Source organism: Jaculus jaculus, chromosome 3 (genome assembly GCF_020740685.1).
Source record: "Jaculus jaculus isolate mJacJac1 chromosome 3, mJacJac1.mat.Y.cur, whole genome shotgun sequence".
NCBI classification, from domain to species: Eukaryota; Metazoa; Chordata; class Mammalia; order Rodentia; family Dipodidae; genus Jaculus; species Jaculus jaculus.
In genome coordinates this window covers 92,143,651-92,287,829 of record NC_059104.1, presented here as the reverse complement: position 1 = coordinate 92,287,829, position 144,179 = coordinate 92,143,651, and the positions used below count along the sequence as shown (strand labels likewise).

The window sequence follows — 144,179 nt, the reverse complement described above, 5'->3', positions numbered from 1 at the left end:
GCACCAAGCATGTGGGACTTGGATAGTTCTCATTCAGTGAAAGCAAGCTGTGTGTGGCTCTGAGTCCTCAGGATAACTTCTAGGGCTGTGGCTTTTCAGTGCAGCCAAAGGGTCATGTGGATGAGTTTCTTTCTTTCTTTCTGGCATATTATGACCTACCTCCTCCAAGTAGCTTCCCAGAATGGGCTTTGCTCCACTCCACATGTATATGTTCACTGTTAACTTGACGTCACATGTTTTGCTGGTTAGTATTATTTAGTGTGTGGCTATAGGCAGTGTGGCAATGAAGATAGGCCACATTCAAAAAAAGCAAAACAAGAATGGAACATTTTGGTGAACACCGTGCACTGTCTGATTAATTCTTCTAGAGTTATGAGCACAACACCCCCCCCCCCAACAGAGAGAGAGAGAGAAAGAGAATTTTGCCTTTATGGATTTTTAAACTAGCATACTAGAATTATGGAAGTCATGGGTACTTTTATGCCTATCCCTAATAATATCTAATCCCATGCTGGGATTAGAATGTGTGTTAAGACCTGGCCAATACTCTCTGTATGTCTCTTCCCCTAAAATCTTCACACAGATGTGAAAGACTGATAACATGCACTCAGAAATCAACCAATTTGAGGCCATAAGTGTTGAACTCAATCTTTGGATTCTACACCAGGATATGGCCATCTGGAAGGTATTTAATGTGTGACTCATATACACGGAAAAGGAGGGATGCAATGAAAACAATTAAAAACTCTCAACATTCTAAAATTCTGTGATTCTTGGCCTCTTTAAGACTCCATTATCCCCATGAATACTTCTGTCTATACCTTTCTTAAAAATGTCATTAGATACAAGCTGAGCATAGTAGCGTGCACTTTTAATCCCAGCATTTGGGAGGCAGAGGTAGGAGGATCACCGTGAGTTCAAGACTACCCTGAGTCTACATAGTGAATTGCAGGTCAGTCAGCCTGGTCTAAAGCAGCAAGACCATACCAATAAAACAAACAAACAAACAAACAAACAAACAAAAAGTCATGTGATGCAGAGGCAGGCCTTGGAATGAGATGATTCAGGCCACTGAGTAGAGGATCTGATTCAGCACTTCCCTTCCCAGTGGCTCATTATTCAGATATACATCTGAGGCACAGCCCAATAATTGGATTAGAACCAATTCCCAGCAGCTTTCATGACTTTGGGAGGCAATAGTCAGAGGATGGGGGAAGCAGGACACCAGATTTCCAATCCCCTGGTACTACATTGCCATAGCCAACATAAGCTGCAAGGGAAGTGGGTACCCAGAGCCTGGAGCCTCTGGTGCCCTCATCACAGAAGCCTCTTAGCCTGTCCAAGCAGGAGCAGCCAAAGACTGCGCACACAACCATTCCCACGTGGGTCAATGCTTCTTTTTCCCACTGAAGTGGCCAGTCCCTGTGCTATTGTTATTGGTTTTGTGTGACTCTTTGTGCTCTCATTCATTGGTTTACTTGAGGGCATTCTCTTTAACAGATGTGTGATTATGTGGGACTTTAGGCGGGAGGTGTTAAAACAACACAGTTAATTTTCTCTTAGTCCTAGGAGCTGAAAGCCCAAGATCAAGGATGGAGGGTTTCTCCTGAGGCCCCTCTCCTCCATTTGTGGATGGCCAGCCATCTTTCTCCTGTATGCTCACATGGATTTTCTGTGTGTGTGGCCCATTTTCTGACCTCACTTGAAGTGTATTACCCACTTACAAACCCCATCTCCCAAATACAGTCACAGGGGTCTAAACCTTCAATGTGTAAACTGTGGTTGGATGAAACTCAGTCCTCACATCTAAAGCTCTGCATAGCTTTGTCCCAGCAGAGCAGCATTCCACCAATGACAAGTGATGGAACTATGTTGTACAGAAGCTTCTATTAATTATTTCATGCCTCTTAAGATATCCCATTTATAACTAAAGATTTTTCAAATTAACAAAACAATAGAACCAGCCTATATGTCCTTCTATGCTGGATGAATAGATAGGAAAATATGGCACCTATGCACAATGAAGTTAAATTTGCAGGAAAATGGATGGAAGTGGAAAAAATTGTATCAAGTGAAGTAACCCAGGCTCAGAAGGCTAAATGCCCCATGTTTTTTCCCAGTGATTCCTAGCTAATCTTTATGAGTGTATACTTATGTGGGAGTGAGTGTATATAGAGGCCAGGAGACCAGAAAACATTCCATAAGAAGGAGAAAAAGAGGCTTTTAAGGGAGAGAGGGTTGAGGAGGGCAATAGAACATATGCTATATAAAGTGGAAATGGAAAACTGGGATGGAAAGGTATAAATGGGGATGAGGGACTAGAGACATGGACAAGATGAGGATGGGAAAAATTTCAACCAAAACTAAGTATGTAAGAAAATACCACCAGTAAACCTGCTGCTTTGTAGCTAACTAAAAAATTAAATTAAATGAAAAATTAAAAAAAAAAAAAACAAAACCTGTGCTCAGTCTCCATAGTGGGTAAAGAGAGTAGGACATCTTCTAGGTTTGTAGTTCCTAAAGTTACTCAAGGGGCACTTTCAGAAGTAGGGAACCCCCAAAGGGATGTGTCCAGGTTTCCCAGGATCTGGCTTATTTTGCTTGAGTTTCTGGATTAACAATTTAATTCTAGAAATCAAGAGGATACACAAACACACACACACAACTATTTGTACCTCATACAGGGATGAATATTATTACATGTACATCTATATGCATGTGTTTGCAGAAAGAATTCCTTCTACCATGAAGTCTGGGACAGTTACAGACAAGTCCACAGTCTATATATCAGTTGCTGGAGAAGAAAGGTCAGTAAAGTTAGAGGTTCCATCATGTACTCTGAGGCCATCCTACTGTGACTTTGAGCCAGCCACCACTGTAGCAGACACAGGTAAGCATACATAGTATCTAATATTTTATCATCAATTATTTTAGTTAAGCCTTAAAGTAACTATGAGGTACTATTTCATCACCATTTTATACAGAGGAAATTGTGACATAGAGATGCCACTTGTTCAAGATTATGAAACTACCATGAGAGGCAAATGTGTGTCTGATATTAAAATCCAGAAACATGTGCAGTCTACTTGGGATAACAAACCTCAAACACCTAGGAATGAAACCCAGATGGTCAACCTGTATAGTTGACTAAGTGCTGTGTGATCAGTTTGAGGATGAGTTGTCAAAGAAAGTCCTGCAAAAAAAAAAAAAAAATACAAGATATTACTGGAACCAAGCTTTGAAGTCTAGGTACATTTTAAAGAAGGATGGGGGTGGAGAAAAGCTGGCACCAGAGCTGGCAAATTGAGTATAGGAAAGAGCCTTTACCAGGGACTTAGAATATTGGGTGAAAAGGGAGAATGCAGTTGTGCTTTTGGGGTTAGCACTGGACCCAGTCCTGAAAGGAAAGGGAAACTCGAGTTGAATCTTACAATGTGAGGAACATTTGTAACTGGTACTATTTTTTAGTGTGTGTGTGGGGGGGGGTAGTTCATCTGAGTCAGAAGTGAGCTCTTGGGTCAACTGTTGGAACTTTGAATACTGAAATTCTATTAACAGTACATAGCCAACAGTATTTCCTACTACTAAAAAGAATAATGGCATAAGAGTAACATACAAGAGAACCCCAACTCATATTATGCCTTTGTAACTTTGCTCTCTTTGGTGCAGATGGAATTGCAGGGAATTGCTCTTGGCATCAGAACTACAGTGTGAGTGAAAGTGTACATCAGACAGAAAACGCTTTCTCTACAATCAGTCATCTCAGGTTTTCACTGAGAAACACTGGCAGCTCAGACACTGAGTCTGCTGGTACACATTCATCCAGCCCCACCCAGGAAATGAAAGTGTGTGCTTATGCAGACTTATTTTCCACCTAATGCATCCCCTTCTTTCATGGGTTTTACATGATCAACATCATTAGTGACATCCTTGGAAATATCTGGTATCTTTCTATATGTTAGTCTCCAGAGAAACAGAACCAGCAAGAGGTTAGATAGAGAGATGAGCAGATAGATGACTGATGGATAGACAAATAGGATAGATGGGTTCAATTGAATACATTGGCTCACACAAATATGGAAGCTGAGAAATTCCACAATATGCTGATAACAAGCCAAGACACAGGGAAGCTGCTGGCCTACATCCTGGAGTCTGAAGATTTGAGAAATAGAAACTTTGCTACCTATAGACTGGAGAAAGATGATGAATAATACCCTAGTCTAAAAAGAATAAGAGAAAGAATTTTCCCTTTCTTGAACTTCCTTTATACTTTAGTTCTGAGTGGGTTCTCAACTAATTAGATAATATCTATCCACATTTTTGAGGACAGATTTTTTTTTTTATTCAGTCTACTGACTCATCTGGAAATACCATCACAGACATACTCTGATAAAATGTTGAACCTGATACCTGGACAACCCTCTAGCTTAATCAAGTAAAATAAAACTTTCCACTATACTTTCTAACCAAAGGCAGTCATTTCTGTGCCACTGTATCTTCCATTTGAATCTGGTTATTGTGTTGACTTCTTCTACTCTAAATGTCTCTTCCCTTAGGTGATGGGGTAGCAGGAGAGCATCCAGGTAGTAGATGAGAACCTTTGTGATAGGCAGTTTTGAATCCAAGTAATTATGTCGCCAAAGGAGCAGCAGTACACAAGTTGCTATTTGAAGTGAGAGAGTAGAGTACTACTATTGTTGTATTGAGTGTGCACAGCATGGGACAGCTGGGAAACTGGCAAGTTGGCCAGAAAGTTCCCCAGATTTCAATATCTAGGGCAACTCTTCAAGGACTGAGTGCTTAGAGCTTGGTAGGCTTTGTAAGTCTGCTAAAATGGAGTTAAGAAAGAGTGACACACACTCAACTTGCTTTCCTATAAAAATAACAAAACACAATTATCATAGAGTCATCTATAGCACCTCTAATTGTGCCAAAATATAGAAAAATCAAGAAGAGTATTCTGTAGGCTGTAAGGAGATCATGATTACCTTTGGAAATTAGATACAACTCATGAAAAATTAACATGTACTACATGACAATTCATAGTAAATCTTTGGTAGGCTTTTTGGCTCTCAAATAAATCAGAATGAACTGTGGTTTTGTGAAAGTATAGAGCCTTTCCCCCTATTCCTGGTAATTCTTAGTTTTTCCTTTGCGCCTCAGTCTCTTCATAGCAAGTTAGTTCCAAGTCCACTAAAATACTGTGGTAAATATCATAACGAACAGGATGGGCTGGAACATTTAGGGAATATCTTACCCCCACATGTATGTAAAAGAAGCAAGTTCATGGAGCTGAAGAGGCAGGAATGAATCTGCAACTGGGTGGGAGTGAGAGGTGTTACCAGGTGACATTGTTCTCTGGGTAAACACCAGCAGGGCCTGTAAATTAGTTCCACCCTATGAAAATAGGAAGGTAAGAGCAGATTGTTTCTTTCAAAGAAGGGACCAGAAGGGAAAGGTGATGGGATAGAGAGGCACATGGTGCATGGAAAAGCCTGGGTCTTGGATCTGCAGTTGGGTGATCAGCTGACAAGGACCCTTAGGAAGGCAGGAAGCAGAGTGTAGGTACTGAAGCTCTTTCCTGTCTTCTCAGTGAGGCTAACTGATTGTAGTCTAGTGTTGGGTGCACTTTAACCACTAAGATTAGCACATACACTTACCTCCCCCCAAGAGGACTATTCACCCAGAGGAAGCCTGACAAATGATCATGTAAAACATTATGCTTTTAAGGTCCTTCTATCGCTCAGAGAGTCAATATAGTCCATTATGTCAGGTCCTATCCATTGCTTTCTTTCTCAGCTATTTATATTTCCATTTAGTTGGAGCTTAGGCAAAGCTTACCAAGACCCAGAATATTAAAGTTATTAGAGACTCATTTGTTACCTTTTTTTTAAAAAAAAAAAAAAAAAGAAGAAGAAAAGACCATCTGTCTTTTTCCTTGCATTTGCTCTGGGCCTGGCATTTTCTCTCTTACTTCTCACTTCCTTCTGGCCCTTTCCATGTGCCATCCTGCTTTGATCCAAGGTTTCCAATTCTGATACTTGACAGTATCTTTTCTCCATGGGCCTTTTTTTCCTGGGTTAATTCCTCTTTGGTGGTTGTGGGATGGAGTTTTGGAGGCAGGAAAGGACTGATCTTTACTGGTTTCCCCGCACCCCCCTAATTTACTGTTCCCCTTTTACTGTTCTGTTTATATTCTGTGCCCACACGTCCTGGCCAGTGTCCTCCTTTAGCACCACTTAAAGAATGAGAGAAGAGCTGAGACAGATGGACTCTGACACAGAGATAAGCTGCTGAGACCTTGAACAATAAAGCTGGAGAGTGAGAAGAGATAGTGGAAGAGGACAAAGGGAGGGATGCAGAGATTGGGGTGGGGAAGACCAGGGTAATACTAATAATGTAGATGAATGTTTTTTTGTGTGTTAAGTATCTAATATGCTCAAGGCAGTGCAATAACATTAAGTAATTTAACCTGCACAATTTGCCTTTGGCTGCGTATTGTTTCTGAAATACAGATACTCCTTGGCTTTAGTCTTAACTTTTAAAATACAACAAGAATTCAAATTCAGTCTACCTTTCTCCTCTGCACCTTAGAGAAGTAAGCAGGCATTTTTTCTTGATTTATTCTGAGATATATCTTAAGGAAACATTTCTAAGATATGTCTTTTAGAATATAGGTAATTTCATATACTCCTATACTCATACATACAGATACACACAAACCTACAAAACAATAATTAACTTGTTTCATTTGGTCGTTTTCTTTCATGTTATCTCTAAGTCTTTAGGGCTGGAAGAGACCACAGGATTCTTAAAGTCGAGTAGTGGAGTCTGTCTTCAATATTCCTTTTCTCACCTAAACTTAAATATTTTCAGAGGACAAAAACTCTTTTCCAAAAGATAGTCTGGCTCACTGTTGAATAACTTGAAGGTAGACTGAATTTGAATTCTTGTTGTATTTTAAAAGTTAAGACTAAAGCCAAGGAGTATCTGAATTTCAGAAACAATACTTGGCCAGGGCGTGGTGGCACACACCTTTAATCTCAGCACTGGGTAGGCAGAGGTAGTATCTGTGAGTTCAAGGCCACCCTGAGATTACAGAGTGAATTCCAGGTCAGCCTTGGCTAGAGTGTGACCCTACCTTGAAAAAACAAAAAACAAAATAAACAAACAACCCAAATGACCCAAAAACAAAAACAACAACAAAACTCATTTTTAACCTGTATTCTTCTAACTATGCAGGATGGTTTATGGCATATCTTCGGCTTTGGACCTGCAGATCTGTATTGTCTTAGTGTTTCCTGCTTTCCACGATTGTCCTGATGCAAAGCTTCCTGAGGGCAGGGCTGTTCAGTTTTCATTTTCCCTTTGGACCTCTGGAGCAGTGTTGGATTGATTGCTTTGCCTATAAACTAACCTCTCTTCCAGCCAGCACCAAATTCATGGCTTTTGTTTGACTTTTCTTGTTTACAGCAATTGTTAGATGGTGAGTATAAAATGCTTCAGCTGTGACCTTCCCCTAAACAAATGAGGCCGATTAACTTCCCTGTGAATCATTAACAAATCCATTTATCCTGTTGAGAAGCAATTATTTTTATTTATGTGGGTTCATTGTCAATCCTCTAATGTAAACATAAACAATGGACTAGTTTTGGTGGGACAGGATGATTGTTAAGTCTTCTACATAATTGCCTATCAAGACCAGCACCATAGTAGGGATTTTTACAAACAGAAGCAAAGATCTGAGTTCTGATTTCAAAGGCTTGCAATAGGATTGGGGGTATAAGTCTCTGAAGAACAAAAACATATCAGTCTATAAAATTGTATGCCGGCTGTTGTTTGCTCTGTCCCTAGGCCATCACACTTCTCTGCCACAGGGAATCCAATAAAGGAATGAGGAGGGACACTGCCTATCCCATTGTAGCCACTACAACAAAGTAAATTAAAATGCACAAACAAGATATTTATATTACATGTCTTGGATGTTCTGCAGTATTGCTCTAAAGATGTCTATGGCTTTGCCTGTGTTGTACAAATTGGTGGATCTTCATTTGTCAGCTAGTTGCCTTCAAATTAACGTTAGGATTTCATCTCTTCTTGAAACTTTTGAAGAAATCATTTCTTGACATTCTCATATATGTAGGGAATTGCCAGCAGGAGTCATTCACTACTTATATAAGTTTTACTTAAATTGAAGTCATGCTGCTGTATATCCACAATGGAACATAGCAGCAGACACAGTCTACCACTCCCAGTTGGCAACTGAAGAAGTCTAATGGAAAGTCAGGAGCTCTGGATCTCACTTCATTGAATCCCTGGCAGTCTCACCTGGGATTTGGGCAGTGTGTCAGTAGGTTTCTTTTTTTCTTTTCTTTTCTTTTTTGTCACTGTATCAAATATCTGAGAGAAACAGTTTAAAGAAGGAAAGATTTATTTTGGCTCATTGTTTCAGTCTGTGGTTGGCTGTCACCATTTTTCTAGGTCTGGGCATCATGGTGATGGAAGATTGTGGAAGAGTTTTCATCCCACAGTGGCCAAGACTGCAAGATTAAAAGAAAAAAAAAGAAAGAAAGAAAGAAAAGAAAAACAAGGTACATTTCCTAAAGGCACAGCCCTAGTGAACTATTTCCTGCAGGTAGACCCTCACTTCCTGAGGTTTATAACTCATCCCAATATAGTTACCTGAGGACTAAACTAACAATTAGCATGTGGAGAACGTTTCATGTTTTATCCATAACATTCAGCACATGGATTCCAAAAGGTACACATCTGTTTCATGGTGGGAAATTTATTCCTTCCATCTCTAGGAGACTATAGAGTTAACGGTTCCAACACTGCTCAAAAGTCTAAGTTCAAGGTCTCTTCTGAAAACTCAAGGCAAAATTTTCTTAGCTGTGAGTCCCTAGAAATCAAAAAGAAAGTCAAGTGCTTTCAATAGACAGTGACACAAAGTAATAGTTCCCATTCCGAAAAGGAGGAAGAGGAGATGAACAAGGAATGATGCTCGCTAATCACGAGTGAAACTGAGCTGGGCAAACATTAAAGCCTGTAGCTCCATGTCTGACTTGGAAAACATGTGGAGAAAGATGCAAGCTCCCATGGGTTTGGACAGCCCTGGTCCTGTGCCTTTGCTATGCACATGGTCCATGCCTTGAGCTGGCTTTGCTTGCTGCCTGCAGTTTTTCTCAGCCAATACTCCATGTTCCCAGCTGTCAGACTTCCTCGTGTGTCCACTGTGTCTTCAGCTTTACTCTGTTGTTTCATGCAGCATCCTCTCACAGGTGGCCTGTAGGGACCCTGACCCAGCCACACAGTGCTTGGCCTGCCAAAGCTTGCTTGCTTCCTCCCTCCTCCCTTTTCTTCTTTCCCTCCCTCCCACCTCTCTCCCTCCCACCTCCCTCCCTCCCTCCCTCCCTCTCTCTCTCTCTCTTTCTTAGTTAAATTATTTTAGAGTATAAAAATAATGGTTTTCATTATGACATTTTTACACATTTATATTACTCATATTTATTTCTCATTATCCTCCTCTTCCTCCCTCCCCTTCCTGCTGGTCTCCTTTCCCCCTCAAAATATAGTTCATGTGTAATTTTGCATGTATGTATGAATTCTGTATATGAGCGGAAGCATAAAATATTTTCTTTTATTCTTCCACATTACCCTATCTTGTTTCCATGGCCACTTTCCTTTATTAATGTTTTACAGAGATTTATCATTTGTTTATTACCCTTTCTACTTTCAGAACATTATATAAAATTTTGACTCTGCATATGAGAAAAAAAAAACTGTGCAATATTTGTCCTTCTGAGGTGCTTAGCATGCTGACCTCCAGTTCCATAGTTCCATCAACATTTTTGCAGATTATATAACCTTATTCTTTAAGGCTGAGTAAAATCCCTTTGTGATATATATAAAATATATGTATATAATGATATATACATATATATATGTATATGTGTATGTATATGTATATATATATATGTATATATGTATATGTATATATGTGGTGGTTTGAATAGATGGCCCCCAATATATTCAGTTGTTTATTTGTTTGTAGTTTGCATCTTTAGCCACATGGCTAGAGGTTTCAATCTAAAGATACGCAAAGTGTGCCTAGCTGGAGTTCCTGAAGTGTGCTGTGCTGTGTGGCTCTTGACCTTTTGGCTTTTTGGCTTTTGGCTTGTGCTTCTTTCTCTCTCTGCTTGGTCCAGTGAAGGCAGGCCAGTTTCTTCTGCCATTATGGAACTTCCTCTGGATCTGTAAGCTTCAATAGATACCCCTTCCTCCATAACTGTGTCTGGTCTGGAAGTTCATGTCAGTGAACCTGAAGCAGTCCACTACTATATACATACATATATATATATATATATATATATGTATATATATATATATATATATATATATATATACACACACATATATACATATATATGATTATTTATACATAATTTCCTCATCCATTCTTTTGTTGATGATATCCAGACATGTTCCATATCTTCGCTATTGTGGATGCATATGAGTGCACTAAGCATGAATGTGTAAGTCTCCCTGTGGTGCTGGTGTGGATGTTAGGTGTCTTTACAGGAGTGGGGGCGATGCATCCTACTCTAGTCTTACCTTTATCTCCTGGAGGGACTTCCACACTGGCTCCCATAGTGGCTGGACAAATTTGCATTCCCACCAGCAGTGCCTAAAGATTTCTTTTTCAACATTCTCTCCAACATTTGTTGTGATTTCTTTTTACTTGATGACAGGCATTCTGACTGGAATAGGACAGAAAATGAATGTGACTTTAATTTGCATTTCTTTGATGGCTAAGGATATTGAACATTTTTCAAGTATTTTGTACATTTATATTTCTTCTTTCAAAACAACCATTGAGTTCATTAAACCATTTACTGGTTAGATGATTTGATTTTTGGTTTTTTATTTCTTTAAAAAATTTATTATAAAGGGAGACATAAAGAGAGAGTGAGAAAATGGAGTAGGCCATTCCACATACATGCACCACAGCATCTGGCTTTACATGAGTACTGGGGAATCTAATCTGGGTCCTTTGACCTTGCAGGCAAGCATCTTAACTACTAAGCCATCTCCCCAGCCCTTTAATTTCTTGAGTTCTTGATACATTCTAGGTTTTGATCCTCTGTCAGATGTACTTTTGAAAAGGATCTCTATCCTGCTCCAGGCTATGTCTCCACTTTGCTTACAGTTTCCTTTGCTGTGTAAAAGCTTTCAGCTTCTCTTCATTTGTCAATTCTTGGGTTTATTTTCTAAGTTACTGGAGTTCTTTTCAGAAAGTCCTTGCTTGGGCCTATATTTTTAATTGGTTTCCCTATATATACTTTAGTGTAGAAGTTTCCGAGATACATTTAAAAATATTTTTAAATTAATTTACTTGCGAGTATATAGAAAGAATGGGAGAGAGGAAGGAAGGGAGGGAGGGAGGGGGGGGAGAGAGAAAGAGGGAGAATGGTGCACCAGGGTCTCTTGCCGCTGCAGACAAATTCCGGATGCATGTTCCTGCCACTTTGTGCATCTGGCTTCAAGTAGACACTGGGGATTAGAACTCAGATTGTCGGGTGCTGCAAGTAAGTGCCTTAACTGCTAACCTATCACTCCAGACCACAGATATACATAAAATTCTGTATGAATTTTAAGATTGTCTTTTCCTTTTTTTGTGAAGAGTGTAAATGGAAGTTGATGGGGATTGTACTGAGTCTATAAATTGCTTTTGGGAATGTGGATAAATTCTCAAAAGTAATTTTGCTGCTACGTTAACTTGGGAGGTCGTTCCATCCTCTAAATATCTTCTTCAGTTTATTTCATTGGTGCTTTAAAGGTTTAATTGCAGGAATCTTTTGCCCCTGTGATTAGGCATATTCTTAGGAGTTTTGTTCATTTTGAAGATCGTGTCCACAGTTTTCCTCCTTGTATCTTTTTGTTCAAGTTCTATATTCTATAGAAATCTACTGGTCAGTGTGTTGATTTTGTCTTCTGTTTACTTTGCTTAAACTGTTTATCAGGTCTCAGAGCTTTCTGGTAAAATCTCTAAGGCCTTTAAAGTATAGAATCATATTGTCTATAGATAGGAATAATGTCACTTCTCCCTTTTCTAGTTGTATTCCATTTATTTATTTATTTCCTTATTGGTGCAAGTAAGACTTAAGTTTCTGTAGTTGATTGAATGCTAAGACTTAAGGCTCTATATTGTGTATGAAGAGAGAGAGAAAGAGAGAGAGAGAGACCATCCTCATCTTGTTTCTGATAGTAGATGTAATGTTTTCAGTTTATCTTCTTTTTGTATAATTTTGGCAGTAAATTAATTATCTGTATATTTTAATATGTTGACACCTGTTCCTTCTTCTACTCCCATCAGCACTTTTATTATAAAGGGATGCTGAATACTATCAAAGACCTTTACTCCATTTATTGAGATATCATGTGATTTCTATCCTTATTGCTGGATGAATTATATTTATTAATTTATTTATGCTTCATCATCTTGTAGCCCTGGGATTAAAACCCATAGTTGTTTTCTCCTTCTTCTCCTTCTTCTTTCCTCCTCCTCCCCTTCTTCTCTTTTCCTTCTCCTCCTCATATTTTTCTCCTCCTCCTCCACCTTCTCCTTCTTTTTGGGGAGGGGTTTGAGGTTGGTCTCACACTAGTCCAGGCTAACCTGAAACTCACTCTGTAGTTCCAGGCAGGCCTTGAACTCATAGTGGTCTTCAGTGAGTTCTGGGATTAACCGCCTTGTTCATGGTATGTGATGTTTGTAATGTGTTGCTGAATTTGGATTGCAAGGATTTTCCTGGAATTTTGTGTCTATGTTCATGGGGAAATCACTGTATAATTTGCTTTTGTTTCTGTCTTCTTATCTGGTTTTGATATCCAGATAATGCAGGCCTTACAGAATGAGTTTGGTATTATTCCTTCCCATTTTATTTCGTGGGATAGTAGGAGGAGCTTTGGCCGTAGTAAATTAAATATCTGGTAGTACTCGGTCACAAAGCAAGCAGGTCCTGAGTTTTTGTTGTTGTGATATTCCTTTTTATGGCTTCAATTTTGTTGCTTGTTAATAAATCTGTTTAAGTTGTTTACATCTACTTGACTTAGTTTGGCTAGAGGCTTATGAATATTTTTTATCTTTTCAATGAATCAACTCTTTGTTTCATGATTTTTTGTATATATCTTTTAGATTTTATTTAATTAATTTCTGCTATCATCCTTATGATATATTTCTGTGTGATAATTTTATATTTGTCTTGTTCTTGTTTTTCTAAGATCTTGAAGTACATCATTTAGTTATTTATTTTACATTTTTCTGATTTTGAATTAAGCACACATCCTTAGCTATAAACTTTCCTTTAGAACTGCTTTGCTGTATCACAAAGGGCTTGACAAGTTATGTTTTGATTTTCTTTTAATTCTAGAATTTTTTTATTTCCTCCCTAACTTTTTTCATGAGCTGCTTATTATTGGAAAAGGTACTGCTCAATTTCTATGTACTTATATAGTTTACAGTTTATTTTACTATTGACCTCTAGTTTTACTTCACAATATCATCTAATAAGACCCCAAAATTATTTCTGCTCTTGACATTATTAAGCCTCTATTAATGGACTAAAATGTAATTATTAGAAAAAGTTCCACAGGTTTTTAAGAAGTATGTCTCTCCCATAGCTGTTGGATGAAATACTCTATCTGTTAAGTTCATTTAATGTATGGTGTCAACTCTGAAGTTTGTTGTTGGTTTTTCTATTGATAAGGTGGTTTATTGAAATCACCTACTATTATTATATCTGGACCTGCTGTCTATTTTTTTTAATATTTCACTTTTTAATTTACAAGGAGAGAGAAAGAGAGAGAAGAGAGAGAAATAGGAAGACAGATAGAGCGAATGGGCACACTAGGGCCTCCAGCTGCTGCAAATGGATTTCATATGCATGTCCACTTTGTGGCATCTGACACATGGATGGTATGAAATCAAGTGGTTCATTAGTGCCTTAATCGTTGAGCCATCTCTCTAGCCCCTATCTTATGTCCAGAAGTGATTGTTTTATGAAATTGGGGCACCAACATCTTTACAGTCTTTATATCACACTGATGTATTATTTCTTTAAGTAATATGCCATCATTTTCTTCACCACTTTTTACCAATTTTGGCTTGAAGTCTACATTATCAGTATAGTTCGAGCTATTTCTGCTTTTTTGGTTTCTATTTGCTTGAAATAGAAACCAAAAAAGACTTGCAGCCTTTTCCTCTCAGTCTGTATATATCTTTCTCTGTAAGGTGTGTTTTGTAGACAACAAATAGATTTTTTAAATCCAATCAACTACTCTGTATCCTTTAATTGGATAATTAAGAGCATTTACATTCAGGATTATTATGGAGAAGGATTTGTTAATTCCAATAATTTTGTTGGTTGTGTTTCTGGTTGGTTTCTTCCTTCTCTATTTATTTATGGGGTGACTGCTTTACTGAGCTGATTTGATTGATTCTTTTCTTGCTCTCCTTTGTTCATCTAATCCTTTCATGAAATTTATTCTTTCCTGTGTTCTCATGATTGTGACTGTCTTTCCCCTCAGTGTTTATGTTTCCTTTAAGTTTCTTCTGAAATGATGGCTTGGTGGTCTTGCTGTGTTGCAGTGTCTTAATTTCTCTGTGGATTTTAAAAGATGACTTTGATGGCTATAGCAATCTTGGTTGGCAGTTATTTACTTTCAGAGCTTGAATTATATCATTGCATGCCTTCCTGGCTTTTAGGGTTTCTACTGAGACATCTGATGTTATTCTGATGTGATCGTCTTTGTAACTGAGCTGCCAATTTTCTTGTATAGCTTTTATTATTGTTTCTTTGATTTGGAGTTTTGGCATCTTGATTATAATTTGTCATATTGAAGTTTCTCTTGTTCCTGTCTATTTGGGGTTCTGATTGCTTCTTGTGCTTAGGTATCAATGTCTTTCCTTAGATTTGGGGAAGTTTTTGCTATAATTTCATCAGTTATATTTTCTATGTCTGACTTTTCTTTGAATTCTAGGTGGAAGCTTCCGTTATACCATAGCTCTTGCATCCTGTATATCTGCAAGTAAGCATTATGCCACCAATTGGAACAGTAGCTTGGCTCCTTGAGCCATAGAGACAATAGCTTTGAATATCTGGATTGTGCTGAAACACTTCCATAGATGGCTGTGTTCTTGGATAGCACCCTAAAATCCTCTTCTCAAAGTAGATTCTATTTTTGCATACTTGATCCTGGAATAGGTGGGGCCTGGACAATTCCTCACACATTCTGTTATTCTGATATAAAAACCTGACTTCCTTTTAATGCTCTTAATCTTTTCAACAATCATACCCTCCATTTTCAGCAGCAATAACTATACTATAGTCTAAATACTATTCAGCCATGAGGCTTCTTCTACTTCACTAATTAGTAGGTCTCAGAGCATGGAAAGAATGAGAACAAGCTCTCTTCCACAAATTTTAACAATAATAGCATCTACTCCAGGTTCAAATAGAGTACTTATTCCTATCGGAAACCTCATGAGTATTATCTTTACTCTTCCAGTTCCCATCAGTATTCTGCTAGGCTGCACTACCACTGGAATTGGAGAAAACACAACATAATCATGAACCAACTTCTCTCAGATTGTCTTTTTAATACCCTCTCTGGACCCTTGAACATCCTAATTTGTAAAGGCAATCGAATTTTACAGGTAGGCATGCTCAGGTCTAGAAAGTATAATTTATGATGAGAGTTAAACACTATCATAATAAGAACCTCAAGCTTCAGGCTCATTTCCTCCCTCATGTTCATCTTCCCCTACTCTTCAGCCTCAGGTGGGTGAAGCTCTGAGCCACAGCCTAGTCCCAGAAGTTTGCTATGTAGTTGAGTCTGGCCTTTTACTCATGATTCTCTTGCCTCTACCTCCTAAATTCTAGGATTATAAATGTGTACCACTGTGATGGGCTCTGTACTTTTTAACTATATGCAATTTATAGGAAATATTTAATTTTTAGAGGGAAGAAAGATTAGAAGAAGTTATTCTAGGCAGGAGGAACAACAACAAAGCCATGCAGGCAAGAAAAGCATTAATGTGAATGACAGGGGAAAGTTAGACTGCAACACTCAAGGATTCAGGAAATCATGGGAGAAGAATTGTCCCAGGAGACAATGAATGGAATATCTTCAGTGTCAGGTCCAGGATATGCCTTTAGTTTGGATCCTTTAGTACCTTGCTAATGTGTGACTTTTCCCTGGGAGATGTGAGCTAATGTCCATTCTCTCCACATTGGACAAATGAAAGAAACCATTCTACCCAAGTCTAGTTTAGTGAATCAGTACATTTTCTGTGGTTACTTACAAGAGGATTGGTTATCTAAAGGCAGTTGTGTCATGACAGCCCACCCCAGAAAGAGGGACAACTCATCAAAATTACCTCACTGGAGCTCCCTGAGTGATTTGAAGATAGCTCAGTGACCAGAATCTCCCCTCGGTAAATGTGACTGTTTATTTGATCTTGTGGAGGAGCCTAGTGCATCTTGTACATTTTAAAAGCTTCCTGAGACATGGAAGCATGGTTTACTTCTCGGTCTTAAGGAGTGTTCTTCTGGAAGGGAATACTTCAATTTGGAGGAAATAGCTCTACAGCCCTTGCCTAGAACTTAATTCAGAATAGACATCTTGTAAATATTTACTAAGTTAATGAATAATGAGCAAAGTTATGAATAAATAATTAAAGGGATGCAATTTATTGGGGAAATGTGCTCTAGCTGAAGAACTTGAAACATGGAGAAGAAACAAGAAGTTAAGGGGTGAAATGTTAGAAACAATGATAGAATGTTTACCTGTTCCTACTGGGTGCTTTTGAGAGTGGAGAAAGTGGGCCTGGTATGGAGACTTGTAAGGTATTCTTACAATGCTGGTGGAAACCATGAGCCATGATTTGCCCTTGAGGGCAGCCAAGCTCAAGTGTGCAAAGTAAAGGCCAAGGCTGAGCTGTGGGATTCATACATGGGAAGGTAGAAGGAAAGTAGATGGAGGAGCAGCATGGAGCTCAGCTAACCAGGAGAGTGCAGCATCAAAGCCTCCTAGGCAGAACGCAGTTACTTTTCAAGATGTGGAAAGCGGACTATGAAGTAACATGGTTGGGCTCAGAAGTGGAGAATTTTGGAAAGGATATTTCTTAGGCAGTCAAGGACAGTGCTGGGTCTGCTGGAGAGCATGCTTTTGGCAAATCACCAGGATACAGACAGAGCAGCAGAGCCAAGGAGATTACTTCAGTCTGGAGAAACATCTGTGGCGGGAAGTCTGAAGTCATGTGGATGAGCCTTTGGCTTCTGGCATGGTAGGACTCTCAATCAAAGAAGCTGGCCAGGAAAAAAGAACAAAGAAATGCAAAACTAACTTAGACTTGGAGTAGCAGTTACGAAACAGGTTCAGACTGAGCCTCTTAATGCCACTTAGCAACTGTTTCAAGGTGTAGCAGAAGTAGCCAGATGAAATCAAGAACTCACAAACACCGTCTAGAAAGGAAATCTCTTAAAACAATAATTTAAAAATTAAAAAGTTATGAAGTCAGAGTCTCTGTTGGATCAGTGACCCTAAGAACCTGAAAGTCCAAAGGTTTTCACTGTCTTTTTCCGCGCTGGAGGAGGAAAAGATAGAGCTGAGCAGACTAGGGCTATTCAGACGCCATCCCCGGAGAAGAAGGAACGCTGAGGATGGTGGAATGTTTCATGAAAACAAGAAAAAGGAGAAAAAAAAAAAAGAACAGCCTAGCATTCCTGAGGTCTGCAGGAAGGAACGATGGCAAAAGGGATTTGTAGGAACTAATTTAGCACCCAAAATACTGCCCACAGGCTTAGCCATCTGTCCTTGCATCTGAGACCAGTGGTAAACTCAATGAAGGGTTTCCACAGTGGCTAACCATGGGGCTTACAGCCCTATAGACACAGAGACAAATTCTGCCATTTCTGCTCACTAACTGTTCCCTCCTGGATAAATTCCTTAATCCTCACTTTCCCCACTTATAAAATTATACTTAATAACAAGTGCAACAACAATGAAATTTAACTCTTACACTCACTGTAGTTTAACTAACGCATCTAATACTGAGCTTGACATTTAATAGATGGTAAATTTGAGAAAAAGATTTATTATTAGGAAAGCAATAACTCTTTGGATTCCACTGGTTGATTCAATATACTGTATTGCCAGCACCCAGTTGCCCAAGTCCTAACTCTCTAGGCTGCTAAATAGACCTTAGGCATGAGAATATTCTCCATGCCAGATCATGGGAAACCTATGTAAGTAGTTTTCTGGAATAGTAGGCAATCTATGGGGTGCCATTTAAAGCCAAGAAACTCAAATGAGACCCAAAGGAGAGAAATCTGCTAATGAGCCCATCAAGCTAAAGAGGTAAGAGTGTCGGCTCCGGACCATCTGTCTTGTTCCGGCAGTGTGTGCTGTCCAGATCCCATCCCCTGCGCCTCATCCAAAACTTGCCAATTCCATTGATTCGTATTAATCTGATGGCGCATTCATTACCCCAAGTACCAGCCTGTCACTGTTTGCTTAGCTTGCATGAAATCAGAGCTACACAAAAATCAATGTGTGAAATCTTTGTATCAACATATAAGAAGTAAAGAGGTTGGTGCTGGCAGATGCAGGTTTTAGACAGACTCAAACTGACAAATTGGCATGATCCACAGAGCAGGCAGCAAGGAGGTAATGTGAAGTGTCAAAGTTCTGGAAATGGTAGGCTAAGGAAGAAATGTATTGCTATTTTGGTGAGAGGAAATGGCATAGATGATTATTTAAAGGGTATTTGGATTTGCACAAGTTCTGGTGACTTTCTAAAGAAGTAACATTTAATCAGTAGGACCGGCATAGTGCAGTTGTCCCTTAGGAGCCTATGAGTAAAAATAACAAGTTAAGAACTTGAGCAAGGTCAAATGGAAAACTTGGTCACCAACTCACCCAAGTCACTGAACCACCTCTGCCCAGAGAGGGCTGAGCAAGACTTTTCACCCCAAGGAATGAGAGAGGAACCTTACCATTCATGTTTTTACAAGCTCTTGACAGAATTCTAACATGGCGTGACCAGAATAGATGTCAATGTGTTTTGTACAGCTAAGTCTGCATCCTGCAGTACAAATCATAAGTCACTCCTGCATCAGGACAAAATGTCTTTGCTTTGATTTCAAGAATGTGTGTGGCTGGGTGTGGTGGCACACTCCTTTAATCCAAGCACTTGAGAGCCAGAGGTAGGAGGATTACTGTGATTTCAAGGCCACCCTGAGACTACATAGTGAATTCCAGGTCAGCCTGAGCTAGAGTAAAACCCTACCTTGAAAAACCAAAATAAATAAATAGATACATAAATAAAATGTGTGTGTGTTCATGTTTATGCACATATAACATGGCACACATGTTGAGGTCAGAAAATTACTTTGGGTTTTGGTTCTTGCCTTCCGTTTTGTTTGAGACAGAGTATGTGTTTAGAGCTGCATGCACCAAGTTAGCTGGCTCAAAGATCTGAGGATTCTATTGTCTCTGCCGCCAATCTTGCTTCAGAAATGCTGGGGTTACAGGCACTTGTGCTACCACATTTGGCTCTATGAGGGTTCTCAGGATAGAAACTCAGGGCCTCAAGCCTGCTCAACCAATGCTTTTATCCACTGAGCCACCTTCTCGGCCCCAGAAATCCTTTTAGTAAAAATGATGGCAACTTAATAATATGAAAAAAAATCACATCTATTTATGACATATTCTGCATTATATCTACTTCTCATAGTCTCATGGCACTCCATAACTGACAAATTTCTCTTTTGAATTTTGATTTTCATGTCTCACAGCATACTGCAGACCATCTGCTTTCAGCCTCATTGGTTTGTGTAGTGTATGCTTCAGGAATGCAAACTCTTCTTTTAAAAATAGTAGCCAAGAAAGGTAAATAGACTGCTAGTGATGGAAATGAATCCATTCCAAACAACTCAGTAGCTGGCCTGGGGATGTAGCTCATTGACCGAGTGTTTCTCTAGTCATATTCAGGCCTTCAGGCTCCATCTCATTCCTCTACACAGAATAAAGAAGTTAATATAGTGCACATATGAAAACTAAAGAAATATAACATTAGGTAACATAGAGGATAGTGTAGTAGAAAGAAAGTAAGTGCTGGAATCAGATTTGAGTTTGAATCTTGTCCCTAGTGCACATATGTTGTTTTTATTTTAATTTGCTGGTCCTTTTTCTGAACTGGAAAAGTGGAAGTAAGACTCTATAGAACTTTTTTGAGGATTTGGTGAGCAAAGAAGTGTGGAAGATCTAACTTCTTAGCTAAAATACAGGAGATACTTACTGTAGGGGGCTGTTCCCTGTCACATTGTTTGTTTGTTCCCTACCCCCATTGGAGTGGGTGATATAAGTGATGATTAGAACTTTGTTATTTAATAATAAATGGATACACAGGTATTTTTCAGCTCAAAATGTTCACTTCTTAAAGCAAGAGAAGCACAATCAAGTAAATAAAATTGACTTGATACCGTCCAGCCAGGGTTCATTGGTATGTATGCTGTTTGATGAAGGAGTGAATCTTTGATTCTTCTGTTGGCTTTTTTTTTGTTGTTGTTGTTCTGATTATCACTACATTAAAAAAATCCCCACCAAACTTCATAACCTAATCAAATTAGGTCACAAATTTACAATTTGGCAGGGTTTGGCCTGGAAGGCTTGTCTCTGTTCAACTACTTCAGGATGTGTCCCCTTCATATTGACGCATTGATAAGCTAGGGCCCAGGGCGAGGCCTACTTCTTTCCACATGAACCTCTCTCTCTCCATGGCCTTTAGTCTTTCTCATAGTAAAACAGCTGCCTTGCAGCTGTATCTTGAGATACAGAGAACTGGGTAAAACTTTTATCACTTCCTATAACCTGGCCTTGAAAGTCATATGGCATCTTTCTGTCCTATTCTATTAATTGAGACTGTCAAAGTTGCCTAGGTTCATGGCAGTGCATGCAAAATATATGGGGAGTGACAGGTGTTTGGAGATCTTATAGGATGGGAAAATATTTCTATGTCTATTTTGATTAAAAAATATAATTGGCCACATTCCTTCTAGTAAGGGCTTCTTACTATTACCTGGTTCAAATCTTCATTTATTATTAAGTTGCCATGGTGGAAATGTGTTTCCTCCTTTTATTTGTATTTGATTTTCCATTTGGTATCTCCACATACTTTCCCATGATGAGTTCTACACTAAGTGTAGGAGAGAAAATGATAAATCTTCCCTCATTTCAGCCTTATTCTAAATCTTTGATTTCTATTGCCTATGAAACAAGCTTCAAATCTCTTTACCCAGTACTCAGTGATGCCATGTTATGTTGATTACTTTCCTTGTTGCTGTGACAAAGTACCTGACAAGAAGCAGCTTAAGGAAGGCAGGCTTTATTTTGGCGATGTGAATCCATCATGGTGGGAAAGGCATGGTGGTAGGAGCATGAAGCAGAGCTGTTCACACTATGCCCAGAGTGCAGAGAGCAATGAATGCTGGCACTCAGCTAGCTTTCTCATTTTTACTCAGTCCAGACTCCCAGCCAATGGACTGGTGCCATTCACAGTTAGGGTGTATCATCCCACCTCATTTAAACTAATATAGAATGTCCCTCAGAGATTTGTTTCATGGGGATTCCAAATCTTATGAGGATGACAATCAGGATTGACCATCACACTTGACTCACAACATGGATCCAGCATTGAACCTCAGCCTGAATAAGTTGTGCACACTGTCTTAGTGAGATTAGATTATATTTTATTTGGCTGAGATAAACTTGTGAAAGACCATACCTTAGTAGAACTCAGAATCCGTCAGAAATGGGTTCAAACCCCAGCTCTCCCACTAAGCTTTTGTAAAACTAGTTCAGAAAGTCTTACCTTGCAAATTACTATGAGGATTAAATGCATCAATGTTTCCACAGAGACTGATATTGAGTGAATTTAAAATAAATGTGATTTTCTTTCTCCTTTTTTTTTCTACCCTTTTTCTTCCCATGTAGCTTATGGACTGGGTTGCCCAGACCAGCGCCTTCCTCTGTGTTGCCAGCAGTCTACACAGGAGCTGGGGGTAGGGGTGCAGATTGTGAAACCCCCTGGCTTCATTTCACCAGCCACAGAACCCACATTGTGAGTTGGCGGCACTGAAGCACAGGCTGGCCTTCCCACAATCCTTCATTCTGGGCACCTTAAACAGCTTGTCACACACCCACAAGAAGTGCATCCTGACTTGCATGCCTTTGGAAATAGCTGTGGCATTGTGGTTTGAGTTCCACAAATCCATACCGTGGTTCCTGGGAAGATGTCAAGGCAGTTTCATCACACACAATCCTTAAGAGCATCCTGTGATTTCCCTTTCTGACTGGTTACTGTGTGGAGTCTGTCTCATACCAATGACAGCATTTTTTTAACATACAATTTTGCTTTATCTGTAAACTTACTAATGCAGTTAAATATTCACTTTTCAAGTCAGTTTTCTATTTAGCACATTATTTACTTATCCAACTGATAAGAAATTTCCAAAATGGCAATGTCTTTTTTCCCAATAGTTTGTGGAGTCTTGGAGAAGCCATCCCATATAAATCAGAAGCAGAAGGTGTATGGCAAGCAAGTCATTAGCCTTAACCTCTGAAGAAGTTCTCCATACTAAGAATTGTTCATCATTGCAGCACTCTTAAGTTTTAGAGGTGTTATCCCAAAGTCATTCTACGCTGTAACACTCTCTTCTTTAATGGATCTCCATACATATCCTTGTATGCCATCTTGCCACAGCCTCTCCCGTGATATACTGCAGCTGGATTTTCCATGATGGAGAGATAACTCAGTTGGTCAAGTGCTTGCCATGCCAGCAGGAGGCTTTTAATTTGACTCGTAGATCCCACATGAAAAAGCTGGTGTTGTGTTTGTAATCCCAGCACCAATGAGTCTCAGGTAGAGCCTTGGGCTCACTGCACAGAAAGTATAAACTAATTAGGCATACCCATGCCAATGAGAGGCTCTGCCTCAGCAAAGGTGGGCAGATCCTGAAGGAATGACACCTGAGGTTATTCTGTCCTCCACATGCATGTACACACATGCCTATACACACAAACATACACACACACACACACACACAGAGAGAGAGAGAGAGAGAGAGAGAGAGAGAGACAGAAAGTTGATGGAAACAGACAGTCTAGCATTCACAGTCAAAGACCAACATGACATGTGGGGAACAAAGAAATAGAACCCTCTCTTGTCTTCTTCCTCAAGCCCCAGTCCTACTCTCAAAGTCATATTGCATTTTTACTTCTTCTATAAAATATTTTCTTGATTTTATTCCACTTAGTTTCACTGTTCTCCTCACCCCATTATATGAATGGTTTAAACATTTATTTAGCTATTCCTCTCTATTGGTCCCTGTGGTAAGCACCTTTTATTACACATCTCATTTATTTTTCAAAATATCCCTGTGAAAAAATCTATTATTGTTCTCATTTAATCTCTCATGAAACTGATACTTGGAGGTGAGTGAGCATGCTCGGGATCCAGCATCATGTGTTGGAGCCAAGGCCATAAAGCAGGTCTTTCTGCTTCTAGTACCTCTGTGACCACCTCAAGCCTATGCCAACTTCGTGCTACCCCCTATCTCTGCTCTAAGCAGCTCCACAACCCTAGTGACTGATAATATTATATTTGTAGTTTTCAGTGAGCCCTAAACTCATTTTCTTGGATACTTGCCTTTTTTTTTTTTTTTTTTTTTTTTTTTTTTTTTTTTTTGGTAAAACTAAGAATTGCAAAGACAATATGTGAAATTAGTAGTCCAGAATTTTGCTTATTACCAAGAAAGAATTTTGGTATAGTGGATGAGCAGCAAACAGGAAGTCACATAATTTGAAGGCCAACTCTTGCCTTTTCCTTTTATTTCCTGTGCAACCTTTGGTTGAAACAATTTTTTTTTTTTTATCATGTGTGTGTATTTGTGCTTCTCAGTGTGTGAGTACAGACATATGAACGCTAATGTGTGCACATGTATGGAGGCCAGAGGACAACCTCAGGTGTTCCTCTAGTGTTCCCTACCTTTAAATAAAAATTACAAATACACGGTCTCACAGTGGCTCTATGATACCAGCCTTTGGTCCTGGCTACCCCACCCCCAGGACAAATTTTAAAAGGCATGCTCTGGAAGGTTATTATACAAAATATGGTATATATGTTCCTGATAACTCTGCTAATATCTCATCTGTTTTACAAGCCATAGTGAAATAGATTCAGGCAATGTTAACCATTACTGTGTCATTCAATTAACAATTTTGGAAAATCTCAGCCAGCTCATGCTCAGATGATCCTGAGACAATCCAACTCCATCTACCTGGGTTCCCTTGAATGCTTTCCAAGGTCTAGAAGTCCACAAGAAGGAAAACCCCAAAGATGACCAGTTTTCTGTGTGATCACTTTTCATTAACTCCTTACTTTTATTTTTTTCTCCCCAACAATCTCTTCCAAAACTATCTTCCTGCACTCCATCAATATACTCAGCATCCATTAGAATAGTTCTGTCTGGGAGAAGAACTATCACAACTTTGTTCCCCATGCAGCAGGAGATAGTTCAAAATAGGATGTCATCACCCCTTGTCCTCTAACAGTGATTGGAGTGTCTTCTCATGGGAGGGGTAAAAGAGAGGGGCGTAGAGTTAGGGTGACTGGACCTCTGAAGGTAAAAAGACAGGAAAGTTTGCACTTGCTAGGAATCAAAGATGATCTGAATTCTTATCTCTTGCATAGTTCACTAGACCTGTTTTTTCACAAACAACCAGGACCCCTCCTGGGAGGAAGGACTTTATAGGATTTAAACATTGTAGTTGATCAAGTTCAGCCCCTGAGGAACTTGGTGTCAGGGCTAGCTTCTTCCTGAGATAGCCCCTAGCTCTAACCAGCCAACTGTTCCTTTGGTTCACCTGAGCTGGAAGACAGCCCACCACTCTAAGGTCATAAATACCTTTGCAAGAGGTTAGGCAGACTCTCTGACCACTTGAGAACTTCCAGCTATGGGTGAGTTTTTCCCTCTGCTGGGCCTGGGGTGGTTCAGGCCAGGCCCCCGCCAAGCTGGAAGGGCCCCTAGCCCTTACTCTCCACATGGATGCCTTTATCCTCTCCAGGTCCTCACAAGGCAGAATCACCTTGAACTTTCTTTTCCCTTTTCTTTCCACACTTTTCCCCCCAGGCCCTCCACATGGGATCTCTAGCCATGTGGGTCTTTCCTTGGCTCTGTACTTCCCTCAATAAATAATTTAATATTTTTTTAAGAAATGGTCTTTTATTGGCCTGGAACTTGTCAAGTATGCTAGACTAGCCATAGAGAACTACCTGTCTCTGCCTCCTCAGCACTGGAGTTGTAAGAATTTTCACTATGGCCCTTTTAAAAGATTATTTTAATGTGGGCTCTGGGAATTGGACTCAACTAAGCTTTCTCCCCATCCCCTTTTATCTTTAAAATAATGGCTATAATACCTAAAGTGAAACATGTATGCACCATTGTCAGGTAAAGCACTATGAAGACATATCACATTCTCCTTTGCTCGCTCTCAAAGACCCTTATAATTGTATTATTTTACTCTCAGACAGTGATTAAGTCACTTGTGATGTTCCAAGTCCTGGGAGAAGAGCGTCCGACACAAGTATTTCATGTACCAGCACAGCGCTACCTCTGAGGAGCCTGGAGTTCTGGTCTGACTTCCTGCTGGGTGGTAAGAGCCAATCAGCAAAAGCCCAGAGCTGTTTCCTCCCCTGAACAATGGAAACGTGGAATGGTGTGATTGGCAAGGTGCCAGGCAGCTGTTCTGTGAGTCCTTGGAGGATCGCAATGGTCTCACATTGCAGGGAGAGGGATTTAGTTAAACCTGGGGAAGGCTTGCCTGAATGCAAGCACTGTGAGACTTTGGAATGTAAGGTTAAGAAAGGCTAGAATGCCTTTCTTTGGGAATATTGAGGGGAAAAAAAGAGCAAAATAAAATCAATGTGTGTGAGTGTGGCGTTGCCTGGAGGCAGAATGGATTCATTCCTTTCAGGATGAGGAGCTGATGTAAAGAAATCAGACCTGCTTCTTGTCTCATTCCACCTTGCATAATAGAGGACTCTTCAGCGCTTGTAAGAAGAGCACATGTCATCTGCTTCTCTGACAATCATCTGCGTACATCTCCCCTTCCCTGAGCATCTGGTCTGGCTCTTTATCAACAGCATTTCTTTTAAGTGGGCAGAATTCTTGTCTCAGAGCTATTCAGGAAGCAATGCTCCCATGAACAAGAACCCAACCCCCAAGACAGCTTCACATGTTCAAATAAGCCGTGGATGACTATACCATGCAAATGTCAGGGGTGTGCTCTTCCCAGTGCTAAGCTGTGGGTTTTCTTTTGCAGCTATATCTGAAACATTCTGACTATCCATCTATATCAAGTACAGAATGGCACCAGCTCTGAGAGCAAGAATATACAAATCCTTTCCCTTTATGGTCCTTTTCCTGCCAATGGAAAATGCACTTAATTAAAAGTCATTGGGAAACCCTCCAAACAAAAGAGAAATGAAGCTTTGGAAAGGTGTAACATGTGTGAGGTCTAGACCCACAAAATCATTAACCTTCTGAATCACGGGAATTGCCAACATAATGGTGAAGAGTGTGGCATTTCTACAAACAAGATGGCAAGCATGTCAAGGAAATTTTCGGCTCTACAAAATTATTTTCAAGCTGCCCAACTCTCTTTAGTCATTGCAACCTTCTCAGTGTCCTTGAGACAGAGTTGGCCCACGTGGTTATTTAGAGTGTTGTGGGATTCTGCAATTAAAAAAAAAAAAAATCTCACTTTCCAAGGCCTGATTGCTTTTCCATTCAAGGCCGGAATAACTGAATTGTAGTTTAGTTCATGGACCATCACCACTTGCTTACTTCTCAGAAAGGACATTTTAATATGGATTCTTGGCTTTAGGATCTATAGTGAGTGAGATCCACGAGACTCTGAAACTATTAACAAGTATGTCAAAAATACAGGATGAGTATCCCTTGTCCAAAATGGCTGAGGGTATATGTGCTTTAGACTTCAGATTATTTTTTGTAGGGGGTACATTTAGGAATATTTGTGTGTGTGTGTAGATGATATAGATCTGGATATAGATATATAGATATAGGTAGATAGATACCTTAGGGAAAGGAGCTATGTATAGACATGAAGTTCATTTGCGGGGGCTGGAAAGATAGCTCAGTGGTGAAAGGCACTTGCTTACAAAGGCTGATGGCCCAGGTTTGATTCCCCAGGACCCATGTAAAGCCAGATACACACAGTGGTGCATGCATCTGGAGTTTGTTTGAAGTAGAGAGGCTCTGCCATGCTCATGCTCTCTCTCTTTCTTTGTGAAAATAAACAAAAATATTTTTAAGAAAGAAATTCTTTTGTGTAATATGTACACCTATATTTGTGGTCTAGAAAGAACTTTTACATGACACTTTAAATAGCTTTTACATGAAACAATGTTTCATGGTATGTAATTTTTCACTTGAGGTATGTCACAGTTCAAAAAGTTTTGAATTTTGGATTCCATTTTTTTTCATTGAGGTAACAGTCTAAAGCTGTATTTATATTCTCCTGGTGGTGTGAAAAGATGTTATGATGGCAAAGTATAAACCATGATTGCCTTCAAGGCAAACTGTGTCCAATCACCTTTCTGTCAACTGAATATCCATGTCCTAATGCTCCATGGGTCTACTGTCATTGCTGTGCAGGATAGGGGAGATGTTCCTTCTTCTTTGAGGTCCTGTCCAGTCCACGTAGAAGTAGTACTACACTTTAAGCCAGATGAGTATAGTAATTGCTTAAGCCCCTGGGATGCTGCTTGGCATTAGCAGTAAGTAAATTCTTCTCTTATTTAATGTACCTGCCGGGAGCTGGTGACCCTTACCTGTACCATTTGTCTTAGTCTGGGATCTAAATGGCCTATCAACTCTCTTCTAATTCAAAGGCTTCAGAACTGAGAAACCAATTCAGAAATGAGATCGTGGGGCCATGTGGTAGACATTTTATTTCTGCTTCTTGTTTCTCATTGATTTTCTGTTGTTTTAGAATGAGCATGCAAGCAGAGAACTAGCTAAGGTCTATATCAAGTTAGTTAAGTGGGATGCCCCAAAACCCAAGAAATTGGTCTGATGATTTTGCAGCATTTCTTTGCTGGAGATTCTGTGTTCTGTCTATGTTTTGAAATCGGCAACTCAGAACTTTTTATTTTGGAGGGATGAAGAAGAATCATCCTCCAATACTTTTAAATATATGATCCTCCTGTTGCCTTTCCTTTTCATAACTTGAGCTAAAAATTGATTTGGCCGCAGTCTTCTTCTCTTCCCACACGATGTTAATAGGAATAGATCTCCCAGAACAAAACTGAGACCAACAGCTATTGCAGTGGATGTATTCCATTCCCAGTCTCCTCACCTGCGGGGCTCCTTGCTCTAAACACACACACGGAACAGGATGCTCATGCAGGGCGTAGTTGCAGCCCAGAACCACAGGCCGAGGATATCAGGGGAAAGTTACAACCAGCCCCTGTTGCTCAGTAGAAGGAACTACAAAAGCCTACAACAGTGGGACATAAGGTGGAGTCATTTAATTATTAATTAGCTGATCCATTTCAAAATGTTAATGTTCTCACCATGTAGACAGCTCTGCAGCACAACAGACGCTGCTGTGAGCCAATCTGTCCTGAAGGAGCCTGTAAGGCATGTGGACAGGAGCCATAAGACTTTGAAAGTTGAACTTCAGTGAGCTGAATGCTAACTGGCTCTCAAGATGGAGTCACCATGGTCAGCAGAATAGTGACAGAGGCATAGGAAAGTGGAATAGCCACATTCCTCAAGAAACCAAGGTCATTTTCCCCTCCTTGCCTCACAATGCCCCAGGTTATGGTTGTTTGCCCCTTATCTCACAAGTTACCTGGTCACTGTTCTTGTCTCACACCTTAGCTATTTTAAGTGGTTAATGTACTGATCTCCTCTAAAGGAAATTCTATATTCAACTTAGCAAATGAGTTCTTTTTCCTTCTTCACCTTCCCTTAACTGAAAAAGCCCTATAAAGCACACTACCTGAAAACTCAGGTTGGCTGTGCTCCTCTCTTGAGCGTCAGTCCTGGAAGCTCGGGCTTTTCCCGAATAAAAGCCTTCATCTTTGCCTCAGAGTGATTTGCATGGTCTTGGTCACTCCCAAACCTTACAACTATTATGGGAATTTAGACATTGGAAAGACACCTATAAGGGAAATGGACATGAAAATAATTTATAGAAGTTTCAAAAATAAAGTGACATAGGAGATAAATAAAATTGGAGGAGACAAGTGATAGAGAAATTCCAAGTCTGGAGGTAGGGATAAAAGCATAGTCTACGGAGTGAAAATACCAGGTATTGCTGATCAATAGTGAGTTAGCAAGATGGTGGACTGAAAGAAAAATGCCTCACAACAAGGATCAGGTTCCACCCTGCTGGCAAGAGCTGCCAACACTTTCCTATGGAAGCACTGCTTTAAAAAATACGTTCTTTCTGTTCTTTTTCCCTTTCTCTCACTTTCTTCCTTTTACTTTGCTAAGTTCAATTTGTGATGTTCACACATTAAAATAGAAGAAAGAATAGTAGGAAAGAATAAGGGATTCAGTGGTGGGAATGAGGGAAGGGGGATAAAGGAAGGTGGTGGGCACGGATTATTTAAATATTTTAAAGAATATTTTATTTTAATTAAAAAATTTAAGAAGAAAAAGGAAACTGGAGGCCTCCTTGCTCCATATACAAAGTTTTACTTAATTCCCTCTGTTTTCAGGAACAGCTCTGTTGCTCATCCACATGTAGAGTGCCCCTGCTTCCTGTTCTCCAGAAGGGCCAGGTAAAGGACAACTCCTCTTCCTCCTTATGTAGCCTTTGAAGGTGTTTCCATTACTCCACTGCTCCTGCTCCCCCGAGGACTTTATTATTTTTAGTTCCTAAACCCAAATGATGAAACCAAGCACCTTCATCTTTGCAAGTCTGGCTTCTGAGTATTTGAGAATTTATGTTTTTCTAGTCTCTTGAGAAGTGTGCCCTTTTCTGCTTCTGGTTCTAGGGAGCTGGTTCTGAACCATCACTTTGAAACTGCTTCTCAGGTGAAAGTCAATGGCATGTACAGTACACAGATGCTCTTCTTGCAGTCTGCAGATAAGTGAAGATGCCTCTGCAGACACGTGATGTGCGCCGGATCTCCACTGTAACACAAGCTGGGACAGCATTCTCACTGCTGTAAGCAGTTAGGGACCACTGGAATTTATGAACATGGGACGTGAGACAAGCAGGGGAATTAGAGAATGTGTCTTAAGAAAACGGGGTGAGTAATAAATGGACACAGGACGGGCTGAAGGAAAGGAGGCAAGAATAGCAGCCTTTTCATTGGTTAGGCATAAGATAATAAAGTCTATAGAAAGAGATAAGGGTTATTCATTCATTCATTCATTCAACCATTTATATTTATAGAGAGACCATTAAGTGCTAGGCATTTTGCCAGTAACTAGAATTGGAACTGTTGTATTTTCTCAGGATAGCCTCATGAATATTCTCCTATCCCACATGCTTTTCTTGCAGTGTGATGCTGACCTTCTTTTATGAGGTTGAGAGGAGGTCATGTTCCCTTCCCACCCACTCTGGGTGGCAAATGTGGCACTATGTGATTGGACTAAATAATAAAAGGAGATATAGTACATAGTGATTTTAGTATCTCTTGAGAGACTTGGATACTCTGGATCTGCCATGGAGGAGTGACCACAAGGAGAGATGATACAGAGAGAGAGAGAGAGAGAGAGAGAGAGAGAGAGAGAGAGAGAGAGAGAGATCCCCAAAGTGCCCCAGCTATGTTAGCTTTCCTGGCCTAGACAATAGACATGTGAGAGACTGGTCCTGAGTGATCATCCCAGTCCAAGCCCCAGTTGGATAGTAGCAGTGGTGAACCTCAGTGAGAACTAGTAGAGCCTGATAATGTTCTAGAACCATGAGCTATAACATTAATGATAAGTGTTGTTTTAAGACACTTATTTATTTTTATTTATAAGAAGAAAAGATGAGTACAGTTCAGGATGACAGTTCTCAAAACAGCTGTGCTAATTGTGCAGCTAAAGTGAGGGAAGGACATGGCATGAGAGGGAAGGTGGGAAAGTTAAGAAAGTGTATAGGAAAGGTGCGAATGAGCTGCAGTACAGATGAGCACAAGTGAGTCTCTATCAACTGTGTGCTGGAAATGTAGAAAGGGTGGATAGAGGAAGGAGAAGAAGAAACTTGACAGCATTTTAAAACTACTTTACTATGAGGCAGGGAACAAAAGGAAAAAGAGACTAGAATGGCTTTCTTCTTCCTCTTTATCATGGAAACATATTTTAGTGCCTTCAGTCACTGTTTACTTAGCCTCTTTAGCTTAATTTAAATTAGCTTTAATAAAGAGTGTTCAATAAGTTTTCACTGGTAGAATTAAGGTGGAGCTCAGAATTTACAGGCATACTATTGATGCCTTCTGATAACTAACTTGTAACTGCCTCTCTCTGGGTAACTTTAAAGGGCTGGCTGCTGGCACACACTGTAACCTTTCAGTCATTTCGGATAATCCTCTGCTACAGAAATGTACCTATGAGCATTCACTCTGGAAAAATGGAAGGATTTATATAATGGTGGTTCCTTGCCTGTGCCACAGCTCACTCTCTACAAAATCCACAGTGTGGCATGACTGAATTTGTGACCTGTTCTTGGAGTACCCTCTTGACCCCTGCCCATATGCACAGGCCCCAGCGTCTCCCCTGTTGTACACACCTCGATGCAAGCTGAGATCAGCAGGACTCTATACAGTCCCTTAGCTTATGTGCCTCGCTGCATAGTCCATCACCAAGTGAGGAAGCACTGGGGCAGGAGGCTGTAATTACTGAGATTTCTGGAAAATGATTTCATGGTATCCCCTTCTGGTTGTGAGTGAGAAGACTTAATTAAGAGAAAAACTTGGGGGCTGGAGAGATGGCTTATCAGTTCTGCAAAGCCAGAGGATCGCAGTTCAACTCTCCAGAACCCATATAAGCCAGATGCACAAGGGGGCGCATGCATCTGGAGTCCATTTATAGTTGCTGGAAGCCCTGGCGTGCTTTCTCTCTCTCTCCTTCTTTCTCCTTCTCAAATAAATAATTAAATAAAACATTTTTAAAAGAGAAAAAACTTAATGACAAGCCAGTGAAATGTTTGTTATCTCAGGGATCCTGTTGAATGGAAACTCCCAGCCCACCCTGTCATATGAGGACTATTCTAGAAGGAGCCATTACCACGAATGCTGACATAGTAAACAGCTAGGCTGGAGCTCATATGATGCTGGCACACACTGTAACCTTTCAGTCATTTCGGATAATCCTCTGCTACAGAAATGTACCTATGAGCATTCACTCTGGAAAAATGGAAGGATTTATATAATGGTGGTTCCTTGCCTGTGCCACAGCTCACTCTCTACAAAATCCACATTTCTTCTTCAAAGCATTGCACACATCTTCATGTTCTTCATGCTTGTCCCATTTTTTTCTGCCTGGGTTTCCATTGTCTCCCTTCCTTGCTGAGAGGACTTACCTTCCACTAATGCAGACTTTAATGTCACTTTTTCTGAAATATCTCCTATGTTAGAATTGATGTCTGCTACGAGATGCCTTCTTGGGCCATGGGCAGCAAAGTATAAGAGCAATGGATAGTCACAGGTTCATGAAACTCATGAGATTACTAAATATGTGGTTTAAGACAAAATCAATGTACTCCCTTTCCCAATTTGCACTGGGATGGCTTGAAATATGTAACTTATTGTCTCATAGATCTGGAAGGTAAATTCAAAGATCAAGAAATTAGCAGGTGCTTCCTCTCTGAGGGACTGAGGGAGAATTCCTTCATGTCTCTCCCAGCCTCTTATCTCCACCTGCAGTTTTTGGAATTCTTTGGCTTACAGATGTACCACACTCATCTCTGTCTCCATGGCTACATGGCTTTCTCCTGGTGTCTCTATATTACTTTTACTCTGTGCACAACCAACTTTCCCCTTTCCTTTGAGGACACACCAGTCATTTCTGATTAAGACCCACTGAAGCTGAACTTGATTATATCCACAAAGACACTACTTCTAAGTAAAATCACATTCATGGGCACAAAGGTTTAGACACCAACACATCTCAGGATACTGAAGTGGCAAATTGAACCTAGAAGAAAAATTACTCATACTACGCTAGTTTCCTCATATGAAAAGTAGACGATATTCATAGTAGAAGTGCCAAAGTGATCACTGGGAGCACTTGATTGACCGACACATTTGAAGTGTTAGATGAGTCTTGACAACTCCCAATAAAAAGTGGCCTTTAATGAGAAAAATATGTGTGTGGCATGGGGCAGAGAAACTCCATTACCCACTATATGAAGCTTCATATGAGTTGTCTTACTAACCCCAGTGATCACTCTTTGCACAGTGTTGTTCTGAGGTCTCACTAACCACAGTGTGACTGTCATTTGTACAGCACTCTTCTGATGTTTAAGTGGCAGAAGCAGCAGTAATTAGTGAGGCATCACAAAGGAATGGCATGGTCTGACCCTTCTCCATCTTGTACCATAACAGTATGAGTAATTTTTCTTGTAGGTTCAATTTGCTGATTTGACTTAATGAATAGATCAGGCAGGTCTCTTTATATCAAAAACAGGCACCATTTGAAAAGAAGGCTAGCTGCTTAACTTCCTTCTTGGGTAACTAATAGAAGAGATTTGCTAGTTTGGATGTTTTCCAAGAAGCAACTTTGCCCCCATCTTGGAGATGTGCAGGGTTTCAGAATCTGAGCCCCACACCAAGCAATGGTCAAATTGTTTTAAGGCTTCCCTTGCATGTGTTCACAGGTATTCATGAGTGTCCTACCTTTGTGAAGAAATGTTGAAGGCCAAAAATGCATCTTGACACCTAGCTTTCCTAGACCAAACAGACTAAGCCCAATCATTCCTTAGGTCAGTGCTTAAAGAAAGCCATTATCAGGGCTGGAGAGATGGCTTAGCAGTTAAGCGCTTGCCTGTGAAGCCTAAGGACCCCGGTTCGAGGCTCAGTTCCCCAGGCCGCACGTTAGCCAGATGCACAAGGGGGTGCACGTGTCTGGAGTTCGTTTGCAGAGGCTGGAAGCCCTGGTACGCCCATTCTCTCTCTCTATCTGTCTTTCTCTCTGTATCTGTCGCTCTCAAATAAATAAATAAAATTTTTTTTAAAAAAAGCCATTATCAGAAATTCATTTCATCTAGAGAGTCTTTTGCTCCAGGCTCTATCACCTTTGCTACATGATCATGCCTTGGCCTTGGAAATCAGTAACGGCCAAAGCAACAAAGAGTAATTTTATGCTTTAGAACTTGACCGTGAAAAATATTTCAGGTGATGGTCTGTGACTACTTGATTACAAACTAGCAAAGCTGACAGCTGAACATTGCACAGCACAACAGGAGCGATGGGATGGTCATATGTTCTGTTGGGCACCATGGAAGGCAATTGGGATGCAGTTTAGCAGATCAAATGTAACTATTCGTGGCTTATGCTTTACTTCTTTTACAAAATGTGGGCTTAAAATTATTCCCAGTATATCCCTTCACAAAGGAAAAGTTTCAAACTGCATATACAAGTCAAGGTTCTCCTGAGCAAAGGATGTATATCCAGAAAGATTTGTTAAAAGGAATTGGCTTAGGCAATAAAGTATGTTGGCAAGTCCCAACCTGGAGAACCAGGAGAGTCCAGTGTAGCTCAGGTCCGAGTCTGAGGCTTGAATGCCTGAAAGCTCATGGGGTAAGTGGTAAGCTAAGGTTTAAAAAGCTTGAGGTAAATGTAAAGCTGATACTTCACTTTGAACTTGAAAACCAGGGGAGACTGATACTCTATTTCATAGCATTCAGGAGCAGGAGTTCCATTTTATTCACAAGATGGTGTGGTGATAAATTTTGATTATCAGCGTGACTGAATAAGTAAACATAGAGTAAATTAGAGAGATATACTTTGGTGTGTTTGTAAGGATATTTCCATACAGGAACAACTGAGCAGAGTGGGGCAGGGGAGGGGAGACCTATCCCATATGTAGTTGTTACTTTGGGTTGGGGATCCCAGACAGATTAAAAGACCAAAAAGAAAAGGCAGCTGAGTGCCAGTGTCCTGATCTCTGCCTTCTTATCTGGGAAGATGTGAGTAAGTTTTATATTCCCACTGCCATGGAGTAGACATGCCTTTAGTAGCATGAACTATTTTTTCCACAAACCATCAGTTGAAATGAAGCCTTCCTCCACTAAGTTGCTTTGGCCAGACATGTGACCACATTAACAAGAAGTAACTAATACAGGAGGCTAGCCTTTTGGTTCCACTCAGGCCTTTCAATGGTTGGGTAGACCCACCCACTGAAAGAGGACAAGCTGCTTGACTCTTGTGCCAATCAGAATTTCACTGTCATCTAGAACACCATCATAGACACTCAAAATAATGTTGAACCAAATATCTTGGTACATTTTAGCCTAATGAGGTTGACATGCAATATCAACCATCACAATAGCACCTGAAAGTTGAGTTTTATCAGTTAAGAACATGAACTTGGGCTGAGGAGATGGTTCAGTGTTAATGTACTCAGGCATAAGAACAAGAGTTTGGATACTCAGCACCCTCATAAATTTTGGGTGTGGTGATGTATTCCTGTAATCCCAGAGCTTGTGAGATGGAGACAGGTAGATTCCAGGGACTAGCTAGCTAGCTCGATTAGCATAGTTGGTGAGATCTGGGTTTAGTGAGAGACCCTGTCTCAAAGAATTGGGTGGTGACTGTACAAGACTCCAACATCAACGTCGGGTCCTCACAGGCATGTATACATACCTGTACACATACAAAAATGTGTGCTCATATAAATACAAGCATGCATACACATACACATCCTGAATCAGTTACTTTCTTGTTGTTAGGACAAAACATCAGACCACAGGCAACTTAGGGAAGAAAAAGGGCTTGATTGAGCTTACAGTTTCAGAGGGAAAAGTTCATTGTGATGGAGAAAGCATGGCAACATCAGGAAACCAGCCTTATACCATTACATCAGCTGGGAAGAAGTAGAGAGAGAGGAAATAGCTAGGCTATTAAAATCTCAAGCACTAGGACATTTCATCCAAAGGCTGCAGAATATACATTCTTTTCAGCAGCACATGGAACATTCTCTAAAATAGACCATATATTAGGACACAAAGCAAATCTTAACAAATTCAGGAAAATTGAAATAATTCCTTGCATTCTATCTGACCACAATGGAATTAAACTACAAATCAGTAGCAAGAAAGGCTATAGAGCATACACAAAATCATAGAAACTAAACAATACACTACTAAATGATGAATGGGTCAATGAAGAAATCAAAAAGGAAATCAAAAAATTTATAGAGTCAAATGATAATGAGAACACAACATACCAAAATCTCTGGGACACAATGAAGGCAGTTCTAAGAGGTAAATTTATAGCCTTAAGTGCCTATATTAAGAAATTAGAAAGGTCACAAGTAAATGACCTAATGCTTTGCCTTAAAGCCTTGGAAAAAGAAGAACAAGGCAAACCAAAAATCAGTAGACGGGAAGAAATAATAAAGATCAGGGCACAAATTAATGAAATAGAAACAAAAAGAACAATCCAAAGAATTAATGAAACAAAGAGATGGTTCTTTGAAAGGATAAACAAGATTGATAAACCCTTAGCAAATCTGACCAAAAGAAAGAGAGAAGAGACACAAATTAATAAAATCAGAGATGAACAAGGTAACATCACAACAGATTCCAGAGAAATTCAAAAAATCATACGGACATACTATAAAAGCATATACTCCACAAAGTATGAAAATCTGAAAGAAATGGATGATTTCCTTGATCTATATGACCTACCTAAATTAAATCAAAATGAGATTAATCACTTAAATAGACCTATAACAAACATGGAGATCCGAACAGTTATCAATAATCTCCCAACTAAAAATAGCCCAGGTCCAGATGGACTCACTGCTGAATTTTACCAGACTTTTAAGAAAGACCTAACACCATTGCTTCTTAAGCTTTTCCAGGAAATAGATAAAGAAGGAATTCTACCAAACTCCTTCTATGAGGCCAGCATCACTCTGATACCAAAACCAGGCAAAGATAGAACAAGAAAAGAAAATTACAGACCAATCTCTGTCATGAACATAGATGCAAAAATTCTCAACAAAATATTGGCAAACAGAATACAAGAGTATATCAAAAAGATCATTCACCCTGACCAAGTAGGCTTTATCCCAGAAACGCAGGGATGGTTCAACATACACAAAGCTATAAATGTAATACATTACATAAACGGGTTGAAGGACAAAAATCACATGATCATCTCATTAGACGCAGAGAAAGCATTTGAAAAATCCAACATCCCTTCATGATAAAAGTCCTACAGAGGCTGGGAATAAAAGGAACATATCTCAATATAATAAAGGCTATTTATGACAAGCCTACAGCCAACATATTACTAAATGGGGAAAAACTGGAAGCTTTTACACTAAAATCAGGAACAAGACAAGGGTGTCCACTGTCCCCACTTTTATTTAATATAGTTTTGGAAGTCTTAGCCATAGCAATAAGGCAAGAGACACACATACAAGGGAAACAAATTGGAAAGGAAGAAATCAAGTTATCATTATTTGCAGATGACATGATTCTATACATAAAGGACCCTAAAGACTCTACTAGCAAGCTGTTAGAGCTCATCAAAACCTACAGCAATGTAGCAGGATGCAAAATAAATACACAGAAATCAGTAGCCTTCATATATGCTAACAACAAACACACAGAGGATGAAATCAGACAATCACTCCCATTCACAATTGCATCAAAAAAAAATAAATAAATAAATAAAGTACCTTGGAATAAACCTAACCAAGGAAGTAAAGAATCTATACAATGAGAACTTTAAAACACTCAAGCGAGAAATTGCAGAAGACACTAGAAAGTGGAGAAACATCCCTTGCTCCTGGATTGGAAGAATCAATATTTTGAAAGTGGCAATCTTACCTAAAGCAATCTACACATTTAATGCAATCCTTATCAAAATTCCAAAGGCTTTCTTCATGGAAATAGAAAAAACTCTCCAAAAATTCATTTGGAATCACAAAAAACCTCGAATATCTAAAATAATACTCAGCAACAAAAAAGAGGCTGGTGGTATCACCATACCTGATTTTAACCTATACTACAGAGCCATAGTAACAAAAACAGCATGGTACTGGCACAAAAACAGACATGTAGATCAGTGGGACAGAATAGAGGACCCAGATGTAAGCCCAAGTAGCTATAGCCACCTGATATTCGATAAAAATGCCAAAAATACTCATTGGAGAAGAGACAGCCTCTTCAGCAAATGGTGTTTTGAAAACTGGATATATATCTGCAGAAGGATGAAAATAGATTCTTCTCTCTCTCCATGCACAAGAATTAGGTCCAAATGGATTAAAGACCTTAACATCAGTCTGGAAACTCTGAAACTGCTAGAGGAAAAAGTAGGGGAAACCCTTCAACATATTGGTCTTGGCAAAGACTTTCTGAATACAACCCCAATTGCTCAGGCAATAAAACCACAGATTAACCAGTGGGACCTAGTGAAATTACAAAGATTTTGCACCGCAAAGGACACAGTGAAAAAAGCAAAGAGGCAACCTACAGAATGGGAAAAAATCTTCGCCAGCTATATATCTGATAAAGGATTAATATCTAGGATATACAAAGAACTCAAAAAGTTAAATAATAAGGAATCAAACAAGCCAATCAAAAAATGGGCTGTGGCGTTAAATAGAGAGTTCTCAAAGGAAGAAATACGAATGGCATATAAGCATCTAAAAAAATTATTCTACGTCACTAGTCATCAGGGAAATGTAGATTAAAACTACATTGAGATTCCATCTCAGTCCTGTCAGATTGGCCACCATCATGAAACAAATGATCATAAATGTTGGCGGGGATGTGGAAAAAAAGGAACCCTTCTGCACTGCTGGTGGGAATGCAATCTGGTCCAGCCATTGTGGAAAACAGTGTGGAGGTTCCTAAAACAGCTAGAAATTGATCTACCATATGACCCAGCTATAGCACTCCTAGGCATATATCTAAAGGACTCGTCTCATTTCCTTAGAAGTACATGCTCAACCATCTTTATTGCTGCTCAATTTATAATAGCTGGGAAATGGAACCAGCCTAGATGTCCCTCAACAGATGAGTGGATAATGAAGATGTGGCACATTTATACAATGGAGTTCTACTCAGCGGTAATGAAAAATGAAGTTATGAAATTTGCAGAAAATGGATGGACCTGGAAAGTATTATACTAAGTGAGGTAACCCAGGCCCAGAAAGCCAAGTGCCACATGTTCTCTCTCATATGTGGATCCTAGCTACAGATGACTGGGCTTCTGCGTGAGAATGAAAATACTTAGTAGCAGAGGCCAGTAAGTTAAAAAGGAGACATAAAGGGTAGAGAAAGGAAGGGAGGAGGATACTTAGTAGGTTGATATTGTATATATGTAATTACAATGATTGTAATGGGGAGGTAATATGATGGAGAATGGAATTTCAAATGGGAAAGTGTGGGAGTTGGGGGGGAGGGAATTACCATGGGATATATTTTATAATCATGGAAAATGTTAATAAAAATAAAAAAAAAAAAACATCTCAAGCACTTACTCCTGGAGACACACTTCCTCCACCAGGGCTCCACATCTTAAATGTACCACAGCTTTCCTGAACAGTACCACCAACTGGGGATTAAATACTAAAACACACAAGTCTAAAGGGGACATTCTACATTTGAACCATTAAACATGCCACACACAAATACCCATAAAAGAAGGAAACAGAGAGAGGGAAAAGTAGAGAGAGAAGAAAGGAAAGTAGGAAGCAAGAAAAGAAAGAAGAAAGAGAGGGAGAAAGGAAGGAAGGAAGGAAGGAAGGAAGGAAGGAAGGAAGGAAGGAAGGAAGGAAGGAAGGAAGGAAGGAAACAACGGCATGTACTTTTGGTTCTACAGGCCTGAGTACAGATTCAAAATCAGCAGTCTGTTAACTATGTGCCCTTGGGCAAGTCGTCAGTACCTAAGTTGCCTGAGTTATAAAATGGTGATAATAATAGTTCTTAACTCATTAAGGTTGGTGTTAGCAGTAGCTCAAGAAAAATACTTGGCCCAGAATAAATGCTCAAAAATTAGTTTTATTCCCCTTGTTTTCCCCTTATTTCTCTGTGTATTTATAAAAATGTAAGGCAAAAAGTTATAAAGAAGAGTTGGGTATGGCTCCTACACTTGGGTGATTTGTCGTGTAACATGAGCAGACAGGCTGTGAACAAGAACAAAGTACACAATCCCAATATAAAGGTGTTTACAGTCTACCATGGGGACACAAAGCAGAGCTATGTGGCGAAATAGAGGTTTTGCAAAGCTTGCTGTCCTCTTACACTGTGTGAAACAGCTCCCCATGTGGAAGCTTCTTGACCAGTAGGTGTGAAAGCCAAGCTCGGGGGCAAGCCTTGTCTCCTCATCAGCTTCCAGCTTCTTCCCATCGTCATAGCCATGCTGCTAGACAGGGTGTACTCTCTGTCATCTCTGCATTCACAACCCTGCTGTGGTCAGGTTTCTATTTCCTCTCCTCCAGTGCAACTTCTTTTCTGGACGCCAACTTTATGATCTCTTTTAGTCTCTTCTTTTGTAAGTTTTGATTGGCCAGCTTCTTTTTTGAAACAGTCTTCTTTTACTTTTCTGACACTATTTTATTTATTTATTTTTTTTTTTGCTCTTCTCTCTCTCTCCAGCTTTCTTTCTCTTTGATTGGTCTCTCATGTATTATGTTTCTCCGTGGTTCTTTTCTGGATATATTTTCTTCCCATTCTATGCATGGTCCAGGCTGGTCTTCATTCTCACCTCAACTGTCAAGTATGTCCTAGTTCTCCATATCTTGGATGTTCCCAGTTAAGTACTCTGTAGTTCCTCACACTCAAATGGGTTCCCGATCTTAGTTCCTGATACCATCTTCCCCTCCAACTAGGAACCCTGCAGTATCTATGTTTCTTATCCATGCTTGCTAACAATCTTATGAAGAAAACATTTCTCAAATTTGTCATGTCTTTTTCCACTCCCTGTTGGCAGTACCCTTCCTTGTCTGGCTCTTGCCTCCTGCAACAGGCACCTAACTAGTCTTTAGTCTGTCCTTAGTCTGGACAACTGATCTCATGTGGCCAACTGGGTTAAGCATTCATCTGACTAAAGCATATGCTCATTTTAAACCCTTTTACATGGCCCAAGAGTTCTGGGAAAAATCCAGATTTCTTAGTCCAACCTTCAAATTTCTTTACAATCTGATTCCTTTCTACCTGTCTAGCCTATTTCTTTCCAGGCTCTAAAATAGAACAATCTATGGGGTGAATTGTGCCCTCCACACCATATGTTGAAATCCTAACCCTAGTCCTTCACAATGTGCCTATGTTTGATGATTGAGAATCTTTAACGAGGTAATTAAATTAAAATGAGACCATTTAAGTAGGCTTAATATAATATGACTAATGTCCTTGTGAAAAAGGGAAGATCAGCACACAGACATATCCAGAGGGAAGGTACATCACGTGAGCCCTAAGGATCACTATTCCTTGTGTAAATGGAGGTGAGAGGCCTGAGAGGAAACTAACCCTGGCGACAACCTGGCAAACTCCCCTCTGTGAGGGACTTATTGTGTCATCCCTAGTGAACTGAAGCACAGTAATGTACTATTTTATTTTGTAAAGTGATGCATTGTTCATACATTTTTTTCTTATTGCTTACTTCTAGCTGATAGTTATTTTTAAAATTATGAAAAATATATTTTAAGAAAGTAGAAATAAGAAATAGTAGAAGAAAAGAAGTTCCTAGGCTAAGGAGAGAGCAGGCTGCCAGTGGGAGTCCTGAGAAGGGAAATCCTACCTTTGAAAATATTTTACCTTTTCCTTCAAGTATTTTTGCAAAGCTATGCCCATCAAAATTAGAAATAATTTCCCCCTCTATGTTGCTTTTTTTTTTTTTTTTACTTTGCTCTTACATCTAATAAAGCAATCATTATATTTCTCATGTATTTTTTTTTCTTTAAAATTGTACCACTAGTGGGAGATGAGACAGCAATGACAACAGTCAAGATAGATATGGTGGCTGCTTGGACTGTGCTATTGGATATACAGAAGAGGAAGTAGGACTGACGGAACGTGGTGGTTTATGAAACGTAGCAGGTCAAAGTAGAAGTCCACATGGAGGATTTAGTTCAGATTCCTGATTTGAAGGGCTTAAGAGATGCCAGTGGTTCCAGTAGCACTAGATAAATTGTTCCTGGGAAGACAGTTTTGGGAAAGGATGATAACTCACTTCAGTGTTGAAAATGGGTATCTGAGTAAAGTAGGAAGATGTGTTCTATAGGCAAATTTATAAACAAATTTGTGGAGAAAATGGGGGAACAAAAAGCTACCCTTATAGTATCCACTACCTGTTATTTTAACTGTCTGGGGCTCGAGCCATGCATCCAGCAAGTCAGAGTCCCCCAGCTCCATGTTTCTGGCTGGGAGCCTCTGTCTGGCCCAGTAACTGGGAGTGGAGAATAGGACACAGCAAACATGCAAACTGAGTTGAAGGAAACTGTAGGTAGGTATGTCCTTCCAGCCTCAGTCTTTCCTGGCACTAGTAGATCTGAGGGCTTGCTGTGTCCTATAGAAGAGACCAGATGACTGCCTGCTGCACAGGACCCCTGAGTGCCTATTCTGAGGCCGCTGGTCTAGAGAGGATACAGGGTTACCAACAAGCTGAACAAGAGGGAAGTAACAAAGATTCTGAGGCATACTTTCCCCAGGATGACATTCTTCCATACTGGGATTTCTTTTTTGATTATTAAAGATTTTTTAAAAGTTTTTTTTGACTTTTTTTTGTTGTTGTTTTCTGTTTTCTGTTTTTTGAGGTAGGGTCTGGCTATAGCCCAGGCAGACCTGGAATTCACTATGTAGTCTCAGGATGGCCTTAAACTCACTGCAATCCTACCTCTGCTTCCTGAGTGCTGGAATTTAAGGCATGAGCCACCACACCTGACTAGAATTTTTAATTGTTAAAATATTTTATTTATTTATTTGTCATCAAGAGAAAGAGGCAGATAGAATTGCAAAGAAACTCCAGACTCATGCATGTGGCTTAGGTTAGTACTGGGGAATCAAATGTGGGTCCTCCAGCTTCACAGGAAAGTTAGGAATGGTTTCCATCAGAAATACTTTTCAATCAATTTGGAAATGTATGCATTTGTTATATTTTTAATATATTTTATTTATTTACTTTTGTATAATAATATCTAGAATGTTGAACATGACTGTTGGAAAGACATGTGTATGTGTGTGATTAAATATTTGTACATGAGTATGCATCATCTCACACAGTTGGTAAATGAGGTAAAGTTGGAATAATATTGCAGTAGAGATTGCTAGTTGTCCTCTAACACTCCTTCTCCTCTGTTTTCATTATAATAAGATTTTAGTGGAACATGTAATCTTCCAGACTAATTACTACTTTTTAAAGTCCCTTAGAGGCATAACCATGTGACCAGACATTGGGTTCTAAGCAAAAATGTGAGGTTGCTTCTAGAAATTTCTCATACAATTGGCTAGTATTTCCATCAGTTCTTTTCTGTGTTATAGAATAAGGCTGCCACCATCTTGGAGTATGAGACATGAGGGCATGAAGAGAATTATGAGATGAGAAGGGCCCGAGAGTTTTGCTGTAACAGAATTATCATATTGTCAATTGTCTAGGCTGATTTTATATGACAGAGAAATAAATTATTTCATATAATTTTATTTTCATTTGCAGCCAATACTAATACAGAAAACAAGGAGATAAGTGTGAGTCCGCCTATGTCTCACCATTGCCCATGTCCTTTCCTGTTTTGATGAACTTACTTTTCCACATCCACTATCATAGTGTCCTCCCTTTCTTGCTCAGAGAAGTTGAAAGCACCACACATTCAGTTGACTGTCCTCCTGTGGTCCTAATAGCCAATACTCAGAATGTATGAACAGAGAGTAGGCAGAGCCCATGCTGGACTGGCCCTTCTGATGGGTTGTGAAGATTTTGGCATGGGTTAAGTATAATATGAGTAGCCGAGGTTGAAGGTAAGAGGAGCATGGGAGCTTTCTGGTAACGGTCTCTTTTGCTAAGCTAAGAGTCTCAACTCTTTCATGCTCCCTCAGAATGAAAATGGAATGAAAACACAGTGTCCTGGCCAACTCTTCTCCTGTATGAACGCAGAAGCTGAAGCGGCCTCATATCCACTGTGACCATTTAGAAGGAAACAGAGGGTCAAAGTAGCTGAGGAGATGGTACTGGAAAAAGAAATTGAAAATATCACAGTCATCCCTATAAATCATCATGCCATTTCTAGTAGCTCTTCTGTTCTCCTATTCAGTTAGCAACTGAACTAAAATGCTACCACCATTGAAGTTATTAATTCCCATTAAGAGTCACTGAGTTAAGATGAGTGACAAGGGGCATTATAAGAAGCTATAATCATTTCTAAAATTTGCTGTTACCTGACACTGGTGACAGACCATGTGATGGGGTGGAACCCAATCAGAAATGAGGCACAGATATAATAGCAGGTAAATGTGACTAGGCAGGAAATGCCCTCCCTGGCCCAGCAGTAGGAGTGATTCAGAGGAGAAGTGAGGGATGACTGCTGCTGGTACCTGCTCCCTTACTACTGTGTATGCAGACAATCTGGCTGGGTAGTGAGGGAACTATCCCAGTAGGCTACTAAAGAGAGCTGACAGATTAAGAGGAGAACAGCATGCAGTTGATAATTCAGCATGGACAGCAAAATGTGTTCACTGCCTAATGTGAGGCTTCCTTGCCATCGCCGTTGTTACACTTATGTTCCCCAGAGCAACTTCAGCCTCACTTGCCAAAGGAAGCAGGGGGCGGGAATATTATTGGCCTCATGCCCACCTGGGTATCTGCTGGGAGAATTTTGCACATGCTGCTAAGTGCCCAGTGGCACCCAGGGCTCCCTTTTACATTCTTAATTACCCTGAAATTCAGCCACATGGTCCCTCTGCCTGCCTGGACCAGTGCTCGGTGGCAGCTGGTATTGGAAACCAACTGTGCTCCAGAGCCCTCAAGTTCTGTCCTCACTCTCAGAAAGGGTCCTCCCAAGCAGGTAGAGGAGTGTGTATCTATGTGTGCGTGACCACCAGTGTGTGGATGTATGTGTGCATGGCTTTATGTATGCGTTTTGTTATTTCAGACAATGGTCAGTAAGTGTGTGAATATGGATTGTTGTATGTGAATGCACACATAATATTTTCTGGGTTTTCTCTTATTATTGATGCTGATTTTGGAATGACCTTGACAGATATTATTTAAGCTTTTATGAGGAACTAGCCATGTTCCAATCTTAATATATGGAGACATGGAAATAGTGTGACAAATAGTAATGTTTGTGATTATCTTCTTTAAAAAAAAAAAGAAAGCAGAAAATTTGGAATGCTTTTGAAGATTAGGAAAGAATAGAAAGAAATGAGGTTGGGAATATCTCCTCTTGATACACAAATTCCCCACACATATCTTCTATTAATTTTGTCCTAAGAGGAAGGTTTTTAAATAAGCATTTGTGGATGTTGAATTTTTTATATTATATATACAGATACTCATTATATTATTAGATTATATATACAGATACATACAAAATCATGTATGTCCACCTATATACATACATGCAGTAACATGCTTATTTATCACATAGAGTGTGAAAAGTGCTTTGTCAAAAATCCTGGAAGATAAAACAGTCCTTTTCCATTCATTGTCAAAGACCCCACACTCAGTGTCATCATGTTTTCTTTGTCTTGCCCAGAGAAGTTGAAAGCACCACACACCCAACTCATGGTCTTCCTCTGGTATGATAAAATGAAGACTAAAGTAGTGAGCATTAGAAGCCAGTGACCAGTATGTATGGTCACTGTATGGGGAAGACATCCAGAGATGGAGCCATCACTTCCACAGTAGTGGTCAGGAAAGAATGTTTGGAAAAGCTGAAACAAAAGCTTAGATGTGAAGTAATAAGAGACTTAGTTTACATGAATGTGCCACTAGGGAAAATAACGGAAAAAGAGAAACCAACGAAGACCAGAAGAAACAAGTGACAATATTCCCCAAAACTCTGTATTCCTGTGGCCATTGTCCCTGTAGTGAAAGAGTGACTCACCTGCTCACCACCCGTCTGGAACCCAGATTATCTATCTCTTCATAGGAAGATTTCATTCTGACTCATAAGGAATTCTCATTCCCACTTTTTAGGAGGTGTCATTTCAACTCTTATTTATAACACTAGAGAACCAATCAGACTGGAAGCATAAATTAATATCAGTTATTGTCCATGCAACATAATTGACCAAGTCAATACTTTTAAAATTATATTTATATATTTTCAAACAGAGAGAGATAGGAGAGAGACAGAGAGATCAGGCATGCCAGGGCCTCCAGCCACTGCAAACTAACTCCAGATGTCTGTGTCACTTTGTACATCTGGCTTTATGTGGGTACTGAGGAATTGAACCCAGGTCATCAGGCTTTTCTGGCAATCACCTTTAATCAGCAAGCCATCTCTCCAGCACCTGAATCAATGTTGTATCAGTTTGGCTTATTTGACAAACCTGAATTAACTATTTACAAATTAGCTAGCATTATACTTGGCACTACCCTCAAAATTAATGAAATTATTATCATATAAAATTAGCAGAGCACTCAGTGGAATATGTACATAGGAGTCTCTTGGAATTCCAGGAATGGAGTTGTTTAAACAAAGCTACAGACTAAGGGCAACTTAAAGGACAAGGGGAAGTTTTGAAGCAAGTATGACACTAAACTGATAAAAGGTTTGCTGTATCAAAGATTGTACATTTATACTTGCAAATATGATGCCAATGAAATAGTCATTCTCACTGAGAGAGAGCCACTTCATGAATTTAAATTTGTGTCCTGGACAGAGAAATGTGACTATCAAATCTAAAGCTTAGGTCACAAAGCCAAATAATACTGACATCAAAGTTATGTAAGAACTAATAGTTTGTAAGTATAATAGAATCTAAACTAGACTTTAAAGTAAATTAACTAGTATTTGTTTAAGTGTTCTTGGTAGAGGACAGGGCTTAGCATTATCACATGAAACAAACTTGGATATAAAACTTAAAGTTCTTAATACAAAATTATTCTTTTTAAAATATTTATTTATTTATTTATTTATTTGGGAGAGTCAGAAAGATAGAAAGAGAGAGAGAGAGAGTCAGATAGAGAGAACGGGCACACCAGGGCCTCTGGCTATTGCAAAGGACTCTAGACACATTTGCCACTTTGTGCTTCTGGCTTACATGGGTCCTGGGGAGTCGAACCTGGGTCCTTAAGCTTCATAGGCAAATGCCTTACTAACAGCTAAGTCATTTCTCCAGCCCCAAAATTATTCTTTAAATATTCTTGAAGGACATCTTAAAAGGTCAGATGATATGGACCAAGAGCAAGAAGTGGTGCACATGGGAGCAATGTGTGTGTGTTTAGAGGAAGGTGCTCATTTGAAGCCATCATTGAGTGAGTAGATTAAAAGAAAAGTCACAGTTGTAATCACAAATGATTGGTGAGGTCGATAAAAACAGCTAACTAAACCTTATAATAAGTACCCAAATTTGTAGTTAGAAGTAAATTCACTACCTTAAAAAATGTTTTTTTTAAAGCAGATAATTATTCATGTCAAATAGCTAAAAAATTAAAGTCAAACGATGAGAAATGTAATGAATAGCAATGATAGTAGCAATCATAACAAAATAAATTTGAAAGTAAAATGAAGAGAGGTAGTTAGAAAATCCTGTAAAATAAATAAAATATAAAGTATTTTTATTAAGAAAATGAAAAAAATCATATTTGAAATAAGTGATTAGAAAAAGACATAATACTACATTAATATATATATGCTTTTAAGGTAATTTTAATGAGGATGCTTTGTGAAACTTTCTCCTATCTTGAAAAACATGAAATGGAAGCCCTCTAGTTAGTTTCCAAGTAAAAAAGATGTTTGGAGATGTAGAAATTCTAAACAAATGGTAAAATATGACAAAAAGTTTTAAGGAAAGATAATTTAACTGATTACTTTGTCAAAACATTAAAAGTAATATAATATCAAAGAGAAAAGTATTAACCATTTCTTGATTAATTAAATAAAGCTAACATGACCCTAATTGAAAACTTTACTTATAATATATAAAACAAGAACAACCTCATTTGTGAATATGGGTACAAAATTTAAAATAAAAAACAAAAATAAAAATAATATGCTAAAAATAAAACAATATGCTAAAATCTCAAACTCAACTTACCTTGAAATAGAAAAGTTCATCTCTGAATAAAAGAATGCATGTCTATTAAAGCATCATACACCTCATTCAGCCCAAATAAAGAAGGTTATACAAACATGTCAAAAAACACTATAAATTTAAATATATAGTACTGAAAAAAATTACAGTGAAATACAACAATGTTCTTTCTTCATGTGACAGAGTCCATAGATATTAAACCTATAATAAATTCCAAACTCAATAAATTGGCACTGTTTGGGGATAAGATGCAGTGTAATGAAACAAAATTAAGAAGTCAACTACTTAAGAAGAGGAAGCTCAGCAGTCATAATGTTCATAATACTGTATTGTCTACCACAGACCCCTAGACAATGAACTGAAAAAAATAACATGAATTAGCATTAAGCCAAGTGCTGTATTACAAACCACTCATATGATATTCAATTATTTTTCTGCTGTAAATATTTAGAAAATATAATGGATGAAATAAAATAAAATGGATGTAATGTAACATGAATTAAATATGATAAAGTACATGAAAAGCCTACATTAAAATAGAGAAAAATGTGTCAGTACAAAACATGTTGAAAATGAAACACAAATTGGCAAAGCACATGAATAGGCTATCTTCCAGAAAAGAAATTGAATATTTATTCACTTCATTAGAAATCCAAAAAAAAAAAAAAGAAAGAAAAAGAAAATAGGATTAGTGAAGTATTATTCTTATCAAGTTAAGGAAAAATTTTCAAATATCATACTTTAAATTATGAAGGGCACTGAAACATTATTCCTATGAAATGTTTTGTTGGAAAAAGAAAGACTTTCTAGAAAGATACTCTGCAGTAGTTTTCAGTAATAGAGATTCTACTGTTCAGACTGGTTATTCTACTTATGAAGAAATATCCTCATGAAGTTATGAGAAATGTCACCAGTTTGTTCATAGTAACACATTTTAGAGCAATCAAAGTGTCCAATAATATTGAGACATTTGGAAAAATCATGATATGTCCACCTAAGATCAGAACAAATAATATTTGCATAAAGTAGTTAATGACATGAGAGAAAGAATATGTTATAATCTATTTCAGTAAGACAGACAAAGACACTACAAAAGTGGATTGTCATGAATCTCTGTCATGGGCTAATAAACCACTTTATGATTATTACTACATTTCTTCATTTCCTAAATTTTTGAGAACCTCAGTCATACATAGAGCCGTCCTGGTTCTGTTTTGGTTTGCTAGAACCAAGCATGACCCATCATAGTGCCATCAGTGTTTTGGCTAGCATGTTTGTGTGGCATTTTTATTTGTTCATTCTGATTTCAATTCTTTTGGGATTTATTATTATTAACATATATTTTGTATGGATACATCATGGGTTGGTAGCCTCTTTTTCCTCATCTCTGCCCCATTCTACTGAGTGCCCATCTCAGCAGGATTGCAGTATTCCCTATGGGGTTGTGGGTTATGCATTGTAGGAGCAGCAGTCAATTGTTTTGTGGGAGAGGGAATGTCTCTGTGCATGGTGTGTCAGCCTATGGCTCTTACAATCTTTCCTCCCTCTTTTCCACAAAATTCCCTGAGCCATTCATGAGTTTTAAGTTTACTTCGGTGATGAGCTCTTAGAAGCCTCTTGATCTGTGCTTTGGTAAGTGTTGAGTATCCTCAAGGTCTGTCTCCTTCACCCTGGCACTGATTAGCAGGTTCAGCATGGAAGCGGCACTCTCTTTTAAAAAAAAATTGTTTTATTTTTATTTATTTATTTGATAGAGAAAAAGAGGCACAGAGAGAGGGGGAGAGAGAATAGGTGTGCCAGGGCCTCTAACCACTGCAAACAAACTTCACATGCATGTGCCACCTTGTACATATGGATTATGTGGTCCTGGGAAATAGAACCTGGGTATTTTGGCTTTGCAGGCAAGCACCTTAACAACTAGGCCTCCATAGAGCCCAGAATAAGCACACTTGCTTGTCTCCCCAAGTGTTCCGTAGTTTCAGCTATGGCTTGGCTGAAGTGCAAAGGGTAGTTTATCTCCTTGGGTATTGTTACTTTCTGAAAGAGAAGAACAGATTCTCCAACAGAGAATGAAGTCAGCATAGACTAAAAAGGATAAGCATTATTAATATATGTAGAAATTGATGTATGTAACCCCTCTTTTAGCCAAGGACTAGTGATAGCTTGACACTGGAGAGGATAATCTTTATATAGGTAGGATTCTGATCTTGTTTCCAATTCCAGCTACGGGTTCCTTTACATGAGTGGGTCTCTTAGCCAATCAGAAAGCTATTGGTTACCCAACTAGGCTAGGTATTACTATTGCACTGCTGTGCACATCTTGTCATGGTGTTTTCTTCTGAGTAGCCTAGACCTCTGGTTGCTCAGACCATTGTTGGCCATTTCCCCCAGTAGCTCATGGGTTACTTTCTAGCACTAGACAGGCTGTCTGGGGACTGGCTCTCTTCCAGATTCCAGCCAGGTCTCTCCATGTTCTGTTTTGGCAACATATGGGGTCTTCAGCAATGATGTCTTACCTTTTGCCTCATGCAGGTAGTCAAGTGCTTTGACAGAAACCTGTCTTGTTTCGGGGACCTCTTGTGTCTCTGATCAACAGCTTGTTGTGGTTAGCAACTGATTTCTGGTACTGTAAATTACAGGCCAAAGACAAAAAATAGTTTTTTTTAAGCTTAGGCTTCATTCCACACTCTCCAGAGTCCTTCTTTTCAGGTGCTTCTCCCTTACTTCTATTGAAGGTTGTGTCGTTTAGTCTCTCTCCATGGATAAAGGATTATGTGGTACCAGTTAATTTTTGATTAAGTTTTGTGTTTGTTTTACCTACCCATCCCTTCACCTCTCCCCAAAACCCTTTCACACCTATTATCTGTGCCTTGAGTTGCCTATCAGGTATATCACCAACTCCAGCTGGTCCGGGTTAGGAACCACATATGAATGTGACCATGCATCATTTGCCTTTCTGTGATTATATGAGTTCGCTGAGTATGATCTTTTCCAAGTCCGTCCATTTTTCTACAAATTTCATTGCATCATTTTTTTTTCTTACTGCTGAGCAGAATTCCACTAAGTAAATGTACCACAACATCATTAGCAACTCATCCAGTGATGGGCACTTGGGTTGATTTCAGTTCTTAGCTATAATGAACTGAGCAGGTATAAACATGATTGAGCAAATATCTCTGTAGTGAGGTATGGAGAATTTAGGTTAAACACCCAGTAAGGGAATAACTGGGTGTGTTGATACTCTATGTTCATCCTTTATTGGAATCTCCATATTGATTTCCTTAGTGGTTTACAAGTTTACATTCCCACCAAGAGTAGATGAGGGTACCTCTTCCCCACATCCTCACAAACATTTGTTGTTGGATTTTCTAAACTAGAGTAAAGTGGATTAGCATAGTTGTTTTAGCTTCCTATTCACTAATGGTTAAAGATGTTGAATATTTTCTGAAGTGTGTGTTAGCCCTTTGTATTTCTTCCTTAAAACTCCCTCCTCAGTTCCTGTGCCTTTTTTGGAGTGAGTTGTTTGATTTTTTTTTTTTTTTTTATAGATGGGTATATTCTTTTTTTTTTTTAATTTAATTTATTAGTTTTCTTTTCAGTAAATACAGGCAGTTTGGTACCATTATTTAGGCTCATCTGTGATCTACCTCCTCCCATTAGACCCTCCTTGTTAATGAAAATGGGTCGTGCATTGTGGAGTTAGCCCACAGTTATTGGTATGATAAATGTCTCTGCAAATCATGACCCAACATGTGACTCTGACATTCTTTCCGCCCCCTCTTCCGCAAAATTTCCCTGAGCCATGTTGGGTTCATTTTTGGTCTGCTTCAGTGTTGAGGTGTTGGGGGCCTCTGAGGCTCTGGCTCTCTGATTTGGTAGGAGTTGATTTTTCTCTGCGTTGATCTCCTTCCCCTTTTTGCTGGTATCTGGTTCACAGGAAAGCATCACCCTTGCTTATTTCGCCAGTTGTCCTTAGTTTCAGTCGGGCCCATTTTGAGGTATGTTGGGGAAGCTCTCTTCTTAGGATCTGCATCTATCTGGAAAAGAGAAGCAGATTCTCCAACGGAGAGAGTTGTTTGATTTTTCATTGTTTAGGTTTTTGAGTTTTTATATTTTTGGTGGATTCTAGATACTAGGCTTCTAGCTGACAGATTTTCACCCATTATGTGGGTTATCTATTGGCTCTGCTTATGGTATATTTTGTCTTTGTAAAAGCTTTTTAGCTCCATGAGGTCCCATTTGTTGAGTGATTGTTTAAGTTCCTAGGCTACTGGGGTCTCCCCTACCCCATATCGTGGACAGTTCCTCCTATTTTTTCTTCCAGTACAAGAAGAGTCTCAGGTCCCATATTGAGGTTTTTAATACTTTTCTATTTGATTTTTTGTATGGTGAGATGAGTAGGTCTAGTTTCATTTTTCTACATGTGGTTATCCAATTTGTCCAGGACCATTTGTTGAAGAAAGTCTTTCCTCCAATCTACTTTATTGGCACCTTTGTCAAAGATCAAGCAGTTGTAGTTGCTTGACCTTAAGGCCCAGTTTTCCAATTCTTTTCCATTGGTCAATATTTCTGTTTAAATGCCAGTACCATGCTGTTTTGTTACTATAGCTTTGTAATATAGCTTTAGATTGGGTATGGTAATACTTCCAGCAGTGTTTCTTTTGATGATATGTTTGGATATCTAAAGCCTGCTGCTATTCCATATGAATTTTGAGGTTTTTTTTTTTCTATCTCTGAGAAGAACAATGCCGGAATTTTTATTGGTATTGCATTAGATCTTCATATTGCTTTTGGTAGAATTACCATTTTTACAATATTAATTCTATCTATCCAAGAGCATGAGAGGTCTTTCCATCTGCTCAATTCCTCCTCGATTTATTTCTTGAGATTTTTATGTTTTTGTTATATATATCGTTCACATCCTTGGTTAGTGTTTTACCAAGGTATTCAATTTCCTTTCTTTCTTTCTTTCTTTCTTTCTTTCTTTCTTTCTTTCTTTCTTTCTTTCTTTTTCTCTCTCTCTCTCTTTCTCTCTCTCTCTCTCTTTTTGTACTTGGACAGCCTCATGGGTTTCTTTCTCTGTATATTTATGCTTTGCATATAAAAAGGCTATTGATTTTTGTTAATTTTGTATCTTGCCATTTTATTGAAGGAATTAATCAACTTTAGAAGTTTTGAGATGGAGATGTTTGGGTCTATTAGGTACAGGATCATATTATCTGCAAATAGGGCTAACTTGACTTCTTCCTTTCCAATTTGTATCCCTTTTATTTCTTTCTCATGTCTCATTGCTTGGACTAGTACTTCCAGTACTATGTTGAGGAGCAGTTAGTGGTGAAGGTGGGCACCTCTGTCTTGTTCCATATCTCAGTGGGAACTCCTTGAGTCACTCCCCATTAAGTATTATTTGGGCTTTAGGTACTGTATACATAGCCTTTATGGTGTTGAGATATAAATTCTTTATGCCTATTCTTCTTAGTGTTTTGATCATGAAGTGGTGTATTTTGCAAAGGCCATCTCTACATCAATTGAGATTAGCATGTAGTTCTTATGGTTCAGTTTATTTATGTGGTCTATTACATTGACCAATTTCTGTATGTTGAACCATCCCTGCAGGCCTTGGATGAAGCCTACTTGATCATGGTGGATAATGCTTTTGATATGTTGTTGAATTTAGTTTGTGAGGATTTTGTCAAGGATTTTTGCATCTAAATTCATTAGGAATACAAACTTATGGTTTTCTTTTCTTGACGTATCTCTTTCTGGTTTGGTATTAGGGTGATGCTAGCTTCATAAAAAGACTTGGGGAGGATTCCCTGATCTCTGATTATGTGAAACACTCAGAGGAAAAAAAAATGAAGGTTTAATAGAATTCAGCTGAGAGGCCCTCTGGTACTGAACTTTTCTTTTTGGGGAGGTTTTTGATTATCTCTTCACTCTCCATGAGTGTCATAGGTTTGTTAAAGAGATTATTCTGGTCTAAATTTAGTTTTGCTAGGTGCTATATGGCTAGAATTTCATCCATTTCTTCCAAACTATCCAATTTTGTGGAGTAGAATTTTGGAAGTATGTCCTTATGAGTCTTCCAATTTCATTGATGTCTGTTGTGACCTCTCTTTTCTCATTTCTGTTTTTGTTAATTGGAGACTTAACTTTTTTTTGCTTGATTATATTAGCCAGGAATTTATAAATCTTGTTTATTTTTTCAAAAACCAGCTCTTCATTTCACTGAATATATTTCTTTTTTAAAATTTATTTACTTTTTTCTCACTTTTTATTAACATTTTCCATGATTATAAAAGATATCCCATGGTAATACCCTCCCCCCAACTTTTCCCTTTGAAATTCCATCAGTCTCTCTTTTATTTTGATGTCATGATCTTTTCCTCTTCAAATGACAGTCTTGTGTAGGCAGTGTCAGGCACTGTGAGGTCATGGACATCCAGTCCATTTTGTGTCTGGAGGAGCATGTTGTAAGGTGTCCTACCCTTCCTTTGGCTCTTACACTCTTTCTGCCACCTTTTCCACGTTAGACCCTGAGCCTTGGAAGGTATGATCAAGATGCTACTCAGTACTCCAGTCACTTCTTTCCAGCAGTATGATATGTTCTGAGTCATCCCAAGGTCACTGCCATCTGAATAGAGAAGATTCTCTACCCAAAGTGAGAGTAATGTTAATATATAAAGGGTATGAATATTAAGTGAAGTGCTTACTGGGCAGTTTGATAAGCATAGTATATACATTTTTCCAGACATCAGCAGATGTTACACCCCTAGGGCTCATGACTACCCCTGTTTTAAGTTTTCAGTATCAGGGATGTATTCCACCCCATGGAGCGGGCCTCCAGTCCAATTGGAGGGCAGTTGGTTTCTACCATGACAGACATACCACCATTGCATCCATTGGCTCATTTGGCCTGGCAGGCCAATTACAAGGCTTGCAGTGTCCACTGTTGAATATCTTCACTGGTGGTATCTCTTTCCCATTGAACTACATTTAGAATGGCTTCTTCCAGCTTTCTGTCAGCTGGTCTACATGGAGGAGGTTATCAGCTCAGTTCCAGCAGGATTTCTCAGTGGCCTTGCAGTCCATGTATGTGGAGTCTTCAGCAATAGGGTCTTACCATCTATTTCTGGTGGGAAACCAAGGGCCTCAGCAATGGCCTATAATGTTTTGGGGGCATCAGGGACCTCCGTGGCCAACAACTTACTGGAAGGTATCCCATCCCTGGCACTGAAATTTTTCTAACAATGATCTATGGCTCTGGAGTGCTTCATTGTCTGAAACCAGAGGATTCCATAAGATTTATTTGCATCCTCTTAGATTTTGATTAGCCCTCCTTCTACCTTTCCTTTACTCAGTCTCTTCCCCTGACCTCACTTTTGGCCTTTGTAGGCCAGTAAGTTAAAAACGATATACAAAAGGAAGAGAAAGGCAGAGAGGAGGGTACTTAATAGGTTGGCATTGTATATATGTAAGTAGAAGAATAGATTAACGGGGGTAAAAAGGCCCATTTCACTGATTTTTTAAAAATTGTTTTCTTAGTTTCCAACTCATTAATTTCTGCTCTGATCTTGATTGCTCCTTTCTGTATGAGGCTCTTAGGTTTGGATTCTTGTTTTCCAGATGCCTTTAGGTGGATAGTTGGGTTATTAATTTGTGATCTCTCTGTCTTTGTTACTAAGGCATTTAGCACTATGAATTTTCCCCTTGGGACTGCCTTCATTGCATCCTATAAATTTTGGTAACTTGTGTTTTCATTATAATTCAATTCTAGGAATTTTAAGTTTTATTCTTTGATTTTTCCCACAAACCATTAATTGTTTAAAAGTGTGTTGTTCAGTCTCCAGGAGCTGGTGAAATTCCTGATGTGTCTTTTGTTTTTCATTTCTAGCTTTAAAGCATTGTGATATGATATGATACATGAAGCTACTTCAATTTAACTGAATTTATGGAGGCATGCTTTATGGCCTAATATATGGCCTATTTTCAAGAGGTTCTGTGGGCTGCTGAGAAGAATGTTTGTTCTATAGAATTGGGTAGAACATTTTGTAGATGACCGTTAGGTCTAGTTGATCTGTAATGTTGTTGAGGTCTATTATTTATCTTATTCTATTATTATAATTAATAATAATTAATTACTATTATAATAATTACATTATTATAATAATATATTATATTCCATGTTGATTTTCTGATTCAATGACCTTTCTGTTGATTATAGTGGAGCACTGAATCTCTGAATATGATGGTGTTGGTATATACTTTTGTTTTGTTGTCAAGTAGGTTTTGTATTACAAAATGTGGTAAACCTATGTTTGGTGCACATAGATTTATAATTGTGATTTCCTCATGTTGGATTGTTCCCTTGATGAGTAATAAGTGGCCTTATTTTGTCCTATTTTTACAAAAAATATTTATTTATTTGAGAGCAACAGACGAAAAAGGGAGAGGGAGAGAGAGGGGGAGAGTAAGAGAGAGAGAGAGACAGAAAGAGAGAAAGAGAGAGAGAGAGAGGGAGGGAGAATGGATGCACCAGGGCCTACAGCCACTACAAACAAACTCCAGATAAATGTGCCACCTAGTGTATCTAGTTTACATGGGTCCTGGGGAATTGAGCCTAGCACTGAGGTCCTGAGGCTTCACAGGCAAGCGCTTAACCTCTAAGGCATCTCTCCAGCCTCTTTTGTCCTTTTTTATTACATTTGGTTTAAAGTCTATTTTATCAAATATCAATATAGCAACCTGCTTATTTCTTATTTCCGTTTACTTGGAATATCATTTTCATCCTTTCAACTTGAAGAGGTGTCTGTCGTTAGTGAAGAAGTGGGATTCTTGAAGACAGAAGATAGAATGTTCTGCTTTGTTGATCCACTCTGTTAACTTGTGTCTTTTGATGTGTGATTTAAGACTCTTATTGTTTAAGATTATAACTGTGAGGTTCAATTTAATCCCTGCTATGATGGGGTATCTTATGGTTTTGGTGCTTTGTTGTATTTGTACTTTTTGAGCCTGCTGTAGTTTTTGTTATTGAGATCTTCTTCTTGTAGGCTGTTGAGATTGGTAGTTTGACTGTTCTGTGTAGAGTATTCCCTGACATATTCTCTGTAGGTTTGGCTTTGTGATCATATAACCATAGAGTTGAGTTTTCATGGAAAGTTTTCCTTTTATCATCTATTGTGAGGGATACTTTCACTGGTAATACTGTCTCGGGTTGGAAGCCAATGGTATTTAGACTTTGTAGTTTTCCATTAGAGGCCCTACTGGCTTTCAAAGTCTCCTTGAGAAAGCTGAGTTAATTCTGATGGGACTGCCTTTGTATGTAGTGACTTGGTTCTCTCTTTTAGCACTCTTTATTTGTCTTCATTTTTAAGAGTTTAAACTATGATGTGCCTTGGAAAGTTTCTTCTTTGGTCATTTCTGTTCAGTGTTCTGTGGGCTTTTTATATCTTGATGAGCCTCTCTTCTGAGAGATCAAGTACATTTCCTTAATAATTTTGTTGAACATGTTCTTTAAGCCTCTGGCCTGGATTTCCTCTCCTTCTGGTATACCCATGTTCCAGATGTTTGGACTTTTAGGATATTCCACAATTGCCTTGTATTCTGTTCACATGAGTTTTTGAACCAAGCTTTTGGCCTCCTGATCAATTTCTTCCGTCATGTCTTCCAGCTCAAAGGTTTTGTCTTCCACATGAGTAACTGTTAGTGAGGGGTTCTAGAGAGGTTTTTAAAAGGTCTATTTGATTTTTGTTTGCTGTTGTGTTATTTTTCTTCTATTTTTTGAAGTGCAACTTCACTCCAAGGTCTGATTTTCTTGAAACTTCTTAGAATTCATTCTTGCATTTGATCATGTCTTCATTAAGCTTAATGAACTGGTTATTGAGATATTCCATTTGTTGATTCACCTTCAATTCCTTTATATCTCTTTTGAGGCTTCTAAGATTTTCCTCCATTAGGTTAAGCCTCATGTCAAAATATTTAAGAGATGATTCTGCTCAACTTCATTTATGTGATTGTTGGGTTTTTTTTTGATTGCTTGCTTCCAGCTCAGCAATTCTTTTGATCAGGGTCATATTGAGTACTGTGTTTTCATTTTGGGATTAAATTTCTGTTCATTTTTCTATGATCTCATTGGAGGCTTCCATTGTGGAATTAGGCATCCTTGGGAGAGACTTCTTAGTTTTCTTGTTTCAATTTATTTATTTAATTATTTTTGCATTGTGGTCTACCCATTTGGGGGAAAAGATTTATTCTGTTGAGAGGCAAGTACATATTTGTTCATGCAGGATCTGCAGTGGGAGTTCTGTTTTAAATGTTCACCAGGTTGGAATACAATGGGGTTATAACTGTAGATACACATATTGTGGAGATTGCAAGTACATCAAATGTACCTGGAGAACTGGGAAGTAGGGACCTGGGAGCTCTGGCCTACTCACTCCATTTGCATGTACTTTTTTTTTTTTTTTTTTTTTTTAAGCATACAGGGATCAGGAGTTGGGGAATGATAAGTTTGGAAGCTATAGAGCCAGGTACAAGAGTCCAGCTTCTACAATGGACCATACATCCTCACCAGCATGGGTTCTTGGAGTTGGGGATCCAGGGGTCTTTCAATCTGGAAGACAGAGCAAGAGGCCTGCTTCTGTAGCAAGCTTGTAGGGTCTAGGCAGTCCCAGGCCAATATCAGGGGAACCTACCCTGGACCAGAGAACTGGGAGGAGGAGGAAACAAGGAGATCTGGCTTACTATACACTTTCTGGAGAAGGGGATTTGGGATTTAGGGACCCAAGGACCCTTCAATCAGGAAGGTGTTGCAAGGGGCCTCAATACTTATTTTATAAATTTTAGACTATTAACCAGTTCCCATCTCTGTATCCCCACCAGTTTTTGTTTCAATATTTTCAGAATGATACACAGACTAGGCCAGCAAAGAATACAATGTATATGCCACAGTGGTTTTTCATACTCACTTCTTAGTGGTTTGAGCTGAGCTTTTGTGTGGTTTGAACCTTCAATGCCCTCCAAAAGCCCATTTGCTAAGGGGTTAGTTGCTAGCCTGAAGTTCTACTTGGTGGGGAGAGCCTTTTAGAGGTGGGCTAACATAAAGAAGGGTGAAGTTCTGTTTGCAGGAAAATAGATGCCACTGGAGACTCTCATACTAATGAATTAAGTCAGTCTCAGAAAGACAAATAGTGTGTGTGTTCTCATGTATTGTTCCTAGGTTTTATAGAGCCAGTAAAACTATGCATACAAATGTTAAATGAAAGCAGAAGTAAAATTGTCTAGGAGAATCAGAGGACTAATGAGAAGGAGGTGAGAAAATGGAAGGCGATAGAGAACAGAACAGGCAGAATATACTCAAGATGTAATATATACCTTAATTAACAATGAAAAAATAGGAAGAAATCTGTGTCAAAAGGAGGTGGAGAAAGTCTGGAAGTGAGGGTATCAGGAGCATACTCCTGAAGGACTACAGGGTTGCATCCCCTGCCTATGTGTCTTTCTCTTCACAGCCTCCTTGAAGGACATAGCTCTGCTCTTTCATGCACTCATTTGCCACAGGCCCTAAGGCCACATATCCAAGTGACTACTAACTAGAGCCTCTAATACCATGAGCCACAGTAACCTTTCTCCTTTTGGTTTATGTTCTCGTACTTTTTGTCACAGTTATTGAAATCTTGTTCACAGCTACTTCAGAGCTTGTCAAGTCCAGTGCAGCCATTCCTGTCCATATCATAGCTAAATTAAAAAATAGTAATGCTTAAGAATCAAAAGGTATGGAAAAGTGCCACCACATCTTCATCCTCTACTCCAAGACTTAGAACTTGGCTTTAGCCCTGGACATGTTTAGTGTCCAAAGAACTAAATTTAAAAAAAAAAAAAAAAAGCTTTAAAAAAAAAAAGCTTAAACTCTTCTGACTCTAGAGCTAAATTTAGGCAGGTCATATCTTCGTAAGAGAAAATGCTTTGTTATTTTTTATTTAAAAATAATCCTTAGGGCTGGAGAGATGGCTTACTGGTTAAGGTACTTGCTTGTGAAGCCTAAGGGCACAGGTTTAATTCCTTAGTACCCATGTAAGCCAGATGAACAAGGTGGTTCACGAGTCTGTAGTTAATAAGCATAAGGTTGCTATCCTAATATCTGATAATCTGAGAAGGCAGACTTCAGTCTGACATTAGTTAGGAAAAATAAGGAAGGTCACATTATATTGATTAAAGCCACACTCCAACAGGAGGACATTACAATCCTAAACATATATGCACCTAACATGGGGGCTCCCAACTTTATCAAACAAACACAATTAGAACTACGGCCACAGATAACACCAAACACAGTGGTAGTGGGTGACTTGAACACCCCAGTCTCATCAATTGACAGGTCAATCCATTAAAAAACAAACATAGAAGCACTGGGATTAAATGAGGTCATAGAAAAAATGGACTAACAGATATATACAGTACATTTCATCCAAATGCTGAAGAATACATATTCTTTCAACAGCACATGGAACATTCTCTAAAATAGACCATATACTAAAACTCAAAGCAAATCTTAACAAATATAGGAAAATTGAAATAATCCCTTGCATTCTATCTGATCACAATGGAAACAAAATACAAATCAATAGCAAGAAAAGCTATAGACCATACACAAAATCATGGAAACTAAATAATACACTACTAAATGATGTATGTATCAATGAAGAAATCAAGAAGGAAATCAAAAAATTCATAGTGTCAAATAATAGTGAGAACACAACATACGAAAACCTTTGGAACACGATAAAGGCAATTCTAAGAGGGAAATTTATAGCTTTAAGTGCCTATATTAAGAAATGAGAAAGGTCTCAGGTAAACAAGCTAATGCTTCATCTTAAAGTCTTGGAAAAAGAAGAACAAAGCAAATAGAAAATCAGTAGAAAGGAAGAAATAATAAAGATTAGGGCAGAAATTAATGAAATAGAAACAAACAAACAAACAAAAAACAATCCAAAGAATCAATGAAACAAAGAGTTGGTTCTTTGAAAGGATAAACAAGATTGATAAATCCTTAGCAAATCTGACCAAAAGAAAGAGAGAAGAGACAAAAATTAATAAAATTAGAGATGAAAAAGACAGCATCACAATGGATACCAGAGAAATTCAAAAAATCATAGGGACATACTATTAAGTCATATACTCCAGTAAGTTTGAAAATCTGAAAGAAATGCATGATTTCATTGATTTATATGACCTACCTAAATTAAATTAGGATGAGATTAATTGCTTAAATAGGCCTATAACTAGTATGGAGATCCAAGCAGTAATCAAAAATCTCCAAACTACAAAAAGTCCAGGCCCAAATGAATTCACTGGTGAATTTTATAAGACCTTCAGAGAAGAACTAACTTAAACTTTTCCAAAATAGAAAAAGAAGGAATCCTACCAAACTCCTCTACCAAGCCAGCATCACCCCGATACCAAATCCCAGCAAAGATAGAACAAGAAAAAGAAATTGCAGACCAATCTCCCTCATCAACATAGATTTAAAAATTCTCAACAAAATATTGGCAAACAGAATACAAGAATATATCAGAAAGATTATCCATTCCGACCAAGAAGGCTTTATCCCAGAGATGCAGGGATGATTCAACATAAACAAATCACTAAATGTAATACATTATATAAATGGACTGAAGGACAAAAATCATATGATCATCTCATTAGATGCAGATAAAACATTTGACAAAATACAACATCTCTTCATGATAAAAGTCCTACAGAATGGAAATAGAAGGAACATATCTCAACATAATAAAACCTATTTATAACAAGCCTACAGCTAACATATTACTAAATGAGGAAAAACTTGAAGCTTTTCCATTAAAATCAAGAAAAAGACAAGAGTTTCCACTGTCCCCAATTTTATTTAATATAGTACTAGAAGTCTTAGCTATAGCAATAGGGCAAGAGACACAAATAAAAGGAAAACAATTTGGAAAGGAAGAGATCAAGTTAACATTATTTGCAGATGACCTGATTCTGTACATAAAGGACGCTAAAAACTCTACCAGAATACTGTTAGAGCTGATAAACACCTATAGCCATGTAGCAGTGTACAAAATAAATACAGAGAAATCAGTAGCCTTCTTATATGCTAACAACAAACACACTGAGAATGAAATCAAGGAAGCACTCCCATTCACAATTACATAAAAAAATAATAAAGTATCTTGGAAGAAACCTAATTAAGGAAGTGAAGGATCTCTGCAATGAACACTTTAAGACACTCAAGCGAGAAATTGCAGAAGACACTAAGAAATGGAAAGACATCCCTTGTTCTCGGATTGGGAGAATAAATATTGTGAAAATGACAAATTTACCAAAAGCAATCTACACATTTAATGCAATCCCCATCAAAATTCCAATGGTATTCTTCAGGGCAATAGAAAAAAAATGCATTGCAAAAATTAATTTGGAAGCACGAATATCTAAAACAATATTGAGCAACAAAAATAAGGCTGGTGGTATCACCATACCTGATTTTAACCTATACTACAGAGCCATAGTAACAAAAACAGCATGGTACTGGCACAAAAGCAGACATGTAGATCAAGGGAACAGAATAGAGGACCCAGTTATAAGTCTGGGTAGCTACAGCCACCTAATATTTGACAAAAATGCCAAAAATGCTCATTAGAGAAAAGATGGCCTCTTCAATAAATGGTGCTAGGAAAACTGGGTATGTTATCTGTAGAAGGATGAAAACAGATTCTTCTCTCTCCCCATGCACAGGAATTAAGTCCAAATGGATTAAAGACCTTAACATCAGACTTGAAACCCTGAAACTGCTAGAGGAAAAAAGTAGGGGAAAGACTTTGACATATTGATCTTGGCAAAGACATTCTCAATATAACTCCAGTTGCTCAGGTAATAAAATCATAGATCAACTGCTGGGACCTCATGAAATTACAAAGATTTTTTAAGGATAACGACACTGTTAATAAACAAAGAGGCAACCTACAGAATGGGAAAAATATCTTTGCCAGCTATAAATCTGATAGAGGATTAATATCTAGGATATACAAAGAACTCAAAAAATTAAATAATAAGAAATCAAATAACCCAATTAAAAATGGGCTATGAAACTAAATAGAGAGTTCTCAAAAGAAGAGGTACAGATGGCATATAAACATCTAAATATAGTTCGACATCCCTAGTCATCAGGGAAATGCAGATTAAAACTACATAGAGATTCCATCTCCTGTCAGATTGGCTACCATCATTAAAACAAATGACCATAAATTCTGGAGAGGATGTGGAAAAAGAGGAACTCTCTTACACTGTTGGTGGGAATGCAATCTTATCCGGCCATTGTGGAAATTGGTGTGGAGGTTCCTAAGACAGCTAAAAATAGATCTACCGTATGACCCAGCTATAGCACTCGTAGGCATATATCCTAAGGACTCATCTCAGTACCTTACAGATACTTGCTCAACAATGTTTACTGCTGCTCTATTCACAATAGCTGGGAAATGGAACCAGCCTAGATGTCCCTCAACTGATGAGTGGATAATGAAGATATGGCACATTTACAAAATGGAGTTCTACTCAGCAGTAAAGAAATATAAAGTTATAAAATTTTCTGGAAAATGGATGGATCTGGAAAGGATTATACTAAGCGAAGTAACATAGGACCAGAAAGCCAAACATTGCAGTTCTCTCTCATATGTGGATCCTAGCTATAGATGATGGGACTTCTGTGTGAGTAGGAAGAAGACTCAGTAGCAGAGGCCAGTAAGCTAGAAAGGATATGCAAAGGGAATAAAAAGGAAGGGAGGGGGGTGGTATTGTACATATGTTAGTAGAAGAATAGAGTAATAGGGGTGAGAAGGGCTAAGTGAGGTCAGGGGAAGCGACTGAGTAAAGGAAAGGTGGAGGAGGACTCATCAAAATCTAAGAGAATATAAATAACTCATATGGAAACTACTTTTTTGGATAATGGAACACTCAGGAGCTGTAGACTGTTACTAGAAAATTTTTAGTGCCAGGGATGGGATACCTTCCAGTAAGTTGTTTGCCAGGGAGGGCCCTGATGCCCCCAAAACATTATAGGCCATTGCTGAGGCCCTTGGTTTCCCACCAGGAATAGATGGTATGACCCTATTGCTGAAAACTCCACATACTTGGGCTGCAAGGCCACTGAGAAATCCTGCTGGAACTGAGCTGACAACCTCCTCCATGTAGACCAGCTGACAGAAAGCTGGAAGAAGCCATTCTAAATGTAGTTCAATTGGAGAGAGAGAGCAATCACTAGTGAAGATACTCAACAGTGGACACTTATATTTTGCCAACCAGGCCAAATTAGCCAACAAGTGCAATAGTGGCATGTCTGTCATGGTGGAAACCAACTGCCCTCTAATTGGACTGGAGGCCCACTCCATGTAAGGGAATACATCCCTGATACTGAAAACTTAAAACAGGGGTAGTCAGGAGCCCTAGGGATGTGAGGTCTGCTGCTGTCTGGATAAATGTATATACTATGCTTATCAAACTGCCCAGTAAGCACTTCTCTTAATATTCATGCCCATATATTAATGCTACTCTCACTTTTGGTAGAAAATTTTCTCTTTTCTGATGGCAGTGACCTTGGGATGACTCATGGTGCTGGGAAAAAGTGACAGAGAAATGTTCAGCACTGTAAAATCTCTATCACACCTTCCAAGATTCAGGGTCCATTGTGGAAGAGGTGGCAGAAAGAATGTAAGAGACAAAAGAAGGGTAGGACTCCTTACAATGTGCTCCTACAGACACAAAATGGCCTGGATATCCATGACCTCACAGTGCCTAACACTACCTACACAAGATAATCATAACAGGAGATAAAAGATCATGACATCAAAATAAAGAGAGACTGATTGAGGGGGGAGGGATATGATGGAGAGTGGAGTTTCAAAGGGTAATGTGGGGGAGGGAAGGCATTACCATGCGATAATATTTACAATCATGGAAGTTGTTAATAAAAAATGAATTAATTTTAAAAAAAACTTCACAGAAGCACTGTGCTTTAAATACAAAAGTTGGACATTTGGAATTCCATTATGACTAGGTTCATGCCAACCAGGGAAACAATGTGGGACTGAATTGGGGGTGCCAGCTTTATGAGGTTGAGGCATGGCAGTCATTTTTATACAACCCTTTTGATTATAGAAAGGATTAAAGTATGTTGGGGAATGTTTTAAACATTTACTGGAAACTTGTGTTTAATACTAGGGATTAATTAAATGCTGTGCACTATAAAAAGTTTTTTCTTTAATAGGAAGAGATGTGTTGCTAAATTATATACACATGAAGGTCAAGTTTGTTTGGAAGACAGGAGTTAACAATGTAGCAATTCTTGGAATTAATGTCTAGGGAGAATTATGACCTGCTGTTTCTAAGTACTCTTGTGAGGATGTGTATGTGTCTATGGACATATAAGATTCATTTATTGTTGTTGGAGCAACATTTAAGCAAGCAGGAGTGAAGTAATAGCTGTTCTCATTAACAGGTCAGGTCATAGTCTATCATAGAAGAGAGTAATGAACTGAATGCTAAATAGTGTTTGATTTTCTACTTCAGTTACAGCCATCTAGTTATTCTTTTCCTTACTCCTTTCCATCCTCCCCTCATAATACACACTTTTGTTATGAAGCCTATATGTATATTTTGAAGTTATAATAAATATGAGTGCTATGTATCTGAAATGAAAATGTGCATAAATTATAAATATGAAGAAGTTCAGAGTTAGTGTTAACCAATTGTAAATCCAATCCATATGTATGACTGGCATGTTGCCATAACGATGGTAAATTTGTAATTTTTTTTTCACTTTTTTCACTAATTTGGTGTCTGGATTTTTTTTTTCTCCTTCATACTTAGCAAAAGGAGATTTTTTTTTGTTTTATGATAATGTGTTTTTAAATTTTCTTTCTTTCTTTGCTTGTACGTGTATGTGTGCATTACATATGCACATTTATATATGTGTGGGCATGTGTGGGGGGTAATGTAATACACTTCTGTGCCATGTGCATGAGGATGTTATAGGTCAATGCTGAGTGTTTTCCTCAATTGCTCTCCACATATTTTTCCTTGCATGTGTATGTATAAGTGTAATGTGATGTGTTTATGGTGTGGTGGAGGGTCGTGGTGTGTGCACATATATGCACTGGCCTGTGATCAGGTGCACTCACCTGTGGTAGTTGGAGTGGAACGTGGATGCCCCTTCCTATTACTCTTCTGTCCATTATCATTTGAGTCTCTTACCTGTGCAGAGATGTGCCTTCACATGTCTCCATCAGCTCTGGCAATTCTTGAGTCTCTGCTCTCCTAGTGTTACAGATATGGATGGTCAAGCTCAGCTATTTATGTGGGTCTTGAGGATTTGAAATCCAGGTCTCCAAACTTGCACAGATAGTGCTCCCAACCACTGAGCAATCCTTCCAGGGCCCCCTCAATAATATTGTTTTTGAGATAAGGTCTTTCACTGAACCTGTTGTTCAACTGATCCTGACACACTAGCTAAGCAGGTGGCTAGGCTGAGCCCAAATGTAGGTGCTGGGTTTCCAGACTCAATCAGGTCTTATCTACTGAGCCATAGCCACAATCTTTTAATTTTTTTCTCAAAAAGGATGATTTTGAATTGCATGAGCAAAATATTAGCACCATAATAGTCTCATAATGATTTCAACCAAAATTATGTCTTTTAGATGAGGAACCTAGATTTCAAAGCAAATGGGAATGATTCATTATTTCAGCCTCATTTTGGCATAAAAATATTTTAAAGTTATTATCAATCTTGAGATATCACTTGCTATTCTCTGTGTTTCTTCGACAAATTGTTTTCTGTCCCTTGATGCTTGCTGTTGTAACAAATTCCAAATCCCATTAATTTCTCAAATATGAGAGAAGGCTTCTTTTATCTTAGTAAAGTAGTACACGGGTGTTCCTGAATGACAGTTTCCTTCTAATTGGTGATGCAAAGGCCCAGATTTCTTCCATGTTCAATATTTGGCCTCCAACATTGTCATCACTAATTTGCATCAAGGAAGTGGGAGAGAAAAGGACATGAAGGCTGGGATAGGAGAGAGAGTTCACTCAGTCCAGGCTTTGCAGGGAGCCAGCCCATGACTTATGGTAAAATGCTACTGGCCAGAGCTTGACCACATGACCATAGCCAACTCAAAAGGAACATGAGGAGCTATGTGATCAGGGAAAAGAGGACCCAGGCTTGATGAACAGCTATTCATGATTTGACACACATATATCCAGGAGCAAGAGTATGGAAACGAATGCTCTTTACCACCTATTGTGGTGTCTCCTCAACTGAAAAACAATTTTGCTTGCTTGGAACACTCTCAGTGGTGTTTTGCTTTATTACCAAATATACTGGATCATAATATTGGGATAAAATTCATCCAATTATAAAATGTGAATCAGGGTAAACCTCTCTATAACAAAAGCATATCCCAACAAGTAGAGATCATTCTTTGCATCCATTCAAGTAAAAAATGCCAAAGCTATAATCTAGTGACAGAATCTCTAATGATGTGTGTCTGGATACCTCTGTTTGGGAAGCACAGCTACCTATCTGAAGAGCCTTGGAGAGAGTAGTGAGTACACAAAGCAGCTTTACCCTGTTTGGGGACCAGCCAGAGCACTGGAGACTTACAGTGTTGTTATAGCTGCTGTGCTCAGACCTCCCCTTGTTGACAGCCATCTCCCCTGCTATGTGGCTGCTATGAAGTTCTGGGCTTACACAGCCACCAACAGCCTGAGCCAAGTTACCTTTGTCTGTCCCCCACACCCATAGTATTTCCTTCTGTCATCTTGTTCCAGTTGGGCAAGGTGATTTATAAGTTATAGTCTTTGAGCCTCAATTAATTTCACCTAGAGCATTTTCACAATTGTACAATAAATGTTTGAATGAAGACATTTCTTTTCCTTTGAAATTGAATCGCATGTTCCCTGCTTATTGGCTGTCACTGGTGGTCCACACAAGTACAGATAAGAGCATTGATCTGGCAAGAAAACAAATTGGCTCTTAAAAGAGGGCAGTTTGGATTTGACAGCTGCAGATGATTAGGTGTCTCTCTAATAGATACTGTGCGTTCCTATCAAAGGTGGGAGAGATCTGCAACACCTTTCTTTCTGCTGCCTACTCCTATCTAGAAGTGATGCCTAGATGTGTCAGCCCCCTTCATTGCACAACTTCTGAATGCAATGGCAGGACATAGCATCTGGATGGCTGGTGAGTCCATCATGCCTAGATTGCACCTTGAGATAGAAGGGAGTTACTAAGAGAAGTTTTCTTGGTGCAATCAGGTAATATTAGAAGTAAGGTTAGGTATGAGTACACATGCCTGAGAGGCAACAGATATAAAATGATTCAGTCAAGTATGGCACAGTATTTTCCCAGTTGATAGATTATTAAGGGTATTTCTTGGTCATTTCATGCTGTTGGAAAACATTCCAATTCTGATCATCCTGACTGGAGGATTTGTAATCTGATATATGGTTAGCTGGTTTGCCCAACACTCTCTTTGTCAGCTTTTAGGTACTTAATCTGAGTTCAAACACTTTACAGAAGAATGACTCATGTCTGGTTCTATCCAGTGACTTCAATATAGAGACAGGATCATCTGCTTCCTTGTCACAAATGTCAACAATCGGACCTCTGCACTTCTCTGTCGCACCCAGTGTAGCAGGTTTTTGGTGCACAGCATAGTACTATGGATAGATATCCCAATTGCTCCAGTGCAAACCACATTGGGGTAGATTTCTTTGATTTTTAAGATTCATCTACATGACTCCTTTAGTGTAAGATGATCTCATTGTAAAACTCCTCTCTGTCCCCAAGGGAGTAATAAGCATTATTCTCTTTGAGAGCTTCAGGCCAAGTCCAGATCCCCAGCTTTATTCTAGGCCCTGGCACATTTAAAGGAGGCTCTTGTATTCTGAGGGTCAACCTTTCAGATCTTGCTGCATTGGGAAGATAATAAAAAAAGCACTTTCAGTTGGCTTTTATTCATCATTTACAGAATCACTAAGCTTACAGATGAAATAGGCCATTATGTCATCCATATCTCTTACTAGTCTGTGTGTGTGTAGTGTGTGTGTGTGTGTGTGTGTGTGTGTGTGTTTTCTTTTATAACATCCATAAAAGCACCCTACTTAAGGTTAGATCACAATAATCTCTTGGCTATTTGTGGCAAATGTGAACTATTCCAAATGAACTGGACCTTTGTGCCCGATTTCCATCTGGGAGACTCCCAAGTTTGTTTGGCCAGTGGCCATGCCCTTCTCTTGATCACCTCCACGACTGCTCATTCTGCTTGAGCAGCGGTGCAGGCCCACGGCCCTCCATGTAGTCCCGGGACGGTGCTGGAGAGGGCTCTCAGTCAGAAGCATGAGGACACTTGGTAGGGAGATGTGTGCTGGAGGAATACTCTTGGGTGAGAAATTTCCAGTATTAATTTTTGGCATTTGTATGTGTGTGTGGTGAGCATATGTGTGTATGTGCATGCACACAGATATGTGGGTGCACAGGCATGTGTGTGAGCATGTGTGTGAAGATCAGAGGTCGATATCCTGGTCCTCAGTTACAGAGTCTCTCACTAAATCTATAGCTCACAGATTAGGCTTAATTAACCAGCCAGCAAGCACCAGGAATTTCCTGTCCCCAGCTTCCTCGTGCTGGGATTCAAGGTCACCACACCTGGCATTTCACATGGGTTCTAGGGATCCAAACGCAGGTCCACATGCTCACAATGCAACATTTTACCCATAGAGTCATCTCTCTAGGGCCTTCAATGTTAATGTTTTTACCTTCTAGCTTGTTCTCAAACACCCAGAAGGCCTCATAGGAGGCCTATAGAGCAGTCTGTGTGAGCTCAGTCTTGCCTTAGTGGCAGTGGGATCATGTTGCCTCACTAATGTGAAAACAACTGAAGTGGAATTTATATTGCACCAATGAAGAATTCAACAAAAAAATTACTGATGAAATGGTGAACTCAGAGTAGTTTTACAAAGAGAATGCTGAGGGGATTGCTTCAGACTGCTGGGAAGTACAGGCAAAGCAAACCAAAGCAACTGTGCAACAGTCTTCAGGTCCATATTCACATTTCACCAACCTGAGGTACTCCAGTCACTCTACTAGATAACATTGAGCAACTGTGTGTGTGTGTGTGTGTGTGTGTGTGTGTGTGTGTGTGCATGTGTGTGCCCATGTGCATGCACATGTGTAGAGTAGGTGTGTATGTGCAGTGAAGTATATGTCATGTGTGGTATGTGCATGTGTGTGCAGTTGTGAATGTCCCATGCATATATTTGCAGAGGCCAGAGGAGAGAGCACTGGGTCTCTTTCTCTTACCAAGCAACTATGTACTTGTATTTCTTTTCTTTAGTATTTTAAAGGATTTATTTATTTATTTTCAAGCAGAGAGATATAGAGATAGAAGAAAGACAGACAGAAAGAAAGAGAGAGAGAATGGGCATGTCAGGACATCTAGCCATTGCAAACAAAGTCCAGACGCATGTTCCCCTTGTGCATCTGGCTTAAGTGGGTCCTGGGGAATTGAACCTGGGTCCTTTGACTTTGCAGGCAAATGCCTTAATCACTATGCCATTTTTCCAGCCCTGTACTTGAATTTCTTTCATTGAGATGAAGTTCTTCATCAGCTCAGAGCTGCTGTCCATCAGGGAGCCCCAGCAATTCTCTTGTCTCTGCCCCTCATGAACTGGGGTTACAAGTGTGCAGGCCCATGCCAAGCTTTCTACCTGGGTTCTGGCCGTCAAACTTGGTGACTGATAGGCCTTCATGCTTAAACAGGAAGTGCTCCTAACAAATGAGCCATCTCCTCAGTTCAAGATACAGCATTTTTTATGAAATTGTCTTATATCATTTCAAATTCATGGCGATGATTTGAGGTTCTTTTAATTTTATTTCTATTTAATTTACAAAATAATTAGGACTATATAACATATATATCTGAATCTACAAAAAACTGTGGCTTATTTGTATGACAAAGGGGAATTGAGGAGATGGCTCAGTGGATGAAGTGCCCAAAGCTCACTCTGTAATTTCCAAATTCAACCCTCAGACCCATGAGCAAAGCTGGGAGCCATCTTAGGCTTCTGTAATCCCAGCACACTGACTCTGAGGGCAGGATGAGAGGTGGAGACAGGGGAATATCCCAGAAGCTCATGGAGAGCACAGCAAAGAAAAGATAGCAGAATGAGAATCCAGAACAATCAGCCCCATTTCAAATGAGGAGGACAGGCAGGGAGCACACTGAAAGTTGTCCTCTTACCTTCAAAAGGCACATCTTTACTCATACATGAACACACAGAAATACATGTGCATACACATAAATAATATAAAAAAGTTAAAATGAGAGCTGTGCATGGAGGTGCTCTCCTTTAATCCAGCATCAAGAGGGCAGAGGTAGGAGGATTGCCCTGAGTTGAGGCTACCCTGAAACTAATAGTGAATTCCAGGTCAGCCTTGCCTAGTGTGAGACCCTACCTCAAAGAACAAACAAAATAAAATGCAAAGAAAAGAAAAGTGGGTGTGGCGGTGCTCATCTACAATCTCAGCCCTTGGGAGAGGGAGGCAGGTAGAACACAATGGTTTTAGATCATCCTCAGCTATACAGAAAGTTCAAGGCTACCCAGGGATACGTAAAGTTCAGTTGAAGTCAACATAGAACCAAGTGAGAGTTATTTTCTCTGAAGTTCTATATGTTATTTAAGAGAATCTGCATCATTATGATTATGTTGTGTCTTCTTGGGACAACTGTTTCCAAGAAACAACTCTCCAAGAGTTGTCCATAACAGGCACCACTTTCTACTTTCAATAACTTATCAATATGAAAGATTTGTGCAAGCGACCATATTTGAGGAAGTAGAAACTTGGTTTTCTTTTATTTATACTTTTACTCAGAGGTTGTTTTGGACAGAGCACTAGAGCAATATTTCATATGGATCTCTGAGTAACTGATTACATGCTGTGAACTCATAAAAGTAATCAAAACACTTGTCCACTGTTTGTTTGTTCCTACTTTGTGCTGCTCTGCAATGGAAGAAGGAACTTTGTATCTTACATGGAATGTCCAATAAGCTGAGTGAAGGAAGGGACCCAGCTGAACAAGAAGTCATTAGACATGGAAAACATACCAACTAGATAGTAACAGCTATTAATTGTACAATTAGGATGGAACACCAGCTAGAGCTGTTTTTGGAACATTTTATGACACATAATCTATGTGGTTCCCAGGAGTCTTTTGTATTCTAAGCACCTTCCTTCATGTTATCAGAACAGAAACACTGTTGACTAGTCTCCAGAGCAAATGCTAAATTGTCCTTTACTAGTAATTCTCTAGCATATCTAACACATCATAGTAGGTGGGGTTGGAGAGATCGAACCATTTGGAGATTCATCTGAGTACAGGGGATAGAGTAATTGAAAGAGCAGGCGCTCAAAGGAGCTCTTGGGAAAGAATCATGTCTAGATAAAAAACCTAGGAGAATAAGGAAGATGGGGTAGTCAAGAAGCTTTGAAGGGTTCCATTAACTCACCTTTCTATGTGTTCTCTATCCTGGGTCAGCAATAAGACTGAACTACCAGCATGAGGAATGCTTGCTCTGGTTTCTACTTATTAGTCAAGTATCATTATGTGAGAGGTAACTGTTTTCTCTTCTCCTGAGGTCTCAGCTTGAAATATATAGACATGTTCTTTGGTTCTTGTGTTGCAGGTTTCAGTGTGTAGGGGCCTGTGATGAGATAGCATGTCACGACTGCACTTTTCTCTTGTCAAAGCTATTCTCCTCATGACCAGGAAGTGACAAGGAGGAATAAAAGGGGCCTGGAGTTCTAATGTCCCCACTGGTCTGAAGACCTCTTACTAGACTTCACTTCTTATAGGTTCCACAGTCTCCCACAGCACCACTGTGGAATACAAGCCTTTAACAAATGGGACCTTGTGACACATTTCAGATCCAAACTCTGTGTGCTCCCCAGACATGGGAAGTCTTAAATTATAGATTGTTAGGGCTGATGCTGACAAGATTCCTCAGAGATCCTGAAGATCTTTCCTATGAATCCCTGATGCTTCAGAAGTAGAAAGGAATGTTATTAAACACTTAAATGTTTATACTGGTATATATAGGATACATATGCAGCTTTAGCTGGGGATTGGACCTAAGATTTTGCACATGGTAAGCAAGTGTTTTACTATTTACCTACAGTCCCAGTGTGGTAAATAGTTTTGAATCGCTCTTGCATGTACTATGTGAGTGAATTCATTCTCATCATGTCCTGTGTTTCAAATCAAAGTCAAAATAAGTGGGTAGATATAGCTACATATTAAAATAAACTTAATGTGGCAAGGACAAATGTCTATGTGGAATGAGATCTTTCAGTCATGAAGTTGAGTTTGGCTCTGCTGAATATTGCTGGGGCGTATCCAGAAGCCACTGGGAATTTGAATGAGTGGTTCTATTTGTCACTCCTCTAGGTCAGATGGGTGCTCTTGTTCTATTCTCTTTTATGGATGTGGCCTCAGATACTGCTTAAAAAAAGTATGGTAGCTTATAAAGTGAGGTTTGACAAGAAGTGAAACTGGTTCTTTATTCTTCTAAACATCTCTTTTGGCAATGATCCAGGAACATCTACTGAGGATAATCTTCTACAAAAGGTATCATTTCTGGGCTGGAGAGATGGCTTAGCATTTAAGCATTTGCCCGTGAAGCCTAAGGACCCTGGTTTGAAGCTACATTTCCCAGGACCCATGTAATCCACATGCACAAGGTGGCACATGTATCTGGAGTTCATTTGCAGTGGCTGGAAGCCCTGGCACACCCATTCTCTCTCTATCTATCTGCCTCTATCTCTCTCTGTCTGTCACTCTCAAATAAATAAATAAAAATAAATAATTTTAAAAGGTATCATTTATATTGAAATATATAGCTTTGCATTTGCACTGTCCTTTTCTGGTTGCTAAGTTTGTTTGTATTCCTCAAGCCATGCTTGGTTTTTTCCCCATGAATGCTCCATGCTGTTAGTGGGCACAGAATCCTTGCATGCTCTTTGTCCTCTAGGATAATGTTCTTTCCCAAGTATCCACACTTCTCTTTCAAAGCAGTTATCACACTTGACACTTACCTGCTCTTCTGCAGACTGGGTTCTGTGCAGGTGGGAACTAAGTCTGTTCTGTGGTTTGCTACATCTTGAAGCCTGGCATAGCTTCTGGCACAAAGTGCCTAGAGATCTGTTGAGTAAATGAATGTATTGATGGTCTTCCCTGTAATGCCATTTCCATTTTGCAGATATGTTTTGAAAAATTAGGTGATAAACACAGGCTCATGTCACCAGTGGAGACAGCTGTAATACAAAGGAAAATAAGCAAAATAATTTGGAGCCAAGAGACTTCAGCTGTACCTACTGGTGACATGAGCCTTTGTTCTTTGAAGCACTAACAATTTTGACACTGATACTCTAGATAGTATTATCTATCTTGTATAGATTTGAATAAAAATGGACATGCATAGATGATAATGATAAAGAGAAGAAAATGCTATCATTTGGTACCTATGTGCATGGCTAAATTCACTGTTTAGGAGATGTTATGATACAATGGGGTAGCTTCCTGAGAGTTCTTGACACAGAATGACTTGTAGTCAAGACTAATGCAAAGTTAGTTCCATATGGCCAGAGGTACACTCCAAACCCAGTGAACTGGGTCTGCATTCTGCACAACTGCTGCCTTCTACATATTAGGCCAATTGGAAATTTGACTCTGGAGGTGTAGATGTGTGTATGTAGATGTGGAGTTTCAGGGGCAAGGACAAAAAGTAGGGGCGGAGGACATAGATGGTGGCACCACTCATGGGCAAAGGAGTCAGACAGTCTGCCTAGGCCATGTGGCTGACAACCCGCCTGACGCTTGTTTTGACTTCTCCGTAACTGCACAACCGGCGCATGCAGATGACTTTACATCTCATAGCAAAATGTGCGACAGCAATGTGCTAAGCAAATGCAAACAAAAATATGCTTCCTCCACTCCAAACAAATCTCTCACACATCATGATGATGCCATGGCATGGCGAGAGACAGCAGTCAGAGGCTGCCCGGAACCGGATTTGCTATTGCTCCAGGCTCTCCCCAGTGCTTAGTGAGGTCATCTTTAGCTGTGCTAGTTACCTGCTATTATTTAGACAGGCACACACATTGACTTCACTCATGCACACATATAAGCAATATCAATTTAATTCTTTCAACATGTGTTGAGTACCTAGTGTGTTCTAGGAACAGACACCATGGAGAACACCATGGTAAGGAGTTAGGAGTTCATAGCTTCTCTGCTTTGGCCCATGCCTGCCTCATAGCCCCAGCTGTCCAGTACCATAGTCTGTGCCTATGAAATTCTTCTTACACTTTAGGGGTCAATTTAGAAGTATTTCTTTTCTTTTCTGCATTCCATCTCCCTGAAATTAGAATTATTTGTTTTTTTTTCCTAGTGTTTCAATAACATGATTCTTCTACTTAGAAGTTGGTCTATGATGAAATTGCCTGCTGACAGCTTAATTTCTCTGAATATATTGTTTCTATCTCCTCCAGGCTTGAAGGGCAAGATCTTTTCCAAGTTTGAGAGAATCCTAACAGGAGTAGGTAACACATAATAGTGGACAAGCTTTACAAAAGTTGTCTTTGTGATTAAGTCTATAACTTGCATTCTGAGTCAACTGGTGCAAACAGCCACAGAACTCCAGTCTCCTGTCCTGAAAAGTCCACATGGCACTAGAATAATGATGATGAATCATGCTACATTCCTCCCCAGTAGCACAACACAGTGGTGAAGAATGTGGAGTTGGAAGTTCACTTTTGATTGGGTTCAAATCCTGCTACTATTTACTTGAATGTACTCTTTGGGGGAAATTGTAACAGATTTGTGTCTTACTTATCCTTTTTTAAAATGGATAATGAGAGAACACACTTTCTAAGGATGATGTGAGGAGAAGGTAGTGCATGTGCATCCTTGGAATGCTGTGTAACACTTTTTCAAGAGATACTAGTTGTGACTCTTCATCATGTGAATTAGTCCATACTTACTGTGTGGCTGTTCTAGTGATGGGTCTTTCTAATCAACATTTTATTATAAATATTGTGAGTCTCCATTTTACAAAAGATCATTTCTGGAACTAGATGTTTCAAAGCCTCATAGAATTTATGAAGAGTGAGTCATTTGGAATTAGACATTGCAACTTGAGTTTTTCACTTTTTTTTTTTATCATTTGAGTAGCACATATTCAATCTTCATGATCTTGTATTTCCTTGGATTAAAAAGGAGAGTAGGGCTGGAGATATGGCTCAGTGGTAAAAATATTTGCTACACAACATGATGACCGGAATTTGGATCTATAGTAGTGCATGCTTTTTTAAATCAAATGTGTCTATGACAGTGTGAGTCAGGAGACTCCAGAAACTCACAGGCCAGCTAGTCTGGCTTTCACATCTAGATAGATCTCATTTTAATTTTTTTTTAAATTTTATTTATTTGAGAGTGACAGACAGAGAGAGAAAGAGGCACAGAAAGAGAGAGAGAATGAGCGCGCCAAGGCCTCCAGCCACTGCAAACGAACTCCAGACGTATGCACCCGTCTGTGCATCTGGCTAACGTGGGTCCTGGAGAATCGAGCCTCGAACCGGGGTCCTTAGGCTTCACAGGCAAGCGCTTAATCACTAAGCCATCTCTCCAGCCCCAGATAGATCTCATTTTAAACAAGGTAAAAGCTGAGTACTGACCCCTGAGGTTGTTCTCTTACCTCCATATGTGCTCTATGGCATGAACACTCATGAATACACACACATACCACACACACACACACACACACACACACACACACACACACACACAGAATTTATAGACCCCTTATAGGTTTGCAATAATGGCTGAATGAGTTTGTGGGATTTAGTTTAGTAAATGACATATGAAAGTGACTGGCATCATTCATATAGTCAATAAATGCTTGCTTCTTTTTAGTTAAAGAAAAAAAAATAACAAAGATATACCTTCTTGGCTCAATAAACTTGAAATCTGGTACACCTGCATCAGCCCTGAATATTTCTATAGTCCCAATCAATAGAAATTTAGCATCCTTACAGTATGATGAGCATTTAGCAATGAGCATGACCTATCACACACATGCATGTGCACATGTGCAGTTGTCTGACACACACAGACTAAATCTAAATACAAACTTCAATCCTTGCAATAAGCCTGTGGGGTAGCGCTATTGTGAACCTTTATTTATTTATTTTTATTTGAGAGAGGTGGAGAGAGTAAGCTCCCCAGGGCCTTCAGCTGCTGCAAATGAACTCCAGACATTGCGAGCTTGTGTCATTGTGTTAGGCTTATGTGAGACCTGGAGATTTGAACAGGAGTCTTAGTTTTTGCAGGCAAGCACCTTAACTGCTAAGCCATCTCTCCAGTCCTATGTGAGGAACATATGAGAATTGCTTCTAAGGCCAGGTTGCTACTTTGAATCTGTTCCTTGGTACACCTATTCTAGTAGAAGTCCCCAAAGCCCCCTTGGTACAAGGTTCTGGAGCTTGCCTCACTTACCAGTAAGTCGTTTTTCTGGAGAAAACTATATTGAGTTGCTGTGTTGAATGGATTGTTTTCATGTCCACTAGATCATGCCTTTGGGTGTTAAGCATTGGGTGATCCATGCCCTTTAACCGTCATGCCCTGCAGTCTGGCTACCCTCTTAGAGACTGTTCTGCTACCACAGTAGCTCCCACACCTGGGTTCTTGGCCTTAAGGGACCTAATTTTATCTCCCTAGACTGTTCCCTCCCAGCCTTACAGATTCATATTGCTTCCTAGGCTACTGCTGCCCACAGTGAAAAGGGCTTGTCTCACCTTAATTAATGTGATCAAAATAATCAGCAGACAATCAATGACAACCATCATAAGGAATGACTCCAGTCATCTGGTGGCTCTGAATTCCATAAAGAGAATATATTTGGAAAGACATTATTACCTAAAGGAGAGAGGTGCATTAAGCTTGCATGGCAATGGTGAGGACCGGAAATAATTGAACTGTGCTTCTGGGTTGTTTGGTTTGCAGTGGGATTGGCCTATGGATGGGAAACAGGGGAGCAGGGCGCTGTGAGACCACTTCTTGCACAGTGACTAAATGACAGGGGCCAGGGGGTTCTCTGATAACCGACACTGCCTGTACAGAACACTGTGGAACTCACCCCAAAGACAAGTGGACAGTGTATGCAGTACTGGGAAGCACTTTTCTATATGTAGTGACCACATGCTCTTTGTTTTTGAAGAGAAATCCCCATCCCTTGTTTAGAGTAGTTGACTTCAGTGATATGGTATGGGGAAGAGATGACATCACTTTCTAAATGGAGCAAAAGATGAGCAAGGTTGAGTGGCTTTGATACAACGGCGGCAGGTTTAAAGTGACAAGTGGAACATGTTTCCAACATCCAGTTGAACAGTCCTTACCCTTAGCTTCACCTTTGGCCTAGAGAGAGGCCCTTTCACTGAGTCAGAACAGAGGTCAGCACCCTGACCCAATCACTCCTTGGCCTTTTGGCTGACCAGGGGGTGCCAATTAGGTGCCATTGTGATAGAGGCTAGAGGGAAGTTTCTCCCCAACTCATTGACCCTTAAAGGAGCAGGAGCGTCCTCTTTTTTGAGGCTATGGGAGTGGGGCACTCCCTTCCCCTCAATCTGTCCACAGCCAACTTTTAGTGCAGTGACTCCTCCTGCCCTTGGCCTCATAGCCTCAGGGTTTCCATATCTATGGGATTAGCAGAACCGTATGTCTCCAGTAAGTCTATCAATTCTAAATTTTACTAGGTAGATGTTGTGGGTGAGAGGAAGAAAACTGAAATGCACATGTAGGCTTTTGGCACGATATCTGCCTAGTTTTGGAAGTCACGTTCATATTGGTAAAGGGTGGCAAATGTCAGCTCCGCTGCCCACCACCCACTTGCCTGTCCCTGCCTTCTTCTCACTGTGCAAAACAATGAGTTAATTCATGAGAAGCATTCCAGATAAATGTTAAAATGAAATGCATCAGAGCCCATCCAAGGCTTCCAGCTTGTGTTAAATCCAACAAGTTTGCTACATGTTTGCCTTCTCCACCCAGTAAATCATATCCATCAACTTCCAGAGATTACAATTAATGTGCTTAAAAACAACAATAACAGCAACGACAGAGTGCCAGCCGCCTTTGCAAGCAAGGACGTTGGGAAGTGAACGTAACCGCGTCCTTCCCTCCCGTCCGGGAGCTTCAAGTGCTACTGTGCTACATCAGGTATGCAACGAAAGACAAATGACCAGGAATCCGAATAGAAGAGAGGCGCTTGAGTAACTGTAGTTTTTATGTCCAGGGGAGCCTGAGAGAGAAAAGCCGCATTGTATCTGGGATTAACAGAGCCGCAGGACCTCGTTAATGACAGCCCCGCTCTTTAGCTAAAGGAAGATAGTTAGGGCAGTAAAAGAGAACATGGGTAGAATGTGCTCTGCTAATTGGAAATGTATATTATCTTCAGGCACTGTGTGTGCGGGGGAGGGGGCTGGGGAGGATGAGAGGAGGAACAGCGAGAGGCTGCGGGACACCCCGGATTTGGCCCTACCAGCAGGGCAGTTAAAGGGTCTTTTCTTGTTGATATGAAGGGCCAGTGCCCAGACCCCAACCTCCCCCACTCCCTTTTAATTCAATGGCTACGTAGGGGCTTCTTTGATGGAGGCTTTGAAGTCGGTGGCTTTGAGATTCCTCTTCCTCTGTGACCTTGACCACCAGCCATGAGGTTAGGGGGAAGGGGAGGGTAGGAGGAAGGCTCTGGAGCTGGAAAAAGGGGAGGCAGGAGAGGGGAGGGGCAGGGAAGGCCGCCCTAAGACATTTCTGCTGCATTCCACTAGTTTTCTGATCACTCTGCAGAGTTGAAATATGATTGCAGCCTTTGCACTGGGAAGGAAAGAAACCATTTAAATGAAAAATTAGCTGCCTTAGCGGGTCAAGCACATAGTTACATTAATGTCGTGTAGAACAATAAATCAACTTCGATCTCCAATTGAAAAAATGCTAATTTAGCTCAGCGATTCACTGATTGTACTTTGCTCTGATAGAAATCTTTTCTTTTATTTAATGCGAAGCCGTGATTTGACAGCCTCCTCTAATGGTGCTCGCAGACTCTCAGCATTTCAGTGGAATTCTGATCATGGTTTTAATATTCCGTGCAGCTCTGCCCCCTCCGATTTCACGCTCACACATTAACGAGAGCTGACACTGGAGATTAGACGCAGACAGCTGGAATGCCAGGTCTTTGTTGCAGCATGGACAGGAGCCAACGTCGTTCAACCACAGCCAAGAGGGACCTGGGAAAGTCTTCTTAAGGCGGAGAGGAGGGAGGGTGCGGGGCTTGTGGGAGGGCGGGAGCGGGGGATGGGAGCAGAAAGAAAGGCAAGGTAGTTTTTGAAGGGTGTATGTAAATGGATATTTTCAGAAACCCCTTTCCTCTCTGAAATTCTTTGAATCAGTTCTGCTGTGTGTAGAGGAAGTGGATCATTAGAGGGAAATCCCAAATTGGTTGCAGTATTTTTCTGTAAACTCTGAAAATACAAGTGGAATGTAGGGAATGGAGAATGGAAATGGCTCCCAGCTCCAGCACTGGCTGGTCTGAGAAACAATGGTGATTAGGCTTTGGAGGAAGAGTGCTTACATAAGGAAATGTGTTCTCCCTTTGCTTAGAAAAAATCACTTAGTTCCAGGTGAATAGATGGGGAAATAAAAGTAGATTTATGAGTCCAGGCTGCCTGCACCACTAGTGACTACCTCTGCAAGAAAGGAAGTCTCCTAGCCTAACTGCCTTGATCCCAATAAATTGTTTCCTGATACGAGAAATCAAATAAAGATCCATAGTCTTATCTAAACCAGGAAGCAGCCAGGGCTGAGCTAGTGCCCAGATTGTATAAGGAAGGGAAGGGCACTGAGTCTGTGGCCCAACTTTCTCCAAAAGAAAATGACAGATGCTCAAAGTTGCAACGATGGCACATTAATACTATGTCAAAAAAAAAAAAAAAAAAAAAAATTCTGTCTGCTCCCCGGGGAAACCAATTGAGTAGAAATAACAAATGTCCTTCTTGTGAACTATATCATTAATAATAATTGTACTTTGCATTTTTATGGGATGCCAGAATTCTAGCAGCCTTTATAAATATGCATAGGGGAAGGCTGAGCTGGGGAGATGAATGTGCCCATTCTGATGCCTGGAAGAGGAGACTGAGGCTGGAGAACCCAGGGTGTTACCTGGGGTGAAAAAGCAAGTAAGCCACAAAGACCCTTGCTGTACCTGGCATGGTGTCCTCTAAATAACTTTGTCTGATGTCATCCGCTTGCTGCTATGAACATGGCTTTCCTTGGGGGACTGGATGAGCTGAACTATTTTGTATTACTATGGCCTATTCTTATCTGTCCTTTGTCCTTGTTGGACCATTGTCAGTGGCATAGTTTAATTCTTTCAACTAGTATTGTGGAGCACTAAACAAGGCAATAAAAGAAGCTTGCATTAGACTCTACTATCTATCTGTCTGTCTGTCTTTCTGTATATAATGCCTGCTTTATGGTAAAAATTAGGAGGCCATATCAAAGAGATTAGGAGAATATAATGGCTTATAACATAGTAAGTATATTCAAGTGATTAAGAATAAGTCTAATACATTTTCTCATGAATCTCAGTTCTACTGTCTTTGGGATTATAACACAATACTTTGCTTTCCTCTTTTGATTTGTGCAGCGTGCATGTATGTGTGTATGCATGCTCATATGTGTGTGGGTGCAGGTGTGTATGTGTGTAGAGGCCAGAGGTTGGCATTGGGTTTCTTCCTTTTGATCACTCCCTGCCTTATTTTACCAAGACAGGGTCTCTAATTCAAACTCAGACCTCACAGATTCAGCTAGTCCAGCAAACCATCTTACACTAGGATGCCCTGTCTTTGCTTCTCAGGGACTGGGATTACAGGCAGATCATCAAGCATAGCTGCCATTTATTTGGGAGCTGGTGATATGAACTCGTCTTCATACTTCGATGGCAAACACTTTATCCAAAGAACCAGCTACCCAGTCCCTTAGTTTTCATTTTAACATCAGTTTTCTTGTTTGTAAAATGTGGATTAAAATGAAATAATCCTTATGAGGCATAGTGTATGACTATGGTGATGGAGAGTACCCAAACAGTGTCAGCTGTTAGTGGCATTGTTATTTTTATGAAGTTGTTGGGGACATTCAATGGGGATTTACACACATAAACATGTTCTATAACCAAGTTCTTGGTGCATAGTAAACATTAATAATTATGGCTACTATTATGTAGCACATGACAGTGGATAATTTGAAAGCAATGCTATTGTCTTCAGAGTGGTCTCCTTAATAGATTTATGCTGATTTCTGTGACACTAAAATTTTCCCAAAGCACTTTTGGAACTTTCTTTAAAATGACTTGTGGATAGTGATGGTACTGTCTTCCAATATGGCTTCTCCTCATCCTTTGAGAACATGTTTGCTGAGAGAAGCTGCTGTAACTGATCTAAAGCCATGTCCAACAAATATTATGGGATTTGAAGTTGAGGAAACATTGTTTTGGAAATAAGTGTGACTGTGTACAAATTAGGTTTGTTTTTGTGTGGTGAAGAAATTGAATCTGATAGCAATTTTAAGGAAGCTTATTGAACAAAGGTGGCCATCTTAGAGCAAGCTCATAATTCCCTGAAAATAGAGTACTTTCAAAAGTACAATAGATCCTAACATATCTGCTGGTAGAAAACTGAAGCTCATTATCTTGTGATCACACTCATAACTACCTCCCTTGAAGGAACTTACAGTCCCATGTACTGCAAAAAGACATGTCCATGAGTTCTTCAGATTTTGCCTGAGCTGAGGTCCATTGCTGTTGCCTTTATACTCTTGGATTATATGTAGCCTTGGTGTGAAGTCAGTTTGCTAACTTTTAGAACTGAATGTTTGCCTTCAGACAATAAACCATGGTAATTCCTTCCCTTACCCTCTTCCCCTTCACCATCATATCCCCTCCCCCTCTCTTTTAGTCTTTCTTTAATTTTGATTTCATTATCTTTTCCTCCTATTATGAGGGTCCTGGTTATGTAGTACCAGGCACTGCGAGTTCATTCAGGCCATTTTGTGTCTGGAAGATTGCATTCTATCCAGTCCTACTCTTCCATTGGCTCTTACATTCTTTCTACCACCTCTTCTGCAATGGACCCTGAGCCTTGGAAGGTGTGATAGAGATATATTTCAGTGTAAAGTATTCCACTGTCACTTCTTCTTAACACTATGGTGCCTTTTGATTCTTCTCAGTGGTCACTGCCATCTGAAAAGAGAAGCTTCTGTAAACATAACTGAGAGTAATATTAATACATGGGTATGAACATTAAGAAAGTGTTTACAGGGTAGTTTGGTGCGCATAAGATATGCATTTAGCCAGACAATCATAGACATTACTGCCCTGGAGCTCATTACCTCCTCTGCCATAGGCTTTTGAGCCATTTTTCAGTGCCAGGCATGTATTCCCTCCCATGGAGTAGGCCTCATGTCCAATTATAGAGCAGTCGGTTTCCCCATAACAGACATGCCACTATTGCAACACTTGGTACATTTGGCCCGGGTAGCCAGTCGTAAGTCTTTCAAAGTCCACTGCTGTTTACAATTGATGACTTATCTCTCTCTCATAGGGCTGTATGCAGCATAGCCTTTTCTAGCTTTCTGTCACCTGGTCCACAGGGAGGAGGTTCTCAGCTTAGCTCTAGCTTGATTTCTCAGGACCTGAAACACAAGCATGAGGAGTCTTCAGCAGTACTGTTCTATCATCTAGTTCTGGTGGGAAGCTAAGAACCTTGGCAATGCCCTATAATGTTTTGGGAGCATCAGAGACCTTCCTGGCCAACAATTCACTGGAAGGTATCCTATCCCTGGCACTGAAAGTTTTCTAGTAACAATCTATGGCTTTTGTGTATGCTGTTATCCAAAGATGTAGGTTTCCATATGGTTTATTCATAACCTCTTAAATTTTGATTAACCTTCCTCTGGTGTCTATTTCTTAAGGTCCAACCAAATCTTCTACACCTTGCATTACCCCTGAGCACAGCTGAAGCACAAACTGTCTTTGTTTCTGATCTGGCTTCTTCATTGGGGAGTCTTTGGGAGAAAGAGAGGAAACCTGCCCTGAAAATCCTCCATGAAGAGTTAGGAGATATGATATTTTATAATTTCAAATATGTAGATTTGGCTGAGTTTTCACTTATAAAGTTGGCATTTTTTCCATAGTTGTAAACCATGGCAGATTTCCCATGTCCCCAGTAGCATCTCCAAAGTCACATTATTCATAATTGATAATAAATGAACAACCAGAGAGAAGGAACAATTTAATAAAATGATTAAGAGCCTGAAGATATGAGACACTGCAGGTTTTAGAGGCTAGATAGACTCAATCATATTGAAAGCACTTATAGATGTTGAAAGACAGGAAACCTAGGGTGGTTTTATCATATCTTATTTTTTTTTCTCTTTGACACAGATGTAGAAGTACCATTTGTGTGAAAATAGTGTCATTGGAGTATGAAATGCATTTGTTCAGTGTAAGTATACAAGGAAAATATGCTTTGTGCATACACTTTGGGCCAGAGTAACTAGAAGCATCTAGATAAGATGTTGCATACTGAAAGTGCCTTGGATATTAATTGCCTAATGGCTTTGTGGTGTTTTAATAATTCTGTGTGACCCTGGTCTTAGCTAGCCTTGAAAGAGTGAACATCTACTCAATTTTATACTAACCACGAATATTGGGTGATGTACAAACATAGCTTTGGAGGATGATTTGCTAACATTTGTAGGAAATTTAACTGGAAAAGGATTAGGGAGGTTATCCATAATGTTGCCTCCATCATTTCCTTCCCAATAGGTGTTTTTAGAGTGGGAAAGAAAGAATTCCCTATGAGAAATTAGAAACATCTCTGAAATTGTCAAATATGTTACTTTATGTTAATGTTGTATGTGTTTCCAATGGAAAAAAGGATGAGAACTACTATGGTGGGAGATGTAAGCAGGATTATTGTATGTGGAATTCAAATGAAGATTTGTTATTTTAAGATGTGAAAAGATAGCATACAACAATTTTCTAGTAACTGAGTTCCAGAGTAGTCAATCCCTGAGGTTGCTTCTACTGTTGGATCTGAAAGAATGGCATAAAAAAATAATATACTTGCAAAGGTGTCTACTTATTTGTCCTCTGTTTGTTTATTCTTATTACCTGTACTAAGCATCATTTCAGCTCTTCTCAGAGAAGTTTCTGGTATTATTAGGCAATATAATAGATATTAGGGAAGGAAACATTCACCAAACATCTATTGTATTTCAGTAGCCAGGAAAATATATTTACATATATGTGTGTATATATATATATGTAGATAGAGATATAGATATATAAAACAAATGAGAAATTTGAGTCACAATGATGATTAAATAATTGGGAAAACATTCAGTAAATAACAGAGGGATAATTTAAATTCACAATTCTGCAAGCACTTCTCTGAGTATGTGGCCATGAAGGATTTACTGCTCATGGTACACTGTGTAAGTTCTCAAGGATGATTCAGTAGGACATAAGGGTAGGGACTAGACACAAAGAGCACTTGGAAGTCCTGAGACTAAGTTGAATTAGAGCCAAGGTGGGACTCTGATTGCAGCATTGCAATGTATAGACCAAACCATGTGAAACTGCCAACATTTGACCAACTTCTATGTATAAAAGTGGAAATTTCAAAGGGTTTAACCTAATGGAAGTAGCATAATCAGTGTTGAGATACATGTAATATGAGGCCTAAAATAAAAATAGGACTATTAAAATGGAAATAAGAGAAAGGTCAATTCCTTCTGCTCCAGATGTTATATTATTTCAAGGCTCTGAGATATCTGAACAGGGCAACCCCACTTGAGATTAATGGTATCCATGGTGAGAAGACCCCTCTGGTGAGCACAAAAGGAATAGGCAACTTCCAGCTTTGTGATGCCTCCAGTGACTCTGGGAATGAGGCCCAGGTTCTGCAGCTGGAACCACTGCCTGGCTACCAGCCCTCTATGTCCAGGCCCCAAGGACAGCCAGTTACCCACTGTTACGGACTGAACTGTGTGACCCCAAAGTGATGCTAAGTGCTTAACCTCCTGATATGTCAGAAATAAGGCTATTGTAAATACAACTAATTAAGCACACAATTAATTAATATCCAGTCTGATTACTACCCATCAGAAAAAGGTGAGAGTAGCTGGACATATGCTTTAGTCAGTAAAATGCTTGCAACACAAGCATGACAGTTTGGATCCTCAGCATCCAAGTAAAAAGTTGATGTGATTGCACTTGCCTGCCGTCTATGTACACAGGTAGAAATAGGAGTGGGATACTTGTAAGCCAAGGAAGGAGTGCCAGCTACTAAGTGAAGCTAGAGTGATGGCTGTCTGGGAAACTCTACATCTTCTTTTTAAAGTTTTATTTATAAGAGAGAGAGAGAGAGAAAGGGGGAGGGAGAAGGAGAGGCAGTGAAGGAGAGAATGGGCATGCCAGGGCCTCTAGCCACTGCAAATGAACTCCAGATGCATGCACTCGTTTATTTGGGTCCTGGGGAATCAAACCTGGGTCCTTTGGCTGTGTAGAAAGGTTCCTTAACTGCTAAGCCATCCCTTCCACCCTTTTAAAAAATTTCTTTTGTTTTGATTTATGACATAGTGTGATATTTATTTATTTATTTACTTGAAGGAGAGAGAGAAGGATAGAAAAAAAGGCAGACACAAAGAGACAGACAGACAGAGAGAGAGAGAGAGAGAGAGAGAGAGAGAGAGAGAGAGAGAGAGAGAGAGAATTGATGCACCAGGACCTCCAGCCACTGCAAACTCCATATGGGTGAGCCATTTTGTGCATCTAGCTTTACACAGGGTCTAGGGAATCAAACCTGGGTCTTTTGGCTTCTCAGGCAAGTGGCTTAACTTCTAATTCATCTCTCCAAACTGAAGCACCACTTTCTTTGATGAGAAGATGATGTGCTATTTCAACTAGCCAGGCACAGTCACTCTTAAGGGTTTGCAAGGGAGTATGGTTCTGCTGACATCGTGATACCAGGCTTCGATTTCCAGAATGGTGAGGTAATGTGCCTCTGCTGCTTAAAGCTTCCTAGTTTGTGGTATTCTGTAGTGTCAGCCCCAGGAAATTGTTATACCTATTTTTATGATTCCATATCTATACTATGATCTTACCTTCCAATAAATGATTAAGAAAATAAAATTGTTATAGAAAAAAGTAAATCCTATATATCAGAAAACATGGCTCACTAGACTTACTCATTTACAGAGCATGAAGATATTTTTCCTGAATTTAGAGTTTGCGGACTGTGTATGCAGACTGCTCTCACTAGGTTGGAGGTTTTATTAAACCGATGTCAATTGTCCTCATCTTGTTTTAACTATGAGCCTCAAATCATGGCCTAGGGAATTTGGAAAAAAATAGGCTGCCTTTCCATGCAATAGCAAGGTGAAAGTGTCTGTGGGATCCTCCCTTGAAGCCATGACCAGTCTTCCAGTACAGTCATTAATGAGAGTTACATTAAATGTAATTGTTATTGGGAAGGGGCAATATATTAGCCTATCATCATCACTAGGATTCATCATCTAGGATTCATTCATCAGGGTAGGTTATCACTAGCAGGACCCAGACACCAGTCAACCACAAATAGATTTAGCTAGTATTTTTTCAGTATCGGCCATATATCTTAGACAGTGATCCAAAGACATCTATGGCATAATCTTTATTCTATGCTCCATAATTCCAACACATGGTTTTCTCCATTTAGAAACAACAAAAGTGGGCTGGAAAGATGGCTTAGCAGTTAAGCGCTTGCCTTTGAAGCCTAAGGACCCCGGTTTGAGGCTCGGTTCCCCAGGACCCACGTTGGCCAGATGCCCAAAGGGGCGCATGTGTCTGGAGTTCATTTAAAGTGGCTGGAGGCCCTGGTGCGCCCATTCTCTCTCACTCTCTCTCCCTTTCTCTCTCTCTCTCTCTCTCTCTCTCTCTCTCTCTCTCTCTCTCTCTCTCTCTTTCTGTCACTCTCAAATAAATAAATAAGAATGAACAAAAAAAGAATTTAAAGTAAAAACAACAAAAGTAAGCCAGGCATAGTGTTGCACACCTTTAATCTCAGCACTCGGGAGGTAGAAGTAGGAGGATCTCCATGAGTTTAAGGACACCCTGAGACTACATAGTGAATTCCAATCAGCCTGGGCTAGAGTGAGACCTTACCTTTTTTAAAAAAAGTGAGACTGTCAGTCAGGAGTTGCTGCATCACTAGAAAGAAGGTAAATGTGAACTTTTTGGATCCATGGCTCTTTTCTTTTCTTTTTATTTTATTTTATTTTTTTTTTTTTGAGATAGGATCTCACTCTGTAGTCCTAGGGATCCTTGAACTCCTGATTGTTTTGCTTCTGCCTCTTCTTCTGAGTACTAGACTTATAGTTATGCAACATCATGACTGGCTTTGGGTCTAGTTCATTTGACACTAAGAACAGAGATTAAAGGTCAGAGAGAACAGCATCTGTCAGGTGTCATCCTAGGATGGTGTGACAAGATGAAAACCCACTGAGTCCTGGCACTATGAAGTGATACTAAAACTCTATTTGGTACAAGGGAAAGGTCTATAGTAGCCATAAATTTGTACTTCATCAGAGCTGGGAATTTGAAGTTTAAACACTCATTATTCAACTCTATTACCTACTAGCCTTGTGTTTATGGACAGAAATTTAATTTCTCTGAGCATCACTGTACTCAAATGACATATGAACATAACACTGTCTTCCTTATTTAGCTTTATAAGGCTTGCCCAAGAATGTGAAGATAAGATTATGCTGCAGAGGTGAGCTCATCAGAACAGACTAACTTTATGTCTTCTGTCCCAGTTATACTTTGGACCGACTCTTGGTTAAAGTCAAATCCTTCTAAGAAGCTCACTGTTGCTGTTGAGAGTATTCACTGTGCTAGTAAAACTTAATTATTAAAAGCATCCACTTCATTTTTTAAAATAATGAACAAAACATTTCAAAAGTATCAAGGTTATTCATCCATTTAGTCACTGGACATTTTTAATCCTATAGATGCCATGCAGAGCTCTTCAGATACAAAGAGTGAGAAGATATAGTGTCCCCTTGAGAAATAATCAGTCTGCATCCCATCACTGGAATAACATCAGGACTTCTTTGTGTGTGTGGGTGGGGGGTGGTGGACACGTGTGTGCAGGTTCACATGCACATGTGTACATATGCATATGGATGCCAGAGGACAACTGATGTTGTTGTCCTTCTTCAGATGCCATCCATCTTTTATGAGATAGGGTCTCTCATTGGCCTGGAGTTTGCCAAGTTGGTTAGACTGGCTGGTCAATGAGCTCCTGTCTTTACCCACTTTATGCCAGGATTACAAGCATGTGGCACTACACCCAGCTTACTTTTACATGGCTTCAGGGGATCAAACCCAGGTCCTCATACTTGCAAGGCAAGCATTTTACCCACTGTGCCATCTCCTCAATCTATTATCAGGCTCTCCATTTTTCAATATGTTGTATATATCCCTATGCATGCATAATCATAAGGAATACAATTTTTCATTCAAACTGTTATCTTCATTATTTTCTGAATTCGTCTTCTTAATCTGTCAGGGTTTCAGGCTTGGGGTATTTGGGCCATCATTTCCCAAATATATCTTCATGGTTTAGTCTTTACTCAACTCTAAAAATCAAATGTCACCTCAGGAGAAAGGAAGACCCGGCCACCTCATCTACAGTATTTTCTATCTACAAACTTCTTCATCTCTGTCTTCACCTCCCATGCAGAAGTTATCAGGCCAACATGGCTAACATTATGTCATAGGCTTATTTACTTATTTGAGGATCATTTATTTTCCCTACCTTCTGCTCTGGGCTGGAGAATGTGGGCAGCATCAAAACTAAGATGTCATTTTATTCTCAGATACTGGTATATCCCCAAGGCCAAGACAGCACTGGACCTATGGTAGCTGCTCAAACTATGCTTTTTGTTTGAAGAGCTCCATGTAGACCATGTCTGGTGATGACATGGTCAATCACAGTTCTTCTGCACTGCCAGAGCTACAAAGCATCAGCTGATGAGCTTCTCTCTGCCTTACTCCTCACCCTCCTTTCAGTCTGCAGTGAGCTTTTCTCCTTTCTGTATTTTGGTAAAGATTACTTGGTGTTCCTGTAATCCCCATCAAGGTCATGCTCATTAGATCTCTGCCAACAGGGACATTTGTTCCATAGTTTCCCCTTAGGGAGAGACATTAATGCTAGACATCTGACCCTCTAGTTGCCAGGTACACCTACTGGGAATCTGTGATGTTTAATGACTGGTTTGGGTTTGCAGTGCTGCTAAATTCCTCACTAATGTTCACAAATGCGCCAAGGAAGGAAAAGTGAAAAGTTCAATGTGCGGTGAATCTACATTGACCTGGCCTGCACTGCTCTCCCTCCCCGTCACATGCCCGAGACTTCCCACTTGCTATCATTACCTCTCATTAAAATGACTCAAAAGCACTGGCTAAGCAGTTCGAGGATGCTGATTGCATTTGTGGAGCTGTATTGATCTCTCTCTCTCTCTCTCTCTCTCTCTCTCTCTCTCTCTCTCTCTCTCCCTTCTCTCTCTGTCTTCCTCTCTCACATAAGCAGGACCTGCAAGAAGAAATGTTTATAGGTTGGCAAGAAAGTAATTAGGGCCAGAATTGTATACCAGCAACATTGCTTTTACATTTCTTCCTAGATACTGAATTAGAATTACAATATTTCTTAGCTTCTGAATTTTAAGACTTGTTTTTATTATTGTTTTGGTTTGACTTTGTGTAACTCAGAGTTCTCATATACTAAAATGCTACTATTAGAAGCAAATAGTAGTATTATTACTCGAGGATTTTTTAGCGCAATACTTATTTTGGGAAAATTCGTGATGTTCTGAGTTTTCAATTTGTTACTATTGTTTTCTTGGTGTGTGTGTGTGTTTGTGTGTGTGTGTGTGTGTGTGTGTGTGTGTGTGTGTGTGTGTGCCTTTGAGTGTGTATGCATGTTCATATGCTTGTAGACACATATTTGTAAGAGTTCCTGTACATGTCTGCAAATATGCTTGCATAATTATTTGGAGGCCAGATGTTGATATTGGATGCCTTCCTCATTGTTCTCCAATTTAATTTTGAGATGGGTTTCTCACTGAACCAAGAACTCAAAGATTCAGCTAGACTAGCTGGCCAGCAAGCCCTGGGGAGCTGCCTTTTTTGGTTCCCCCAACACCATGCCTGGGTGCAGGAGACACAGGTCCTCATGTTTGCATTGCAGGCACCATGTACACTTAGACACCATTTGCCCAGCCTTACTGAAGTTTTAGCCTTTTAAAAATTTTTAAAAATTGAGACGAGGTTTCACTCTTAATAAGGTGAGCCTGGAACTTACTCTGTAGCCCAGACTGCCTTTGAATTCACAGTGATCCTCCTACCTTAAACTGCAAAGTGCTGGGATTAAAGATGTGCACTAGCACACCTGGCTATTACTGGAGGATTTTTTTTCTTTCATTTATTTATTTTAACTGTTTAAATGTTTTATTTTATTTATTTATTTATTTGAGAGAGAGATCATGGGTGCACCAGGGCCTCCAGCCACTGCAAACGAACTCCAGATGAATGTGTCCCCTTGTTCATCTGGTTTACATGGGTCCTGGGGAATTGAACCAAGGTCCTTTGGCTTTGCAGGCAAGTGCATTAACTTCTAAGACATCTCTCCAGACCTATTTTTTTTTAAAAAAATATTCATTTATTTGAATTTATTGAAAGGGGGCCAGATAGAGAGAGAATGCATACTCCAGGGCTTCCAGCCACTGTATTTCAGTTACATGTGCAACCTTGTGCATCTGGCTTATGTGGGTCCTGGGGAATTAAACCCAAGCCCTTTGGCTTTGCAGGCAGGCACCACTAAGCCATCTCTTCCATCCTTACTGGAGATTTTAAGGAAAACTCCCAGGCTTTGTCAGCTCCCAACAGCTCAGCTTGGCCACTCACTCCCCAATACACCAATTAAAGAGACAAGTAATTGTGAAAAGCAATAGGAGGAGGCTTATTCAATGCAGTATAGCAGTTGAAATGAGTAAGTAAAGGGGTCTATTGACCTCAAGTCTGTCTTTGGGGTATTGACATGAGGTTCAGGTTAAAATAGAGGTTAAGGAGTGTGGTGGTTTGAATAGAATAGATGGCCCCCAATACATTCAGTTGTTTATTTGTTTGTAGTTTGCATCTTTAGCCACCTGGCTGGAGGCAGTGTCACTGGGTGGATCTTAAGGTGTGATGGTGGGTTTCAGATTTCAATCTAAAGATATGCAAAGTGTACCTAACTGGAGTTCTTGAAGCGTGCTGTGTGGCTTTTGGTTTTTTGGCATGTACTTCTCTCTCTCTGCTTGGTCCTGTGAAGGCAGGCCAGCTTCTTCTGCCATTTATGGAACTTCCCCTGGATCTGTAAACTTCAATAAATCCCTTCCTCCATAAGTGTGCCTGGTCTGGAAGTTCATCTCAGCGAACCTGAATCTGACTGCTACAGGGGGTATGCATAATTAAACAGTCTTGGTCAAGGTGTGGTCCAGTCTATCATTGTTTCAGCTCCTCTCTGTCCTGCAAGGTAGTCTATTAAGTTAATTGCTGAGGACTCAACCTCACCCTCATGGACAATTGTCCTCATGTGGGTGAGTTTGTTCTTCTGGGGGTCAAGGTGATGAATGAGGAAAGGTTAAGGATGACATATCCCTGTGCCTTCAGCCATATACGGGCACAAAATGACGACAGAGATGCCAGAATTCCATCCTGCTGTTAGTTACCTTGTGAACCCAGATGAGGTATGAATGCGTTAAGCAAAAGCAGCTCTAACTGTATTTCTTATTACCAGCTTTATTTTTCTCCTCCCTGGGCTTATCTATGTATAAACAGGTCTGTATGCATACCATTCCTTTTCTCTCTGCACACTACCCTAAATGTTGGTCACTCTGACATTCATCTTGAGGATCATTGCTCAGTATCAAGAAGTGGCTTCATTGTAAAACCATTGCCTCATATCCAATTCCATGGATGCATCATATTTTATTCTATGAGGCTCAATCCAGGGATACTTACTTTTGTTTAAACCTCAGCAACTACAAACAAGGTAACAAAATATTCCACATAAGTATGTGTGGATATGTCAGGCAAGATTTCTAGAAATGGCATTTCTAGGTACAAGAATACACATGGTACGTTTTGTCAGATTATGACTATTCGCCTCCATAGATGCTAGACAACTTAGATTCCCGCACAGTTGGATAACAATGTTTGAGGGTGCTTGCATTCCTTCACCCATGCCAGCCAGTGTTTATATCATTGAGAACCTCCTTGGAAAGCAGCACTTCATAGTTTTCACTTGCATTTCACTTTTAATATAGTGTACAATTACATTTCTGTGGGTTGTCAGTTCAATATTTTAGTGTTCTATTATTCAGGGATATTGTCATATGATGTATAACAAGGAACTCTGTATGTGATTAAAAAAAATCAACCCTTGAGCTGGAGAAATGTTTCTGCAGTTAAAAAGTACTTGCTTGCAAAGCTAGTTACCCAGGTATGACTACAGAGGACCCCTGTAAAGCCAGATATACAAAACTGTGCATGGATCTGGAGTTCATTTTCAGCTGCTTGATGCTCCCACTCTTTCCATATTTCTCTGTTTCTATCCTTTTAAAAATATTTTATTTATTTATGAGAGAGAGAGAGAGAGAGAAAGAGAGAGAGAGAGAGAGAGAGAGAGAGAGAGAGAGAGAGAGGCAGATAGAGGAGATGGGTATTCCAGGGCCTCTAGCCACTGCAAATGAACTCCTTACACACACTGAACCTTGTGCATCTGGCTTACCTGAGTCCTGGGGAATCAAAACTGGGTCCTTAGGTTTTGTAGGCAAGCACTTTAACTAGGTTTTGCAGGCAAGCACTTTGACCACTAAGCCGTTTCTCCAGTTCCTCTATGTCTATTTTAATCTTTTTTTTTAAAAAAAAAAAAAACACTTTGGACTATCAAGATATTTTTCTAGTTTTCATGAATCTTTAAGTTTTATTCACTTTTAATTTACCATGACAACAAATATAATCAAATTTAACACTTTTCTATTGTGAGACTATTGTAAATTCTTAGGTGTTCTAGCTTCTTTTATTGCTAAAGTAAATAATATTTTTACATTTCATTAGGAAATTTTATTTTGAAATCTGTTATGAAATGACACTTAAGAGATGTAAAAACTAATAAAACCAACCCAAGTGCCCATCACTTCGTTTAAATACAATTTCACTGACAAAGATGAAGCCCCCATTTGTGTCTTTTATCACATTCTTCTCATTCCCTCTGTATCCACTACTTTTTCTTAACACTAGCACAATTTAACCAACAAGAAATGGCTCAAGGGAAGATGGCTTCAAATTTGAAGAGAAGCAGTCCATCATGGAGGTGAAGGTGTGGTGGCAGGTGGTGTCTCGGCAGCAGGCATCACACCTGGGACTCCTGATTTCATTGGAAATGGAAGCAGGAAAGGGACAGAAAACAGGGCACAGCTAAAATATTCAAGACCCACTCCCTTAGGACCCACTTCCTTTAGCTAGAACCTGCCTACTAAAGTTTCTACAACCTCTCAAAACAGAGTCACCAGCTGGGGACCCAGTGTTTAAGCACATGAGTGTGGGGGGAGGGGCATTTTTCATTTAAATTGTAACATTTTCACAGAAATAACCATCATGGACAGTCCATGTACACTAGCTCTAATAAAGAACTTTTAAAAACTTAGAAATATTATTGGTGGGGGCTGAAGATGTTGCTTAGTGATTAAAGCATTTGCCTGCAAAGCAGAGGATCCTGGTTTGACTCTCCAGGGCCCACATAAGCCAGACGCACAAGGGTGCACATGCCTCTAGAGTTCTTTTGCAGTGGCTGAAGGCCCTTGCATGCTCATTTTTTCTCTCTCTCTTTCTCTTTCCCTCTGCTTCTTTCTCCCTCTCAAATAAATAAATAAATGAATATTTTAAAACTAAAAAAATATTATTTTGTTTGCATGCGCACACACACACACATATGACCCATGCATTTGTGGAAGTCAGGGGACAACCTTGAAGTGTCTGAGCTCCATCTTCCTTTTGAATTCTCCTGGCTCCACCTCCCATTGTTGTAGGTACACCAGGATCACAGCTGCATGTACTGCTTTACATCTGGACCTACATGTTGGGAAAGTGAGTCTTGGCTACCCAGCTGTGCCAGTAAGCACTTTCAACCATAGGCATAAGTTCTTAAGTAAAACCTGGAATTGCCCTGCATGTATTTAATCTTCACAGTGTGTGTGTGTGTGTGTGTGTGTATGTTTAAGCTTACTTTGTCACCTAATATATTTGTGAGCTTTTGTCTATCCTGATGTATACAGTGCTAATTTATTCATTACATGAGTTGACTACCTCAGATTTGATTTCCATACATATTTTTCTGGGAGCAAATAGTGAGGGTGTCCCCTTTTCCTTTTTCCTATTAAAAGCAATGGTTCTTATTCAAATCCTGAACAGGATAGAGTTTCTTGGGGAGTGGACTTGAAGGGCTGTGGTATAATTCACCATGTAACGTAACAGCTGGTGTCATGTTAGTTTGAAGGTGACAGACCCTTAAGAACTCAGCCTCAGAGTGTCCTACTTTTCACCCTGAGTTTCCCTTGGAATTGCGAAACTAGATTTGTATCCATCAGAGCAGATGCAGAGAGTGTCTTATTTAACTTGGATTCTGATTACTTGTGAGCTTGAAAATCTTTCCTGTTTTAATTTCCCTGTGGTGCGGTGACCTATGTTCCCAGCCTGAGCATCTTTCATGTGTTCATTAACCATCTAGGTCTTCTTTTTTTTTATATAAAATTAAAAAACAAACAAAAAATGAATTGCTTATGGACCTCTGGTATATTTTCAGGTTTTTTTTTTCCTTTTTCCTCTTTTAGGTTAAAGGTAATTTTGTATCTGAATGCTACTGTATTAATTTTGTATATGAATTGCATGTCACATTTCATAGTGGTATACCATAGGGAACCATGAATGTGCTGCGTACCTTTCCTAAGACTTGAGGTGCAGCTTTGTTCTCCTTCCCTTGACTTACTGCCTCATTTCTAATGAAAAAAGAAATGGTGGTAGGCCATGTCGTAAGTGGTCATAAAAGGCACTGTGGCTTCCTCCTCCTTACTTGCCTTTCTTTGTGAGTCACTTATTCTGGGGGAAACCAGCTGCTATGTTTCAAGGACACTCAGGCAGCCCTAGGGAGAGGCCAGTGGGGTCAAGAAAGGAGAATAACAACTAAGGAGAAACTGAGGTTTCATGCCTAAAGACATGAAAATGTGTTGTCTTCGATGTGAATCCTCTAGCCCCTATCCACCTTCAGATGCCGGCTGCCCTGACCCACCACGGGGTAACAACTTCCTGAAAGACCCTGGGCCAGAACTCTTCAGCCTAGCTGTTCATGGAGTCCTAGAACCTTTGTGAGTTGGTGAGCATGTGTTATTCTGAACTTCTCAGTCTTTTACACTAGCACATAATAGTGGGTATTAGCACATAACTGAGTCATCCATACATAGCAGAAATGTATTTCTCATGGTCTAAAGGCTGGGTATTGCAAGGTCAAGGCACTAGTAGATATGTTGGCTAAGAGCCCACTTTCCAGTTTATAGACGACATTTTTCCAGTGTGTCCTCACAGAGTGAAGGGGACAGGTAGCACTCTGAAACCCCTGATAAAGGCACTAAGGCCATCCTTTGAAACCTTTGAAACCAATCACTCCCCTCACCAAAGTCCTAATTTCTGAACACATTAGGGATTATGAATGTTTAATAAGCAGAAACATTTGAGTTAGCAAATGCTACGGATTAAATTTTATAGCAGTTGCTAATATCAAATTTTGAGATAATATGTCAAGTACTAATAGACAGCTAATATACATGTGCTTTACTATATTGTCATATTGTTTATCATATTTTGAAGCTAATTTTATTTTAGTCCCTAGTATTATAATATTGTCTACATACAATATTGGATCTGATTTAGTAGAAATCCTGTTTTATTTATTATTTGTTGTGATAGGGTCTTGCTCTAGCCTAGGCTGGCCTGGAATTCACTATGTAGTCTCAGGCTGGCCTTGAGGCATGCCAGGGTTGCAATTCCAGACACATGTGCCACTTTGTATTTGGCTTCACATGGGTACTGGGGAATTGAATCCCTGGCCTCAGGTTTTGCAAGCAAGCACCTTTAACTGCTGAGCAGTTACCCTAGCTTAGAAATCCTGTCATTATTTGACCATCAATGTTGTGCCAGACTTTGGCTAAAATTAATGATTTTATTTGTGATTTATTTATTTGGCTCTATGAATAGTATATTCATTTACTACCATTTCATGAGCAGCTTTTTTCAAGAACTCATGTTAAAATTTCCAGTTTCTTTTGCAGTACTTAAGACTATTTTCTCTCACTCACTCTCTCATTCTCTCTCTCTCTCTTTCTCGCCTTGAGGTTCTACTATCTAGTCCAGGCTGGTCTTGAACTTGAGATCTTCCTATCTGAGCCTTCTGAATGATGGTATTACATGTATGTGCTATCATACCTAATAATCTTATGATTTTTGTTCAGCTTTAATTAGCTCCATGTTTGCATTGATGTTCATAATCTTTGATAATACTGAAGTATTTATAACAGTTTTGGAATCAATGTTAAAGAGATCCCATAAAATTTTTTTTCTATGTATTAATACAGTATAAGTCAACTTTTCCTTTAAATGACCTGATAGTAAATATTTTAGGCATTGTGAGATTCCTAGTCACTGTCCCAGTGAGCCAATCCTGCAGATATTGTGGAAAAGTAACTGTAATTAATACACAAACAAATGAGCATAGCTGTGCTCCAATAGTATTATATTTGTGAAGACATGAAATAGACTGGATTTGGGTCATGAAGCATAGCTTGCCCTGGTCTAAATCAGCCTTCTCAGACTGCATACACTCTGAGGAATCTTGTCAAAACCAGATTTTCTTTCAGTAGGCTTGTGGGGAAGCTTGAGAGGATATTTCTCGTTGTCTTCATGTTGATGCCTGTTAGTCTCCAGAAACTCTATGAATAAGGAGAGCTTAAATGACATTCAAAACACCTTTTTAAAGTTTGGTTGAATTCATTTGTGAACATGTGTAAGCCTAATTTTTTTTAAAAAAATTGAATTTCTTTTATGGATATTGATGGCTTGAAACTTTTGATCTCTTCTGAGGTTAGTTTTATTAAAGATATTTTATTGTTTATTTATTTATTTATTTAACAGATATAGAGGGAGAGAGAAAGAGGTAGAGAGAGAAAAAAAAATGGGCATGCTAGAGCCTCTAACAAATGAACTCCATAAGCATGCACCACCTTGTGCATCTGGCTTAAGTGGATATTGGGGAATTGCACATGAGTCCTTAGGCTTTGCAAGCAAGCACCTCCTTAAGCCCTAAGCCATCTCTCCAGCACATGAGGTTAGGTTTTTTTTTTTTTTTAATTTTTTAATTTTTCTATTTCCTAGAAAAACACTCATTTCCATTAGGTCCTCACATTTATCTCAAGAGCAGAGTAGGGTATGACTCCTTACAACGTGCTCCCCCTAGATACAAAATGGCCTGGATATCCATGACCCCACAGTGCCTGCCTGACATTATCTATACAAGACAATCATAAGAGGAGAAAAAGATCATGACATCAAAATAAAAGAGAAACTGATTGAGAAGAGGAGGGGATATGATGGAAAATGGAGTTTCGAAGGTGAAAGTGGGGGGAGAGAGGGTATTACCATGGGATATTTTTTATAATCATGGAAGTTGTTAATAAAAATTTGAAACCAAAAGAAAAGAAAAAAAGCTACTTCTCTATCTGTAGTTATTCTTCTATTTTTATGCATTTTATTCTCACTCATTTATTTAAGAGAGGGGTGTGGAAGAAAGAAGTGATGAATGGGTTCACCAGGGCCTCCAGCACTGCAAATGAACTCCAGACACATGCACCACCTTGTGTATCTGGCTTATGTGGGTCATGGGGAGGCCAACCTGGGTTCTTTGTCTCTGCAGGCACATGCCTTCACTGCTAAGCCATATCTCCATATCTCTATTTTTCTATTCTTATTTAATGTTTTATGTATTTGTGCCATGATTTGCTATTTTTCTACTTTATATTTAAAAATGGTATGCTTCTTGATTATATTTTTATGCTATAATTTTGAATTTTCTTAATATTTGTTTGCTTTTACTTCTATTTTCTTTTGAATTACATTTTTCCTGATTTCTTGAGTCTCATACTTAGTTGATTACTTCTACTTTTTCTGTTTATCAACATGAATGGTCTGTGAAATCCTGCATCTTCCAGTGAGCTTTACTTTTATTGCATCACATAGTCTCATCATCATTATTATTTTCTACATCAGTATCCTTGACTCAAGAATTGTCCGAGATTTTTATTTCTTTACAATAATATAGTCTTACTTTTAGTTATAGTCTTATTGCATTTTGATCTGAGAATGCTGTCTGTAGTACTTTATCTCTGCCTATCCTGTCTACTGATGAGTTTTTTCCCAATGATTGGAGGCCTTGCTTCATGAATCTTATTTGGCATACAAAGTTATGAGAATCCCTCACTGTAGTTTATAACTTTTATTATTTTGATGAGCTTTCTGATTTATTTAGAGTTTGGGGGGTCTGTCTGCGATCACTTCCCCTATATCCACCTTTTAAAGCTCTGTTTATCTATATCCACTATTGGTGGGGGTTTATGTAAAGCCTGAGCAATTGTGGCATCTGGAATAAATGAATGAAAGTCCTCATCTCTATCAGGTATTTGATAGCTGTTCCTAGTATGGTACAGCACCTATAAACATTTATTTCCTACTTCTCCAATCATTACTGTTGACTCAGACAAAACAACATCCTCTGTTTCACTTTTCCTTCAAGCCTTATCTCCAAGTTTGACTCTCTCAAATCACACCTGCTTAGTTAGAGACCCCAGATCTTAACAGGTTGCCTATTAGACTTACTAGTTATACTACAGTCTTTAATGGATATATATATGTATATATTCAACGAAACTTTGAGATCCCCTTGATTTTACCAATGCTGCCTGTTAGAACAGAGCACTCTTTCATGGCAATGTGACCCTACTGATATGACACAGTCTGAGCAATCCTTCCCCTCTGAATATGCTGGACCTACCACTTGCTCTGGGGGACCAACTTTGGCAGACATGGCAGCCTCCTGAAGTTCTGGCTTTGACCTTTGACTTTCTCCAGCACATTACTGGAACTCCACACTTCCAGAGAGCAGCTGTCCTTGGAGGAGAATGTAAGTGACAGGAATGTCTGAGCCATTATTCTTTCTTTACTGTATGACTGAAAACAGATCCCTCCATCTGACAAGTATGCTTTGGACTATTGTTTCTTAGAGTCTCCCTCAAGTTCATCTATTACAGGAAAAATCTTCCTGCAGGATCTGTAGATTGCTGTCCGAACCTTACTTAGTAAAATGTCTTTTTGACTCCTCCACCATAACTGCCTTGAGTTATAGCTTATCTAAAACCTATTCCTTTCTTATCAAGAAAATAATTAACTGGAAAAAAACCACATTAATTTCCCTCTCCCAAATAAGAAGTATTACAATAATAATAATAACAGATAATACTTTTAAACATTATGTGTAATTTCTATGTATTTTATATGTATCTCAGTTAATCTTTACTATAGATAAACGATAGAATTACAATCATCACAAAAATAGCTTTGTAGATTAGAAAACTTATACTCCAAGAAATTGAGTCAGAAACGTAAGATCATAAGTCTAACTCCAAAGACTTCAACCTTATCCATCATTCTATGCAGCTTAAGAGCAGATTTTTACTCCAGGCCAAGCAGATTATATATGTTGCATTGATTAATGGCTTTATGCTGTATAATGGATTCCATATCTTAATCAGTATGGGAGCAGAAGTTACTGGTTTACTTATCAGAGTACATCCCAGGGATGAGAGTGACACTGGTAACTCATCAGTCACAGAGCACAAGTTTTTCTTGAATGATTTTAGAAGTCTTTAGGTGACTACCATCTTATTAATTCAAGCTCAGAGCATTATACAGATTTAATACCATTAATCTACTAATTATTTCTTTTCATTCAGTCCACTACTTTTTCATATACTTTGGATGTAGAATGTCTATCAGAGTTCCACGTATAAAGGCTTAATGTGCAGGGTGGCACTGTTGAGAGGTAGTGGAATGTTTAGGAGAGAGGGTCCTGCTGGAGGTTTTTAGGTCACTAGAGTGTGCCTGAGAAGGGGATTGTGAGATACAGACCTTCCTCTTTTTACTCCTGGCCATGAGGTGAGGACCCTCCTCGGCCACAAGCTCCCCACCACCCGCGATTTACTGACTTGCCATAGGTTCAAAGCAATAGGACCAACCAATCTTTGACTGTGACCTCCAAAACCATGAGACAAAGTAAAGCTTTCTTCTTCATAAGTTAATTATCTCAAGTATCTCATAATAGTGAGGAGAAGTTAACTCCCAGATCTTTTACAACACCGTGAATTAGCTGGAATAAATTATGGTAGTTACTATAACAAACAACCCAAACCCTAGTGGTTTGAACAATAGGAGGTCACATTACACAGAGTGATTCAAATCAGTTGCTACTCTCTGGAAAACTTCCAGTGTCTCTTTTGGAGAGTTGGATTACCTTCCTCAGTGGCTCCAAGTTTTTGGTTTTGGATTTATTTTATTTTTTATTTTTATTTTTTAGGACAGTGTCTCCAGTAGCTCAGGTTGGCCTCTAACTCTCTGTGATGTTCGAGGATGACCTTGAACTTCTAATCATCCTGCCTATACCCGCTGAATGTTAGGTTTATGGTTGGAAGACCTATTTGTTTGTTTTCAGGCAGGTTCTCACTGTGACCCAGGCTGATGTAGAACTAATTTTGTATCCCACGCTGGGTTTAAACTCATGGAGATTCTCCTACCTCAGCCTTCCAAGTGCTGGGATTAATATTCTGTATTACCACACCTGGCTAAGAAGACTACTTTCTTGGGCCTATCTAATAAGGTTTGATATCCCTTCTACAGAATTTTAATTGGCTATAACTGATCCTCACAGTTCCCTATAATGGAGGTTGAAAATGTATCCCATGTCCACAAAGATGAAAAAGTACAGTTGTTGCAGTCAGGTTCGCATTGCTGGAATAGATCACCAACCAAGAGCAGCTTGTAGGAAAAAAGTTGTTTATTTTGGCTTACAGACTCAAGGGGAAGCTCCATGATGGTGGGGGGAAATGATGGCATGAGAAGAAGGTGGATATCACAGCCTGGCCCACGTAAGGTGGACAATAGCATCTTGAGAGTGTGCCAAACACTGGCAAGGGGAAACTTGCTATGATACCCATAAGCCTGTCCCCAACAATACACTCCCTCCAGGAGGCATTAATTCCCAAATCTCCATCAGCTGGGAACCTAGCATTCAGAACACCTACATTTATGGGAGACACCTGAATCAAACCACCACAACAGTCTCTTCAAGATATTTGGGCTCTCACTAATTTCTTACTCTGAACTTAGTGTCTGTTCATATTTTATTGTTTCCTTTTCACACACAGTCTTTTCTATAGCTCCACTGTTTCTTCATCTGTATTCTTCCTTTCATTGCTACTGGTGGTTTTAAAGATATATCTGTATCTTCTTTGATTCTCTTTCCCCCATGAAGTGGTAGTTACTTCCTCTTCCCTTGACTGTAAGGGGCTGTTCTCTGTGACTAACTTCTGGTGAGGAGAATAGAGCAGAAATGATGGCATGTCACTTCCAATACAGGTTTTTAAAAGACTGTGAATCTTTGTTGGGTACATTTTTTCCTCTTTTTCTCTTTTGACTCACTCTGAGAGGAGCCAGCAGCCATATCATGAGCTTCCCTGGGGAGACAAAAGTCAGGGAAGAGCTGTGAAGTCTCCTACCCAGCATGTGGCTCAACTTGGAATTAGACCTTACCTAGGGGGGATTTGGAGATAACTATAACCCCAGACGGAAACTTGACTTCAACCTCAGGGGACCCTGAGACAGATCTCGAGTCAGCTAAGCTGCAACTTGCCTTCTGAGCTACAAAAACTGAGAAACCAAATAGATACTGCCTGATATTTTGGATTTGCATTTTTAAAAATGCTAACTCTTATGACATCATGTGGCCCTCTGGGCTTTCTTCTAGGGACAGTATAGTGGTTATTGAACTTCTCTGTACTATTTCTCAGCACATCTCTCAGAACTGATGTTTACTACTGGCTATAGTCTCCAGGATTGTATAGTCTGTTGCTGGAAATGCACATTATTGCAGCAGCCAGATACACAAGGGGAATGGCCCTCTGTCTTATGTATAAAGCTAGCTTTCCTTCTAAGAAAAGATGGCGTTGAATTTTGCCTTTTGAGAATATATGTGTGTGTGTATATATATATATATATATACACACACACACACACATACATATTCCTTGAGACTTCTTACTTACTTACAGAACACCCATTCTTTCCTACTTTGTATACTGTCACATGACTCTCTTTAAAGGACACTTTGTTTGCCTCTCTACATTAGGAAGAATTACACAGAGACAATATACTCCATCCTGCTTCAGGTATGGGAGGGAACTGCCACTTTTTGTTGTTTCTGCCACAGTCTGTTTTCTGGTAACTCATACTCATTGTCACATTTAGAACACGGAAAGAGCACAGGCATTATGGACTTTTCATAGATGGGGTAAAGCAGAGACCTGGAAGCGAACAGGTTGATGTCTCCAGATCTCAAGTTATAGCATGGAACCTCCTTGAACATAATGGGATCACAATTCCTTTTCAGTTACGTGCCAGTGATACTATAGACTCCCCCAAAGAAAGAATTTTCCAATCAGAACTTAAATAGGATGAGCACAGACTTTGTAAACCAATAGTAACTTGAGTTTGGTGGGTGACTTATTAATTCCTGCACAATCATCTTTTAGATAGTAGGAGTCTTAGAATGTTAGTGTGAGAAGGGATTTCAAAGATTATGAGCTATGTTTTCCTGTGTTTGGAGGGCTGCTTTGCCTAACTTTGTGACTGGACTTGCTAATCTTCTCTTTCTCAACCCACATATACCCAGAATACTCTCTCCCTCCCGAAAGTTCAACACAAAGAGAAGATACAAAGAGAAAGACAGTGAGTATGGGCATACCAGGGCCCCCTGTCATTGCAAACAAACTCCACATGCATGTGCCACTTTGTATCTGGCTGTATGTGGTATTGGGGAATGAAACCCAGGACTTCAGACTTTAAATCAAACATTTTTTTTTTTTTTTTTTTTACCATTAAACTATCGCTCCAGCCTCAACACAGAACAATTTTGAGCCAATTATAAAATTAGGCAATACATATTTAATGAATAAGGTTAAATATATTATTATTGATTTTTGAAGAAAGGTTTAGATTTCTGGTTCTTCAAGTTGTATTGTCTGCCAACTGGCACAAGTTTCCTTGGACTAGACCAGTTAGAGAATCCTTGGCTCAGAATAAGACCCCAAAGTGTTTCTCTTGTAGGAATATCCTGTTTCAGTCATAGAAGAATGGGAAATAAAGAAGGGATGCGGATGGAGAAGGTCTCCAGCTTTGAGTGGCTCTAATTGAACTGGGAAGCCATCTGTAGAGCCAGGACAACAATAACTGTAATGCAAAGAAGTGAACACAATGTCTCTGTGTGTTCCAATAGCATCTTCTAGTCTACATGGTAGATCATGGACCATATATGTAAATATATGGCATGGGATATGGGTGGTGGTAGTAGCTTGTGGGAACTGTGCTGTAATCCCATGAAAAAGAGTTCTGGAGAAGGAATAAAAAGAGGAGTTGTGGATGGCTTTAGATGATCACAGGGCTCAGGTGGGTGACCCAGGAGTTTCTTTGTCTTTTGGGATTGTTGGGTTAACCTGGAAACAAATTCCAATTAATCAATATACCTGCACATGGCCAAACCCACTAGCCAGAGAGGTAAACCATGGGTTCATTAGAAATTTCCTTTTCATGCATTTTCATTCATTTCTTTATTTTGTTATTATTTTATTTTTTATTATTTTACTTTATTTGTTTGGTTAATCCATTGATTTTTAGCTATTCCTCATTCTGATGCATGTCTGTCAGATTTGGAATGTCTCCTCTGGCAAAACTGAATTTGTGGGAGACATAGATATGCAGTACTTAGACCTTTTCTTCATGAGAATTGGTGAGAATGTAAGCTTTTGGTTGAGAAGTTCCAGGAGCTGTCCCTTTGGATCTGGAGCTGAGATCATGTTTCCTCAGTGTGCTCTTGGACAGTGACAGACCAGGGGAGGTAGGAGAGCCTGGTTCTTCCTGCCAGGAGCAGAGCTCTTATCAGGCCTATGCTCTCTGTTCCCCATCATACTGGCTCAGACTTTTTCAAAACTATGTTAACACCTAAAGTTCAGCCTATTCATCATTCCTTTCACTTTTTTCTCCCTCTACAACCATGCTATAGGTAAGGACTCTCCTTGCCTACTTCTTTTATCCCCTTTGTCGCTTCCAAGTATTCTCCTACTTCAGTATCTGGAAGGTTTCTCTCTTTCTTAACTTCTGCCACTTGGAGGGCCCATGCTGGCACAACTCCTTTCTCCAGGTCCTGCTCTCTAAGTAATTTTGGCTGTGCTAGTCAGATCCCCATCACTATATAACAAATACTTGAGATAGACAGTTTTCAAAAAAGAAAGATTCAATTTTATTCATAGTTTTAGAGGACATCTTGGTCTATGACTGAATGGCCCTGTTTCTTTTTTATTGGCATTGGGGGGCTGTGGTGAGGTAGCACATTATAGTGGAAGAGAGTGGGGAAGTGAAACTGTCTATCTCAAGGCCAGGGAGAAAATAGAAAGTGAGGAAAGGTCTGGTTTCCCACATTTCCTTTCAAGGGTTTGCTCTCAATGATCTAAAGACCTCTCTCTAGGTTTACTTCTTAAAGCTTCTACTCTTCCCATGAATGCTACATGTGGACAAAACCTTTAGCACATAGGCTTTGTGGGATACCTAGTCTAACACCAAACACCAAAACACCTAAACTTGCCTTCTCATTCCTTGTGCTTCCCTTTCTCTCTCTCTCTCTCTCTCTCTCTCTCTCTCTCTCTGTTTTGTGACCTAACACTGATGAGAAGGAACTTAAGGTACAGAAGGTTTATACTGAGTGATGGTTCAGCCAGAGTCTATTATGGTGCAGGGGCAGCTCACAGCTCCAGTGGTGGTAGCTTGCTCACATCTGCTTAGATCAGGAAGCAGAGAGAGCAGGTGCCTTCACTCACATCATTCTCTCCTTTCCCCCATTTTTATTTAGCTCAGGACCTCAGCTCATGAGTTTGTGTCACCCACATTCTGTTTAGATTCTTATTCCTTCAGTGAAACCTCTGTGGAAAAGCCCTCATGAACATACCCAAAGGTGGGCCTCATTCACACTCTAATATTCAGCCAAATTGACAGATGAAATTAACTATCACACTATGGCTAGCCCTTTAACTATCTCTTTCATTCTAACTTCAGGCTGCCAGAATCATACATCAACTGGCACAATAATCTAGCCATAGAGGTAAGAGCAGCAAATACCTAAAAACTGTAGCCCTCTAGGAATATTGGTACCTGCTCTTTTCTTAGGCTAGAACATGTTGCATAATTGTGAATCCACCATTACTGGGTCACACCCTCATGGAAAGCTGTGTTCATGAATGTTTTGAATATTAGAAAGGTAAAATGTTGCACTTACTGAACATCATGTAGACAGACCTGGTGGGAGCTATGTTCTGAAAAGCATTAATAGTTATATAGAAAAATGTATGCATATTCATGTCAAGGCACATGCACTGAATTAAAAGATAGCATTGAAAAAATAGGAAATACAATGTTAAATTAGGCATGGTGGCACACATCTTTAATACCAGCAGTAAGGAGACTGAGGTAAGAGGATCAGTGTAAATTCAAGTCTAGCCTAATGCTACAGAGTGAGTTCCAGGTCAGAGTGAAACCCTACCTTATCATAAAATAAATAATAATGATAATAATAAAGCAAACAAAAAAGAAATATGAAGTTAATCCCAGTTCTGTTTAGATTGGCCTTGCCCTGAAATAAATTATCTAAAATTGATTTGATCTTTAGACTGTTTCATCTTGTAAAGAATTTCCACTTATGAAGCCCATGATTCCTGTCCATCATTGTACTGAGCCCAAGTACTCCATGGGAAAGATTTTATTTAGTTTTATGTTCAGTATCATAGGTAGACTTCTGAGCTCCATCTCTAGGTGATAAAACTGGATTTTAGATGAAAAAAAAAAACTTGACAAAATCATACAACTAGTGTGCAAAAATATTTGAATATTAAGAGCATTTGAATAATTTTGTCTGCCTCCAAATCACTGCTCCTAACTACCACAGCAGACTACTTTCCTATGTATGGGATAACACAGCGCTGGGTACATATAACAAGATGTAACATCATAAGCCTGGCTTGGAAGTCAGGAGGCTTGGAGTTAGCATAGATTCAAATTCTTTAGCTTGACCTCTTTGAACTTCCAGTTCCTTGTACATAAAATAGGGTTAGAAAATTCTGACTCATTAGATGAATTAAATGATAATTAAAGTATAAATCTGATGTGGGAACATGCTGTAACTATACTGTAAATTGCAGAGGAAGATGATATAATGGTTATGTGAGCCATCAGTATTCCTTGTGCTTCAGAAAACACTTAGGATGATAAGAAATTGTTCCCTTGGCACAAAGCTGGGCAGATACTTCACTGTCTTTGGGCAGCTTTGCATCTGAGCACCAAGGAAGATTTGGGAATTGAAACAATAGAGGGAGTGGGACAATGTGCAGGAGTTGAGCTTAGGAAGCCAGAGCTGTTGGCTCTGCATGTCGGTTCTTACTCCTTTCCAGATTCCATTTCTATGTATAACTGAATAATTCTTCAAACAGGCAAGCACACACAAATAATCATGCACAAGTACACACACTCACACACACAGCAGGAAAGTCAGACTTTAAAGACTTCAAACTTGAGTGGTATGACTATTTGGAAGTGAAGTCATGGTTTTGATGTAAAGTTGCTTTCAGTTAATAGTTATGGTGCTTTCCCAAGTGTCTGTTTTATGATTTCACATTAACACTGCTGCCTGGTCCTCCTAGCCTTCTTTTGGGCTAGTCAATAGTACCTGAGAATGAGAAATTTTTCTGTGGTGTATATATAGTGGTTTTTAGAAAGGAGCTCCAAAAGTTAGATAGAGGTTGGAGAATTCCTTAAAAACCAACTAGGTAAAGGATTTTGTTGCCCCTTGCTTCTTCCTTCTCCCCCTAAGCTCTTAGCTTTCAATAAGAAATTCAACAAGAAATTTCAATAAGAAGCACAACATTTGATTCTCATTTATAGGTTTTTTCCATTAGCCCATGAAAGTGACCACATATTTCCCATTTTTCCCTTCCCAACATAATGTTCCATTTAAGAGGATTCAAAGATTTTGGGCCCCATGGAAGTACTTTTGAGAGAAGCTACTCTCTAATCCCAACAAAATGCTCTACTGAGCAAAAGAGCTAAAGCAGAGAAGATACTTAGGAAAAGAAAGGAGAAACCGTGTCCAGTAAATGTGCTCCTGGGATTCAGGCCATAAGGCATCTTTGTATGCACAACCCTGTGTCACATGGTAGGTGTTTCATCAATTATTTTCATTTTTATGACGTGTAAATGAACTATAGGAAGGAAAACAGCTAGCATGGAGCCTGGTCCAAGATGTGTGCTCCATCGAGTCACTGCTAGCCACAGCCGTGGATCGTGATGTCAATCAGCACTCGGTGGCAGAAGTAACAGTAGAGGGCTTAGCACAGTACAAAGACTCCAAAGAGATTCAGAAACCAAGCGAACTACTTTGCTCTTTTGAATAGGATGATAGTCTGGTGATTTGTGCTGAGGGAATGTACCTATTGTGTAGATGCCATTCATCACCAAATTCCTTTCATTCTGTTTTTACTGTTTAGCAAAGTTTCATTAGAAAACCAGAAATTCTAACAGATGCTTCAAGAGACAGTGAAGAGAGGAGGCTGTGTATGTTTTTTCCCCCTTGGCCATACCCTGTAGATAGAACATAAAATGCTAGAGGAAATTGAATGGTGTCTGAGTAAAAGTTGTGTTGAAGTCTTACCATTAGTTCCTGTGAATTGTTCATATTTCTAAATAGGGTGTTTCAAAACATAATCTAGTTAAGATAAGGCTATTAGTTTGGGCCCTAGTCCATTACTACAGATGAAATGGAAGAAAAGAGACCCAGAGATAGTAAGAGAGGCAATACCATGTAGTGAGGCACACAGAAGCTGTGATTGTGGAATTCTGTAAGTGTCAGGAGCTGGAAGAGGCAAGGAAGAACCTTTCCCCAAAGGTTGCAAGAAGTGTATGGTCTTGAGTCTGAACTCTAAACTACTAAAGGTTGTTTCAAGTGTTTTCATCACACTTCCTTACAGCAGGTATGACTCTGATAGTTGAATGTAAAATATCCTGCCGAGACTCATGTGTTTAAATACTTAAGCCCAGTTGGTGGTGCTGTTTGGGAAGGTTGTGGAATCTTGAAGTAGAGTCTTGCCTGGAAGAAGTGTGTCATTGGGGACAGGTCTTATGTGGTCATAGCTCAGCCCCTCTTGCATGCTCCCTCTCTCTACTTCCTCCCTCCCTCCCTCCCTCCCTCCCTCCCTCCCTCCCTCCCTCCCTCCCTCCCTCTCTCTCTCTCTCTTTCTCTCTCTCTCTCTCCTCCCTCTGTCCATTTTCCTCTCTGCTGATGTGAAGATGTAAAGTTGGCTTTTGGCCTGCTATATTTTCCCTGTTGTGATGGGCTTTGTCTCAAAAGTATAAGCCAAAATAAACCCATCCTTCTTAAGTTGTTTTGGTTGTGTATTTTGTCTAAATAATGAGAAGCTAACTGATACAGCAGGTTTAGGAAGTTAATAAGCCTGTATTAGGGAATTTCCCATGTCTTGTACTTAGGAACTCCCAATGATGGCAAGATTTAAAAAAACAAAAACAAAAATCTACTCCTAAGTCTGGGGAAAATGAGCTGGTTCACTGTCTCTCTAGTCTAAACTTCAGTGTCTTCTTCCTTCTGCTTAGAGAGGAACAAAGCTGGTATTCGTCTGTGGTCTAACTCTTAGCATCTTCTGGTCTCTGCTTAGAGGGAAACAGGCTGCTCTGATGTTGGGCCTTAAGAGGCCCAACACTCTTTCTCTCTGGTCTAATTCTCCATGTCTTCCACCCTCTGCTCAGAGAGGAATGCAAGCTGTTGCAGACCTCAGTGCCTTTGCTCATGCAATACTAGGAGTATGGGTATGTGATAAAGGCCAATGTATCCTTTAGGAGTGTATTGTTCCACTTACTCTGAAGACTTCTTGATTTGTTAGTCTCCAGTAGGATTGACCATTTCCTAGATGGCTGCATTAGTTAATTTTTACAACTAATACAGAAAAAACTTAATGGAAGGAGTGGTGACAAAATCATGGTTGGGGTGTATGTTGTGGAGGCTCCTCACATCACAGTGAACCAGGAGCAGAAAATGAGGTCATGACTAGGGGCTAGGCTTTCAACAGCCCTCCCCACAACACACACACATACACACACACACTGATCTATTCCTAGCATATCAGGTCTCACCTCCTGAAGGATTCACAGCCTCACAAATCAGCAGCACCCAGCTAGGGAACAAGCAATCAGAACATGAGCCTATGGGAAACATTCCAGACTCAAATCATGACATTCTGTCCCTGTCCCTCAGAAGTTCATGACCATCTCACAGTAAAAAAAAAAAAAAAAAAGATGCAGTTAATCTTCAAGAGTGCCATGGTCTTAACAGGCCCAGCATTATGAAAAAGTATAAATTTCAAAGTCTTCTGTGAACACCTGCAAAAAAAAAAAAGAAAATCATATATTTCAAATATACAATGACACAGAGTAAGCATCTCCAATCAAAACAGGGAGGAACAGGAAGATAGATAGCAAGGGAAGATGGGACAAAGGAAAGACAGAAACTCAGCAAGACAAGTGTCCTGTAGCTCCAAATTCAACATGGAGGGTGCACGGTAACATCATGTGAGCCTGACTAGGCTGGGGCAGCTGAAGCTGTATAGCCTTGCCATTTGCAAAATATATGATTTCTCTCTTGGGTCAGCTCCTTCCTTGCCTGCAGGTTTACTCAATAGATATTCCACATTCCTAGCATTTCTGAGGTCTCTGCAATAACATAGGCTTAATCCTCAAGTTTTATGCATTGCGCTAACAGTGGCTCTGCACAAGGAATCCAAACCTGTCACACATTGCCTTGCCACCCAGGTTTTCCTTAAAAATCTAGGTGTAGGCCTCCATGACCTCATAACTCTTACATTTTGCATACTTTTAAAATCAGTATCATGTGGGGTGCAGTGGTCAGGAAAGACTAGGCCAGAACCATTTCTGGGCTCCTCCTACCTCCAGGGTCTGAGTTCCTTGTGCATACAGTGTGTTTATAAGCTGTGGTCTGGAGCGAGTAGGCCTGATCCCCGTATGTGGGCTTCTCCCAGCTCCTGAGTCTGGGTTGCCTGCCCTGGTCTGTGTCTTAGAGGGCACAGTATGGTATAAGTAGGCCGAATCCCTACTCCCTTGCTCCTCCTAGTCCCCTGGTCCTGGTAGATCCCACTGTGCTTTGCTTGGGGAGGCCTGGTCCCTGTGTGAGCTGTGGAATCAGGCTTTTGCTCTGGTATTCTGACTGGCCACTAGGTACTAACATCTCTGTTCACCTGAGTCAGAGGGTGAATGGAACAAAGGACAGAATCTTGCTTCCTCCTCAATAATAATAATAATAATAATAATAATAGTCTTCTAAAATGTGTAGATAACAACACAAAAAAAGACACCAAAAGTCAGAAAACAGAGAGATCTCCTCCAAAGATGCCTAGTTTTACTATGAAAGGCTCCAACAAAATCATAGAGACATCAACAGAAATTCATGCCCAAAATGAAAACACAACAACCAATGAGACCTTGATTATAAAACAAAACAACACATTGTTGAACTTGAAGCAAACTATCAAAGACCCAACAATCATATCAATAAAATTGAACAGAATTGTCTCCTAGAGTGTTCAGATTTTGACAGTTGGCTTAACTTTATGGAAGAAAATGTTAGAACTACAAAGAGATATGAATAAATTTTAAGGTAAGTCCAGAAATGGAAGACCTCAACAAATGGTTGATTAAGCTTAATGAAGACTTGATCAAATTGATGAGGCTGTGGAGATATAGGAACTTATTCACTGTTGGTGGGAATGCATAACCACTGTGGAAACCAATAAGGAGCCCCCTGAAAAGAATGAATACAGAGTTACCAACACACCCTGTTATTCCCTTACTGGGCATTTACCCTACAAGCTCCACATCTCAGTTCAGAGATATTTGCTCAACCATGTTTATAGCTGCTCAATTCATAATTGCTAAAAACTGGAATCAACCCAGATTCCCATCATTGGATGAATGGATAACCAAGATGTGGTATATCTACATGATGGAATTCTACTCAGCAGTAAGAGAGAAAAACACCTTGAAATTTTTAGAAAAATGCTTGAACTTGGAACAGATCATTCTAAGTAAACTCAGCACAATCACTGAAAGACAACTGTTACATGATCTCACTCATCTACAGTTCCTAACCTGGATCAGCCCAAGTTGCTGGACATAATTGATTAGCATCTTGAGGCTTGAACAATAAGGAGGGTAGGGCTTGGGGGAAGAGGAAGTATGGGGGGGACACAAAACTGAACCCAAATTGAACTGGAGGAGGGAAAGGATGGTACCAACATGTGTTGTTTACATACAAAATATGTCCACATCTAATAAATAAAAAAAACTAAAAATAAACAAAAATCAGTATCTTATAGATGATGTTGAACTGGTACCATAGAATCCTGTATCCCAGAAGTCAGGATAAAAGGTGGAACCCTCAAGAGGACCTGAGAGGGAGCACCTGAATTGAAGGGCTCTGTAGAGAGTGAGATGAAGCCTAACCTCAACTTTCTCCTATTTCTCTTTCTTCTCTGGCTTTTTCTTTTTTATTTTCCTGTGGTGCTGGCCTGCAATTCACTGTATCAGGATGTGGTCTACATCCACAATGAGCTGTTGATCAGAGAGACCTACTAGATCTCCCAAAACAAAGAAGACAGATTTCTGTCAGAGCACTTGATTATTCACAAGAGGTAATGGGAAGACCCTACTGCTGAAGACAACAAACACTTGTTAGAGACCATGGAGAGACCTGGTTGGAATCTGGAGGAGAGCCAATCCTCAGATAATTAGCCCATCTAGTGCTGGAAGGCACCAGCCACATGAGCTACTGATGGAAAGTGGCCAACATCTGTCCAAGCAACTCAAAGTCTAAGTAACTCAGAATCAAACAACCTGACTTAATGCTCACACATGTGCAATAGTGGCACACAGTCATGGTGGGTAACCAACTTCTCTTGGATTGGCTAACAGGTGTGCTCAGTGGAAAGAAAACCATATCTGGAACTGGGAAACAAGTCATATCATATCCAGATAATGATTCTGCTTTTCCTTGTCAAGCTCACACTAACCTTAGACTATAAGATGGTCTAAAACCCTTCTACTTCTCTCTAAATTAATAATGGTTATTCCATTTAACTAGTGTTGACTTCATTCTCCATTAGAGAAACTGATTCTTTCTTTCAGACAGGAGCTGGACCTGAGGATATAAATGACCCAGTGCACTCCACCCAGGCCCCAGCTGAAACCTCAGAGGAATTGGGGAAATGAGCGGGAATGCTGCTTTCTCAGTGAATCTGATTTCAGCACAAAGGTGATGGAGAAAGATACTGAGGACACTCAACACCTACCAAACCAGATATCCAGAGGTTCCTAAGTGTCCATCACTGAAGTAGACTTAAAATGCTCCCAGCATTGCTCAGGGAATTTTGCCGAAGAGGGGGCAGAAATATTGTTAGAACCACAAGTTGGGGCATTTTGCACAGAGACATTGCCTCTCACCCATAACTGACTGCTGCCCTCATAATGCATGGACCACAATCCCCATGGGGTTGACCTGCATCCCCAACAAGGAAGACCTCCTCAGAAAAGGGGCAGGGAGGAGGGAAATGATTGTACCAACATGTGTTGTTTACATACAAAATATGTCCATATCTAATAAATAAAATAAAGACTTAAAAATAGACAAAAAATCAGTATCATGTAGATGACATCAAATTTTACTATCAGGTCCCTTTGGACCATGTGTACAATAACCAGAGTGCCTGGACAGCTGAATTTGGGCCAACAACTCATTGAGTGGTCTTGTGCAAACAGGATACTCTTGCAGATCTTTCATTTTAAAGGAAAGTCTTTCACATTCATTTTTAGCTTTATACCCTGGATCCACCTCAGTAATTTTTGTAATATTCTCTAGATAAATTTCTTATTATTTCAGTATTAATGGCTCACATTTTTTTACTGATTTTAATCTCTATAATAATTATGGTCTCTGCCTGTAGAAAATTTGTTGGTGTTCTTTTCCTAGCCAAACTGCATAACCTCCAAAGGCTCATCCCTAATGACCGACACCAGCTACGCTTTAGTTTCTGAGTGTTCTGGCCTTCCAAAATAGTGATACTTTGGTAAAGTGTGGGGGACATTCTGACTTAAACATATCAACAGTATTACGAATTTTAAATATTTCCATTTGGAGAGATGAATGTTATTTTTGTATCTTGCTAGGTAGTTGAATGCATGAGACACAGAGCAGAAAACTGGAGAGGTAGATGAAATGAATGGGTGAATTATTGAACAAGTGAGGAAAGAAGAAGCAAAGAAGCTCCTAAAATTCTCTGAAGAGTAGTCTCTGCATATTTCCTCTCTCCTGTGGCATCTCTTCACTGCTCAAAACTAGGAAGTTTCTGAATTATATTTCCATATGTTTTGTTCTTTATCTAAATGGGAAGTCAGAATGAGCTGCTGGTATAGGGGAATGGATGTTATGCTTTGGGATTTACTCATACTTATTCTGAAATTACAGGAGGCCACACATGTGCAGACGTTAAGAAGGTACATAGAAATAGGGGCAGGTGCTCAGATAAAGGGTCAATGAAAAGGGTGTAAGTCTGCAATCATCTGAAGCAGTGATAGTTAGAGATGTACAAAAGCATGAGACTGCTGAGTGGAAAAGGGATGGGCTAGAATGCAAAACCAGGGCCAAGGATTGAATTCTGGAGAGCACATGAGTAAGTATCAATTGTGTAAATGTGGTCAATGACAACAGACACTTCTGATCTAGAAGCCAAACATAAGAGATACCTGATTACCTGAGATCTCACTCATTTTCCTAGAAGCATCTTGGGTGAACAATTTACTGGGTATCCACCCAGGCTGTTATAAACATTAATAGATATTAGAAAGATATGCTTGCTTTGGAAACAGGCATACCCACAATTGTGTCAGTTGACATCATATAGATCTATTCATTTTCAACTGAAAAGTGATCATGTTTACTCATGAGCTTCATTTTTAAAATGTGCAACATACCATAAATAACTGGGATTCTTCTAGAACTGGTAATCTGTTGTCATAATGACCTTACATTAAAATTATACTTGACTCTGACATCTCTGAGTTTTCAATTATGTCTCATGTTTCTAAAATGTTTCCTTTTCATAAAATGAGCTGTGTACTTATTTTCTATTTTCTTTTGAATGTCAACTTTATCTATTAAATTACAAGCATTATTGTTAAGTAAAGAAATAACTCTTCAAATATATCAATAGGACAAAGAGATACCTGAGACAAAGGGAATAGTTAGCAAGGGCTAACATCAGGAAAAAGCAAGGTGTGAACAGGCAGCATGTGAACCCCAGGATTTGACACCTTGGTTAAGTGATTATATGGCTGGATTTCTTGGTATCATGTGAATGCATGAGTGATGAAAAAGTGAAGCAAGCAATTCAGATCCCTTGAAAAACAATCTCTTATGAAAGAGAAGAGGCATTCAGGGCATGTACGTGGACCTGAAGGGAGGGACCTGAGTTGAGGAAGAGGGGAGAGGGCACAACTGAACAAGAGAAAAAGTTGCAGACAGTGGGTCAATGGCATGAGAGGGAGAAGGGGACACAGTTATTTTGAGGAACAAAATTATGAAGATAGGGAGACTACTCCAATCCAATGATAATTAGCCGCATGATCCCAGAAACATTGTATACTCACTAATTTGTGGTCAAGCTAAACTAGATTTTTAAAAAAGGTCTTCTTTGCATAGTTGCGAATTCTGATCCATTCTCATGGAATGGAAAGAGTTACCAAACTATTAAAACTATTGTTCAAAAATATCAAGGCAGCACTTTTGTTCATCAATTCAGATTTGAAATTTAATTTCATGGTACAATGATCCCATACACAGTTATATCTATTAAGGTCACCCACTCCCAGTTCACCAACTCACTTTGGGCATTGATGACTTAAAACTGTTTAGGAGATAAGAATTGCTGTTCTCCCTTCCTGCTCACATTTTCATATGAGTCAAGACTTTCTGATGCTAAAACACCCAGTGAAGTTTGTCCCCCTCCCCACACCCAGTGGTCTCAGCATTGCTCCTTGACCCATAGTTCTAACAAAACAATCAAAAAATTCTACAAGAGGCTCTCAAAACTTCAGACAAGGAGAGGTAGAGAGGGAATAACTGAGACTTTCTTTGTTTCAAACAGAGATATATGTATTTTGTTTGAATTATTTGCTTAGTTTCTCATTTCTTTATATAATAATCAATTTCCTCTTTCTGCTACTCAAAACACAAAAGCCAGAACCCACTAAGCTTTTATAGTCCTTTTCACTATTAAAATAATGAGTGGTTAATGTGTTAAATTCTTTTTTTTATTTTTTGTCTTCCACATAATATGAGTATAGAATTTTCCTTTAGGAGAATGTAGTACATAGGAGGTTGGATTTGAATTGACCTGAAAATGTATTTAGTTCCAAAGTCAAATGAATATGGGAACACATATATACAAAATAAAAGCACACATGTATTACACATGTATATTCTCCATGTATGAAATATGCAAATTTCATATTTGTGGCATATACATTCATATATATGTATGTTTTTATATATGAAAAGTTATACAGAAACTACCTGCTTGCCCCATTTATTTCCCCAGTTTAGTTGCCTAAAATATGACATGTTCAGAGACTTAAACTGGGTTAGCAACAAAGTCTAAATAACTAGGAGGCAATCAACTTTGGGAAAGTTATAAACATTTCCAGTAGTGTGGACATAAGGAACTGCTAAGAACTGGCTGCTGACCTCTCACAACTGGGCCACAGTGTCTGATTTCTTTGGATAATTGCTTCCCTTTTCTCTCTGCTTTCACTTTGACAACTATATTGTTTGTATCTTTTAGATTAATTTGAAAAAATGCTAATACTGACATTTGTATTATACACAAAACTTTGTTCCCCACTTCCCTAGCCCAGAATATTTATGTATATGTTTTCTCTGTAAAGTAAACATGTAGGACTAATAGTGATACCATGTTGATATATTTAGTGTAGAAACAGAAACAGTAAGACATGGTAATGAATAATATAATGTCATTTAGCTATGCATAGGCATAAGCACTTACACAGTCTATGAACAGTGATTGGAGGCCTCTTATCTGGCAATAAGATGTCAATAAGGGAAAAGAAGACCATATTCTGCCCTCAAATAAGACAAAACTCCATTGATGATTGCCCTGTACATAAACAGCTATAATGTCAGGAGGGAAATGCTCATAGAAATATGCATGTGGCATGTGATTGGATAGGGACCAGGAAGGAGGGGACTTTGCAGCAGAAAGCCTCTGGTATGGTGGGGGCAGCCAGAGAGCAAGCACAGCCTTACAAAGGAGCAGAAACAGGTTATATTTGCAGAATTATCCGTGTTTTTGAGGGAGAGAGACTAAAAGAAAAGGTGAAGTAAGGAAGAGAGGGGCAGTTATTCCTGTTAAGATGTTTAATATTTTCCAATACTAAGAAAGATTCCAAAATTGCTTTTCTTATCAGCTACAAGCAAGACAGAAAGTAAAATATAAAGTAAGATAAAAACAGTGATGCTGATCAGGTAGCTAAGAAAAGGATTATATGTCAATGAGAGAGTAGGTGCCTGAGGAAATGTTGAGCTGTTTGGCTTCCAATTTCTCATTTTCTTGAGAGAAATATGTCTTGTTTGGATGGCTGGATGTTGTGGTTTAACTTGGCAGGCTGAAATGTGATGAAGAAAATGGAGGCCACATTCGGAGAGCTAAAATGAGGCCAAGAGTGAGAAGTCTGTGCTTAGAGCCTCACCACATCCCAAAAGGGTGAACAGAATTTCTTTCTTTGAGGTACAGGCCATAGGGAAGGGCAGTTTCCCTACTTGGGAAGGAAAATGTGATTTTAAGAGCTTGAAGCGTCAAGTGATTCATTCAAACCACATTTTGATGAGTTAAGAATAAATAAATGAGAAACATATGGATTCTGTTTTCCTGGAGATCCATACAGATTAAAAACTAGGGAACAAGGGGCTCAGGACAAATCATGCTTTGGACTTAATCCAAATGTAAATGTTTGAGACATTGTTTGGAATTTCCATGAATCTGGACAGAAATCCAGTAATATATCTTTCCATTACATTCTGTGAAGTTCACCTAGAACTGGGATCTCTGTGAATAGTCAGTTGTAGAAAAGAAGGCCAAACAGGTTTAGGGGAACCTAGTTACTATGTTGGGTACACAATGATCTCATAGGGTCATTAAAAATGCCAGTTCCTGAGACAAGCTCTCAAAGCTGATCCAAAATGCTCCCTTTCACTGCCTACCTCAGCACACAGACATACTGACAGGAACAGATCCCACTAGGTTATTCTTCAGGGATAAGCAGTCCTCATATATTACTGACTTACAACAACTCACTCTTGGCTTCTTTGCATTGGTCATGAGGAGGCTGAGGTCTCATTGAGAGAGGTAGGATGTAGGGAGAAAGAGTAGTCCCTCCCTATCTTGGACACTTCATTTCTAATTCAAAGAGAAAGACAATGTAACAAAACTTCACAATGCTTCTCCAACTTTTACTTGAAGTCCAATGGCCACTGTTCAATAAGTACAATAAGAATACAGTTCCACGATGGAGACATAGCTCTGAGGTTAAGCACTTGCTTACGAAGCCTAAGGACCCAGGTTTTATTCTCCAGTACCTACACAAGCCAGATACAAAAAGTGGCACATGCATCTGGAGTTTGGTTGCAGTGGCTAGAGGCTCTGGTGTGCCTATTCTCTCTGTGTCTGCATCTCTCTCTCTCTCTCTCTCTCTCTCTCTTTCTCTCTCAAATAAATAAATAGGAATATTTTTACAAAAACAAAAAGGGGCTGGAGAGATTGCTTAGTAGTTAAGGCTCTTGCCTGTGAAGGCTAAGGACCCATGTTCGACTCTTCAGATCCCATGTAAGCCAGATGCACAAGGTGACACATGTGTCTAGAGTTCAATTACAGTGGCCAGAGGCCCTGGCACACAAATTCTCTCTTTCTCTCTCACTTTCTTTCCCTCTCCCTCTCTTGCATAAAAAAGATCAGTCTGTTGGGCTTGCCTTAAAAAAATACAATTTCCACAGGAAGTGACAGCTGGATATGGGCAAAGATCCAGCCTTCTGTTGATCACAGAGTAGGTGTTGATAATTAATGCTCAATAGATATTTTGGAAAAGTGATCAAGTTGATATTCATTCTTTATAGGAATACTAAGGAGAAAATAATAATTAGCTTGGTTTAATCGTTAAACATTGTATTACAATCATTACACAAATTATACCATAAATATATGTAGGCATAATGTCTCAATGAAAAATAAAATGGTCAAATAAGATCATGCATTATTATTAATTATTATTATCTTTGACGGTGGTGGTTTTGTTTTTTGAGATAGGGTCTCATGCATCCTAGATTGGCCTTGAACTCACTGTGTAGCCAAGCATGGTCTTGAAATCCTGACATTCCTGCTTTCATCTCCCAAGCACTGGGATTAAAAGTGAGCCCCATTGTGCTTCTTTCCTTATCATTAGGAAATACAATTGTTGATACTTTGTAGGATCAAAATGCGCACACTTTGCAGATTGGTGGGGAAAGCCTGTCCTCCATAAAGAACAATGCCTGGCTTCCTTCTGTGTTTCTCCCCAGGTGAACTTGTTCCAGGATACCTTGTCATTTAGATCCAGGCCCTGGATGCACTTCTTCATTAACAGGGCAAGGATAGTCTTTACCTGCAGGCTTTAGATGCCCAGAAGCCAGACAATAACTCAACTGTGTTACTTAAATACTTCTCTGTAGAGCTGGGGAGATGGCTCATACTTGCAAAGCCTAATGGTCTGGGTTCAATTCTCTAGTCATCTACATAAAGCCATATGGGCAATTGTTTGCAGCAGCAAAAGACCCTGGTCTGCAGGCACATGCACACACACACACACACACACACACACACACACACGTGTATGTGCAAGCACACACAAATGAAAAAAGTATAAAAAATTACCTCTTTGTGCTAGGACAAGTGGTATCTTTATTCTGGAAGTACAGACAGAAAGATTGTGAATTTAAAACTAACCTAGGATTCCTAGTGAGATCTTGTCACAAACAAGTTTCTCTGGGAGCTTCCTCCAGTTCAAGAGGCTTGTCAGACCTGTTAATAGCATCTGACCTATTTCTGGAGACTCAAGAGCTTTCAGATAAGTGTTTGCAGATAGGAAGCACAAAGACAACCACATTGTTTTCTCTGCTTTCCCAGAGAGACCCATACTCTGTAGATCAGCTTGGAAGTAGGGAGCCAACAAGTATCCCGAAAACAATTAGCTACTTCTTCCATGTTCCAGAGCTTCAAGGAAATGCTCATCACAATCCATCAGTCATTTTAATCATCACTCAGTTAATTCAACACAAGGAATAATTTGGAAGCATCATTGAGCCTTTTGTATTTCTGGGAACTATCACTGCAATTACACATTTTTGTCTTGATTCTTTTATTCCTGCTGGATGTAGATCATTATTACTTGTTTTGTTAGTTCCCAAGTACAGACTCTAGAGTGGATCCTTTGCTAATGGTGGTCTGTGTGTATAGGAAGGTGGTAGTTTGAATAGATGGCCCCCAATATATTCAGTGTTTTATTAGTTTGTAGTTTGCATCTGCAGCCACCTGGCACGAAGTGGTGTCAATGGGAGGATCTTAAGGTGTGGTGGTGGGGATGAGATTTCAATGTAAAGATATTCAAAGTGTGCCTAGCTGGAGTTCCTGAAGTGTGCTGTGCTGTGTGACTTTTAGACTTGTCTTTCTTTCTCTCTGCTTGGTCCTATGAAATCAGGCCAGCTTCTTCTGCCATTATGGAACTTCCCCTGGGTCTGTAAGCTTCAATAAATCCTCCATAACAGTGCCTGGTCTGGAAGTTCATCTTAGTGAACCTGAAACTGTCTGAAACAGGGAGGTTCTCACTGCAATCCAAATTCTTGAGGAACATGGACATTGACCAATTTTGATCCACTCCTCCTGCCTTAGTGATTCTCAGGGAATCCCTTTCCTAGGAGTACAGAATACTTGGCTTGCATTGCCATTTGTTGAATAATACCATATCCCTGCATTGTGGAGGATAGTGCAGTATATTCAGAGATCAGGAATGTGCCCAGATCCTTCAGCTTTTCCTCTGATTTTACCATCATCCCCCTACAACCTGCAGCAGAATGAAAGTCCCTACGTCACATTTTGCATTCCTACTCTTTTTCTACTAGTTGCGAAGAAGAATGGCTATCTAGCAGCTACTGCATCGGAGGATGGATTGCAGTGTAGAAAGTCATCCAGGATGCAGAGAAGAGAGGGCTGGAATACCTACTCGTGCCTCATGCCTTCCATACTCTTGGCTGGAAGAGTGCTCCTTGATATGAGTCAGGGTTGTTCCTCGTTACTACAGGTGCTTTTCCCATGATCTCTGGGAGGCTTTACCATACAGTTTATCTCTGCATTTTGAAAACACCAAAAGCTTAGTTTGCATTTTAATTCAAGGCTTCTATAGCCTATATATAATGAACATCTTCCTTTGGGTGTCCCACAGTTACTTCAAATACTACATGTCCAGAATGCTCCCACTGATTGTTTCTGAATCTGCTCTGCTTCCTCTACAGAGGTGAAATGACCATTGTTTGTTTATTGGTTTGTTTTTGCTTTCCCCACAGTCTAATCCTTACAGCAAGTCTCCTCTTCCCAGATATGCTCACTTTTCTTGCTGATTCTGCTGCTGACAATGATGAACACTTGGAAGCAAGTTTACTTTAAAAAAAAAACAAACCAATACTTATTTATTTATTTATGAGAGAGAGAGAATGAGAGAGAGGAGCAGATAGGCAGAAAATAGGTGTGCCAGGGCCTTCAGCCACTGCAAACAAACTCTAGATGCAAGCGCCCCCTTGTGCATCTGGGTTACGTGAGTCCTGAGGAATCTAACCTTGGTCCTTTCGCTTTGCAGGCAAAGCCTTAACTGCTAAGTTATCTCTCTAGCCCTGAAGCAAGTTTTATTATTCATCTCTATTGACCTCAGTAATAGGTCTTAGGAAGTAGCCAGCAGTAAATGTTTCTAGAAACATGGTTGAATAAAGTGGAGGGAGTGCTAGCATATTGCCTGATATCAGGAACAGCCTGGTGGGTGTCAGCAGATAGGAGAGCTAGAGAAGGGCCTAAACATGCAGAAGACAGCTCAAGAGAAGGTTTAGTTTGGAATCTAGAACATGACATTGGGAAAAAATTATGGCAACTCTTGGAAGAAGTGGGAAATGAAATGAGAGGGAAGATTTGGCTCAACAGTAGAGACAGGCTTGATTTGGGGAAGCTAGAGAAGGGCTCTGATCAGGCATGTCAGAATCCACTTTCCTTACAGACTAGGGCATTGAAACTCTTTGATTGCAGGGTAGTCTACCCTGCCTTGGGGCTTGAGCCACTTCAAGGAAGTAATAATGGGACAGGTGGTTTGGGCCATTCCAGGAAAGTGATAGTGGAGAGGGATGATCTGGGTCATTCTAGAAATACGATGATTGGGAGGGGTGGTTGGGTCACTCTTTGGAAACAGAGAGTTACAATGAAATGGAAGTCAGAATCCAAAAATGAACACATTCTAATTCTGACATTAACAGGTCTTATTTCAAGCATGTGGTGAGTGCTGGGGAGAGACCTGATGTGGCAGTGCAGAGGAAGAGGCTGTGGAGAAAAGACTTCCAATCCAGTTCACAGACAGCTTCAGAAGCACACACTGGATGGCAGCAGGAGCTGGGCAGAGGCCCTGGAAGCCCTTACAAAGGACCGGCACAAATAAGGTCAAGGGCTGTGATATCGCACAAGCCAAAATTTAAGTGCATAATCCGTGTGTGTGTGTGTGTGTGTGCGTGTGTGTGTACATGTGCATGTGGGCACGTGTGGGGGCATGCATGTACGAGTGTGGTGGTGGGCGTAAGGTTGACGTCAGGGGGTCTTTCTCACTCATTCTTCACTGTATTCATTGAGGTGGGGTGTACTGATTATTTCCTTGTTATTGGGACAAAATGCCTGGCAAGAAGCAATTTAAGGAAGGAAAGGGTTTATTTTGGGCTTAAAGCTTAGAAAAGGTAGAGTTTATCATGACTAGCTTTCTCTTTTTTATACAGCTCAGGAACTGCCTATAGTTAAGGTGGGTCTTCCCACCTTAATTAACATAATCAAGATAACCCCATAAGTGATTCTATGTCTTGTCAAGTTGACAGTCATATAAACTACCATACAGGGTCTCTCCCTGAACTTGGAGCTCACCAATTTGGCCAGAGTAATGATCCAATGAGTCCCAGGGATTCCTTGTCCTTGCCTCCTCAGTGATGGGATCAAAGTTATGTGCCACCATGTTTAGCCTTTTACATGGGGCAAGAAAATCTGAGTCCTCATGCTTGTCACACTGCATGCACTGAGCCATCACCCTAGCCTCATAAATGTGTAACTCTTCACTCAGGTGTCCTGGTGGAGGAAAGACTAGCCTTCCAATGTAGATGTTCAGCATGTAGTTGTTCAAATCCAGGATCCACAAAGTGGGAAACTTGGGGCTGTCAGACAGAATATGGCATTGGTCTATTTAAATTCCTCTCACACTGGTCAGGCAATCCTAGAGCAGAAAGGGACTGTGACACTGAGTGAGAAGTAGGGACCCTAGCTATGAGGAGAAAAGACAGAGACTCAGATTAGGAAAGTGTGAAAAATTACAAAAACCTGGTTTGGCACTGTTTAAAGCATTTCTCTAAAATCACCCAGTATTAAAACTGATCTAGAAACTAGGTGACTGGTAGATGGGCTTTTCATTTTGTCTTTGCAACTTTTCTATAAATCCAAAATTATTCCTAAATAAAATGCATTTCTTTGAAATACTTAACAATTTCTATATATGACCTCATTGTATTTGAATTTAAAATAAACCTTGCATTGGAAAGAAATCAGATAGGCAACACTTTATTGTTGTTGTTGTTTTGCTATTTTTTTGTTGTTTATTTTCAATGGGTACAGATGGCATCATGCTGGCTGGATTTTAGGTTGATCTGCAGGAAGGAAACACTTACTGAATAGGTGACTGCTGTAGCCACCGTGGTCATTCCAGGGTCCTTCCCATGAGGCATATTCAGTAAAGGCTTTTACAGTTCTTACGATTTTTACACTTACAATCTTACAGATTGTTCTTATAATCTGATTTACAATGAAGCTGGAATGAGAGGTAGGAATGAGTTTTGGAAAGGGAGTATGGGGAGGAGGACTGATGTAGTGCTGTAGAATTGAAGACAACCTTTTCCTTGCTCCTTCTTCTTCTTGTCAGCCCCCCTGCTTGTCCTGAGATGACCCAGGAAACCCTGTTTCTTGGAGCTGCCATTTGACAAGCAAGGTTGCCAATGGAAGCCAGTTGCTCTCTTCTAATGCTGAGACTTACAACCTGTCATCTTTTGTTGTCTGCAGAGCAGAGAGCACAGCCAAGCTGGCAGCGAGAATCTGTCGTATGAGTTGGGATCTCGTTGATATGACTCAATGTATTTACACATATTCAGGAAGAGCCATAAATTTTGACTACTGATGCCCTTTCTCAGTCTTCTGGTGGTCAGGAAGAATCACAGTAAAGTGGGCAGGTGGAAGAGGAACTGAAGAGGGTGGCCATTTTTCCCTAGGGGAAGCCTACAACAAGGAAGTAGATAGCAGTCTCTCAATGTAGGCTACCTATATGCTTGCATGTCTACCAGCACCCTTCACAACATACCCTCATCTGTGTGAGAGCCAGAGATCCCAAACATACTGGGAGCAGGGGAAAAGGGAATTAATTGATTGAGAAGATTATAAACAACCTGAGAAAGAGCGGGAGTGCAAGGAGTTCAATAATGAGGTAGAGCCAGCATGAAAGAGAAGACCCAGCAAAATCAAGTAAAAGTTAAAAATCCCCCAGGAGAGTTATTTTATCAGCACTAGAATGAACAAATAGAGGACAAATAAACAGTGAACCCAGCAAGAAAGTGAATTATTTCAAACCAGGGCTGGAAACGGCATGGCTGCTAGGAACTTTAGTGTACGTTTCTTTAGGCAGCTCCCAAATTACTCTCTTCTTTTGACCCTCTTTGGTAGGTTTCCCTTTGATTAGGCAATGACAAGGAACTGCAGGCTGTGAGTAGCTCAGGTAGCATCAATTGGAGAGAGGGTTTGGAGACATGCCAGGACCACATGAAACATCATCATTCAGTATTGCCCAGGGGAATTTGCTGACTCAAGAGCAAGGTCTTGTTTACAGGGAACAGACATGCCATGGGCCTGTCATGGATGAGGGACTGATACACAGAGGATTCTCTGAAGGGCAGGACAAGATATAAGGACATAGGTAAAGTTAGAAGTTAGTAATTAGGGTATGTAAAATAGTAGGATATGATCTAACTCAAGGGAAATGATCTGGCATTAGAGTTGAACATTCTTATGCATATGGACATGGTGTGTGATCTTGAACAAATCTTTTAATATAAAAAAAAGAACCTGCCCTGGCTATCATACAGAGTGCTAGGAGTATCAATTATAATGACACACATATCAATTTTTTGTCTGGTTTTGTTCCTTGATGTAGAGTCTCTTTCAGGCTCAACTTGGAATCCACTATGGAGTCTCAGGCTGGCCTCAAACTCATGGTAACCCTCCTACCTCTATGTGGTTGTTTGATTCAGGTGTCCCCCATAAATTCAGGTGTCCTGAATGCTAGATTCCCAGCTGATGGAGATTTGAGAATTAACTCCTCCTGGAGGCAGTGGATTGTCGGAGGCGGGCTGATGGATGTCATAGCTAGTGTCCCCTTTTCAGTATTTGGCATGCTTTCCTGTTCCTGTTGTCCACGTGATGTTGGCCAGGAGGTGATGTCCATCCTCTGCTCATGCCATCGTTTTTCCCTGTCATTGTGGAGCTTCCCCTTGAGTCTGTAAGCCAAAATAAGCCGTTCTCCCCACAAGCTGCTCTTGATCAGGTGATTTCTGCCAGCAATGGGAACCTGACTGCAACACTCTGCTTCTTGAGTGCTGGAATTAAAGGTGTGCACCACCACGCCTAACCATTTTTGCAGTTGTTGATCAGGTAAGATACTCTTGCCTTGACAGAACCAATTTTATCCATCACTGACCCTCTATATTCATTTCACTAGCTGTGAGAATAAAAATATTTCATCTTGTTTCCTTTTTAAACTTGCTCACTTTACAGATGCACATTCATTTTGATGACTAGTTAGACTAGTTAGACTGTAGTATTTACAGTAAAATCCCTATTGATATTTCTCCATTGATTCCTTTTCCTATGCCCATCACAACTGCTTTAAAGTACCTCTAAATTGACCCAAACTCCCTGCTCACCATTTCTCCTTACCCATAATTCATTTCTATCAGTTTTGGTATCTTGAAGAATTGGTAAGGGATTATCTATATATCTACTTGCCTTTGTCTGCACACATAGTACCTATCTCTACGGAATACTGAAATTTCTAGAAATATTGCACAATTAATTCTCTTGGCTTCACTTCAAACAAGAACACAGGGAATGCTTTCTCTGTTTTACGGATGAGGAATAGAGGGCTGGTCACTCATGGGATGAATATTACAACAGATTTGCACCAAGTTCTCAGGAAACTCAGGCCTCTCATATGCTATATCACTGTCTTCCTTTCTGTCCCATGAAGGGCTTAACCATGCTTCCTTCTAATTACCTCATTTCACTGTGGAAAGCTGAAGTCTTTGTTTGTACTAAATGGCAGTGGATGATGAGGCCCAGGGGACTGAGAGAGACCGGAGAAGGGTTGAATCCACCATAGGTCTCTGGCCAACACTTTTCCCACTTAGCCTTTTGACTGGCCAATATTGTGCTGGCTGGGGTCATATTCTTTTCATTTGAGGCTCTGGCTCCACCAGTTGCTGCAGAAGGAATTGAGTCCATGGCAATTGTACCACACACCTTGAAGGCATAGCAAACAATTCTTTAAGTGCTAGGCTAGAAGAATAGATTGTAAGAGTGCAGGGGAAGAGATTGGTGCCTGCAACCTGCTTTCAGCCCAAGAGTCAGAGGTAGATGATTAGATGTCATTGCAACAGAATTCCTAAGCCTGGAGGCATAGTTAACAGAATGGTGGCCATCTGCTATCAGGCACCAGCACTAGGGGTAATTAGTAAACTGGGTACCTGAAGATCTCAAGGTCTATGATGGGAAAACAAAGCAGAAAAGAACATTCAAAGAAACAGACTGAAATCCCAGGAAAGGTCTTGGGCATTTAGAGTAGCAGTCTGGGGAAAAGAAAATCAATTGGTTCCTTTATAAATGGCTGATGTCATATCAGCTTGGCCTGGTGAAATATCTGTGTCCTTGTGTGTGCCCCAAGGTCATCTGCTGACCTAATGCTGCCCAAAGCCAGAGCCTCTGCATAACATGGCCCATCCTTAGCACCCCACAAATAAAGAAAAGGGGAGCAATCAATATGGGACATGACGAGAGCCGAGGGGAGCCAAAAGGAGTTGGCAGGTCGCTGGTGGAGTGAGAGGAGAGAAACAAAAGGCCCAGAGATGTCAGCCTCAGATTTCTGAAGCAACACAAAGGCTGCTGGTTTCAATGCACACTGCTTGGCTCTGTTCACAGTATAAAAGGGAACAAGGTGGTCAGTGTTAAGGGAACGAGGGTAAAATGGCTGACGACAGTCTTGGAGCTGGATTTAAAAGCTTCAAATTAGAGGCGTGTGCATTGAAGTGAGGGTCTGAGTGACAGTCGTCCCCAAATGTTGCAGCTGCCAGCTAGGGTACCTAGGCTCCTAGGCAGCACACGACACAGTCAGAAATAGTAGAGGACTTACTCAAAGTGACCAAGGGAATCACTGAGAAATCTATACCTACCATCATGCACACTGGGGAAGACTGAAAGCTTTCCCTTAGCATCAGAAGTAAGACAAGAATATTTGCTTTTGCCACTTCTAGTCAATGTTTCTTAGGGCTTCTTTCCAGTGCTGTTAAACAAAACTTTGGAAGAGAAGGCATCTAGAATGTAAAAGAAGAAGTAAAAATATCTCCATTTGCTCATGATATTTGATATAAAAATACTAAGGAATCCAAAAAATACTTATTTAGCCTAAGTTCAGTGAAGTTACAGGGTATAGGATCCACACACAAAAAAGAAATAGTTATATAGATAAACATTTACAAGGAAGAATTGGAAAATGAAACTAAAGAAATCAGTTCAATTTAAAAAGCATAAAAAAATAAAATACTTCAGAAAAATCAATAAACTGAGTTTCAGGATTTGACCATGAAAGCTACAAAATATTGCTACAAGAAGTTAAAGACAGCTAACACCGTGATAAGCCACTTTTATTGTGGACGGGAAGACTATAATTCCTAATGTAATACTCTCCAATGTGATCACAGATTCAATGCAACCTCTACTAAAATTCTGATTTGGGGGGCTAGAGAGATTGTTTAGTGGTTAAGGTGTTTGCCTGCAAAGCCAAATGACCCAGGTTCAATTTCTCAGGATACACATAAGCCCAATGCACAAGGTAGCACATGTGTCTGGAGTTCATTTGCAGAGGCTGGAGGCCATGGAGTGCTCTTCCTCTCCCTCTCTCTCTCTCTCTCTCTCTCTCTCTCTCTCTCTTTCTCTCTCTTTCTCTCAAATAAATAAATAAAGATAAAATAAAATTATGCCTTTTTCTTTATAAAAACTGGCAAAATGATCCAAAATTTCTCATTGAAATGCAAGTGAACCAGAATATCTAAAACAAAAGTCATAGAAACTTAAGCTTCCTTATTTCATCTTTAGTTTTTTTTTTTTTTTCAAAGCATTATTGTTTGTGGTGCCCAGGATCAAATCCATTGCCTCACACATCAAACTTTCTACCACTGAGCTACAGCCCTCCACTTACAACAATTTGAAAACTTACTGAATATTTATACCAACCAACACAATGTGGTACTAGTTTGAAAATAGACAAAAAGTGGGTTGTAGAGATGGATTAGTGGTTAAGGTGCTTGCCTGTGAAACCTAAGGACTCAGGTTTGATTACCCAGTACTCATGTAAGCCAGATGCACATGGTGGTACATATGTTTGAAGTTTGTTTGCAGTGGCAAGATGCCCTGGTATGCTCATTATCTCTTTCTCTAATAAATCAATACATAAAAATTAAAATAAAAAATAGGCACAGAGATGAATGGAATATAGTTGAGAAACAAGCCATAAGTCTGTGGTCAATGTATTTCTGGTTTAGTTGCCAAGTAATTGTATGGAGGAAAGAACAGGCATTTCAGCAAATGTTCCTAGGAAAGCTGGAGATCTACATGCAAAAGATGGGACAGTTACTTCAACCATGCATCCAAATGAATCCTAACACATTAGAATTGATCTTGAGAAGTACAACTATGTAACTCTTAGAAAAAATAAGCATAAATATGCATTATTGTGGATTAGGTCTTTTTTTGGTATATGTTACCTAAAGCAAACCTAGAAAGGCAGAAATAAAAGCAGTTGACTTCATAATTTACAGTTTTCATGTAGTGGAAGGTCAAAATCCATGAAGTGAAAAATACCGAAAATGAGCAAACATCTTTACAGGTCATATACTTGACAATGACTTAGTACTTGGAACTTTTATATCTCAATACCAAAATGACAGATATGTCAACTGAACATGACAAACCAAAGAACACAAAGAAGTAGTCCACAAAAACATGAAAAGCAGTTCAACATACCTATAAGGCAAATGCAAATCAAAGCTATGTTGAGTTGAATATCACAGTATGCCCAGTAGGATTGAGTGGTTTTTTTTTTTAAAGGAAAAATAGCAAGTTTTGATGAAGATCTGGAAAAAATGGAGGTTTTTATCATGGTAGTTAGAGTGTTAATGCCCCCTCCCTCTAAACTAAAAATTTGATTCTCAGGGTGGTGACATTGGGAGCCACCATTAGTATGTGTGAGGTATTTAGGTAATTGGGTCATGTCTCAAAGGCAACTGTGAACTGACAGCCTCTCTCTCTCTCTTTTTCCTTCTTCACTTGAGATATAATTACTCTCTATGACGCATACTCTAGCCAAGATGTATGATGTGCTGCCTTCACAAAAGAACAAAACAAATAGGGCCTCCTTGTCTTGAACTTGAATCTTCAGAACTGTGAGACAAAATAAGCCTTTCCTTATTTCATAATTTATCATTTCAGGTATTTGTTACCATGAGCAATGATAGCTAGCTCACATCTTGCTGGTAGTCATGCAAAATGGTATATCCCTTAGGCAAAAACAGTTTTTTTTTTCTCAAAAACTTAAAAATGGCTACATTATGAAAGTGTAACTCTACTCCTAGATATAAAATTATAACTACTGAAAACTTATGAGCACACAAAAGCTTGTCGATAATTTCTTCAGTGAGTGAAATCAACCCACTTTCCATCTATTGATAATCAGACAACTCAAATACAGCATAGTCACACAATGGTATATCCCTCAGCCATAAAATGGCAATGTGTATAAACCTTTAAAATATTATGTTAAAAGAAGTGAGACACAAATAACTATAAATTTATGAATGAGTCTATATGAAAAATTCAGAATAAGAAACTCTCTAGAGATTGTATAGATTAGTGATTGGCAGGTGCTAAGAGAACAGAGGGATCAGAGAGGTTATAATGGATTACAAAGTTTCTTTTTGGAGGGGTAAAAATGTTTTGGCTCTGTATTGTTATGATACATATATAATTTTATGAATAAACTCAAATATTAAATTGTATTTTAACTTGAAAATTTTTATAGTGATGTTGTAGACTGCTTCAGTTTTCTGGGATGAATGTCCAACTAGACAGTACTCATGGGAAGAAGGGATTATTTCACGCTTACAGATCGAGGGGGGGCAGGAGAAATTTCATTAATCGTGAAAGAAGCTGCTTCCAGACATCCAAGCACAAAGAAACAACAAAAAGCAGCAAAAACAAACCAGCAGCAAGCATTACCACCAGAGCTAAAACCTCTGTGCAAAATTTGGGGCTGGAATTTTGATCTACCCCAAACACACCTTTGGGCTAGACCCCAGGACCCACTCTGTGACCCAAGTTACAAGCTTTAATATAACACCTAAGTCTGAGGAGGACATGCATTCAAAGTACCACAGATGTTAATTAATTATCAATCAAAAAGGCAGTTTGGCTATGTCTCTTTCTAAATATATTTTTATTTATTTGCAAGGATAGAGAGAGAGAGAATGGGCATGCCTGGACCTCTAGTTGCTGCCAACTTCAGATGCTTGTATTACTGTGTGCATCTTGCTTTACATGGGACTGTGGAATCATCCCAGGTTTGTCAGGCATTGGAGGTAAGTACCTTAACTGCTGAGCCATCTTTCCAGCCCCCTGGCTATTTCTTTCTTTTAATTTTTATTCATTTATTTGAGAGTGACAGAGAGAGAAAGAGACAGACAGAGAGAGGGAGAGAGAATGGGCACACCAGGGCCTCCAGCCACTGCAAAGGAACTCCAGATGTGTGTGCCCCCTTGTGCATCTGGCTAATGTGGGTCCAGGGGAATCGAGCCTCAAACCGGGGTCCTTAGGTTTCACAGGCAAGTGCTTAACTGCTAATCCATCTCTCCAGCCCCAACTCTTGGCTATTTCTTAAAGTGTTCAATATGTTCCTACTAAATGGCATAGTCAATTTGCTTCTGGATATTTTCCCTGCAGAAATTAATTCACTTGTCCAAAAGACTTGACTGTGGGGAACTGAGAGGATGGCTTAGTGGATAAAATGCTTGAGCCATAAACACAGAGACCTGAATTTGATCCCTGTCACCTATTTAAAAAGATGGTGTGGTGGAGCATGCCTGCAATGACAGCACTGGGGACATAGAGATGGGAGGGTCTCTGTAGTTCACTGGATAGCCAGTATAGCCTAGTTGGTGAGCTCCAGGTAAATGAAGCGGAGGGTATCCCTGGTGATAACACTGATAACACACTACAATCTATACATGCATGTCCATAGATGTGTGCACGCACACATATGGGTGCACATACACCTGTGTATGTAGACATATAAGTATAAAAAGAATTAACTAAGCCTTATATGATTTTGTTTCTAGCAACTTAATTTGTAACACCTTCAAATAGAAAACAAGTCAATTGTTCACCAATAGATGAACATGTAAACTAACATGTATCCTTGTACAGAATATTACTCAACAATAAAAAAGATAAACCATGGGGGCTGGAGGGATGGCTTAGCAGTTAAGGCATTTACCTACAAAGGACCCAGGTTCAATTCCCCAGGACCCACATTAGCCAGATGCACAAGGGGGCACATGCATCTGAAGTTCATTTGCAGTGACTGGAGGCCCTGGCATGCCCATTCTCTCTCCCCCCATTTCTCTGTCAAATAAGTAAAAATTAAAACTATGTAGAATCCTCCATGCTGAACAAAAGGAAAAGCACACATATAAGGAACCTAGAAACAACAAGCTATATTCAAATACCAGTTAACAGAAGAGAGCACAGGTAGAACCAGTAACACACACACACACACACAAAAATGGCAAACATAAATACACACCTTTCAATAATATCTCTTAATATCAACGGTCTCAATGCCCCAACGAAAAGACATAGATTTGCAGACTGGGTTAAAAAGCAAGATCCTACAATTTGTTGTCTCCAAGAAACTCACCTTTCTACAAAGGATAGACATTATCTTAGGGTGAAAGGTTGGAAGATGGTGTTTCAAGCAAATGGGCCTAGAAAACAAGCAGGGGTTGCTATCCTAATATCAGACAGGGTAGACTTTAGTCCGACGTTAGTCAAGAAAGATAAGGAAGGTCACTTTATATTGATTAAGGGCACACTCCAACAGGAGGACATTACAATCCTAAACATATATGCACCTAACATGGGGGCTCCCAAATTCGTCAAACAAACACTATTAGAACTAAGGTCACAGATAACACCAAACACAGTGGTGGTGGGTTACTTTAACACCCCACTCTCATCAATTGACAGGTCATCCAGGGAAAGAATAAACAGAGAGGCATCTGGACTAAATGAGGTCATAGAAGGAATGGACCTAACAGATATATACAGGACATTTCATCCAAAGGCTGCAGAATATACATTCTTTTCAGCAGCACATGGAACATTCTCTAAAATAGACCATATATTAGGACACAAAGCAAATCTTAACAAATTCAAGAAAATTGAAATAATTCCTTGCATTCTATCTGACCACAATGGAATTAAACTACAAATCAGTAGCAAGAAAGGCTATAGAGCATACACAAAATCATGGAAACTAAACAATACACTACTAAATGATGAGTGGGTCAATGAAGAAATCAAAAAGGAAATCAAAAAATTTATAGAGTCAAATGATAATGAGAACACAACATACCAAAATCTCTGGGACACAATGAAGGCAGTTCTAAGAGGTAAATTTATAGCCTTAAGTGCCTATATTAAGAAATTAGAAAGGTCGCAAGTAAACGACGTAATGCTTCGCCTTAAAGCCTTGGAAAAAGAAGAACAAGGCAAACCAAAAAGTAGTAGACGGGAAGAAATAATAAAGATTAGGGCAGAAATTAATGAAATAGAAACAAAAAGAACAATCCAAAGAATTAATGAAACAAAGAGTTGGTTCTTTGAAAGAATAAACAAGATTGATAAACCCTTAGCAAATCTGACCAAAAGAAAGAGAGAAGAGACACAAATTAATAAAATCAGAGATGAACAAGGTAACATCACAACAGATTCCAGAGAAATTCAAAAAATCATAGGGACATACTATAAAAGCATATACTCCACAAAGTATGAAAATCTGAAAGAAATGGATGATTTCCTTGATCTATATGACCTACCTAAATTAAATCAAAATGAGATTAATCACTTAAATAGACCTATAACAAACATGGAGATCCGAGCAGTTATCAATAATCTCCCAACTAAAAAAAAGCCCAGGCCCGGATGGATTCACTGCTGAATTTTACCAGACTTTTAAGGAAGAGCTAACACCATTGCTTCTCAAGCTTTTCCAGGAAATAGAAAAAGAAGGAATTCTACCAAACTCCTTCTATGAGGCCAGCATCACCCTGATACCAAAACCAGGCAAAGATAGAACAAAAAAAGAAAATTACAGACCAATCTCCCTCATGAACATAGATGCAAAAATTCTCAACAAAATATTGGCAAACAGAATACAAGAGTATATCAAAAAGATCATTCACCCGGACCAAGTAGGCTTTATCCCAGAGATGCAGGGATGGTTCAACATACGCAAATCTATAAATGTAATACATTACATAAATGGATTGAAGGACAAAAATCACATGATCATCTCATTAGATGCAGAGAAAGCATTTGACAAAATCCAACATCCCTTCATGATAAAAGTCCTACAGAGACTGGGAATAGAAGGAACATATCTCAATATAATAAGGCTATTTATGACAAGCCTACAGCCAACATATTACTAAATGGGGAAAAACTGGAAGCTTTTCCACTAAAATCAGGAACAAGACAAGGGTGTCCACTGTCTCCACTTCTATTTAATATAGTTTTGGAAGTCTTAGCCATAGCAATAAGGCAAGAGACACACATAAAAGGGATACAAATTGGAAAGGAAGAAATCAAGTTATCATTATTTGCAGATGACATGATTCTATACATAAAGGACCCTAAAGACTCTACTAGCAAGCTGTTAGAGCTGATCAAAACCTACAGCAATGTAGCAGGATACAAAATAAATCCACAGAAATCAGTAGCCTTCGTATATACTAACAACAAACACACAGAGGATGAAATCAGAGAATCACTCCCATTCACAATTGCATCAAAAAAAATAAAATACCTTGGAATAAACCTAACCAAGGAAGTAAAGAATCTCTACAATGAGAACTTTAAAACACTCAAGCGAGAAATTGCAGAAGACACTAGAAAGTGGAGAAACATCCCTTGTTCCTGGCTTGGAAGAATCAATATCGTGAAAATGGCAATCTTACCAAAAGCAATCTACACATTTAATGCAATCCCTATCAAAATTCCAAAGGCTTTCTTCATGGAACTAGAAAAAACAATCCAAAAATTCATTTGGAATCACAAAAAACCTCGAATATCTAAAATAATACTGAGCAACAAAAAAGAGGCTGGTGGTATCACCATACCTGATTTTAACCTATACTACAGAGCCATAGTAACAAAAACAGCATGGTACTGGCACAAAAACAGACATGTAGATCAGTGGAACAGAATAGAGGACCCAGATGTAAGCCCAAGTAGCTATAGCCACCTGATATTCGATAAAAATGCCAAAAATACTCAATGGAGAAGAGACAGCCTCTTCAGCAAATGGTGTTTTGAAAACTGGATAAATATCTGCAGAAGGATGAAAATAGATTCTTCTCTCTCACCATGCACAAGAATTAAGTCCAAATGGATTAAAGACCTTAACATCAGACCGGAAACTTTGAAACTGCTAGAGGAAAAAGTAGGGGAAACCCTTCAACATATTGGTCTTGGCAAAGACTTTCTGAATACAACCCCAATTGCTCACGCAATAAAACCACAGATTAACCACTGGGACCTAATAAAATTACAAAGATTTTGCACCACAAAGGACACAGTGAAAAAAGCAAAGAGGCAACCTACAGAATCTGAAAAAATCTTCGCCAGCTATATATCTGATAGAGGATTAATATCTAGGATATACAAAGAACTCAAAAAGTTAACTAATAAGGAATCAAACAAGCCAATCAAAAAATGGGCTAAGGAGCTAAATAGAGAGTTCTCAAAGGAAGAAATACGAATGGCATATAAGCACCTAAAAAAATGTTCTACATCACTAGTCATCAGGGAAATGCAGATTAAAACTACATTGAGATTCCATCTCACTCCTGTCAGATTGGCCACCATCATGAAAACAAATGATCATAAATGTTGGCGGGGATGTGGAAAAAAAGGAACCCTTCTGCACTGCTGGTGGGAATGCAATCTGGTCCAGCCATTGTGGAAAACAGTGTGGAGGTTCCTAAAGCAGCTAGAGATTGATCTACCACATGACCCAGCTATAGCACTCCTAGGCATATATCCAAAGGACTCATCTCATTTCCTTAGAAGCACATGCTCAACCATGTTTATTGCTGCTCAATTTATAATAGCTGGGAAATGGAACCAGCCTAGATGTCCCTCAACAGATGAGTGGATAATGAAGATGTGGTACATTTATACAATGGAGTTCTACTCAGCGGTAAAGAAAAATGAAGTTATGAAATTTGCAGAAAAATGGATGGACCTGGAAAGTATTATACTAAGTCAGGTAACCCAGGCCCAGAAAGCCAAGCGCCACATGTTCTCTCTCATATGGGGATCCTAGCTACAGATGACTGGGCTTCTGCATGAGAATGAAAATACTTAGTAGCAGAGGCCAGTAAGTTGAAAAGGAGACATAAAGGGTGGAGAAAGGAAGGGAGGAGGATACTTAATAGGTTGATATTGTATATATGTAATTACAATGATTGTAATGGGGAGGTAATATGATGGAGAATGGAATTTCAAACGGGAAAGTGTGGGGGTGGGGAGGGAGGGAATTACCATGGGATATATTTTATAATCATGGAAAATGTTAATAAAAATTTAAAAAAAAAACTATGGATAAATCATGATTATATAGAAAAATCTAGTTTATGGCCATACTGAATGAAAAGGACCAACTGCTTTTGATGTACATGCTAGGATAGACCTATTTCAAAATAATTACATCAATTAAAGAAGCCAAGTGGAAAAAAATCTATGTTATTTATTTAGAATTTATAAAAGGCAAACAAATATGTTGTAACAAACATCATCTCACTGGCTTCTGATGATCTCAAATGTACTTGTCAAAAGTCTCAGCTCTATGTTTAATTGTGTGAATACTGATGTATGAAAATAGGGGTCAGGCACTAGATTTGGCTCAGTAGTTCAAAGTGCTTCTTGTGCAAGCGTGAAGGCCTAAGGGGTCTGAGACCACCTGAATTCGATTCATACTTTTAGCACCCACATAAACATCTGGGTGAGGTCATGCAATCTATATCCCCAGTCTTTTGGGGAGCAGAGACTGAAGAATTACCATGGCTCACAAAAACAACATGCTCCAGAATAAGTGACTCAAGGAAACAATTGTATGCATGAGCAAGAAGGGGTACGTAATGTTTCCCTCTGGCACCCACACATGTGCCCAAGGGATTCACAATCTGCAGATACACATATACATACCCCTCCTCATATTCTACCAATACCACACCATACTTACTACACATATGCACACAGACAAAAATTCTTTATTCTTGGTTCTCTTGTGTGTATGGGTGTCTAATGTGATGTGTGTGTGGCATATGCACATACCATATGCCCTTGTGTTGCCTGTGATGAAGTGCACTTAACTGAGTGGCTGGAACTAAATGTCAGGTGCCTGCTTCTGTCCCTCCTGTGCCCGTTTTTATTTGAGGCAGAATCTCTTGCTGATCCTGGATCTTGATGTTTTTTCATAAGCTCTGGTGATTATTAGATTTCTGCTATCTTCCAGGACTGGGGTTACAGACACAAATGACAATGCCCAGCTGTTTATGTGTGACCTAAGGAAGAATTCATGTGGTCCCTCAGGCCTCCTCAAACCCTAATGCTTGCACAGGAATGTTCTTAATGGTTTAACCATCTCTCCACTTCCCATTCTTGGTTTTTAAAAGACCAATAATACAAGGCTACATAGATATTTTCTTAATGTCATAAGTTATTTCTATTTTTAAAATTTATTTATTTAAGAGAGAAGGTAGAGAGAAAGATGTGTGTGAGAGAGAGAGAGGAAGAGGGAGAGAGAAAGAGACACAGAGAGAGGGAGAGAAATATTGGGCACACCAGGGCCTCTTACCACTGCAAACAAACTCCAGATGCGTGTGCCACTTTGTGCATCTGGCTTATGTGGGTACTGGGGAATCAAACCTAGGTCCTTAGGCTTTGCAGGCAAGCCCCTTAACTACTGAGCTATTTCTTCAGCTCAGGTATTTCTGTTTTTCCCTAAGTAGATCATCATTCTTTTTTGTTTGTTTGTGTGTGTATGTGCATGTGTGGTGTGTTTATGGGTATAATGTGTCTGTGTGTGCATTCATATGTGTGAGTGTGGGTACAAGCATTCTATGGCATGCATGTACAAAGATCACTCCTCACTTTCTAACTTGTTTGAGGTAGAGTCTCTTGTTCATTGTTGTTCATCAAGACACATACACCAGGCTAGCTGACTCCCAAGCTTCTGAGAAATTTGCCTTGCTAGTGGTTGGTGAGGATTACAGAAGCCTGCCACACTTTTCAGCTTTTACTGGGGCCTTGGGATCCAGAATCAGGTACTCAGGCTTGAGAGGCAAGCACTTTATCCATTGAATCAGCCTGCTGTCCCCTACATCATCATTCTTAGGAGGCAGCTATGCTAACCACTATACCACCGATATTAGAACATCCTGCTTAACTGTAAAACCATAGAAGACTTCTCACTGAAAAGTAAGGAAGTTTCCCACAATCATAACTATTAAAAAAAGTATTAGATAATACAATTGGAGTAAAAAAGAGAAAAAGAACACAGAGGAAAACATAAGTTCATATTTGAAAATGTTGGGAAATGAGCTGCATATTTAAGGTGATTAACTAAAAGTTGAAACAAGTTGTAGGGATACAGAATTAATAAGGCTTAGCCAATTATATCTTAAATGCAAATCACAACCAGTTGGAAGATAAAATAGAAAAAGAAGCTCTGTTTATAAAAGCAAAACAAAACAATGAAATACCTGTGAGGAAAATTGATGTGAGACATTCAAGATAGTTAAGAAAATGTTATAAAATTAACAAAAGATAAGAGAATTTCATAATTAGAATGATATATATTTTGGACTGGGGAACCCAACATGACAAATATGTCAATATCTCTAGCTTACTTTATAAAAATCAATACACTCACATTTTCAAAAATAGCTAAAGTAATTTTTAAAATTCATATAAAATGAAAAATACTTAGAGATTTTTGAAAGAAGAGCAAGAATGGAAAGTAATCCACTTGATTTCAAATTACTAATAATGAAAAGACTATAAGGACACTAGTATACTTATGGAAAAAATAGAGAAACTTCAGAAATAGAATCAAATATATATAGAGCATAAGTGATATCACAAACTAGAGGGGAAGAGATAAGGCATTAAATAAAAGTTGTTAGAACAAGCAGATCCACTTACAGGCCTTAAATTAGGATAAATTCCAAATGGATCAAACTTTAAGTATAAAACATGAACCATAAAAATGCTGAAAGAAAATATGGAAAGATTACATTATAGGCTTGGATAAGAAATAGCTTTCCAAAAATAATTCAAAATTAAAAGTTAAGCTTGAGTACATAAGTACATTGAGTACATTATGCTTGAGTACATAAAATTAAAAGGAAACTTAAGCAATAGTGTGTGCTATTGGACGAAAAAAATCCAAATTGAAATTAAATACTTGCAATATATGGAGTAAAAAAGCTTATCTCCATAAAATATTTAAAAAAGCACTTAATCTTTAAGAAAAAACTCAACGTGAAAATAAACAGAGTATAAAGGGAAATTCAATGTATTTTTAAATACATGAAACTTTTCATAAGTGAAATACAAATGGAAAATTACACTGATATGATTTTTCACTTATTAAAGTATCCAGAATCTCAAAGCATGATGCAATTTGGTAGTGGTTCTTTTTTCTTAAGCAACCATTTTTATACACTGCTGGTGAGAATATAAATTGTTACAGTCCCTAAGGAGGGCAATTTGGTAAAGTGTATTAAAATTACAAATGCATGCACTCTTTGACCCAGATATTCCACTTCTAGAAATGTATCCTGGAGTTACATGAGGACACATGCAAAATGATACACACCAGTGTCTACTGAAGCATCGTTAACAACAGCAAAGATTGGAAGCTGCCCAAGTCCTCCATCAATAGGAGGCTGAGTTTTCACTTAGCTTGCTTTGATAGCTTTACAGTGTGGAAAAAAAAAAACGACCCATGTGTGCGATTCCTGAGCTGAGCTGGCCTGTGCTATCTACTCCATTCCTTCTCCTGGTTGTCTCTGGACCTTCTAAAATTGGGGCCCTCTGCAGTGAGAGATGGCCTTAAGCAGCTTTAGGGCATCAACTTCAAGACTGGGATGGACAGAAGTGGGAGCAATGTAAAAGAACGCTATCCCCTGCTAATGACTAAGCAGAATTCCTCTTTGCAGAGATAACACTGATAGAAGGACAAGGGCATTGTGTGAACTTCCCTAGATAGAAGGTGTGCCACTGAGAGTCATTTTACTCTCACTCACTCATGTTTTAATTAGGGCAAGATATGAATACTGCTGATTAAAATTCCCCTTTGTCTATTTTTGCAAAGTGGTCTCTTGTGCTAAAGCTACAGTCAGGACGGTATTTTCACCCAGATGCCAATATTTATGCAGTCTGTAAAAGCATAAATAGGGAAACAATAGTCTCCCATGGACATCTATCTAACCTCAAATGAATATCCAGAAGGCATAATGTTCTGAATGAAGTTTGGCAGATCAAAATTATCAAATGAAGAAAAATGTTGGAGCTAGGTTTTTCTCTGTCTTCATTTACCTCAATTTCCTTTCAAAAGAAATCCGCATAACTTTGGTGAATTTGCTGTTGTCAGAAGTATTATCTTTATTTTATTTACACACAAAAGATCAGTCAGAGACATGGAGTGGAACCTTCCTGGACAGAAGACACCAAGAACTTCAGTAGAATGCGCTTTGTGTAAGAAAGGCTCACTTAAATGGGTCAACTGTGTTACTTGCACCACTTGAAACACTAAAGATCCACTCTGGTGTACCCAGTGTTTGGGGACCTTTTGGGAACACACTATATTTATACTCTATTAAACTAGGTCAGCTCCTGTGTTGGGACAATTCCAGTGGGAGCTATATATTTCACCTAAAGATAGCAAAAAGAGTTTGGATTTTACTGGGGCTTCTAGTTCAACTCAATCTCATGAAATCAGATCTGGTAATGTACTGTGTCATAGTGAACAATAGACACTGACTTATTCATTTAAAAATATTTATTTAGTGCCTAGTATAAGTTCGTCATTGTGGTAGGTATTGTGAAAATACAGATTCCTATTGCCAACGGGGTTGATCTCTGAAAAGGAAGAGAGACAACTGTGTATAACCACGAATAAGCAAACGGTGAGGCTACAGCTTTAGTTATAGGCACTTTAGCTAGAAGAGAGCACTCTACTATGTACAGGGGAAGCCACACTGGAGTGATATTAGGGCTCTACATAGTTTTCAGTAGTTGCAGAAAAAGCTTTCTTTGGAGAAAGTTTGGAGACCTGACTCAGACATATCAAAACAAATACATGAAGTTGAATGTTGTGACATGTGTCTATAGTCCCAGCTGCTCAGGAGGCTGAGGCAGGGGATTGACACCAGGACTAGGCAACATAGTAAGCCTTTGACTAATCATAAACAAAATACACAAAACAATGAGTTGTGATTTCTGGTACTTTTTCATCACATTGAAGTTTAATAATGGATTTTTATAATAGTTATAGTTATAGTTATAAAGACATCACAACTATAATGTTTAAACAACATTTAAATGTAACACTTTGTAGATGTAAGAAGTTAGAGTTCGATTTTTGTGGTATCTAGTCTTACTCATTGAGAAAATACAATATTAAATTATGGATTTGTACCATAATCACAACAGTAAAATATAGTATTCATTAGAAAAGGATGTCTCTAAAACTGAGGGTTTGTGAGAAATACAAATTAAATAAGTAATATGTTTTTTAAAATGAGAGGCCAAGGACTAAATATAGGCACTTTCAAATGACTATAGTGAATCAATGTGTTAGTCAGCTTTTCATCACTGCAACAAAATGCCCAAGAAAATAAATTGAAAGAGGAAAGATTTATTTTGGTTCATGGCTTCTGAGGTTTCAATCATTTGGCTCCATTACTGAAGTATGGGGCAGTGGACAACATATACCCTTTTAGGTACACTTCCAGGAACCTACTTCCTCTAACTAGACCTCAGCACTTGTAGTTTACACCCACCCCTATCAGTAGTCCTTTTAGCTCTCAGTCTATCATGGCTCAATCCATCAATGATGTTAAGGCCTTCATGATACAACCACCCCTGAGCAGAACTGCACTGGGACCAAGATTCAAAGTGGGTATTAGATCCAACCCTAGCAATTAGTACTGTTTATTATTATTCTACATCCCAAAGACAGAGTAGTCATTGGTTAAAGTTCCAAGGAAGCTTTTTCACCTTATTACAAGGAATAATTTGCTATAATTACAGCTCTGCAAGAACAGGTTATGCTATTTTGTGCATTATTGAGCAATCTATGCAACTTTTGACTGGTGTTTGATTAGAGATGCCTCAAGAGCAGCGGACTTCGGAATATAAGGTGCATCAAATTTCCTAGGGTCTCCCAATATGCTTTTGGAGTACCAAAGACAGAGATTCTTTTTTCTTCATTGCAAAGAATGTTTTGGATGTCAGAAAATTTTATTTCTTTTTGTATCTTAAAGAGTCCATTTATTTGAGTCCTAGTGTAAAATATTTGCTATATGCTGTAGGGAGAATTGAAAGACACAGAACAGAAGTACTGCAGAAAATAATAGAAGAAATAGAATGCAAAGCACATTTGCAGAATGTTTACTTGATTGAAGAAGTGTTTCTGGGCCTGGAGAGATTGCTTAGTCATTAAGGCACTTGTCT

At 39.4% G+C, this 144,179-nt stretch overlaps 1 long non-coding RNA gene across 1 annotated transcript; it reads left to right on the top strand.

Moving 5' to 3' along the window:
• The first annotated feature begins 79,721 nt into the window (after positions 1 to 79,721).
• Positions 79,722 to 124,182, top strand: LOC123459236. The gene is made up of 3 exons (XR_006636120.1): positions 79,722 to 79,877; positions 85,153 to 85,213; positions 124,016 to 124,182. It is a non-coding gene; the product is annotated as an uncharacterized LOC123459236 (long non-coding RNA).
• Positions 124,183 to 144,179: the final 19,997 nt, after the last annotated feature.